The following is a 144,179-nucleotide window of genomic DNA, read 5'->3' as shown; positions in this document are numbered from 1 at the left end:
AAGGAAATCTAGCGGGTTCGTTTGTTTCCCATTAAATTTAGGTAGTTCAATTTCCCTAATGTAGCTATTTCCTAGACATTGCTTTCCCGTGAAAACCTGTTTATCCTTTGCCACCTGTTTTAATTGATTTTCTGCTTTCTCCATCCAGCATTCTACCTCTTTGTCTCTCCTATCAATTTCGCTCTCCAAATTAACCTGCTTCTCTTTCAATGTGCTAATTTCAATCTTATTCTCTTCAGCTATCGCAAACCTTTCTTCACTTGCCCGGGTCTCATCTTCTATTCTAAGCTTTACTGTGTCAATCTCTTGTTGGACGTGGTCTTTGAATACCCGTATTTCCCCTCTTTGAGTCTCAACTCTCTTATCAATACTAGTGACCTGCCTCATTACTTCCTCCCTAGTAGAGTTGTTTTCCTTCCCCATTAATTCCAGGAATTTACTTCTCTGCTCCGCAAACTTTTCTTCTACCTCTTTCCCTTGCCGTTCATATTCACTTTTCTAGTCCTCTAATCGCTTATTATAATGTTCATTTTTTACCACCAGATCGCGTAACTGCCTACTGTGTTCGTCCATTCTCCGATTCGCTTCCTCCTTATTTTCCCTCATCTCCCTGCTTAATTCAGCTTTAGTTTGCTCTAACTGTTCTTTAAGTTCATATTTAGTTTGTTCTACATCACTTTTAAGCTCAGATTTAGTTTGTTCTAATTCACTTTTAAGCTCAGATTTAGTTTGTTCTAATTCATTTTTTATTTCAGATTTACTGTCCTCTATCTTACTCAACATTAACTGCATCATTCCCATCAACTGATCATTATTATTACTTTCATTGTTAGTGTTTACTTCCGCTTCGCCCCCCATCCTACTATCATCTGACTCCATACTGACTTCTTTCTGCTTGCCTTCACTCTCCATACTACTTACACTTCTATCTTCAATTTCCTCTACTAGACTACACAACTCTTCCTCTGAACTCAATACGTTATTGCCTTTTATCGCCCGTCCACTGCGCAACATCCTCTCCTCTTTCGTCTGATCAGCCATGACCCTCCCCACAATCAAACACTCCTAATGCAACGTGGATATCCAAATTTTACCCATAATACGAATTCTGATATCGTTACTGTCATTAACTGCTCCGTACTTAATGATTTTCTCGCCCTACGTTGGAGCGGCATTTATGTGACTTCCCCTCTCGGAGAACAATCATTGAACGAGAAATGCAACCATGCAAGCTAAGGGCGCCAATCTTTAAGTTGATGACTTAAAGATAAAAATTTATAATCAAGCTTGGACGGACTCTTATCACAGGGGTGGGGTGAAAGTGCACTAATCATTAAGCAGGAGAATTAGAAATCAAAAGGCTAATTAAGGCAGATTGATTAAAGTGAACTAGAAAAATATTATTTATTATATTGAATATAAATGACGACGGTTTAACGAGAACTGAATTTAAAATAGAAAATGAATTTAACAAAAAGTTGAATGACTCTACTTCGCGAAAACTTGCAATATTTTTAACTCGCTTGCTCACCATGTAGTCTTGTTCTGCTGGTCCTTGGGAAGCTTCCATCCTTGTAGCTGGGACATCACCGGTCGTCTTTGAGATTTCTTCATCTGCAGCTAAGTACCATTCCTGCCTTGCAAATTGCATCAACCATTAATTGGAAGATGGCTTCGACACTAACACTCCCTATTATGCTCTATCCCATATATTGGAGATGAGCCCTAAATCATAGTTAGAAAAACCTCCTTGGGTTATGTGGAGAGGATACACAATTAATAATCCTTCCAACTTTACTGAAAATGTGCCCTGAAGTTTCATTTCTATCTAGTTTAATACTACCTATTGTCTTAGACTGGTACAAACCGGTCTAGTAGCCGAGCTGTACGTACTTCCTGATGAGAGTGGCTATACACCCCTCATTCAGAAATTCCTAAGTACCACGTCGTAGTAACGAAGTAATTAATGTAGAAGACGAAGAAGAAACCAGAAGAATAACGCAGATAATCGCAGAAGAATCTTGCAGAATGAGGCCAAGAGCTCCAACACGCCCTTTTATAACCTTCTCTGGCGCTAATTACAGGTCGCTACACGTGGTCCAATCAGATGACACGTCTCTCCCCACTCCAGATATTAGAGTTGATGGGTCTTAACCATGATATCAACTGTTCTTCTATTAGCCCTTCCACTCAGTATCCATGGCAACATGACGCTCTTTTGAAAATATAGGCGGTGATCAGTTTGAATTATTCTGGTCGAAATACGGTAGCGGTCGTTACAGCGCTTGAACACGTGCTTGCTTTTCCCAGAATTTGATGTCTAAATTTGTCCTTCCTTCTTCCTCGGTGATGTGGCAAGATAGAGGAAATCTACTGCAAGTTAATTTTAAACGAATGTCGCAAGAATCTAAGTGAATATTAGGATATTCAGCCCTCGTTTACAAGTCGTAGTTACAAAGTAATGAAATGATAGTGAGCAAATGATTAAACATGAATTATAATAAAATTACATACCAAGATAAATATCATGACGTTAAATTCCTGAATTAATTACATATATTAAAATTAACATAATTACACTGTGACGTCTGGAACGTTACAACAGTTCATCTCAGCTACCCCAAAGACTATGAATTCGTCACTAATATCGTCATTTTCGGATTTTTAAGTTTCACTCCTTCCTTTAGGGGTGCTAGGGGTTTCTTGCCCCTACAGTAATTTTTCCAGATAAAAGCAGAAATAAGTTTTAAGGAAAACATCATAATCTTCACATACTGTTGGGTAGGTTACCCGCTGATCGGACTTGTCTTGCGGTTTGCTTATCTTCCCATATTTTATTTTTTACCCTTTAGTGCCGAACTATCAATCAGATTTCGTTCAAACCACTTCATAATCCCTCTCAGATGTAGCAAGAACAAACTGTGAAAATTTCAGCGAAATCGGTCCAGTAGTTTTTGAGTCTATTAGCTTCAAACATACCAACATCCAATTTTATATAAATAATCGTTTTTTCGAATTAATAAAATGAACATGGTGAAAGTATAAATTAATATGTTGTCATATAAACATACCGAAATAAAAACCGTTGTAATTTACGATTTTTTGGTCATGAGGTAGTATGAATTAAATAGCTTCAACATATGGTAAATTATTAAACACTGACAAAAAATAAAATATGATGCTTATAAAATGAATAAAAATAAACATTCGCCCTCACCGTAGCCAAGTACGAGCATTCAGCTTGTAAAACAAATAAATGCTCGTTTTTAAAACCCCTGTTACCTTTTTTTTCAAAAGAAACTACTTGTATTGTTTGTACGTACCTGTGAAACTGAAGCGTCACTCTCTTCACGCGTTCGTTTCTTAGCCTCAGATACTGACTTAATCACTTCAAGGCTGGCTATGTCCGGTACACACCTAACAACCTTTTCGTCTTCGACTTTCACTTTCGCGGCATTCAATGTACTTTTAATGCAACGGATGCCCCTGATTTGTTACCATTTTTTAATGCACCTAAACCCGTTGTTAGTTACGGCGAGCTTCCCGTTTTGACCTGTCCATGATGTGCACTACTCGACAATATTGTTACAAATAAAACTTCGTCTGTTTGATTACTCTAATTTATTTCAGGATGGCCCAATAAATGTACACACACATATATATACACACACAATTCTAATCAGCTATGAATGGCCTCACTTGTTAATTACAGTCTATTTACTCGCACAAATTCCTCTTCCTTACGCCGCAACCCGTTGCTATACCTGGGTACGCTTAATCCTTACTTTCACTTCCCCAAATCCAGTTACCTCATACAGCAGCTGTGTATAAACTGCTGGATCTGAACACAGGGCTACGGACCACTCGACACACGATGACTGTTCGTTGGTTCGACTCCACAGACAGTTCAGTAAATAACATAGTCACATGCAGTGAACAACTAAACAGCTCAACAGTATTCAACAGCAGGACGATACTCACAATTGCGAACATTAACACAGGTCTATTTTACCGTCACACACACAAAAGCGGCTTCCCTCGCTGGCTCACGCCGCGTCTCAGTCCACAGAGATACACGAACCCACAGCACAGTGTTCTGTTCCGTCGCCTCCAGCCCACCCACTTATTGGTCTCTCCAACAGCACAACAACAACTACTGGTTCAAACCTCGGTGGGACAATGGTGACAGCCAACACCTCTGTTGCCCTCAGCCCAGCCACCGAACCCCAACAAACTGAGTCAATCACTGACTTCACCACGGAGTCCAACATGTATCTCGAGTCCAGCACCAACACTGGCTCCACCACGGAGCCCAACACTGTGACTGACTGTCCGCGGCTAGCCACCCTTTTTATAGCTCGGGAGATTTGAGCCAGAATTTTCACGAGTTGGCTAGAGGCACAACATTCCCGTTGAATCTCCAAGAAACTCGCAGATAAGCCGGCCGACGAGAACAATGCACGGAAAGGCCGGCCCTACCACACAAGCCAGCTGGGAGATCCCAGGTCGTGTGAGTCACTAGCCCCTTCCTGTAAGTACCGAAAGGGCTTCGATGGGGCTGGCACGCAACAATACTAATGACAATAATTCCACTCCCCCACTGCCAAGTCTTCGTCTATAGCAGAGGTGCTCACGCTGGCCCCGTGGGCGCCCAGCACTGTAAGTGGGCGGGCAGGCAGGCGATGAGCGCAGCGTATGCTATTCAACCACAGTGACGTTGTAGCGGCTACGTCACAGGCCGTGAAGTTTGGGCGAAGTTCTCCCAGTCACTCTCGATCACAGCGGCGATACCCGAGTTTGAAATGGAGACAGAAAACAATGAAAGAGAAAGGGTAGAAATCCACGCCATTTTCAATTTACGTTGTAAGAAATAAGTTATTTACGTTCATTGCAGTTTATGTATTTTGATCGGATAAAATAAAGAGTTTGGACTATATCTTAAATATTTTTAGAATGTACGTAATGAATTACTATTTTCACTATTCAATTTTAAGAGATATTTCAGAAACATCTCTAATATAATACGGAGTTAAGGTGAATAAGCTGTAGCTTGTGGTTGTATGGGTTCAAATTATCTCATAGAATCATGCTTATCGCGAATAACATATGCTGTCAGTTGGTACAGTTATTTATTTCACCTTAACTTCACATAAACATACACATAACCTAATCAGCTCCTGTCACAAAGAAAATACACATATCAACAAAACCACCATCTTTAACAAATGCCTATCACTAAGCCACACGGCAGGCTGTATATCTGTCTGGTAGATATATTTGCATTGTTGTACTTTTACCTTGGATAAAACTCTCTCCCGCCATTTAGAGGCTAGCTATTATCATTGGACGCCTGTCAAATTTTTAATACTATTTTCAGAAATTCAGTGAACAGAGAAAGTCGCACAACACTACAGTACTGTGCAAAATCAAGCAGTAAACTTGTTGAATTGCGTAATTATATCAATTTTTGCTTAATGAATAACAGGAATTTTACCCTTTAAAAATGGAAATACTGTCATGTCCATCCAAGGAATTGTAAATCGTAGCGTATAACGCTTTGATGTATCCACAACGACGCACACAAAGCGCTGTCAGTTGGTACAGTTATTTGTTTCGCTTGATCATGAAGCTGTTTTTGTCGCAGTTAGTGATTGTAAGGAACGTCTTAAAAGTAGGACTATTAGTCAGTACCATATGACTGATAAAGCAGGCATGAGGCAGTTTTTGATAAGTAATTATGATTGGTGGAAAGCGGTAAATAAAAATGTAAACAGACTCTGGGATGGGTTTAAAGCAATTGTTGAAGAATGTGAAAATAGGTATGTGCCTGTAAAGGTGGTAAGGAATGGCAAAGATCCACTATATTATAACATAGAAGTAAAGAAACTAAGAAAGAGGTGCAGGTTGGAAAGAAATAGAATCATTAGTCCAGCCCGTGGACCGCTATTCACACAGACGCGTAACGATTGTCGTTTGTTTTCTCGCTCGCGGCCGCCTTGGAAAGGATGTTCTGCACCAGTGCTCAGTGCTGCCAACCTCTGTACTTAGGAACTATGCTTCAAATTGTATACGGCTAGGACAGGATCTAGTCAAGACCATTGGTCTGGACGGTTAGGATTCTTGCCGTGGACAAGATCATTGGTCTGGACGGTTAGGATTCTTGCCGTGGACAAAACCATTGGTCTGGGCGGTTAGAAGCCGCGAAGCGGCGTTAGGCCCCTAGTTTCGTATACGGTTAGGATATGATCTAGGCAAGACCATTGGTCTGGACGGTTAGAAGCCGCGAAGCGGCGTTAGGCCCCTAGTTACGTATACGGTTAGGATAGGATCTAGGCAAGGCCACTGGTCTGGATGGTTAGGATTCTTGCCGTGCACAAGACCATTGGTCTGGACGGTTAGGATTCTTGCCGTGGACAAGACCATTGGTCTGGGCGGTTAGAAGCCGCGAAGCGGCGTTAGGCCCCTAGTTTCGTATACGGTTAGGATAGGATCAAGGCAAGACCATTGGTCTGGACGGTTAGGATTCTTGCCGTGGATAAGACCATTGGTCTGGATGGTTAGGATTCTTGCCGTGGACAAGACCATTGGTCTGGGCGGTTAGAAGCCGCGAAGCGGCGTTAGGCCCCTAGTTTCGTATACGGTTAGGATAGGATCTAGGCAAGACCATTGGTCTGGATGGTTAGGATTCTTGCCGTGGACAAGACCATTGGTCTGGACGGTTAGAAGCCGCGAAGCGGCGTTAGGCCCCTAGTTACGTATACGGTTAGGATAGGATCTAGGCAAGACCATTGGTCTGGATGGTTAGGATTCTTGCCGTGGACAAGACCATTGGTCTGGACGGTTAGGATTCTTGCCGTGGACAAGACCATTGGTCTGGGCGGTTAGAAGCCGCGAAGCGGCGTTAGGCCCCTAGTTTCGTATACGGTTAGGATAGGATCAAGGCAAGACCATTGGTCTGGACGGTTAGGATTCTTGCCGTGGATAAGACCATTGGTCTGGATGGTTAGGATTCTTGCCGTGGACAAGACCATTGGTCTGGGCGGTTAGAAGCCGCGAAGCGGCGTTAGGCCCCTAGTTTCGAATACGACTTGCGCTTTTATTGTGCTGCTGTTGGTAACGGATTATCATCAACATACTTGACGGGAAGGAGATCACGTGCCACTTTACATTGGCCAATAAGAATACAAGTACCTACTTCATAAATGAGCATGGCGTGTAATAATCTTTATTAGGTTATAAAAGTAAATATACTTCTTGGGGCGGGATGGTGGGTTCCTGGACATCGCAAAGAACACACCTCTCCTCTGAGACGCTCTCCAAGTAAGATTTCACTAATTACACTCACTTGTAACATTACAAATTACGCCGGTCTACGGGCTGTACTAATGCCGAAATAGAATAAGAAATGGCTGTGGAAGTAAGGAGAAATTTAAGGAACTAGGAAATTGAATCTAGCAAAGAAGGGAGCTAAGGATAACATGGCAAGCATAATTCGCAGTCATACAAATTTTAGTGAAAACTGGAAGGGTATGTATAAGTACTTAAAGGCAGAAACAGGTTCCAAGATGGACATTCCAGGAATACTAACTGAACAAGGGAGTGTGTATGTGAGGATCCTCAAAAGGCAGAAGTATTCAGTCAGCAGTATGTAAAGATTGTTGGTTACAAGGATAATGTCCAGATAGAGGTGATGACTAATGCTAAAGAAGTATTAAAATTTACATATGATAACAATGACATATACGATAAGATACAAAAGTTGAAAAGTAGAAAAGCGGCTGGAATTGATAAGATTTCTAGGGATATGCTAAAGACAATGGGTTGGGATATAGTACCTTATCTGAAGTACTTATTTGATGATTGTTTGGTTGAAGGAGTTTTACCAAATGAATGGAGAGTTGCTATAGTAGCCCCTGTGTATAAAGGAAAGGGTGATAGACATAAAGCTGAAAATTACAGGCCAGTAAGTTTGACATGCGTTGCATGTGAGCTTTGGGAAAGCATTCTTTCTGATTATATTAGACATGCTTGCGAAATTAATAACTGGTTCGATAGAAGGCAGTTCGGTTTTAGGAAATGTTATTCCAATGAAGCAAACTTGCAGGATTCCAGCAAGATATAGCAGATATCTTGGATTCAGGAGGTCAAATGGAATATATCGCGATTAACCTGTCTAAAGCATTTGTTAGGGTGGATCATGGAAGACTACTGGCGAAATGAGTGCAACTGGACTAGACAAAAGAATGACTGAATGGCTTGCAATATTTCTAGAAAAATAGATCTCAGAGATTTAAAATAGGCGAATCTTTATCTGACCCTGCAATAATTAAGAGGGGAATTCCTCAAGGCAGTATTATTGGACCTTTATGTTTTCCTATATATACGAATGATATGAGTGAGGTAGTTGAATCAGAGATAGGGCTTTTTGTGGATGATGTTATTCTGTATAGAGTAATAAATAAGTTTCAAGATTGTGAGTAACTGCAACATGACCTCGATAATGTTGTGAGATGGACAGCGGGCAACGGTATGGTGATAAACGGGGTTAAAAGTCAGGTTGTGAGTTTCACAAATAGGTAAAGCCCCTCTCAGTTTTCATTACTGCGTTACCGGGCGAGTTGGCCGTGCGGTTAGGAGCGCGTAGCTATCTCCAGATAGCCTTTGCCTCGGTCTTCTTTGCACATGACATAGACCATTTTTTGTGCGGTTGGAACAGAAATATACATTAACATGGTCACTTTCGTCATCTTAGAGTACAAAGCCTTCTATGATTTAGAAATATATTGATACTAATGCTTCTTTTAATTGAATCGTACTGAAGTATTGCTGACTACTAATATGGTTATCAAAGTTTCAATTATAATGAGATTTAATTTCCTACAGCTTGTCCCTCATCGCTGATGTTCTTCTTATTTTCTAGAGAACAAATTATGATACTGGGTACTTCTTTCCTTGGTGTCTCGTGACGTGATTGCGTAATGATCCTGTCCAGCTGTTCTGTTTCAATTTATAGAAATGCGGTATTCTCGCCGTCTCGCACAATTTCCTGTTGTATGTACCTATTTGTTCTTCAACTAAAAACCTTCTTTTATGAATCTAGTCTTCTTTTCGTGTCAATCTGCCATAACGATCTTTTTTTAAATAATAAATTAACAATATTTCATCTTTCTTTCCTTTTCACCGCCTTCTATATGTTCTTTCTCGGCTTGTACCTGGTAAAAGTATGATCTTGACATTTACAATTACATTAGCGGGTTATTTTTAATGTTCTCGCGGCATACCGTCCATTTTTGTTCCAGAATATTCACTGCTAACAGTGAAATGGCACACTATCAATGCTAAAAGAATCCAAGATACTTGCTCAGCCTGCACCAGGGACTAACTTTTCAAAATTTAACATTACCATCTCAAACACCAAACTTGAACAAGTAAACCACTTCACTTACCTCTTGTCTGCCATACTGTACTTCAGAACAGGATGTGGAAAACAGGCTTCGTGCTGCCCATGTGGACTTTCGCCGACTATCACACAGTCTTCAGGAATAAAAACCTTACAATTTGCACAAAACTAATAGTGTACCAGGCTGTAGTCATCTCTATACACTTCTCTATGGCTGTGAAACGTGGACATTATACCGCTGTGACATCAAAAAGCTGGAGTGCTTTCACCAGCAAAAACTATGCTCCATCATGAACATCAAGTGGGAACACTACGTCTCTAATGTTGAAAGCATGTGAGTGTAGAAGCATTGGTCGTTGGCCATCGCCTCATATGGGCAAGACATGTGCGCCATATGAATGACACTAGATTGCCGCGCCAGATCATCTATGGTGAACTCAGCTCCGGTTCAAAACCACGGGGTGCGCCCCCAAAGACGTTTTCCAAAGACCAACTGAAACAAACCTTAAAGATGGCAGAAATAAACATACAAATCTGGGAAACACTTGCCAAGCAGTTTACTTTGGTGGCTTAGTATCTGTGCCTCAGTTCAACACTTTGAACAAGAACGCTGCAGACATGAAGATATTAAGCGACAGGAACGCAAACTTCGCCAAACCCGGCCAAGATCTCCCCCGTCCCTCAGCTGCGTGATGTGTGGACGCATGTTCTATGCTAGAATTGGCCTGTACAGTCAGCGGAAGTTTAAACACAAACTGCTGTGAATTGAAGTGAGCTATTAGCCAGGAAATCTGTAAACTTGGAAACGAGTAACTGACGACGACGTATACGTAGTTCCTGTACGTCAAAGAGCACCAAACAACTTCTACATGCAGCTGTCTCATCTTTTGTTCCAAATACTTTCCACCTTTTAACACTCGTTCTGATCACGATGCTGTAGTTTTTCTACCAGGTTTTCCTTTCTGTTCATGTACAGCTCTTGTACAGGGTCTCTTTTATAAACCCAGACCGAGCGGACGGTGTTTGTGCTCTGCGCTACAGCTGCCTTAGCCCAAATTACATCGCACGTTGCTGCCCTGCTTTAAGCATGTATACAATCTTATATGAAATCATACCTTATAATAGATGCTGAAAATGTCATCCTTCATAATGAGGGACTTCTTAAAAACACCATTAGGATTTTATGAACATCAATTGCGAGAGTTATGACTGTTCACACAACCATTAAGATGAAAACAGACCACATCCGGAAAGAGCACAAGCTGTGGGTCAAACAAACGATCATTCGATGTTGCCAGATACCACTCACAATATCTCACTCTTGTGACTGGATCAGCAGGTTTTAAACAATGAGTCCATGTAAACCTGTACGGTTTGATGTGTAACAGCTTTGTAGCTCTGGGTGCAGAAGAAACCGAAACCCCTACTTGTTACGCTAATTTTGAGTGATTTATTCGGTGACCGCTCAAGATTTGCACCAATGTCATCTACCTTTTCCTCTGTTGAAACTATTTGTGTGTGCACGTTTTTGATTGAGCACCGAGCCAGTAGTTTCAAATTTATTTACAATTACGTGAATCTGTGATCATGAAGATGGCACTTCCCCACGTAATTGCTGAACAAATGCATCACAGACCCATCGAGCCGACTCATACTTAAAATAACTTTTACATACGAAAATATGGTGTTGCAATGATAACTGTCTCACCATGTTAACAGCTGAGATTCAGACTGGCTATTGATGCTAGGTCGAACTCGTGCACGCTCCTTGCAAGGTCAAGCACTATGCGTGCACCTCCTCCACAGCTGCTTAGATCTTGGAGAGTAGAAACTCCACTGGATGATCTGGGTTTGTAAACAAGACCCTGTATACTGTAGTTCTTATTTCCTATAACTGACTATTTTCCTTTTCTTTTCCATAATAGGATTTGTTAGGCATGGAACTCATTGTTACTGATGGCACTCACTGTGTTGTACCTACGAAAGGAGACTGGTCCTGTTTTTTCTATTCCCTATCTTAATATACGGCACTGACTCACTGGCACCTCAGGTGCGGGATAGCATCGTACAGCACATCTCTAACAACTGGCAATGGTTTCAAATGTTTACTATGATGCTGTGTGGAAACATATACAGAACCATGGTTGAGTACCAGGCTTACATGTCGCTTCCCACCTCTCATGCCACCCAGTGTAAAATTATGGCTGCTGGTGATATATACTCTTACCATCTGGTAGTGTATTGGGAAGGCAATGTGATAATACAGTCTGAAGAGCCTGTTGAGGGAAAGACCATCATATTACGTTTTAAATGTTCTAGTCACATTCTGTCATCACATTTTGAACCACTCATACCTCAATATGCCCCTCCTCATCAACAACCAACCCCTATTGCAATTTCTGACTTCACATCACTTAATGTAATCAGCCTGCAACTTTTATTGTCTAGTGCTCTGCCAATGATAAAATCGACAATAAATTTTCTTTAACTGATTATTAAACTTTTCCTAAAAGAAAACAAGTGTCTTTCTGTTGTGCCTGATGATCTACATTCTCTCTCTGACTCAAAAAACAATTTAAAAGTTGCATCATCCAATGAAAACCAAGGAGGAAACAAGCACCATGCTACATTTGCCAATAGCATTGACATAAAAAACATAGAAATCTGTGATGATGATGTTTGTTGTTTAAAGGGGCCTAACATCTAGGTCATCAGCCCCTAATGGTACGAAATGAGACAAAATGAAATGACAAATTAAAAACACAAAATCCTCCACTGACCACAATTCAAAACGGAGAATGAATGAATGGATGGATGGATGGATGGATGGATGGATATGAATTTAAAACGATCAGTGGAACCAACCCACAGTGCCTCACATGCACAGAAGCTGGCGTAGAGCAATAGTATTACTGACGAAGGGACTGCTTCTATAGCACGATGCTGAATCGATTATGCGTATAATCGAAACAGGTCCAAAATCCAGGTCATCAGCCCCTCATAATGGTATTTATCGCTAGGAAAGTAGAACCATGCTATGTGTAATGTTGCGGTACTAATCAAAAGTAGCGGAGACTCGCGGTATTCCACACATTATGGTACTATTCACAGGTAGTGTAATGCGCAAATGTAACACAGACCTATAGTGTTTCGAACATTGCGGCACTATTTGCAGGCAACGCAAACCTATAAAGGCAATGCAAACCTATGGCGTTCCTCACGTAAGTGGACTAACCACAGGGACTCGTACTATCCCGTGGAATTCCTCACACAGTGGGAACTGAGCATAGGTAAGGCAGAACCATGGTGTCGCTCATATAGGTGTACAAATCACAGGTACTGTAGGACCCATATCCTGATTCACACACTGTCGCTACTGATCACAAATCTATTGCGTACCGAACATAGTGGTACTACGTGCAAATAATACAACCCATGGTGTTCTCTGCGTGATGTTACTAATTACAAGTAGTTTCATGGTTCTAATTGGATCATTCCTTGGTCGCCCCTTTTAGTTGCCTCTTACGACAGGCACAGGATACCATGGGTGAATTCTTCATCTGCCTTCCCCACCCACAGGGGGTATAGAAATCTGTAAACATAGGTAGGCCTACTGCAAAAAAATCTGATGTAAATAGGGAGGCTGTTACAAAATCCACAAAGATTATTTTTACACAATTTTAAGTCGCACTGACACAGATAGGTCTTATGGCGATGATGGGATAGGAGAAGCCTAGGAGTGGAAAGGAAGCAGTCATGGCCTTAATTAAGGTACAGCCCCAGCATTTGCCTGGTGTGAAAATGGGAAACCACGGTAAACCATCCTCAGGGCTGCTGACAGTGTGGTTCGAACCCATATCTCCCGGATGCAAGTCCCTAACCACATGGCCAAATTGCCCAGTACACAAAGAAAAATTCCTGAAGTCAATCAAAACGTTGTTAGGAGATACAATGAAAATAAACAATTGATCCTGTGGAAAACAAAATCTTTACTGGAATTCAAGTACGACTGCAATACAGATTACAGCAATTGACAGGTTTGTTGCTACTGGCCAGAAAGTCGATTGCAAGTGGTGACATGCACAAAAATGGAAAGAAGAAAGCCCTGGTCTGTGTTGTAGGAAAGGAAAGGTAAATCTCCCTCCTACTGAAGAGCTTCCTCTTCCTCTGCACAACCTCCTTACTAATGATCATCCTGATTGTGAGCTTTCTTCAGGAACATTAGAAAGTATAACGGATGTTTTCAAATGACGTCCTTTGGCGCTAAGGAGGTACACGAGGGAAATTTGATACGAACTTTTAAAGTTCAAAGCCAAGTTTATTGCAGAATAGGAAGTTCGTTACCTTACTCACAAGAAAATCACCCAGTTTTACAAATATATTTTGTTGGCCATGATGAAAAAGAGTTGGAAATTCGGTCCAATATTTAAAACTTCAACAACTTCTGAATAATCACAATCCTTATATAGAAGATTTTTAAACAGCAAAGGAGAATGCCCCAAAATGAAAAGAGTTTAAAGTTGTGATTCATGCGGACCAGCAACTACCAGCTGAATAGAGGGGTCGATATAACATGCTACGAGTGAGGTGGCTTTGGTGATTGTGGGGCAGGAGTTTGAAAAACGGGACGCTGTTCTTCACAGCAGACAAAAAGCTGGTGCGAATCAATGAAACTCACCGTGCTTATGATGTTCCTTAGTACCCTCTTATGTTCTGCCGTGGAGAAAGTGGATACTCCATTAGCAACAGGATCAGTGGTAGAGTGTCGGCCTCCACATCCCAAGATAGTGGGTTCAAACCCAGCTAGATTTTTGAAGGGTGGAAAACAAGTCCATTCGACACTCCATGTTGTACGATGTTGGCACACAAAAGATTTCTGGGAACACATTTGGTGTTTACTCAACAATAATTAAAACTCAGCCATAGATGCCCGAGAGAGATTTGGTTTTCTCCGCCACCTACCAAGACCTAGAGTAAAACAGAACGTTGAAATTAACGAGCAGACAGCCAGAAGGCGTCAAATTAAAATGTCTGCACACAGTAGCTGAGACCATTTGATTATTATTATTATTATTATTATTATTATTATTATTATTATTATTATTATTATTATTATTATCTCTCTGCTTTGTTTCAGCAATCTGTGGACCACGTTATTTCAACTGTTTGCATCCTTGAGCTTTAATTCTTCCCCAGTATTCCTGCATTCGCTTTCTGTGAGCCTCTTTTCTTTCATCAGTCCACTTATTATTATTATTATTTTATCTCCCAGCTTGATCCAAATTCTAAAGCCCCTCTTAAGAAAACTCTTTATGCTTTAGAGTTTTACTCTTACCGAATCATGGAAAGAGAGTTTCAAGAAAACTACATCTTACTCTATCGCAGTCTCCTTAATCAGCATTTCGTTGATATGTACTTCAAGACAGAAAGACTGAATTTCATTAGACACAGCCAAAGCAAGGAAAATAACATACACCAGCGGGATGCCATGTGCAAAAGAGATGGGCAAGTTTCTGATCTTGGCAAGATGGCTGTGCTACCCGTTACATGCACAAGCGGAATCAGGACGCTCTAACGTGCGATGATGGTATGGTCGTCCTGATCTGTTCATTACATTTACACGAACCAAACGACGCACGTGTGTGTGAGTTATGCCTGGAACTCTGTGATAGATACCATATTATAAAATGCAGGAATAGACAGAAATCCATCGTAGCTTATAGCAAAGAAAAGTAATGTAAATGTAATGTAATGATTTCTTATTGCACGGCATGTGTGCGTTTTCAATAATACATTTACATGTAACCCGAAGTGGACTGAGATAGAAAGGGTATTAAATGTCAGACAAAAGCCCCAAGACAGATATGCTCAGGTTTTTCATATACAAGTAAAAAAGATGATCTCCCTCTGATCTAGAGGAACTATTTTTGGCCTAAGTAGGTGTGACATGTACACTGTGGATTGACAAGGAGGTCTGTCTTTATAATGACTACGCAATTCAATTATGACTGGCTGTAGACAGGAGATCCTGCCATTATAAAGAGAACTTCCAAAGTCGATGTGACTGGCAGTAGACAAGTCCTGCTATTATATTGAAAACTTTCCAAATAACTGTGACTGGCAGAAGGAAATGGGAGCCTGCCATTGTAATGAAAACTCCCTAACTCGGACTTTACATGATAAATGACGTATGCCAACCTCTCCGTGGTGTTTCTTGGGTAACGCTAAGAGCAATGCAAACTTATTAAATACTCACAATTTGTAATAGTATTTTACCTAGAATTCCATAGTGAAGCACAGGTACATGAGGTGATTTATAATATAAATTAATTGTTAAAATATTTGAAATATATTTTTAAATATTGTAAATGGCAACTGACTGAATGGAATTTTGTTCACATTTGCACTGTTAACAAGCTGAAACAGAAAAGTATGGCTTCTAACCAATTAGATGGGTAGGATTTAAAATGTGCCTTATTAACTTGATAATGGTAAAACCTGTAAAGCTGAACGTTGGTTGACAAGAACATTTCAATTCTTTATTATTTTCTATTGACCAAAATGTCAAAAACATAGTGCCCAAATCCATTGTCTGGTGCTCTGGTGATTATATATGTATTTCTGTCATAATAACTAGGTCCTGGATCTGTACCACCTACAGACAGCATGTAGCACTAGCGATTTCGGTTGGAAATGATATGGTGGTTTCATATTACTCAAGCAGTGATTGACTGAGATGCAGTGTGCTGACTGTACTCACTCACACCCACTAGATCAAGTTTCTTTCATTTTCCTGTTTGTCTCATCCGTGGCTTTGACAACATGAAAGTGATTGAGGTATGAGTGATGCTATTTATGCAGTTAGTCCCTAGATTAATGATGCAAAAAAGTTTTTCATAGGGTCAGATGGTGTTGCATTTCAATAGACTTGGCACACTGATATGCAAAATCACCTTCTGGCTTGGTGAGGAAAGCAACAGAAAATCTCTCACTCCTCCTTTCCACAGCAGATCTGTTTAATGATATGTAAGCTACTTATTACGGCTGATAACAGATCTGCTGAGTAAAAAAAAAAAAAAAAAAAAAAAACCTATGGTCATCCTGTATAGCAATATCATTGATAGTTCACATGTAAGTATAGTAATTGCACTGTACCAAAATAACAACTATTTCAACATTAAAATCATTTATTAAATTATGACATATTACACAATCTTCCACCAACATATATACACCGGTAGAAAGGAACATTATGAGATATCTATTTACACTGTACGGTTTAACTTAAAACAAGAAAGAATAGGGCACTATCTTATTTTTATAAAAGCAGGCCAACGCATCACATTGTACCACCAGAGGGACCCTTGAAAATGTTTTACATACCGTACTTATATTACAGAAAGATTATACTACTCTGACAGATTGTTTCAGGAGGACAACAAGAGAATTAAATAGGTGTAAAACTTTCCTCATGGCAAAGAAAAGAAAAAAATACTTCACACAATATTGGACAGATACGAGCAGCAGAAAGTACTATAAAAATGTTATTGGTTTTATAGTCCACTAATAATGTTTATGGATTACAGAGATGCTCGGGTACCACAATTTCATCCCACAGGAGTTCTTTTTACGTGCCTCTAGAGATGTAGGTATGGAGGAGAATAGAACAAGTGAAATGGGAAGACCGGGTAAGGAATGAGGAGTTATTACGAAGAGTTGGAGAATAATGAAGTGTGTCGCAAATCATCAGAAGGAGAAAAATGAACTGGATCGGACATTGTTTGAGGAGGGACTGTTTACTGAAAGAAGGAATAGAAGGAATGATGAAAGGCAAATGAAGAAGGAAAAAATATCAAATGTTGGACAATATCAAAGGAAATAAATATTCGGACATGAAAAACTTGGCGCAGGACAGGCACCAGTGGAAGAGATTCATCCCATGACAAGACCTGCCATAAGGCAGAATACCTAGATGATGAAATCTGCAGAAATAAGGCCATCATATTTCAACATCTTCACATACCCCTGGATATCGCTGGTAACCCATCAGTTTTGGCTCAGAAAGCCAGCCAGCTATGTAATCTTAACACTCAACCTGGTTAAGTATGAAGTGTTTCATAACCCCAAGGTGGTGTTGAAACATAAAAATAAATTTTTTTTTTTTTTTTTTGCTAGGGGCTTTACGTTGCACCGACACAGATAGGTCTTATGGCGACGATGGGATAGGAAAGGCCTAGGAGTTGGAAGGAAGCGGCCGTGGCCTTAATTAAGGTACAGCCCCAGCATTTGCCTGGTGTGAAAATGGGAAACCACGGAAAACCATTTTCAGGGCTGCCGATAGTGGGATTCGAACATAAATAATATTACAGACTTTAAAAAAATAAATAATATTACAGACTTTAAAAAACTCTCAAGTGCTGGAATTCTGCCTTGAAAAGGGATTTCTTTAATGTGCCAGTAAATTTAATGATTAAGGGAAAGGAGGATTGTACAAGGATTTAATCTTGCAATCCTGAAAACAGAAATCAAATTGCCAGTCTAACTAATCTATGCAGCTGGTCTGCATTAAAAAGACTCAAATCTCATAGTCCTATTGAAAATGAAAATTTGATGGTTTTTGAATTGTTATCATACGATACCAGCACAATTATACTGGAACGTTGAATTATAGATTACTGTAACCGTCTGATGATACAATGTGTGCTAAGTGCATAATAAGAGTCCTTAGAAAGAAACATCGCATCAAGACAGAAGCTGAAGGATATGAAATTTGCAAGTCAGCACACTCAAAGCATCATATGCACAAAATATCACAAAATATTCACATTTGTTTTTAATCTATAATGACACATATGGATAAAAATTACCACATTCAGAGTTCTGCAATGTTTATAATAAAGGCTTCGGGCTCACTTTAATTAATTAATCCGTGGTTACTAACATGGTGAGCGCTGCGCTCACCCCTGTAGTATATTGCTCGTTGTTGGAATATTACAATACCTCTACTTTTGAAAGTTGATATACTTTTCAAACAGATTGTTAAGAAGGGGATGTGTCAGTTATTTCCATTATCTTTGACAATGAAGACCCGCAATCCATCATTAGGCGCATGTTTGGTGAGTGGTGTGCTCGGTAGCGAGTAACAGTGCTACTGAATTTTGCGCACTGTAATAAGTCCAGGTTTGTCTTATGCTTGTGTTTAATGTGAAATTTTTATATTGTGACTGTTGTTAGTGAATTTAATTTTGTCATTGGGTGAAAAGTTGGAGGAAATGGACTTTAACACTGAAGAAAGTGATGGTAATGAAACAGATAAGGTTTATGAAAGTGATCTTAACTTTGAAACAGAGTGTTTGCAAGTTCTGAGGAAGAAGAGGCACTTTCATTGATTGAAAGCTGTATTCCATTCATTTTAGGAAAGGATGGAATAGCCAAGTGGGGCCTCCAGGCTGCCCCTATAAAATGTTCAAACCCAGAAACAGTGTTCCAGGAAAGATGTGAAAGAAACAGAAGTGATGACTGACTGTGTAAAATGTTTGTTTCCTGTTATGCTGAATTAATGTTCACATTATTTAGTTCATACTGAGCATACTCCTCCTACCTCAAATTTGTTTAAATTTAAGCATTCGTGTTCCTAAATAGTTTGTCTACCCCTTTGTCCCGTTTCTTGATACGGGGTCGGGGATGAGGTCAGATGAATCTATATTGCATGCCTTATGGCAGGATGTCCTTCCTCTTGTCAGCATCAGTGTAGAAGCTAAATTGAAATGAATGATAGTGAATGAAATTGGGTAAGGAGGTGGAAGGAATTAGCTGTGGCCTATGAATAGGAACTGACCCAGCATTTGCTTGAAGTGCAAACGGGAAACCATAGAATTCCATTTTCAGGACAGCTGACAATGGGGTTCGAACCTAAGGCATCTCCTGAATGCAGAGCCTGGCTCCAGAGCCATAGCGCGTTAACACGTGGCGGCCACTCCACTCGCACATGTTCCTAAATAAATTATATCAAATTGATGTTTTAAAATTGTCTCCATCTTTATATGGCATATAAAGGTGAGCGCTGCGCTCACTAGCAAGTAACGGGGCATGTAAAGACCTAGCGAGTTGTTTACAGGATCTTGTTATTAGAATTTTAACTTGATGGGGTTTTTGCAAACTGATGAATCTACAAGCACAAGGCATTCACACGCCTACCAATTTCCAGACCTGTACAACCTGTAAAAGACATTAGGCTAGCCAAAATAGACCAATACCTAACTGAATGGTCTCCAATTACTGTGGTGAATTCCCTCAATTATGTCATAAGGCTAGGCTTTTATGAAACGTTTGCTATCTCTTGTATAGCATAACTCCTCAAAGGTACTCACAATGCTGGGTGAACTTTGTTCCAATGCTGAGATCAGGATTCAAGCTTTGGATGAACGACAAATGGAACCTCCAACACAGAGCGAGAGTTGCTACCTCTGGATCAAACGCATCATTATAAGCATACAGAAAGTTAATGTTTAACCAAACAATCCACTCAGAACAATGAATGATTTTACTAACAGCATATGACAACAATAAAACAATATGAATATCATGTTTAACAAGACTGTTTCTGCACTAAATCCAAGCATAAATACCAGTCTTCTAGATATTACTGTGAAAGAAATGGATGGAAGGTAAACCACATTACTAAATACCTGAAAAATGTGCGCCGGTATGCGAAGCAGTAAACTTTACACCTACGGTTTCGTAAGCGGACGTGTTGGGAATCACTTGGAAGGACTGAAAAGTAATGTTTTACAATACTTGAAGTAGCAGAGAGAAGAGATCCTTCCTTTAAGCCTGCTACAAACCCACTATCTGCCCCAAAAAGTATTCTTATTTATATAGGAGAACTGAAAGAACAAATTGCCACCATTATCTTTGATCATACTGGCCAGCTCTGATCGGCTGTGAAGAAGTCTATGTAATTCTTTTTTCCTCTAGAGTTTGCATGGTCGGTGGCCACAGGGTTACCACATTCGGTGAAACTGTATCCCCCGCCGTAATAAAGGTAGTTTTTGATCATTCAATCTCTGTCACGAAAAGTGTGTAGATGAACATAAATTAAGTGACTTTCCTATAAACCAGCCCAATGGTCTTGTCACTAGATATCTGTAGGTTGGCAGCCTTGTGTAGCTGGTTGAGACGTCATTCGACCCGCACTATCCTGTTTGTGTAACATCTGTTACATCATTTGAGGCGTGCCATGTTGTTTGTTTAATCTGTGTGACATTGTCCAAGCCATGCCATACTGCACCCATTTACGGAACAATTACCAAATTGGGATTGTAAAAATTGTGGTGTCGATTTGGATTTTTTGTTTAAAGGTGTGCCCCCACTGCCAACATCGCTTGATGTTGAATTATGGCATCAGGAAGTGTCGATAGATTAACTCTCATCCACAATTATCGACCGTATCAAAGTATATGGCGTTGAACTGGTTCGATAGCACAACTCTCTCGACAGTACAGGTTTGCCGCATAAAGTTTGGGAACTTCCTTTATGTGATTGTCATCAGCTTCACTTCACTTCCTGTTCGCTTAACTGTGTTGCTTTGTGTGCAGTGGTTCCGTCTGTTGTGCATTCTATACGTGAACGGGTATGTTTCCTGTGGTCTTTATCGACCGTAATGAATTCTGAAATCAATCAGTACTTCTCTTCTTCTCCGTCAAGTGAGAAATTGAAACTTTCTGAGAGTGAATCAAGTGAATGTAGTGTGCCAAAAGCAAGTTTGATGGAGAATGCTGCGACTGCATCTGTAAAAGCTGAACACGTGGTTGTGGCCACCGAATATGCGGCTGCAGATGAAAATCTTCCCTAGTGTTGGGACTCCACAGCAAAAAGCTGACTTTTGCGAAAAAATGACTGGTTAATAGTGAAAAATAAAAAAACTTGGCTCTAAAATATGTCAAGAAGTAATCAATTTGGGCCCGGACAGAAACAAACAAGGTATGAATATTTCTGAGGCATGGGCAAACGTTCAGATTGGTGAAAATAAAAAAAATTAAAATGACTTCACGACGAAAAAAAGATCATGATCACAAAATTAGTTCCGTTGATAAAGCTGCCACTAACATAATAACTGCTGTAAAAGAAAGAAAGAAGGTCTCTTTTACTCAAACTTATGAACATGACAAAGAGGTAACCTCCAAAATCTTCAGAAGAGCCTATAAAATTGACAAGAAAAATGAGGCATTTAATGATTTTTGAATCTGAAATTGATCTCCAAGAAGTGAATGGTAGCAATATGGGCCAAATTTTTCATTCAACCAATGCTTGTATCAATATAGGCATATTGGAGCTGAAATGAAGAAAATAATTGAATCTAATTGTAAGATTTCTTTGCTAACTGATGAGAGCATTACTATTAGCCAATTATCATCTTTAATAATATATGTAAGGACAATGGTTCCTGATTGGACAAAATACAAGGTATTTTTCAATGTCTAATTAATGTTTTGAGTGAACTGGGATTCTCTCACAATTTTTTGAAAGAAAACCTTATTGCAGTAGCATGTGATGGAGCCGCTGTGATGTTAGGAAAAAAGAAAGGTGTAATGACTGATTGAGGAACAATAATGTCTTGTTTTGGCATTGCACAAACCATAGACTTGAACTCTCTGTTGGAGATGTAGTTACGAAGAACTTTCCATCACAGATTAATCATTTTAAGCCATTTCTTGGCAAACTTTATACATCATATCACCAGTCACCTAAAAATGCCAGAGAACAGAGAAATATTTCTGACGATCTGGACCAGCAACTGTACCACATTGGAAGAATTCTAAATACTCGTGGAGTAGGTTCAAGTTACAGAAGTGTTTCTGCAGTTTGGAAAAACTATAGATTACTCATGGCAGATTTTAAAAGAGCAAAACTGTATGAGTCTCTTCAAAAAAATTTACAAATGTTGATTTTATTCTTGATCTTGGTCTTATGAGTGATGCTCTTCAAGAGTTGTCAGAACTCGGTCTTGAACAAGCATGCGATATCTCTTTATAAGGATCATAGAGAAATATACAGGCAGATTCTTCTGTTTGAAGATAGGAAATTCAATAACGGATTTTACTATCCTGAAGCTCGAAGTACAGTTGAGAATTTGAAATTCTCTCGACAGTACAGGTTTGCTGCATAAAGTTTGGGAACTTCCTTTATGTGACTGTCATCAGCTTCACTTCCTGTTCGCTTAACTGTGTTGCTTTGTGTGCAGTGGTTCCGTCTGTTGTGCATTCTATACGTGAACTGGTATGTTTCCTGTGGTCTTTATCGACCGTAATGAATTCTGAAATCAATCAGTACTTCTCTTCTTCTGGAGAAGAAAAGTTGAGTTGCCAATGCAAAAAGCTCTCTTAATCCTAAAATGTTCTGTGACAGCTTATGACGACGGATGGAAAATCGTCTGTTAACAGAAGAAGACACACAAATACCAGAATGGACAAAAGTACTGTATCCTGGATGTTGGACAGATAATGTTCAAAAGAATGTCACTTTTGGTGAAAGTGAAGTACAAAATTTGTGTAGGCCATTAAGGATTAATGACAGCCAAATTCTAAGAGATTGGTGTGATTTTCTTGTTGAGAAGAAAATGCCAGCGTCACTACTACCGCTTGTAAACACCATCAACAGCATTCCCATTTCTCTCTCCAAGTGTGAACGTGGTTTCTCGCAAACGAACTTACTACTGACAGCAACAAGGGCTTCTCTACACCTGACAACTGTGAGTTAATTGATGTTTATCAAGTTCGTAGGTCCTCCTCTGAAAGATTTTCAACCTCTACCATATGTCAACTCCTGGTACCTGAGAGGAAGGCATCTTGTGACCGACACAAAGAGCAAAGAAAGTTCACTTGAAAATGGCAGCACCAGCATCATGGGTCCAATTTGGAAGTTACAGTAATGGTAATGCTATATCTTCATTTTTACTAACATTTTAGTTACTTGTGTGGAAGTCTGAAAGTTACGTAAAGATTATGTTAAGATGTTGTTTTTCCCTAATAGACGGAGTTAGACATTATGGTACACTATGTGTTTTAAATACAATTTTAACTAATTTACTGTAATCAGCTACCTGGTAGTATAATATGGTTATATGACACCACAGAAACTGTAGCTTGCGACTCCATATGCTATGTTTGGGTGGGTCAAATGAGTACCGGTTAACTTTTTTCCAGAAAAAAAGAAAAAGAACTGATCTAAACAAATAATATCAATTTATATTATAACTCACCACTACAGCAGGGGTAATATTTAGAGTTGAAGTCACGACGGATTAATAGACTGTGTTTTCACATAAAGCATTTCTGTAATAATCAACATTTCTTTCAACTGAAAGTATGTTGCATAGAATGCAGCAAAAATTAGTTTATCTAAATTTCATTCACCTCACAAAATCTTAAACATTACACTTCCAACATGGCATCTAGTTCCCATGTATATAAAATATATACAGCTGCCATACAATGTTTTACAATGACAGGCAAATCATTTAGTCATTTGTTCCTGACACAAAAAGATGTAGGGGTGAATCAAAGCCTATACTGTGATACCAATAGGCCACTGTGAGAATAAATACATCATAAATGCACGTATTTTCATAACAACGTCAGCATATGTAATGTGTGTGACCACAAGGATCCTGAATGTTACAGAAATGTCCAAAGATCCCAAGATGTAATGTTACAATTTAAAAAAGAAAGTAAATTATTCATATACACATATAAAGACTTGCTTGGACCAGACTTTTATTTCATTTTTATTTTTGTTAAGAAGGAAGCCATATTCTCCAGTGTCGACTTAGTTAAATGTAACTTAAAAGCTTTCCAGTCTGTCAAACACACAATTTCAATATAAATTATAACACTATAACATACCTGTAAAAATAATACACACTATTAAACAAAGAATGACATGTTTCGTTCTACAAGAACATCCTCAGATTCTATCAAATCACTTATGCGTATATATGTACAGTATTGTTTACGTAGAGTAAACTTGTCAATGACTGAGAGTTTGGTGAAAATATGAACAAGTATTAAGAAATAATGATTGTATAATTCTTTGTTTAATAGTGTGTATTTTTTCTTTTTTTTTTACAGGTATGTTACAGTGTTATAATTTATATTGAAATTGTGTGTTTGATAGACTAGAGAGCTTTTAAGTTGCATGGACTAGACTGACAATGATGAAAAGTGGTGGTGGTGCAGAATGCTTACAAGTCTTTGATAATGCCTATTATGATACTGTTGGGAGTATTTTGAGAGATACCTAACACTTTCTAAACATTTCATGTGTATTTTGTACCATTGTACCAAATAATCCTTACTTTTTAATCATTCCAGTAATTTCTTCTCTATTTGCTCACCAGAATATTGAATTCGGTCATATTATGCTCAGAGTGTGCTACTATGCATACAAATATTTTTACTAATATCCATCAGTTTCTTTCTTATCTTCCTCAGCTATCAGATGAAGATCATCCACTAACTCTTAAATAATGAATATAAAAGTAATGTAATATTCATCAGCCTTTTTTTTATACACTGGAAATAAATAATGAAGCTAAGGAAAATAAAAACACATTTTGTGGCAAGACTCCTTTTTTATGGCACTTTGGATCAATGAATAATGTACAGAAAAAACGTCATAGACAAGATTCCGAATAAATCAGTCATTTTGAAAACACATCTACTTCTGGGAAAATAAAAGTTATATACACAACTAATATTACATAATAAATTATATATACATATTCATGAAGCAACTTTGATTTTCTATATTGCTTAAAAACTGAAAATTATGAATATATCTTACATTGAGGAGTCAATGATTATCTGGGTGTGTTTTGCTTAAACAGGTATTTGTTGATAGAAAATGGGGTGAAAGTTCAGGTGAAAGCTTTTGTTCACCAGGAAATAGTGCTCATTTTGTATGAAATGTTTCATGTATTGTACAGAAAAGGAAAAGACAAAAGGACTACTATGCCATAAAAAATCTAGAAAAACAAACCACCATCATACCTGCAAAGTTGGTGAAATGTGCAAGTCCTAATACTAGTGAGGTTATACCACCTCAAATTTGTTATGAGTTTCTTAATTTATTACACATGACTATAACTAGAGCAGAACTATTTCATTTTCTCATGTATTCTGAGTCAGCACTTCATAACATGTATTTTTCTCTAGGTAAAAGCTAATGCAATTGTATAAATTTTTTCTTAAGCTATCAGCAGGCTGAATTATTTGTACTTATATCTTTTTTTCTCAACAGTAGGAATATAACTTCAACATGCTTCTGATAATTAAGAGAAGCAATTATCCTCTATTCAGTATCAAGTATGGAGAATTTTATGAAAGACCTCCTAATTAATGGATCCCAAAGATGGCAAACGACCAATAGGTAATTAGATCTCAACTTCACTGCTGTATATTTTTACCTCTTATTTTTAAACTTCACGTCAATTTCTTGATACATCTTAAATGCATGGAACTGTGAGAATATTTTATAACGGAAATATTTTTAAAAAGTTAAATAACTTGGATAACTGTGCTATGCATTATAAAATATAGTTTGTAACTAAAATGTAAAAGAACAAATAAACAACATCCGAAACAATAACTCAATTTGCATATGAATTTGGATTACAGAAATTCAAAAAATAAGATCAGTTTGTTTCAGACAGAATACAAGCTAATATGTAGAGAAATTATGGATGATCTGAATAAATGGCGCTTTCAAAATGACCGATTTAAAACTACTTTGCTTGGTCCATTTCTATCATACAAGTGAAAATACAAAATGTACAGAACTCTGAGGAATGCTACAATATAATAAGTAATGCAAATGTCAGACTGTTTGATGGAAGAATTAATTAAAAAATGACTAAATTCCCTGAAATTCCCTTCACTGGACTTTCTCTCGACTTGACGACAGAGAGCTACTACTGTACATGTTCATCCGGGCTGTACAAAATGAGTGTCAGATATACTGACATAAATGCTGAATGTCACGTTGTTAAAGCCACCACATGAAAGACTATATAAAATTTTCATATATCTGAGTTGTCGATTCAAACGCATATACAATCATAAACACTAAAAATATTTAGATACAAAAAAGGATTTTACGAGTGCACAAAATGCATAATGCACAAAAATATCTTCCACTTTCACGTAAAATAACATATCACTGCACTAAAATCAACAGTCATGTATCTCCTTAACTCTTTATTAAGCCCATCTTGGGTTTTGTTCCAGTTATTGGCAGTTCCTTTGAGTGAATCACATTTGAATTATTTTCTCCATGGGATGATCTGAAAAGAAAGATCTTACAGTTAATATTGAGAGTTACTCAAAGTTATACTCTAGTCACACACCTTCTTATGTGTAGTAGCCACTGGCATAAACAAATACTGAATTTTGAATGTCAGTTGCTCTTACAAGGAAACATCAGCAATGGTCAAGTTATTACATTACATGTTCTGAGTCTTATTGTGATAGCCGTATTGGTGTACAAGATGTAAAAAGTTTCAAACAAATTTATTAAAAACCACCAATCCAATACTACTACTTCGCTTAAGCTTTGTAAGCATCTTCAGCCACATTTAATCTAAAGCTAAGTCAAAGCCCTGAACTGGGTTCCTCATAAAAATATAATACATGCTTTAATACAAGATAAAACAGTCATAAAGATCTAGTCTGTGGAGAAAGTGATGCTTAAATGTAACTAAAATTCAACAATAAACTTGTCATAGTATGTACATGGAATGAATACTAGTGTTTGTCTAAAAAAGTACAAGTTGGTTATTTGTAGAACGAGACATAGTCATAATGATCTGACATACAATTGGATTTACAAGTTATTTGATATTAATGAAGCGTGGATTAATTAAGATATCGAAAAATAAATCTTCGAACGTTGTTGAATGAGAATCAGGTACATAGAATTACAGTAAAGTTGTTGACTTCAAGTGGTTGTGTGATAAGGTCAAAAGGCGCTTGAAGCATCAGTATAGAAGTGTTGTCTCCTTCTAGAATAATCTTTGTAATAGATTGTAGTCATGAGCTGTCTAACGTAGATTCAACAAATAGGGTGTTCAATAAAGCCTTAGATGTGGGAGAATTCGCAATGTGGCGTGTGCTGAACCCTAGTGTTGACAGAGAGGTGACTAGCCTTGTTGGCTGTTTGAGATGATCAAGTTGCTGATCGCGATGAAACTTGGAAAACACATCAAGGTACACATAAAAATTATGTTAGCATCAATTTTGGGTGTCGACATTCATTAGGGCATTAACTAAGGGGCCTAAAAGTTGCAATATTTCAAGTTCTGCGCGAACAGCGATGAATACCTGCTGGCCAATGCTTAGCCGGCACACTCTGCCTTGTGCCACACCTCTGCACCTCCTCCCCTCCTTCTGGTTCACCACCGCACGTTTCCCTTCTCACCGTGTCTGCCTGGCTGCTTAGCTGTCTAAGAGAACCGGAGCTATACTTTGCGTACTCTATCAGCCTTCTTCATATCTCTCCTTTGTAATTTCCACATTGTATTAGTCAGTTTACATTTTCTGAAATGTTTATGAAAACGTCTGCGATGATTCCTTAAGTGCAATGTCGTTGAGCATGTTAAAAGTTATTTTTCATCTTAAGCAAATCACGGAAGTTACGGTGAAGAAGGTCCGTTGAACCTTCATGAGCTGCAGCTTTACGACGCGATTGAGGGGGAGTGTTAAGCAGTCAACTGTTTTCAAATAGGTTTTAACGCTCACGGGGTGATGTCACACTGAGTGGCATAGGCGAGCCAGAACCGGGACAAAGCCAAGACAGTGCCAATTCGACGGACACTGCAGACTTACAGTATAAAACAAGAGCAGTCAACTACTGGAGGAGTGGAAAATGGAAAAATCTGAAATTTGCAACTGTGCAAAAGAAATTCCGTTGTTTGCATGGTGAGACACAGCTCTCCACCTGGAAAAAAGTAGTGGATGAAGGAGGCTCTCTCCGATACAAATTTGATCTTACTGCGATGGATTGCAATGAAAAATTTGACGCGGAGTACCGTACGTCCACCATCCATGACATCACAAACAGTGGGCAATGCAAAATGCCCGCTCTCGAGGGATCCATGGCTTTAAAGCATCCTCAGGCTGGTTGTACGACTTCAAAAACAAATTTGGAATCACATCCCAAAAAATTACTGTTGTGACAACAACGAAAAACTTGACAGGGAAACTGATGTTATAGTGGAAGCCAAAATGTTTGTGGAAAACATAAGAGAAAAATACAGTTACACAGCCCATCGCATGTTTTTAACAGTAACCAAAGCGGCTTTAATTTGGAAATGTACACTGGCAGAACGTTAGCGCGCCGAGGAGAGAAGTTGATTAACACGGTGGTCCCATCAATTCCCTCTACTATGCACAGTTACACAATTATGCCTACCGTATCAGCAGAAGGTGAGCTACTCTCCCCGTTGCTAATAGTTTTAAAGGAAAGAAATGGTGATTTTGGTTCCCTTGTTAAGAAAAGTATATTTTCACATGAAAATATTTATGTCGTGTGCACCACGTCTGGAAAGATGGGCAAAGCAGAAGTTCACAGCTGGTGTAATGACATCTTGCAACCAAGTTTACCCGATGGACGTGTTGTATGTTGGGTATTCAGCCCGAAGGCTGGTTTGATCCTCTACAGCTCCACAAACAGCTGTCATAGATAGCCTAGGTGTCACTGAAGATGCATACTAGGGAAGTGAGGTAGTTTCCTGTTGCTTTCCTCACTGAGCCAGAAGTTGCTATTGCATATCAGTCTGCCAAGCCCACTGGAATGCATGCACCAACCGACCCTATCAGCGATATTTTCACACCATTCATAACAGGGACTGGCTGCATACGGAATGGCATTACTGGCATCGCTCATACCTCAGTCACTTCCATATTGTCAAAGCCAAGGATGAGACTGAGACAGGTCAATGAAAGTAACAAATTTATTCTCGGCCATACCAGAAGACATAGTGCACTGTAAACACTACATTCTGCCGGCAAAGGCATACCCGATGGACAAAACATTTTATTGTTAGATTCTGTCTCTGGCCACAATGCGCTTGTTCATGGCACGGAAGTAGAAGTTATGGCGATTCCAGCCGGCGCTACAGCAATTTGTCAGTCATTTGACGTGTATGGGTTTCGGATTTGGAAAACGTATACAAGATGAATGTATTCCGGGCTGCGACTTATGAATACCGGTATCGTGCTGCACCACCGTAACACCATCTTAAAGTTGCAATCACTGTTACATTTCCAGCTGACACCCCCTCCCCATGGCACTACAGCCCTTGAAGGGCCTTCGCCTACCAAGCAACCGCTGCTCAGACAAAAGGCCTGCAGATTACGAGGTGTTGTGTGGTCAACACGACGAATACTCTCGGCTGTTATTCTTGGCTTTCTAGACCGGGGCCACTATCTCACCGTCAGATAGCTCCTCAATTGTAATCACGTAGGCTGAGTGGACCTCGAGTTAGCCCTCAGGTTCAGGTAAAATCCCTGACCTGGCCGGGAATCGAACCCGAGACCTCCGGGTAAGAGGCAGGCACGCTACCCCTAGATCATGGGGCCAGCTGACATCTCCTCGATTCAAAAACATGTGGAAGCACTTGTGGTACCGCAGTGGATACCTTGATGATCATCCTGGACAATCTGAACACCCGAGGAACACCACTATTGTAAAGCATACGTCCCGTAATAAAAGTATGGTGCCTGTTGTTAACTGTGCTTTGTTTCAGTTACTTTTTCATTATTTTTTAATGTTTCAAATAGACCAAAGATTGTTTTTGTTTACTATCAGTTATTGACGGGGAGTGTGCCCGATGTAATGTATACAGAGTCATTTATTGTGTTGCCTTGTAATTGTTTGTTGTTGTACCAGTTCGTAATGTAGCCATTAAAATTTTTGCGTATGTAACTGCCATTGTAGCCAGAAGACTGTAGCGTGATAACTTTAATATTGGTACTTGTTGATTATATAGACCTTCGTTAGTTATATCGCAAAAGTACTGGTAAAGTAAGACTACAGGTCTGCCTGTGATTACCGTATATCTACTGCATATATAAATGCACATCTTTTTTATTTTTCAAGGCTTTTTCTATTACGTCAAACTTTACTACATTCCATGTCATACTCATATCCAAGTTGCCTATGCATTAAATTGATTTATATTCGACAACCATTGCTGCAATTGAAAGGTGTTGTGTCTGTCACTGCAAAACATAAATAAATAACTCAGTACAAAAAAACATTCTACCTATAGGCCTAATCCTTATACCAGAGTACACAATACAGAAAATACCAGTAGTTTCAAACTCAAAGTTTATAATTGTTGTTGTTGTCATTGTCTGTGATTTTGTTTCATTTATGACACAACTGATAGTGTACACAAAATGGGTGGGGGGAAGGGGACATAAAAAGAAGATCTGGACCTGTAACCAGGTTTTGATATCCCGAGGTACTGAATCTCATTACATTCATTGAGATCCTCTACCCGGGCACGTAATTTCTTTATATAAAAAGATATTTAACGTTGTTTAAAGTTGGGTGATTTAGTTAGTGGTGGGTGATTTAGTTAGTGGTGGGTGATTTAATTTAATTAATTCCATATGTATGTCCACTCTAAAAGACACTACGGACAGCTTTAAGGCGCTTTAGAAGTAAATAATAATTTAAGCGTAGGTCGGACGCGGTACCCCATCCCATGTTTGACCACGCCCGGTGGTGCTGAACTCGGGGTTGTACCCACAAATGTGGCAACCCACCGGAATTAGCAGGAATGAAAATATAACATTTGAATAAAATATGGGTATATTAGTTATTATCATTATGTGTGAAACGGAACGTTATTTATAGGATTTCAATAATTTTAGTACAAAAAGAAGCAAAGTATAGCACCGGTCCCATTCAACAGCTAAGCAGCCGGCAAGCGCGGGGAGATGGGAAACGTGGGGCGTCAAATCAGTTAGAGTGGGGAGGGGAGGAGGTGCAGAGGTGTGTCTCCAGGCAGGAAGTGTGCCGGCTTAGCATTGGCCAGCAGGTATTCATCGCCAATTGCGTGGAACTTGAAATGTTGCAACTTTTAGGCCCCTTAATTAACGTCCTAATGAATCTCGGCACACAAAACTGATGCTGACAACTTTTGTACGTGTACCTCAATGTGTTTTCCAAGTTTCATCGCGATCAGCGACTTAACAATTGCCGATGTTCCCTTCTTAGAAACGAAATGCTTCCAAGACATGAAACTTGGATATCTTATTACCATTCAAGGATGTCAGTCTCTCTCTCTCTCTCTCTCTCTCTCTCTCTCTCGTGTGTGTGTGTGTTCTGGTCGCTCCACTAGCTTGTGGTCCCTGCAGCCCGACCATTTTCAGAGTCTACTGGCAGTTACTACCTGCATGAAACAAATCTTTTATATTCTCAAAACCCTTTCACAAATAAGCACGGAATGCAGATATGTATGTATACCAAAAAAACCTGTTCCTATTCGTAGTGATTGGAAATAGAGGCGTGGCGATAAGTTTATCTGAGCTCCAATATAAACACAAGAGTGGTTTCTTGACTTGCCCTCTTATTTATCCATAAGCCTATAAATATCTTAATTTCCCCAACAGACATGTCTCTCCATTTCAAATTTTTTGGAGATGTAGCCGTTCGCGGATTTTGTCTATAGTACTTGTTAGTTTCACCAGCTAACCTTTGAAACCATTCGCCAGTCATGAACAGAGCAGCAACATGGTACAACATTCAAAGTTTCCGCAACCTGGCATTTAACCCCTGTATTAACACTGAAGTTTTCAATTTGAGAAGCTGTGTCCTGAGCGGATTTAAAAAATGGTTCAGAACGACGATATACAAATATATCAATGCCATTTACAATTTCATCGTCATCACTACACTCAGAAATATTTACACTCGTACCGGGAATGGGCTGAGCACCTGTTGTTGCGTTTCATGGGTTTCTTCTCTCTTCATACTTACTATTGTCATCACTACTAGTAATAAAATCATTCAGAGATTCACAATCTAACTCTGCACTAAACTCAGAATCACTATCCGTTAATATTTAATGTAATTCTTGATCGAGCGATTCATAAACATTTCAAATGGGCAGTAGCGGTAATTAGGGGGAGAAAAATAAATTTTTATTCCATTTTAGCCAGCCGACTATTTCTAAGTTTCAATAGACTGAAGAATCGAAGAGTTATTTAAAAAATTGCCAGAAACTAAAATTACGAAATTTACACTCGTAAATCCACATTGTTTTTCAGCTAATTCCTTCCTTTCACTATCATCATCATCATCATCATCATCATCATCATCATCATCAATGTCCCACTCCAGTCGCCTGGGTGTGGTTTAACTCCTTCCTTTAATTTCTTTAATTATTAAGACAAACTTACTGGAAATACTCAGAAAATATAGTTCGTTGCAGCTAACCGCTCACCCTCTTGAACCATGCCAAACTTCTATTTAATTGCATGTGTAGGCCTAATTATTTATTGTCGCTTTGGTAAAAGTTCTATTGTATTGTACCTTTAAGTCTCTATCGAAATTCGCCCAGAGAGCATTAAAACACTTACCATTTTGTACCTATATTTTTTCCAATTTTTATGTCCTCCCCCCCCACTTCTATAGCCCTTAAACCCAGGTACTTTGTGCTATCTAGACATTTTTTACCCCCCCCCCACTTCTAACTCCCAATCGCCACCACTGCGAATGGGCATCGCCATCTTTACCAATCAGTTACTCAAACCGCATGGATTAAAATTCTTATATAGCAAAACAGTGCCGGTAATAAGAAAAAAAATTTATATTCTCTGATAGCTTCAACATCATTCACCTTCAAATAACAATACTGCTGACGCTATCTACCGTCTGCAGAGAGAATTATCACATTCTGAACTGAACCGTACGCAATATCGAGAAAAGATGATAGCGGACCCTTCGTAGAGTCAGCTGCCCATTGGCATAACTCGATGGCGGGGCTGAATGTGTTAATTAAAACAAGAGTGCATATTCTTCAGCAACAGGAAGACATACCACGCAAAAATGAGCAACTAATTTTACCTAATCTTATTGGCTTTTTTCGCATCAAGCTAGACAATTCTTTCAAACTTTTAAAAACAATTTTTTATTTACACAATTTCTCTTTTTTCATCATTTTATCTGTCACTGTATTTTAATTTTGTTTTAAAGGCATTGTACACTTGTCAGTATTTTTTTAATATTAACCCAATACTTTGTTTACTTTTATACTGGAAGGAAGAGATCAAATTAAGATCAGCAATAATGCAAAAAATATGGAACTGCAAAGGGCCACAGTAAGCAAGGATGAGTACGTCATGACAAACCGCTGACGGGGGATCTGGGGAACAATATAGGGCTGGACAAAAATGTAATCATGCACATGTGAAGTGACTGTTCCAACAATGAAGGGTACTACAGCTAGTATTTGAATACAACTGATACAGATTAATAACGGGATATGAAAGTATTTATTGTGTTCCATGTTCTGAGCTGGTAATCTTTAAATCACTATAAATATGATTTATTATTAAACAGTATCCTTACTCAATACAATATGGTATAATGTGAATTTAAAAAAAAATTAAATTTCATATTTGACATTATATGTATCATATTTAAAAAAATTTAAAACTGAAGCAAGATTGATGTGAATGTTAAAATGTTCTTATTAAGAAAAAGTTCAAACTCTTAAAAGGTAATGTTAAAATCTTCAGTGTGCACTGTTATCCACTTGTCGTAATATCCTCCTGATTTTTCATACAATATACTTTTTGTGTTTCTTTGGCATTTAATTAACTTTAATTTTCTAATTACAGCAATAATACCACTGAGAAATATGCAATTATGGTAATCCTTATTGGCAACAAACGAAATCATGAAACATCAATTAATAATAAGATTCCGCCTAGTCTAATTAGCACACTTTTAACTAATGAAACTCCTGGTGTACAAAGCTGTTGTCATTTCCACGCTGCTGTATGGCTGTGAAACTTGGACACTCTATCGCCGTGATATCAAAAAACTTGAGCGCTTCCACCAACAGAAATATGAGATTCATCTTGAATATTAAGTGGGAGGTAGTGATGGGTCGAACTAGCTCTTTCGAGGGAGCTAGCTCATTTGCTCCTGCTCCCAGCTGAGAGTCGTTCAAAAGAGTCGACTCATGGAAGCGGAAAGGTTGGAGCGAGCCAAGGAAGTCGGCGCTCTCCGCCTCCAGGTTCGTTCGTTCATTCATTCTTCTGGTTTAGGGCAGATGGCTCTGTATGACTTCCGTTCGCTCTTCATGACTTCTGGCCGCTCTTTATGACTTTCGGGAACGAACGAGATAGCGCAAATAGTTTACATTTCCCACAACAGATAGCAACACAATATCCAATTTGGCACGCTACTTTTGGAATAAAACAGATGAACAACTAAATTATGCACTGCTGGCAACATTGACAATTAATCCAATGATACAGCTTTATATATATAGTAACGAGGAAATATATCACAAGTATACAGTATTAATGGATGACATCCATGTTTGATGACATCTAATATTACTTTGACTAAGTTCCATTCTTCTTAAATGATATGTTTCAGGCTGAATGCACCGTGCGAGACGTATATTCGAGATATTGGCACTACTTACACGTTAATAAATTATTATTAAAATGTAATGCCATGTAAGTTACTGTGATAGATATGAAGGCATGAGTTATTTATTAATTAGAGCCCAAAATAGTGTTATTTTACATTTTATAGACTACTCATGACTCCAGTTTTTATTTGAAGGAACGAAGTAGCGCGAGATAGTTCACGTTTCTCACAACAGATGGCAACACAATATCCAGTTTGGCACACTACTCTTGGAATAAAACAAATGAATAATTAATATAAACATTATTGGCAACATAGGCAAATAATCCAATGATAAAGCTTTATATACAATAACGAAGAAACGTATCATAAATATACAGTATTAATGGATGACATATAATATTACTTTACCTAAGTTCCATTCTTCTTAAAATGATGTCTTTCAAGATTACATGCACCGGACGAGATGTATGTTCCGAGTAGTGGCACTACTGCCATTCGGTCGCATTAATCTACTGGAATTTCCTGTTCACGTAGTTCACATTTCCCTCAACAGATGTCATCAGAATATTCTTGGTTTCGACTGGTGATACAGAAAGTTTTTCGTTTCACTCTGCACGTTGGAACAACAGATTCTTTCATTCAATAGTGCAGTGTAGGAAACATACTGATTAAATGTGATCATTAACGAAAATAATGGAAAATACTATCAGCACAAAAGTAGCCTACACATAACCACGTATAGCATCTATTACTACGTTCTGTAATTTTTTTTTCTTTTTTCGCGTACAGTATGTTACACACTGTTCCAATATTTTTTCAAGAACGAGTACACCGCAGGAGACGTATATGTTTGACATACAGTATTGACACTCCTTACACGATTAAACTACTACTTCTTCTACCGTTTTTCCCACACCTGTGGGGTCGTGGGTGTGAACTGCTTCGCACATGTGGAGTTGGCCCTATTTTACGGCCGGAGTCCTTCCTGACGCAAACCCTATGTGGAGGGATGTAATCACTATTGCGTGTTTCTGTGGTGATTGGCAGTGTGGTGTGTTGTCTGAATATGAAGAAGAGAGTGTTGGGAAAAACACAAACACCCAGTTCCCGAGCCAGAAGGATAATCAGAAGAGATTAAAATCTCCGACTTTGCCAGGAATCGAATCCGGGACCCTCTGCACTGAAGGCCTCAACGCTGACCATCCAGCTAAGGGGTCAGACTCCTTACAGGACTACACGTTAATAAATAATTAATTCAAAATATACTGCGGTATATACTTTGGTATGAGTTATTTAGCCTATATTTTAAAGTCAAAACTAGCGTTATTTTATATTTTCCTTAATTCGATTTAAAACTATGATCATCATCATCAGTTTTCCACTCCAGTTGCCCGGGTGTGGTTTACGAGCACTCTCCACTTCTGTCTGTCCATGTACCACTCTTCCCTCAAGACGACATCCCAGCTGATTCCTCTTGTTCCTATGTCCTCTTTCACTTGGTCCAGCCACCTCTTCCTAGGTCTTCCTACCGGTCGTTTTCCGGCCACGACTGTGTGTAGCCATCGTTTTGCTGTCCTTCCATCGTCCATTTGTTTGACATGGCCAAACCATTTCAAACGGGCCCTTGTCACTTTTTCATTCAGGGATGGGTACACACCAGCTTGCTCCCTTATCCTTTCATTCCTTACCCTGTCCCTTTTTGTCTTCTGTACCATAGTTTGTAGGAACTTCATTTCTGCGGCTTGTAGTTTGCTGTCCACTTGTTGGGTTGTTGTGCAGGTTTCTAGGCCATATGTTATTATGGGGGTGAAGTATGATTGGAATAGAATCTGCTTTGATCTTAAGGGAACTTGTTCGTTCCAGAGGAGGTTCCGAACTTGATGGTAAAACTGAGCTGATTTTTGAATGCGGTTGTTAATCTCATGCTGTATTCTGTTATCACTTGAAATGATGCACCCAAGATATTTATATTGGTCTACTGTTTCCAGTTGTGTACCTTCCAGCATTATTTTTCCTTTCTTCTTCTGCCTGTTGACAGACATAGTAACAGTTTTCGATTTATTTATTGTTAATCCGTGTGCTTTCAAATGTTCATTCCAGGTGTTCAGCCTCTCTTGGACCAAATGATGTTGGCAATATGTTGATTCATAGCTATGACCGCATTTAAGAAATAGAGAGTATTTCTTAATTATTTAGACAGAATAATACTATGCCCTTTCTATTTGCCGGATGGTATATTCAGTATTCTGGATAGTGACTATTGTTCGTGCTTAGTTTAAGATAGTTAACTCGAACTTGGTGTCGCTCATTTGCTCTTAACCTACTGGATCTACAGTACATCCTTCATAGATTATGAGTGACTGGTAAGTATTGCTCAATATGTTTACTTCATTTTCTTGTTTCGTTAGGTAGCAGGCTGCCAGAACTATGGCACAAATAACATACATGGTCTACAGACCACAACCACTGGCGCACTGAGTGCGGGAAGAGGCTAGTCTGGGTAGTCTATAAGAAAGAAAGCGGCATCTGTATGTCACGTGATTATCTGAAGCATGGTATTGGCTAGAAATAAACGAGAGTCGATGTGACGAGCTAGCTCTTTCGTGGAGTTGCAGTTGATAAAAGAGTCGGCTCGTACTAGCTCTCAAGGAGCAAGGAGGGAGCTAGCTTTTACAGGAGTCGACTCTCAATGAGAGAGCTAGCTCTCTCCAATGAGTCGTTCAAAAGAGTCAGTTCGTTCATGAACGACCCATCACTAGTGGGAGGACTATGTGACCAACACGGCAGTTCTCAACAAAGTGCAGCTAAATAACACTGAGGCAACTATCATCGCTCATCAACTGAGATGGTTAGGCCATGTTCACTGCATGGGTGATACCAGGCTTTCCCGCCAAATTCTTTATGGTGAACTTTGCTCCGGCAGTAGACCTCATGGAGTCCTCCTCTCTTAAGCATTTTAAGCACCAGCTGAAACACATGTTATTTTTCAAATTTTTTTTTTTTTGTTATTTGCTTTACGTCGCACCGACACAGATGAGTCTTATGGCGACGATGGGAGAGTAAAAGCCTAGGAATTGGAAGGAAGCGGCCATGGCCTTAATTAAGGTACAGCCCCAGCATTTGCCTGGTGTGAAAATGGGAAACCACGGAAAACCATCTTCAGGGCTGCCGACAGTGGGGCTCGAACCCACTATCTCCCGATTACTGGATACTGGCCGCACTTAAGTGACTGCAGCTATCGAGCTTGGTAAACACATAATGAAGACAACTGGTATAGATATACAGACATGGGAAGAATGTGCTGTGGACCGCTTACTGTGGCGGAACACTACATCCATCACTGTCAATTTGTTTGAAAGAGAACGCCGCAGACACCAAGCAAGAAAACTCCGTCAACTACAACCCCGCCCTCCTCCATCCATTCACTGTGATTTGTGTGGGCGTATGTTTTATGCCAGGATTGGTCTGTTTAGTCATCGTAACCACATCCATAAACTGAGTTGAACTGGTCAATGTATGCAGGAAGAAGTTATATATACAAGGATTGAGTTACAGACGACGGCGATACTTTTTCTTAATAAGAACATTTTAATATTCACATCATCATTCTTGCTTCAGTTTTAAATGTTTCTAACTATGATACGTATATGTCAATTTTTAGCATGTACTGAATAAAGAGCATACTGTTTAACAAAAAAATCACTGTTATAGTGATTTCTTACCTGAATAAACAATCAAAGACTGACAGACTTCAGAAAATTGAAAGGAGGATTGGAAAAACCTGCATCAACAAAAAATACCAGAAAGATGGACAGTGGCGGTTAATACCTAACAAAGTCATGTACAATGAGCTAGAACCCATTACAGATACTATGCGTAAGAGGAGACTGGGATTCTTTGGACATATCATGAGGATGCAGGATTCGAGACTTCTGAAACAACTAGTACAACACAATCTCGTCTCAAAAAATACCTTAACAGGATGTAAATGGATCAGAGAAGTAAGAGAGGATCTGAAGGAAATAGGCCTTACAACAGAAGACACCACAAATAAAATAAAATTGAATACAAAACTCAAGAATACAAACCTCCGCTTTACCCTTACACAAAACAAACCAACAACACGCATATTTTCAACTGAGGAAAGGGCACGAAGATCGGAGCGTCTGAAGAAGTACTGGGAGGACCGCAAAGCCTGAACAATTCCTTCAGAGAGATCTGAACAACGGACTGACTAAAGTGATCCTATGTAGTCATAAAAGAAGAAGAAGAAGTGATTTACAGATTATTAGTTTAGCTGTCAATACAGAAACATGAAATTTATATTTTGTGGTTCTGTGCCTGTATGCTTGCCCCAAATGATCTCAGTCAGTGACATTTATAAGGCCACTTTCCGGGACCCACGGAAGAATGTTTCGGATGATTTCAGATTTTATATATTTTTCCTGCAGACAAAATTTTGCAGGCCCAAAAAACAAAAGTCTCCTTTCTTACTGAAAATTTTAATACATGTTCCATTTGATTTAATTTTACACATTCAGGTTTTTATATTTAAAAATTGTTTACAGTAATTTATATGGAAAGTAAATACTGTACACGGGTGCTATCAGCAGTTTTCATGAAGCTTGTAATGTACGAAGGTAATTCCAAAAATAAGGTCTCCTATTTTTTTATTATTACATAGACCTGTTTATTTCTACAATGGTTTACATCATTTTACAGCTTGAACATTTAGCTATTTTTCTATATAATCACCATTTCGGTCGATGCATTTTTGTACGCGCTGCAACAGTTTTTGTATGCCCATGTCATACCAGCTCGTCGCCATGCTGTTCAGGAAGTTGTGAGCGGCGCTTTGGGAAACCTCAGGAACCAGAGTGCAGAGATCATCCAGGGTGATCCGCCGATCTTCATGCATGATTTGCTCAACCTTCACGATTGTCTCAATGGAAATTGACGATCTCCCGCTTCTTTGTTCGTTTATCGTAAATTTCAGTCCGACCGGCTGCAAACTCTCTGCACCAACTACGAACATTTTTGACATCAATGCACGACTCACTCACCATGCACTTCTGTCAATTGGTGATGGATTTCAATCAGTTCAGTACCTTTTGCGTTAAAAAACCGAATAACTGTGCGCACTTCGCACTTGGTGGTAACAACCAACGGGAGCTCCATTCTCAACGGCTGCCAAGCTAAGACTGAATGCCTCAGCATGGTGTGTGCATGTTTATATGCGAGCGCGAGAAACACTCTTCACAATATTGTGACTAACAGCCACACAAACAGAGTTCTGTATTTATAAAAAAATAGGAGACCTTATTTTTGGGATTACCCTCGTAATTTAGTTTGCAACAATATTGAAGTTAACATCAGGAACTCAGGAGCAAACTGCCTCACGCTCTGAAATGGTGTGTTCAATTGGATATTTCTACGCAGTTATTATATAATCTTGGCAACAATGTAATTTCTCTAAACTGCCTGATTTAATGGCCGCTAGTATAGATTTATGGGCCTAATTAGCATGCCCTCTTCCAACTCGAGTAAAATTATTAAGAGTAGTAAGAAGATTTAGACTAATATAAATTGAGTTTGTGTAGTATAAGCAGTGATTATGATGCAGGATATAAAGCGATAATAATAGTTGTAGGCCTAATTATTTCCAAGTCATCGCCCAACTCATGCAGAAATGTTTTGTAAGATAATAAGGTTAAGTAAACCGTGTACAAAAGTTTATGTGTGGTCAAAACCCCAAGCAGCATGTGTTGTAAATATCAGTTTTGCAGGGGCTGACGACTACGCAATATAAACTTGAAATTTTAAGTAAAAGCCTACGAAGTGTTGCACTTGCAACAGTGAACTAAATCCTGAACACCAAAACAAATACTGGCAACCAACTTAAGGGAACACGTCTGTGAACACCATAATAAAATAGTGCAAAATCATCATATTTGCCATCATAATATGACCAGATACACTTGTTCTAGGTGGACAAATATTATTATGTGCAATGAATGAACATTGTTGATTGTTGTTATATCATTAATTGTTGGTTAAAGTTCATAGTTAATTTTTTATGAGAAAAGTGATAAATTATAATTGATAAATTAGATATCAGGTTAACTTCATGGGTACCGCAATGAATTGCAAAAATTTTATACCGGACACAATGTATCTGTGTTAACCACATCTTCATGTGCTGTCCTGACAATGTCCAACAACATTTCAGCAAGATTTAACAAGCACCATGAGAGCATCTCATTTATTACTTTGATGAGGATGAAACAACATCTAACAGATCCCCATCAGCTGGTGGTTATTTACAGCGGTGTCCAATGGATTACATATAGCTAACACCACACAAATAGATTTGATGACAAACTACAGGATCAACATTTACCAGATCCTATTTACTATTGAAATATTAATGTTCAGCAGTATTAGAACTAACAGTTCTGTGTATATAAATTAATACTTGAAATTATTCTCAATGATGAACATACTCAAGATGTTAGAACCTAGTTCATTTTCAAATTTATTCATAATTTCATCCCAGTTTTTAATGTCACTTTGTATATATTTGTTTTCATTTGTTTTATGTCAATTGTGTGCATGTACATTTGTTTAGTTATTAGGTGTTTTACATTAAGGCTGAAGATGGCCAGCCCCGGCCGAAACTAGCCCCTTCTTCTTCTTCTTTTCCTACCGCTTTTCCCACACCTGTGGGGTCGCGGGTGCGAACTGTGTCGCACATGTGGACTTGGCCCTGTTTTACGGCCGGATGCCCTTCCTGACGCCAACCCTATATGGAGGGATGTGATCACTATTGCGTGTTTCTGTGGTGGTTGGTAGTGTAGTGTGTTGTCTGAATATGAAGAGGAGAGTGTTGGGACGGACACAAACACCCAGTCCCCGAGCCAGAAGAATTAATCAGAAGCGATTAAAATCCCCGACCCGGCCGGGAATCGAACCTGGGACCCTCTGAACCGAAGGCCTGTACGCTGACCATTCAGCCAACGAGTCGGACCCGAAACTAGCCCCTAATTAATGTAATTTAGAATATTGCATATTACAGTATTGAAAGGTGGACCATTACTACATTAATTTAATAATTATATTGTACTTACAATTCAATACGGATCAGAACCATGAAGTTTATAACCTATGACAACTGAATGTTCCGGTATGCCCAACCCTACCGTGGAGGCCACTGCGTAGGCTACTTGGAGCCACCGGCAGTGCCAATGCACTATGAGAGACTTTGTCTCATTTTCAAAAATTGATGCCTGCCTGGCCATTAGATGATATATATGTTGATTCCCATAGGGAACCTGAAATATTCCAAGTAGCCTACGCAGTGGCCTCCACGGTATGCACTAGCCATGCGTCTTGGTGGGTGTGCTATTTACCAACTGATGAGTCCAACTTAGCATACTGGGGCAAAACGCTGGCTACCAGAAATGAGTTAGCTGGAAAAATTTTAATGTCCTATAATGGAACAAATACATTGGATTTATAAATTTACTCATTCGGACAAACATTTCAGGTTCCCTATGGGAATCAACATGTATATCAATAGATTTTTTCCTCGCATAAAACACACTAGATTTTTGTTACAAAAATTAGGGATAAAAATTATATCCGTTACGTGGAAAAATATGAAATACAGTAGATAGTCAGCCACCAATGGCAACAACGTAATCTGTCATTTGTTTTACTAAATTAAGAATAAAACTTACCGATATTTTTCTTCTTTGAGAAAATTTCTAATTTCTACAGGAAAAATTGAAGTTTGCAGCTTGGATTTGCTTCCAGCTATGATCTGCAATTAAACAAGCTAGAATTAAAATATTATAAATATTAAAGTAACAATTTGAAAGCATTTCAAGTCAAATTCTGCAAAATTAAAGCCCCAAACACTTTCCCTCCTTCTGCTGGACAGGCTGGAATTTTACAATGAATGGATTTGCAATAGGCCAGTAATTCATTGATGGTTCTCCTCCATTTAACCAGTCTTAAATGCTAACTGACTATGGAGCAGTCATGGCCTTATGGGTATAGAAAGCTGACCTGTTTGCAAGTGATTTCAATGCATACTAGCCAATTGATTTCCCTAAACATGGTGATACAGTTCAAGTGAAAATGTGGTTAGTTCAATTATTTCTAAATAATTCTTTTTGTTAGGCAATGCTTCTGAATAGTAAGTAATATGACAGTTTGTTTCAACCACTAACCTGAAGAATCTGGAGTCTGCTCCACCGAGGACTATACAAAATGTGTCAAAACATGACCAGAATCAATACCACACATTTGGTAAATGATGGAAATCTACTGGCAATGGAAATTATTTAAAACCTACATATATTCTATCAAGTACAAAATACAGTAAAAAAACTTGCTCAAAGCGGAATTGCAAGGGACCAAAGTATTTTTCTGAATTAGACAAGTTTCCGCATTACACAAAAAGTTTTTTTGGCCTTAAAACACCAATCACCACCGTTAAACAAAACATGATACAGTATATACAGGCACAGTATTTTAAAATATTAAGTAGATCATCTGCTGAAAGGTATAATATGGCAGGGAGGGATTCAGTTAGGTGGAAATGTAGTAAGCAGTCTGGCCTATGCTGACGACTTGGCCTTAATGGCAGATTGCGCTGAAAGCCTGCAGTCTAATATCTTGGAACTTGAAAATAGGTGCAATGAGTATGGTATGAAAATTAGCCTTTCGAAGACTAAATTGACGTCAGTAGGTAAGAAATTCAACAGAATTGAATGTCAGATTGGTGACACAAAACTAGAACAGGTCGATAATTTCAAGTATTTAGGTTCTGTGTTCTCCCAGGATGGTAATATAGTAAGTGAGATTGAATCAAGGTATAGTAAAGCTAATGCAGTGAGCTCGCAGTTGTGATCAACAGTATTCTGTAAGAAGGAAGTCGGCTCCCAGACAAAACTATCTTTACATCGGTCTGGTTTTAGACCAACTTTGCTTTACGGGAGCGAAAGCTGGGTGGATTCAGGATATCTTATTCATAAGTTAGAAGTAACAGACATGAAAGTAGCAAGAATGATTGCTGGTACAAACAGGTGGGAACAATGGCAGGATGGTACTCGGAATGAGGAGATAGAAGCTCATTTAGGAATGAATTTGATGGATGAAGCTGTACGCATAAACCGGCTTTGGTAGAGGGGTCATATGAGGAATATCTAAAGAACCATATCACTCTGAGTGAAGATTTAGTCCAAAAATGCTTGCTAAGTGCCATACAGTATTAGCTGGCAGAAAAGCACAGCTGGTTAGACATTTCTTCAGGGTTCAAATCCCTGAAAAGTTGTTTGGTATTTAACGGTACTGAAATGTGAAATACATTTATTGGCAAGTCAAGGAACCCTCTTTAGAGTAAAATTCTAACACACAGGCTCTCTAAAGACTAATGGAACTTAAAAGAATACTGAAATTATTATTACTGTTATTGTTACCGTGTTTTTGTGGATCACAGAGACATGAATGGGTGGAAAATCGAAAGATTGAACTGAAACGTTAAAATTGGCAATTTTATTTCTTTCCTTAATGGTGGTGGTGGTGGTTATTGTACTAAGAGGAAGTACAACTAGGCAACCATCCTCTATATAACACTAATCAGAGGGAAAATATGGAAGGGATCTTGACACTTCGAAGAATGAAGGTATCGGCCAAAGGAAGATACGGGCCACGAAGGCCGTGAAAATGAAAGACTCCCTAGGACTCCATACGTAATATCGTCGGGGTCGGAAAAGAACAAGAGTTGACCAAGGAAGGTCGGATAGGATAGATGAAAGTGAGGAGCCTGGCACAAGTAAGTGGAAGCAATGCCAGGACTCAGCTAAGGGCCCCGTGGTCGCCACCCCATGCTCCAAAGTTCAGAGTCCCTGGGCCCCTTTTAGTAGCCTCTTACGACAGACAGGGGATACCGTGGGTGTTATTCTACCGCCCCCACCCACAGGGGGATTTCTTTCCTTAACCTTCTCCCTTTTTTTTCTTTTCAAATCTTAAATACCTTGCCAAGTACTTAACAATTAGTTACAAAAGTTAGTTCGTAAGATTGAAAAACACTTTTAGAGAGGTCTAAAATAATCAGATAGAAATTTTACAGGCTGAGCTTGAAGCTCCCAATTACAATCTTTACCTGAGCACTACTGCTCCTTTCAAAAAAATATCAAGGAGATGGATCTCCCAATTGCTTTTACATCACTAGTAAGAGCATCTATGCTCTACAAATTTACACTTAAGAATCTATTTTTTTAATATTCACACTTTCCAGGCATATTAAAGGCACAATCTACATTTAACAAAATCAAGCAATATTCACTGTCTAAAATGCTCAGCAGTCTGATATCTTTAACATGAAAAGAATGAAATAGAATTTAACAGGGGTAACAAGTACCCATTCCACATGGCCTTCGGTAAAAACAAAAGGTTGACTGGCTGGAAAACCAAAAAGGGGAGGAGGCGAACACTTGTGCTCCTAAACTTTACATTAAATGCATAAAATCCTATTTGGGCTTATGGCCTGACGTTACAGAGGCTAAGCCTATACTATGGAGGTGACCAGATGGAGAAAAATATTTAAGTTACAGAAATTACAAGATAGAACATCATTAAAAATAAACTGTACAAACACTATGAGAACATACTGAGAGAAGAACAATTTGGCTTCAGAAAGGGAAGATCTTGCTGTGATGGCTATTTCACATGAAAATCCTTCTAGAAAAACACAAGGAATTTAATGTAGAAACACATATTGCCTTTGTGGGCTTCAAAAAAGCTTTTGACAAAGTAAACCGCAATACCTTACTTAATATTTTAATATCTGACCACACCCCACAACAGTTGGTACAGAACATAAGTAACCTTTAGAAACATAACCTGATTTCCATAAAGGTCAATGATACATTACCAGAGTGGAAAGCAATAAACACAGGAGTAAGACAGGGTTGCGGTCTTTCCCCTCTCCTGTTCATAATCTACATGAATGCTCTCATACAAGAATTTAGAGAAACGAGATATGGTTCTATCCACATTAACATAAATCTACAGCTGGACACAATATTATTCGCAGATGACTTAGTGCGGATCACCACCTCAAAAGATGATTTACAGCGTTCAATGTATAACCTAAACCTAGTCTCAGAAAAGTACTCAATGGAAATATCCCCTGAGAAAACTAAGATAATGGCTTTCTGTGGCAAGGAACCAGTAAGAAGCAAGATCTGCTTAAATAACATTTTGGAAAGAGTAAATGATTTTAAATACCTGGGCTACAAACTGTCCTTCTTTGAAGAACTGGACAAACCCGAGAAAATCTCCAAATTCAACAGATGTTTGGGAATCATCAATAAAGTTTTTAGACCATCATTAGTACAAGAATCTACAAAACCTTGGCAAGACCTGTACTTTGCTATGGAAGTGAAGCATGGACCCTGAAGAAATGCAATGAGAGAAGAATAACTACAGCTGAAATGAAATACATGCGGCAAACAGCAGGAGTCTCTAAGTGGGAACACAAAAGAGATACAAAAGTGCTGAATGACCTTAAAAGCAGACCTATATTGGAATACACCTATGAATGCCAGAGAAATTGGCTAGAACACCTAAACAGGATGGACAGAAGCAGGATCCCCAAAGCAGTCATAAACTACAGCCCCAGTGGGAAGAGACCTCTGGGACGCTCCAGGAAGAGATGGTGTGAAAAGGCAAATCTTTTGTATAGACCGTAACGGTTCTTCTGTAGGACTAATACATGAAAGGATGATGATGATGATGATGATGATAAGATAGAAAATGGTTACAAAATCATAGCCACCTCAAAATCAAGTTGAGAGGGGGTACGAGAGGGTACCTCACTCTCCATTCACTGATTTTGGTTAAGTTCTTTAGGCTTGATTGAAATTTACATTTTAATTTCGAAAGTTATATTTTAGAAAATAAAGTTACATTACTGAAGATTTTAAACCTTCTCCTCGAGCTAGCATTGAAAGACTATCAGATTTTAAACTGGATCTGCCATCACCTTGAGCTGGTGGAACTCCCGAAGATGGATAAGGCACACCCCGCCTCTGTTACAACAAACACACACTTAGACTGGAGCGATCGCAAAGACAATCTGGTCCGAAAAGTGCCAGCCTTTATAGCAGAGGGGAAGGTTCCAGAAAGCTCTGGGCCAAGGGCCCGACACACCCCAATTCTCATTGGATAATCAAATAAATAAATAAAAATTCTCATTGGTGAATAAATAAATGTATAAAAAATCCTGATTGGCTAACTCCTCAAGTTGGCGGGAAGAGATACAAGTGTTGGTAACTTTTGACCACGAAAAAACAAACACTAAATATTCCAGTTTCGGAAACCTTAACATACAAAATTACTCTTGCATTTTAACAGTTCATCTTTACACCAGAGGGCACGACGTGAGTTTATAGTAGCGACATCTGTTGAGAAATGTTCACACTTCTTGTACTAGTTGTTGCAAGGTTTATATTTAAGATGGCATTCTCCAAGGTGCTTGATTTAAATGCGCAGGACGGGTGTACCTCCGGTACAATTATTATTAAAATCCCCTTAATCGCAGTAGATTTTAAGATATCTGTTATTATGATCATTATTACTTTTTTTGGGGTACACGAAAGGAGCCTCCCCGAAGATTGCGATGATTTGTGATCAAGATAATAAAAGCAATCGGGCGTACCCCGGGCAACGTCAGAGAATGAATAACCTGACGGCTGATCCTTTCACAACAGAAACATCCACACCTGAGCCCTTTTCAGGGCCACAGTTAACGATTATCTCTGTTAACATAGAAGGCATTACACCAGCCAAAGAAGAACTGCTACAAGAACTATGCAGGAAGCACCAGTGCCACATACTGTGCATACAGGAGACACATAGAGGTTGTGATATTCGCAGGCCAAAAATAGATGGAATGCGTCTCGCCATTGAAAGACCTCATGATAAATATGGAAGTGCTATTTTTGTTCATCCAGATTTCCAGATTTCATCCACAGCATTCACAGAGGAAAACAACATTGAAATCCTTACTGTAGAAACAGCTAATTGCACCATTTCATCCCTTTATAAACCACCTGGTGCTCAATTCACTGTAAACCTACCATCCAATTTCGGAAACAAGCATGTGCAAATTGTGATCGGTGATTTCAACAGCCATAGTCCTCTCTGGGGCTATGACCATGAAGATGAGAATGGGACAGCAGTACAAGAATGGGCAGAAATAAGCCAGCTGACTTTAATCCATGATGCAAAACTACCTGGATCCTTTAACAGTGGCAGGTGGAGAAGAGCTTACAATCCTGACCTCATATTTGGCAGCAGCAATATCAACCAACAATGTGTAAAATCTGTCTGTTCCCCAATACCCAATACACAGCATAGACCAATAATGTGCCAAGTATTTGCTGCTATAAGACCTCAGATGGTATCCTTTCGGAGGAGGTTTAATTTTAAGAAGGCAGACTGGTCAAGATTTGCGGAATTACTGGACGCTGAAATATCTGCTATAGAACCAGTACCCAGTTACTATGACACCTTCACCACAGCTGTAAAGAGATGCTCAAGGATGTCTATCCCCCGTGGCTGTCGAACATCTTATATCCCCGGGCTTACTTCAGATCAAGCCACACTACTTGCAGAATACAAAAACTTATTTGAAGAAAATCCTTTCAATGAAGTAACTGTGGAAGCAGGGAACAAGCTTATTTCCTCTATTAGAGAGACCAAAAGGGATCAGTGGATACAAACTATTGAAAACTTGGACCTGAAAAGAGACAGTCATAAAGCTTGGAGACTTCTGAGACGTCTAAGCAATGATCCAACCAAGACCACCGCACATCATAATATCACTGCTAACCAAATAGCACATCAGTTACTGCTGAACGGGAAGGCAAACCACAAATCACAAAAACCGAAACTGCAAAGAGAAGAGCATGAAGAGAGCGACGACCTAACATCATCACTCAGCATGGAAGAATTAGAGAAGGCTATCAAACAGAGTAAAAATGGAAAATCAGCTGGCTTGGATGATATACGAACTGAGCAAATTAAACACTTTGGATTAATGACAAAGAAATGGATTCTCCAACTCTTCAATAACTGTTTGAGCAGAAACCAAATTCCAAAGATATGGCGGAAGAGCCGAGTGATTGCCTTGCTGAAACCTGGTAAAGAAGGGAATGATCCAAAGAATTTTAGACCAATTGCGCTACTATGTCACCTTTACAAACTGCTGGAAAGATTGATCTTAAATCGCCTATTACCTGTAATTGACCCATTACTTATACCTCAGCAATCTGGATTTCGTCCTGGTAAAAGCTGTACTGGACAGTTATTAAACCTTACACAGTTTATAGAAGATGGGTTTGAGGCTCGTAAGGTGACAGGAGTGGTATTTGTTGACTTATCAGCAGCGTATGACACTGTCAACCACCAGCTACTATTAGTGAAGGTCTACAATCTAACCAAGGACTTTAACCTAACAAGACTCATCGCCACTCTTTTGCAGAATCGCAGGTTCTTTGTTGATTTCCAAGAACAGCGTAGTCGATGGAGACTACAGAAAAACGGTCTTCCGCAAGGAAGTGTGCTGGCTCCAATTCTGTTCAATATATACACAAACGACCAACCCATAGCCCCCAATTGCAGTAGCTTCTTGTATGCTGATGACCTCGCCCTAGCCACTCAGAGAAGAGATTTTGAAACAGTGGAGATCACCCTCACGGATGCCCTTAATGATCTTTCTAGATATTACAGCACAAACCAGCTTAAACCGAACCCCTCAAAGACACAAGTGTGTGCTTTTCATCTGAGAAACAGGGAAGCCACTCGCAAGTTAAAGATAGTATGGTCAGGAGTCGAACTGGAACACTGCGAGTCTCCAAAATATCTAGGAGTGACACTTGATAGATCTCTTACTTTCAAGAAGCACTGCATGAACTGCAAATCAAAAGTCTCCACCAGGAACAATCTTTTACGGAAACTGGCCGGATCACAGTGGGGTAGCCAACCTGAAACCATCCGAACTTCTGCAATGGCACTATGCTATTCTGCAGCAGAGTATGCGTGTCCTGTCTGGTATAATTCAACATATGCCAAACAGGTGGATATAGCTCTCAATGAAACTTGCAGAATTATAACAGGTTGTTTGAAATCCACTCCAGTTGAATGGCTCTACCACCTTGCAGGAATAGCACCTCCTTCTGTTCGAAGAGAAATAGCTGCGAACAAGGAAAGAAAGACAGTGGAACAGGAAAGGACCCACCCTCTATATGGGCATGCACCGCATCTGCAACGTTTAAAGTCAAGGAAGAGTTTTCTCAGAACTTCAAAGGAACTTAGAACCACTACTGAAAAAGCCAGGTTGCAATTATGGAGGGCTACATCCTACCTTCCTCCTGGCTGGATAAGATTTTCTGAAACTCTACCTCCTGGCTACAATGAAGAATGGATGACCTGGAAGTCCCTGAATAGACTGAGATCTGGAGTTGGCAGATCCAAAGTTAATTTGGCAAGATGGGGCTATATAGATCAAGAAAAAATCCAATGTGACTGCGGAGAAGACCAGACAGTCCAACATATGCTCCAGTGTCGTCTATGTCCAGCCTCCTGCACAGAAGATGAACTATATCAAGCATCAAAAAATGCTTTGGAAGTGGCCAAGTTTTGGGCAAATGTAATATAGTAATTATAACTGTGTACAACATGTATGTTTCTGATACGAGAATAATAATAATAATTACTTTTTTTTTTTTTTTTTTTGTAATTAGAACATTAGTATTGCAGCAAATGGTCCAAACTGCCTGAAATTTGTGTCAAGAGATGAGATACATACAAATTAATGGCTTGAAAACAATGCACCAGATACCTAATTAGTGATTGCCATGGGAGCCTTGACATAAGAATATGGTCACTAGAAGTTCAAATCTAGTCAACCATGATAGAATTACTGTTATTAAGCAAGTCAGTCTAGTACTTAAGATTTATCACAGTCATCATCATCATCATCATCATCATCCCACTCCAGTCGCTCGGATGTGGTTTACAAGCCTCCTCCATTCATTTCTGTCCTTCCAATTTTCCTGCTCCATTACTTCCGCCACATCCAATCCAGCTTCTCTAATGTCCTTCCAAATCTGATCCATTCACCTTCTTCTCGGTCTTCCAACTGGTCTCTTTCCCTTAACTTCTCTTTCCAATTCCCTTCTTGCTACCCGTTTCTTTCCAATTCTTTTTACATGTTAGAACCACCTCAGTCTTGCTTTTTGTATCTTCTGTACTAACGGTTCTATATTCAGCTCTTCTCTGATTTTAATATTTTGAATTCTATCTCCTCTTGTCTTTTTTACCGATATTCTTAAAAATTTAATTTCTACTGCTTGGATCTTACTATCTTCTCTCTTATTAGTTACCAGCGTTTCTAGTCCGTATGTTACAATTGGTATGAAATACTGTTTATAAAATGTTAATTTTGTTCTCATGGGTACTTTGTCATCCCATAAATGCTCTCTGACTTGATGATAAAATGTTGTACCTTTACTTAGTCTATTATTAATTTCAGGGTTGATTTCATTACTTCCATTAATAATGCTACCCAGATATGTAAACTGTTCTACATTCTCTAACTGTTCTCTATCTATGTTCACTTGGTTTCTCTTTTTCTCTTTTCCACAGTGCATGACTACAGTTTTCTTTTTACTAAGTACCATTCCAAACTCCTTCAGATTTTCATTCCAAATGTCCAGTCTCCTTTGTACTTCTTTTTCTCCCTTTCCCCAAATCACCACATATCTGCAAATACCAAAGCATTTACTTCATCACTACTGTACCAGGAATGCCTATGGCCTGGCACATTGTATTTATAATTCATTATTTGTTAAAGAACTGCTAAGCTTTAGCATTTGAAACAGCTTTACGAACGAATGTTCTCGACTCTGCTGCTTGCTGCAAGAGTGAGACAGCACAATGTTACAGAGCGAGGAACCGGCGGAGTGACGTAATCGCCACATGTTGTAGATTCACCCCTATGGAATGGTCTAGAAACATTTTAATAACTACTAAATGGCTTATGTTATAGAGATATGAACTACACCAGCGTGAAGCCCCCATTTATAAAGGGTAGTAGCCAAAATTTGAAGTCAATCCATTCAGTAATTTTGGAGATACTGAGGTGGAAATGAAACTACTTTTTCGTCGCTTGGAGCAGTGAGCCAGCCAGCCACGGGTATATAAGGTCAACGACTCGCCGTGTATACCAGTTGAAATTTATAACTCGACCATGTAAGGTGATAATACTACTTATTTATTGTAAATGGATTTTATACTAGTACCGGTTTCGGCCTTTCATGGCCATCATCAGCTAGTACATAATATATTACAGCCATTAGACAAAATCACAAAGATGTTATGTTAGATCATCCGGATGTCTAATGGGGAATGGAAATAAAATATATTGCAGTAGTGTGGGGTTAAAATATCTGTGATGAAAGGTGGTGGTGAAAGTTACCATAAACTAAAACTTATTGAGTGTACATAGGACATGAGTACATTAAACACATTAAAACATATAGGTCACAGTATACAACACTTAAAACATTTTAAACACATTAAAATATGGCTTATTAAAATCTGAGTTCGTATTGCGTGGATTTCATTCTTCAATCTTCTATGTAGTTCTTGTGCTTCTATATCATGTTGATTTATTAATATAAGGTGATCTTCGAGATTGTTCTATGGCTGATATACGTCATATTGATACGTGGTAAGAACCCTTGTCATTAAATTATTATTATTATTATTATTATTATTATTATTATTATTATTATTATTATTATTATTTTTAGTAACTATGTAATCCAACTGATGATGAACTTCAGTAAGTTTTTTATGATGAACTGCAAGACTTTAGTTTAAATTTAGGAGCTGTTGGTGGCGACACCTCTCTCGTCTATGTTTGTTATGTGGTTGTTATCTATAAAGATAAGCTTATATAAGTATAGTGTGCATGTGAAGGAATGCCCGTTGTATATATCAAAATGACAAGAGTACTTACTATTGTTGTTGTGAAGGTCGTGTACTGGTATGTTTGGAGGCTTGCTGTGTTCTACTATGACTGCGTCTGGGGCTCATGTTAGCTGAGGAGAGGGATGTAGGTAGAGGAGACGGAGGAGTGGTTATTGTGGAGGTAGGGGCGGGGTCAGGCTTATGATTCGTCGGTTTGTTAGGGTTATGATTCGTCGGTTTGTTAGGGCGTGTGTTTACTATTTTGAGATAGTCGTTCTTTAGTGTTGGAATGGCTTTATCAAAGATGATGCTAGTTTTCTCTGTAATGTCGTTTATGTTGTGATTGGGATTAGCGTATTAGTCCAGAGAAATATAGAAATCTTCGGTTATTTAAATAAGCCATATTTTAATGTGTTTAAAATTTTTAAGTGTTTTATACTGTGGCCTATATGTTTTAATGTGTTTAATGTACTCATGTCCTATGTACACCCAATAAGTTTTAGTTTATGGTAACTTTCACCACCACCTTTCATCACAGATATTTTAACCCCACACTACTGCAATATATTTTATTTCCATTCCCCATTAGACAACCAGATGATCTAACATAACATCTTTGTGATTTTGTCTAATGGCTGTAATATATTATGTACTAGCTGATGACGGCCATGAAAGGCCGAAACCGGTACTAGTGTAAAATCCATTTACAATAAATAAGTATTGATCGGTGGAACACTTTTCTAGTCTATACACTGAACCCAATCAATGCGGAAAATGAAACTTATAAATAATAAAAGGTGATAATAATGTCATGTCACGCTACGCAAAGTCAGAGTGAAAGCCGTGCAGAAATACTTAGAAAGTCCGCCGTACGAGAACGCGATACTTAGAAATTTCAGCCGAGTCGTGGACTTGTGAATATTTCAAAGTGCTTCTAAGTTCAACTCCGTGTTATACAAAACTTAGGAATTTTCTACCGAGTTGTGGACTTGTAAAGTTTCAAGGTGCATTTAAGTTGAACTTAATACAGTGCAAGACTTATAGATTTCTATCGTGTTGTGGACTTGTTGATATTTCAACGTGTATTCGAACTCTGTCACTCTCAGGTACAGCGTAACGGACATTGAAAGGACTATGTGTGATAATTTGAACTATTATTGTCAACGCATTTATGAATTTAAAGACGTTTCTACATGTGTTTTCATATTTGAATACGACTTTGAACAGTTTACTGTGTTATGATACTCAAACACTCAGTGATTATTAAGATCGTATGTGGATAATTTTCACACATTTAACGAATGTTTGAACAGTGCTATTAGGAAATCGACTGAACCTTAAGGACATTTTATGTCGGTTTTAGGAAATATGGACTTCAGCAAGGCTTACACTGAAAATTCAATTAAGACGTGTGTTTGAGATTTTTAGAAACTGTTGAATACGTCGTGTATGAACTGAATCTGTGCTTAATATTCCCATGAACTGTGACCTTGACATTTCATTCTGAGCTTATTATTACGTGTTTTAAATGTCATGAACTGTGCCCAGTGTTATAATCTCGCATTAACTGTGCATTTAGAAACTGTGCATTTAAAACTCTCGTGATTTAAGAAGTGAGAACATTTTACTGTAAATACTTCACACAGAGACCTGTGTTAAAGCCTGTATTATTTTGAGTATTACGTTAACTGCTGCATGACGAAGTGCAATTATGAACTGTGATTTCAGACTCACATAATTTCGAAGTGCAATACTAGTCACCCTACACTTACTAATATCCAGTTAACAGACAGTGCTACATTTTCATATTATCGTGTCAACTGAACTTTCCCGTGTGTCAATTATATCAGACGACACCGGAAATCTTGACAAAGTGTTAAATAATATATAAGTAATAATAATAATAACGTAAATGTTTCCACCTTTTCAATACAATATATTCACAAAATTACAAAATTATACGGTACTAGTTTCGACCCATCTAGGGGTCATCATCAGCCGTATTGGAGCAAAGATCATTTGTGGCGAAATCCTAAGACAATATTATTTTAAAGAATAACAAGTGAAATGAGATGTTATGGTAATAGTTAATAATACAAGGAATATACATAATTCTTTAAAATAATATTGTCTTAGGATTTCGCCACAAATGATCTTTGCTCCAATACGGCTGATGATGACCCCTAGATGGGTCGAAACTAGTACCGTATAATTTTGTAATTTTGTGAATATATTGTATTGAAAAGGTGGAAACATTTACGTTATTATTATTATTATTATTACTTATATATTATTCTCAGTTCAATACGGACCAAAAACATGAAATTCATAACCATCAAAGTGTTAAAACCTTGTATTTTCTGGAACATCTAATTCAATGTGGGACAGATTACAACGTTGAAGGAGATAAGGGTACATCGAGAGATAATACGTCGTACGTCGAGGGATTTGGAACGTGGTGCGCCGCTGTTGGTGCTTGGTTCGACCTCATGCTGAACATCGTGAGAGTACCAGTCGTCGATCTGCAGAGTCCCATTTCATCAGTTCCAGTTTGTTGAACTCAGGTGATATGAGTGCACTTTACAGCAATTTTTCTCTGGTGAATATCTTCAAAATATTGTACTAGACAATCACTGACTCATTGCAAAGGCACGTTTCAATCATAATTCTTGAGTGCTATGTTAGTCAAATCCAAGTGCCTAATTCATGAAAATTTTATTATGGTGTGAATTTCACTTCTACAACCTAGATAAACTGTAGGAATTAATTTAGATGAACTGTAGGTCTATTTATAAAAACAAGTGAATTTAGGTGGACTTTAGGATTTTCTGAAGCCAGTGTGTGTTCTGTGAAACCACATTCAATTTGGGAATTTCAATTTAAAAAGACTATAGGGTTTCACAGGAGTGATTTATGAGAATCAATATTAATTTTGAACTTTTGAGACACCATATACAATTGATGAATTAATTTAAACTTAGGTTTTCATATGAACAATTTATGAAATAATTGTTGAGTCATATTTAATTTACAAATTGCAAGTCAAGATTATAATTGGACTTTAGGAATCAACCTATATGAACTGTAAGTTTATTTGAGTGTAAAAGTTGATTTTGGTCATTTTCAAACGTCAAGAAAACATATTCGACGAAAGGTTATATTTCTGTTTAACTTTACATGCATTAAAGAGTTCTGGATTTTAATTTAAAATTGAACATGTCAATGGAAGAACGTATTTTTAAGACAGTCTCTAGTAGAGATAGCCACTATCGACTGATAACTATCGAACTAGTCGATAGTTTAAACTATCGTAATAGTCGACTACTTTAAAAAACAAGTCGACTGAATTCAGTCGCATTCCCGCCACGCATCTTTCCACGTTTCACTGTCCAGTCAGCACAAAACAAGTCGACTGAATTCAGTCGCATTCCCGCCACGGATCTCTCCACGTTTCACTGTCCAGTCAGCACAAAGCAAGTCGACTGAATTCAGTCGCATTCCCGCCACGGATCTCTCCACGTTTCGCTGTCCAGCCAGCACAAAACAAGTCGACTGAATTCAGTCGCACTCAAGTCACAGCAACATGGAAGCGAATGGAACTATCGGTTTATGATCACTTCGGATATGTAATATATAATTATGTTAACTTCATATGTACGTACCTACTATATATGGCGATTTTCTCTTGTTGTTTATATGCTCTTTATTTCGTTGCATATTTGTTTATGTTAATCACGTTAAGCACTATTCATACATACGGCATAATAATAATAATAATAATTTGAATTACTATAATAATAATCTAGAAAATACGGTAGTATTGTGTTTGGCTGTTCTCATATACAGTATATCTTGATTGTGTACCACAGCAACGCGTTGTACATATTATTATTGTTAGCATTGTTCGGGAATAGAGCCTCATTGTCATCTCTCTACGTTTCACTGTCCATTTAGCACCAAGAAAGGCCATTCGTATGATGTTGGTTCGTATTAAGGGCATCTCTCTATCTATTAGCCCCGTGTACGAACGAGTGCGTAAATTGGATTTTAATGGGTGTCTATATAAGTGATTTCTAATTATTGGTAAATTACGTTAAAATGAGTCGAATGCGTAAAAGTACGGCTCTACAGTTTTGATATGGAGATTTTCGACTGGAAACATTCAAATGTTTTTCATAGACTGACTACTTGCGTTATATGAATACTTTCATTCGACTGTTCAGTCTTCTTGACAGGAAGTAATGAATACTTTTGTTCGACTGAAAACATTCGACTATTTAGTCGATAGTTCGAAGGGACTATCGCCCGACTAGTCGATAGCGGTTTTCAGTCGATAGTGCCCATCTCTAGTCTCTAGTGTTTAAATGCGAGATAAAAGCAGGGTGATTTCTATTCAGAGCTTGAATAAATTCATCAGAGAAAATTAGACATCTATTATTTGCCCTGCGAAAATTCCTCCTCTGTACCAGCTCCTAAGCACCGTACACTACCTGAGATCTTTCCCGTGCTCAAGAATTCATCATCTTTTCCTGGTACACTACTGACACTCAGTTTTACATGTTTTATGATTTCATCCATCAATATAATAAACAATAATGGCGAGAGTGCACTTCCTTGCTTGAGAATTTTTTTTTGTATAAAATGTTTCAGAGTCACCACTCCCCACAGGTACACTGCTTTTACTCTCATGATACAACATTTTTATCTTGCTAATTGATGATTTTGGTACATTCCTTTTCCGTAGACATTCCAAAACATGTTTTCTCTTAACTGTATCATAAGCTTTTCCCAAATCTCAAAATACGAAGATGATTTCCTTGTTCCTTTCCAGATGTTTTTCCATTATCGTTCACACTGTAAATATTAAGTTTATTGTTGATCTATTCGGTCTAAAGCCATGTTGTTCTTCCTCTAACTGTGTTTCTATTATATACCTGTCTTTTATCTAGGACTTTCTCCATTATTTTTAGCCCATGTGATAATAGGGTTATACAGTGAAACCTCGATTCTCCGTTTTTCGAGGGACCGTGAAAATAAAACGTACAACACGGGAAAACGGAAAATCCGGGAATGAATGAAAACTATCAGTTTGGCTAAACATCACAAAAATGAAATATGTATAATTATAATCTTACAAAAACTCCTAAACCAAACCAAACTACAGCCCCAGTGGGACTTTGCCTGCCAAGCGACCGCTGCTCAGCCCGAAGGCCTGCAGATTACGAGGGGCGCATCGTCAGTGCGACGAATCCTCTCGGCCGATATTCCTGGCTCTGTAGATCGGGGTCGCCATCTCACCATTAGATAGCTCCACAATTAAAGGTAATCACGTAGGCTAAGTGGACCTGGAACCAGACTTATATCCAGGTAAAATTGCCCGACCTGGTCGCAATCGAACCCGGGCCCTCTGGATGAGAGCCAGGCATGTTAGACCGCGAAACCGCATTAATTACCGGTACGCGAGTTCAAAATCTCGATACTTTATATTCAGTTTTACAGGGGAATCTTCGTCAGTTTCCCGTGAAAACTTCTTTCAGTTCAGCAACTTTGATTACGCTAGCCAAACTCTTCGAAAAATTTAACAACGCCAAGCCAAACGACAATCGACCACAAGTAGTTTTTAATTCTCTCATCTAATAAAATAAAGCATATTAGATACAAAAGCACCCAAAATGATGGCGAAATCTGTTCATTTCTTAATCTTTCATTGTAATTTGGTCTCCGGTATACTGTTCGTAGTCAGTTTCTGGAAATCTCGTACCGCGCAAATTAGGCCTACATCGACTTTTAAAGGTTATGTTGAACTCGAAAACATGGTTTCGAATGTAAGTATCAATTCTTAAAAGTTCTTGAATACATATTCAATTCTGCGCGTCACAAATCCAATCAAATTGGAAAGATAAAAGAAATATCAAAACTTCAGAAATTACGGTTATTCGTGACCTTGAGGTAAGTGCGCTCGCTGCACATGTCAGTACGAGTTTGAAATGATACCAGTCATTTAAAATGTAACGTGAGCAAATAAAACGACTGCGGTTTTTGGTATTTTACCACGAAAACGTAAAATTCCCAGTCTTACATTAGTAACAGTAATAGGCAATCCCAAGACCTCCCATGGCTTTCTTTTTTTTAATGTAAGGTGCAACATCTGTTTTCGTCTCGCTAACATAATCATGTACGATAATATAAAAAATACCGAATTTGTGTTAAGGAGCAGTTTCGATTCCTGCCTGAAAGCCCACTTAGGTGTCTGCAGTGCCCTGAGCAAAGTGCCGAAAACCCCTTCGGCAGTACGATCGAAAAAATGTAAATAAAAAAACATCCCTGGACATAATATGGACGTTTTATAAGTGCGAACATTTGACGAAACTCGTTCCGTCTTCACGCAGAGCTGTCGAAATGCGCCGTGTCTTCTAGCAATTGCTGTGGCCACTCTCTGCCCTATGATTTTCCGAGATTCTCTAAACAATACCACCCGAATGCGATGCAAAGATGGTCCCTTATGCAAGTTCACCGCCGATCGCCGAACGCCAAGATCCATAAATATGCCATAGCCGTCCTTTCGTGAGATACAGTTTATTAAAAAACGATTGATCGAGGATTTAGCGTTGATGGGACTGGAATTTCTGGGCGGTTGATCTGGGAAATCGTTTCTTCGAGGAACGGATAATGCGGGACTTTTACAACGTGATTTAATTACGATGCTCTCGGGACCACGTAATTTGAACGCATATTCCGGGAAAACGTACTTTCCGGGAACGGATAATCGAGGTTCCACTGTACCTCTATAATTTTCACATTTCCTCCTATTTCCTTTTTTGAACAGTGGTACAATGTTTCCTTGTTGCCAATCTTCAGGTATCCTTTCATCCATATGGCACTGAGGGCTCTGTATAACCACTGCAGTCCAATGCTTCCTGCTGCCTTAATCATATCAGCATTAAATTAGTCTTTTCCACTAGCTTTACCTTTGGTCATTGCTTTCACTACCCTTTCAAGTTCCAACCATGTTATTGGGCTCTTTTCTTTTTCTCCATCTATTATTTCCATTTTCTTATCTCCTTCTTCCTTGGAGCAGTCACCCTCATTATAAAGTTTTTCAAAATACTTTGCCACTACTTGCTGAAGACTCTTTTCGTCATGTACTATGGATCCACCTTCTCTCTCTAATGCCTTGATTTATATTTTTTGATTTCATTACTCTATATAATAGTTTCTGATCGACTATCTTGCTCAATTTTGTTAGTAAACTTTCCCCAATATTTCTCCTTTTCTTCCTTTACTTGTAGTTTCAATCTTTTGTATTCCACATGTATCCTTTCTATCTTGTTCTCATCCCTCTGATACGTTTTTTGCTTTTCCTTATCCATCCATTCCTTTCTTTTATTTCTTTTTTAATTTTGTCTGTCCACACCGTGTCTCCTTTCCCTTAACTTTCGTTTTCCTGCATACCTCAATTGCTGCTTCTGCAAATGTCTGTCTTAATTTGTCCCACTCTTCTTCTCCACTTCGTATTTCTGTGTTAGGCAACTTCCTTTTTATACAATCTTGGATTGCCATTCTTTTATCCTCCTCCTCCTCCAATTTCCAAATCCTGATTTTTGGTTTCTTCTTCAATACAATTTTAGGGGTTTTTACTTGTTTTATTTCCACAATTAGTAATCTATGATCACCTTCCATACTTTCACTGGGGATTATCTTCTTATTCATGACATATCTTCCCCATTCTTGGTCTGTTATTATAAAATCGATGAGTGTTCCATACTGTCCATCTCAAACATAACGGCTGATCTTATGGCTATTCCTCTTCATAAACCACGTGTTCTTTATTATCAGGTTATTTCAGATACAAAAGTCCGTACGGGTCCAGAACATTCTCATGTCCCATTCTATCAGTTCCCACATGGGCATTCAAATCTCCTATTATCATGATCCATCTCCAACAATATGTGTTTCCAGTTCATTGAGGAACTCTTCTTTTTCTTCCATGATACGTCCTGTCTGTGGAGCATACACCTGTACTATCTTCAGTAGTTCCTTGTTTAAATGTATGTGCATTATTATAATTCTTTCATTTACATACTCAACTTCAGCTATTGGTTTAACAATCTGATTCAGTACAAATCCTACTACATTTCTTTTTTCTTTACTGTTACCCATCCAGTACAAGGTGTACCCCTTTCTTAGTTTCTTCATTCCTTTCCCTTTCCATTTTACTTCACTTACTTATAGAATGTCGAGCTTTTGTCCCTCAATTAGGTCAATCAATTCATTTTCCTTCCCATTCATTGTTAGAATATTTACTGTTCCAAATTGGGTTTTGTTCTCTGATCTAATACTTGCACGAACATCACCATTACCATCATACTGTGCAACTGTAGTCAGAGACTTGTCAATTCCATTTCCATTTTTAAACTTCCATCCGAGGCTTGTATTATAATTGAAAGCAAGTACAAATTTACTTATCTGCTGACCTGCTAAGCCTAAGGCATCTGAGGATTTTCTTTCGGGGTTTACTCCCTTAGCCTTTGAAGATCCCTCTTCTCCACAAGGCAGTGGTTTCCTCTTCTAATTTTCCCCAGAGAGGAAGGGGTACCTCATCCACCATCTTCGCCATTCCAAAGGTTTCCTTCTCTGCCTAAGATGCTGTTAAGGTCTTCACCCAACCCTGGGCATGAGTTCCACGTTATACCATGGGTCCCTGCCTGAACTTAGCTCTCTTTCACACCGGCCTACTGATGTGGAGGATACCACCCACGCAACGTGGATGCACCAAACAAGAATTACTCAAGTGAAGGATACGGAAGATGACCCTATCTCCCTTGAGCCGGGTTAATGGTTGTGTATGATGCCACAACCAAGTAATCTTGTTATATCTGAGACTATGAGTGCAGGTGCAAGTTTTTCAGCAACTCTAAAGGCTTGGTTTATTCTTTCCCCTAAATTTCTTACAGTGAACGGAGATATTTACAGGTAAGTAAATAATGAAATGAACTAAGAATCACTAACCCTGTTCTTCATTACATCCAAGCAAAGCATCATCTTCCCGCCTTCAATTCGACATATCAATGTTTGACTCTGAAACAAAAATAATTTACATCTTAGACATCCTGAACCTGGAAAGACAATGAACTGGGAGTTTCTGTAATTCTATATTTATAACTAGTGAAAGGATTTTAATGTGCAGCACCTTTACAAAACAATAGTGTTTTTTTTTTTTAATTTTTAATACAGACAGATCAACATATGTATTTGGTGACATGGAATGATGTGAAATAAACACAATTTGTTGCACCTTTTTGTGAGATTACTACATTTTTCCATCTTTTTCTCTTTTATTTAATGCTTCAGCACCTCCTTCCCCACTTTTAACTGCATTTTCAAAAGATTAAATAGGATATTTTTTCTCTTCTTTAACATATTTTAAAAATTTTGTTTAATCAGAAGTCAACAAAAGTCAATAAATAAATATTAAAGTATAATTTATGGAAACCACTAGTAATTCATATCCCAGCAACAATGACCAATCTACAGCTGTGAAATCAAATTAATATTTGAACAATGATGCTGCAACTATTTAAACTAAGTTCAGTTAGTCCTGGCATGTATTTAACGGTTCCATTTATTGACTGTGTACTCTCTTGTTGGCCTTGTTAGTGTTTTACCAGTCCGGAGAACTTTTTCTTTTCACAACACAAAATCATTCCAAAGGGTAAGAAGGAGAAGTTGTATGCAGTTTCAGAAGAATTCAAAATGCAATTTATTGAAACTGATGGCATCATTCTCGGAAGTGCCATCTGCGAAGTAAATATTGGAACTGACTGTCAAAAACATTAAAATGTCATCATTCTCCGAAGTGCCATCTGCGAAGTAAATATTGGAACTGACTGTCAAAAACATTAAAATGTAGTGTGTAATCCAAAATAACAAGTTCATTAACTTTTAGAACCCAGTAAATGGGATAAAGAAAGTTCACGTAACTGGTTTAAACATTCGTGGAGTTGATTTCATCAGCACCTTCCTTGCGCCTTTTTGGTTGTATTTTCAGAACCGTGTTTCCCTGTTTTCTGACCATACTTTCTACCTTAAAATCCTTTCTCCATTTATAACACTGGATGATATGGTATTAATTTAGTATGACATTTTGTTCTTGGTGAAGTAAAAGATTGAAGTACCATATACTGTATTCAGTAAGAAACACAAATATACCTCGTTTTTTGTATTTTTTGTTTACAAGTTGCTTTACGTCGCACCGACACAGATAGGTCTTATGGCGACGATGGGACAGGAATGGGCTAGGAGTGGGAAGGAAGCGTCCGTGGCCTTAATTAAAGGAGAACACAACACAAAAACACATATTTCGTTATTCATTGCTAAAGATGTATTATGGGAATGTAATAATGCCGTTAATCCGATGCCTCTATGTCCAACCATTCTCAAGTTATGTGCGGAAGTAGTAACTGGTCGTGACGTCACTGCGCTGTAGAGTCTACCTGGCAGCCTTGACGCTGGGAGTAAACTCGCGCAGTCTTTTTCCGCACTCCATCTGCTACTGCCGTGTTCTTCTGTTGCCAGTAGTGGGCTTATTTTTATTTATAATGGATGTAAATATAATTCGTCTTTATCAGTATGAGCCAGAACGAACGACGTTTACTGATGTCCATTCAGATAGCGATCTTGACATGGATATGCTAAACACTACAGGCCATGCCGGCACGCGAATTTGGAGTAAATGTAATGAGTGTACCGTCATGGATACGGATGAAGAAAGTGTATGCTGTTGTGAATTAGACAATGTAAAAGCAGTGAAATCTGAGAAATTTATGTGTATAACAAGAAATCCCTCGTTTACAAGGCTTATTTTAGACCGTGAAGTATTGACAATGACAAGGCATAACATGAGCTTAAAAACAAAGAACATGGCAAGGAAACGTTTACTGACAGCTTTAAATCCACCAAATAGAACTTGGCGTTTTATTTGTTACAAACAGTTCACTTCGTGGGTAAATTCATGGACTGTGATTGGTAAAAAGAACAGAGTTGTCATACCATCATGTGTTGTCAACACCATAAGGAACACATTTCCGGAACCCGATGGCACCTATTGAACCCATGATCTTGGACCAAAGGGTTCACTATGTGGGCTTCAAGCTGTAAATGAAAAAATGAAATTAAAACAGTAGAATTATGTAAGAGTTTCCTAAGCTTGTTTGTATGATAAATATAGATAATGAATTATTTTGACATGAAGTGCGGTACCTCATTTATTGCTGCGAGTGAAATCGTGAGAAGTGCTTCTTGATCAGGTCGTCATTGGAAGGTCGAGGTATTGGAGCAATGTTTTTAGGCATTGACAGATCCATTGCTTGATCTTCAGGTGAGGCTCTACTATAGTTAGTTTGCAAGAGATTTATTTTGTTCATTATTGCCTTCTTCCATCCATCGCTTGACGCTTCATATTTCTGTTTTATCATCCAGGCTCCTGTTGATTTTGAGTACTGAGTTTTGATACCAGCTTTCAATTTATTGATGTTCCAATTATAGTCCAATGCAGCAATCACTGACCTGAGCTTTAAGCCTCTGTATGAGAAATGAACTCTTTTAGGAGCGTATTTCAAACGAAGGTTGTGATAACTGTCTAGGCTTCCGGTGTGAACGTAGTGTTTTATATGTTCCACATCTTTTAAAAAAGATCTGTCTAAAACTATTTTCTTCAAGGCTTCATATGAACTTGAATTTCCTTTAATCCACATTTTCTTTCTCTCTTCCTCCTCCGTTAATGTATCGTGCTCACAGGATTTCCATTCACCGTTTTCTAACCACTTATGCTCATTTTTTACGTGAAGCAAAATTGACGTAAATTTATCAATTAACACAGAACTGTTTCCATTACATGTTTGTGCTGCCCACCATAAATGATTATTTGTACTGGCCTTCCAACGCTTGAACTTCTGGATGATTTTTACCGAGAGCTTTCATCTTTTTCATTAGACTTTTTGATATGTGCCAAACATCAAATTCATGTTCAATATCAGCATACTGCGTTCTCAGTAAATACCTTACTCCTTGTGTCTATCGGAAAGGAAGAGTTTTATATTACAATTTTCTTCCTGTACAATCTTCCTCATCGCGATTTCACACGCAGTCCTTTCAAGATCACCTTTCACCATCACTCTCTGAACAAGTTCCAAATGAGCTATGTGGCCTGTATTTATATCCATTAGTGAATACACTAAATATTTGGCTGAAAAGCCAGGAGAATCATACTGGCCATCTCCGGCTAACCAAATGGGTTTGGCACTGCTTTTCAAACAATCAATAACATTAAGTCCTTTCTTGATCCCAAGCACCCTCCACTATCGGACCAGTTACTCTATGAATAATTCTATCATATACAGTTCGTGACATCATATGTAAGTTAATGGACTTGCAGAATGACTGAAATGGTTCAAACAGAATGCCTGACAACAATAATGCTGATGATATTAGGACATTTGCTTCCGGTTTCTTTCCTTCCATAGGTTGAGAATACCAACAGACTTTATTACCACAATCGCAAAGTGATTTTACGCACAACATAGTCCCTTTAATGTAATGTGAAATGTTTTTCACTTTACCTTTACAAATGTAACAAATTTCAAAGAGTGTGAGCAAACTTGTCCCCGCTACAAAGAAATATGAACCTGTAATATGTACATCATCCTGAGTGTGTTCGTTATCAGTATCACTAATATAACTTTCACTGTCACTTTCATCTGGTTCATAGAAACTGTCATTCAACTGTTCTCCCATTACGTCACTGTTCAAGGCTGTGCTGGAAGTTGCAACGTCGAAGTATTTTCTAACTATTTCACTTCCTAACTCACACTGTATTTCTACACTACATCCATGTCTGTCTGGTGAAATATTTTCTCTCATATCATTCTGAACGTCGTGTACATCATTATCATTATCACTTCCGTTTAATACTGTGTCAACAAACTCCCTTCGTCTTTTAGCCTCATACCTTTCCGTCCTGCTCTTTTTAGTTTCTGACGAGTACTCCCACCGTGTATTTTGTGAAGCGGCTTCTGTATGAATTAGCATTCCTGCCCGAGAAGTATCTCCATCTGTCGATGCCAGACATCTTATTGAAGGAACAGACCCTGGCTTCAATTCTGGACCTTGCAGCCTTTCCGTAGGCATCACCTTCATTTTCAAAAGTTGCGTTTCATCATAGTCTGTATTTTTGAAATGCACTGAGCACACAGTAGCTCCCTTACCGGGAGAAAAGTGATTCCTCTTGCAAAATTGTACCCAACTGCTAAACCTTCGAGGCGACTTACTTCGATTTGGAAACCTATGGAAATGTATTTCTTTCTCTCTACACTTTCGGTTTCTACTCGTTGTGTTGTTACAGTCGTACACACTACAGGAAGGCATTTCGACAAAATGTCACCGCACTATTATAATAAACAACACTCAAGTAAATGAAAGAGCGGCTGAGCGCGTACTGCAATAATCAACTGGATGGCTCACTCAGCGCTTACAGCGCAGTGACGTCACAACTACTCGTGTTTCCTTAGTTCACCGGCCTACGGAGCGGCGTACAGCAAAAGCAAATATATAGTTGAACACTGTCCGATACACTCTTTGATTCTGAAGCAACTTGATTTTTGTGTTGTGTTCTCCTTTAAGGTACAGCCCCAGCATTTGCCTGGTGTGAAAATGGGAAACCATGTATACCTGTACTATACAGTATCCTTTTGCTTCTAATATACTCACTTTTAGACTATAGACATAGATGTAACCATCATAGCATCCAGCAAAAAGAAGATTATTGTAGATCTTCATGCAAGATACACCATTACCAGATTTCATCTTGCACACCTCTTCACCAGTCTGGAACAAAATACCACAACTTAACATTTATACTCTAAAGTCAAATTAGGCTGCTTTTGTGAAAACTAGAATTAATTACATTTTATGTTCTTACAAATAATTGAAACAAATACATCTTTTGTCCTTTTAATGAATCACATAGAACTGGAAAACAAATAGTTTCAGAAAAACAATTTGTCAAACTATTTGTAAAATTGATGAAAACAAAAACCTACAACCTGTTTTCCAGTCATTGACTGGGTCAGGGATGAAAGGAATGAATCATATACAGGCTATTAGTACGATGGGGTCACCACTTCCAAAGTGATGGGAATTTGCCTACTTGCCTATTTTATTCCTGTGTTCAGCAACATAGACTTTTGAGATGTAAATCCATTTTAGGGTCTTTTTAGCCATATTTGTTGGTTTTATTGTGTGCCAATTTCAGGGGTTTGTGCCTATTTAGAGTATAATTGCCTATTTGATGCCTTTTGAGTGTATTTTTAAAAAAGCCGATTTTCTTTCAGTGCGTTATATTGCAGCTAGTGTGCTCGACAGAATTATCTTCTCTTTTCTCAATATCTGTTTACTCAACAAACAAAAATGAGAATTCTCGGAAGTCACCAGAAACAGTTCTAAGGAAATTTCCATCAGGAGAAATAAGGAACAATTTGACCTCGAATCCTTCAACCCCTCCAACCTCCTAAGACATATGCGAGAACCAGTCAGCGTCGAACTATGTTGCACAACCCATATGCCCTGTACCTCCATTTCGATGCGAACTGTTGTACACATACGCTTTATGTTCAGAACGTGTTGTGATTTATTGTGAAATGGAAGAAGAAAAAGCGTGTTTGCGGCAATGCCCAAAGAAAAATCGTTACTAGCTGAAGCAATGGATCACAGGGGATTCCAATTTCACTGTGGATGGAAGGGTAGTCTGTCAAGATTGCTGTAAGGAGGTAAGTTTGTTTGTTCCTGTTATCTTTTTTGTGTTTGAGAACTATGGTCTCATTTCATTGTAGCATATATAGGCCTATTAATTTATGTATTGTGGCAAGCTTTTTGTTGGAATGCTGTACTAGTCGTGAACTTTCAATAATTTATATTGCTAAAACGTAAATAATCATTAAATTATTGAACGAGGAGTTAGAACGCTGGTAGTCTCTTGCCACAGAATGGATGAAAATTAAATTAGTATATTGAACTGTGATTCATTTCCTATGAAAGTAGAGATTTACAACAGAAATGCAATTTTTACAACTCCCTTTAAAAATCATGAATTCTATTACACTTCCGCTAAGCCCACGCGAAACACGGGTTGCAGATCCAATGTAGCCCAGCTAGGACGATGCCACAGCGTGTGTTACAAGGTTGCCAAGACTATCTTTACAAGACCGTTCCAGCGAAAAGACCACTGGTCTGGATTGATGAGGTCTGGTTAGTAACCGTTGTGCTAGGGGCGGGGGGAAGGGGGAAGCAAAGAGAGTCTGATGGGCGTAAGCTCCCAGGTTAACAAGTGTCTTGCTAAATTGTCGTAAGTTACGATCTTCATTTCCGTGTTAACGTTTAACCAATAATGTAAAGTTTGAGGGATGTTCCACCATTCAACACATTGCAACAATTTATTAAATTGCAATGTGTTGAATGGTGGAACATCCCTCAAACTCTACATTATTGCTAAATTGTGACTAAAAGAAGGTTATGCTCGCATGTCACGACAATTTGAAATTACGCGGTTTTTAATTTTTAACGAGGGTGGCGGCCTTGTGGGCACACATGATGCAGGATCTATTGCAGGCAACAGAAAATAGTCTTCATGACAGCTGACCCGGCTGACCAAACCTGGCGAATAGAAATAAATAAAATGTTCTCAAATCTGAGATTTATAGTGCCTCAGTTTTCATTCTTCTATATAAGTAAGAATACTGCAAGGGGCAGCATAGTGGGTCCTTGGCAAGCATAAAGGACGGATCTCCCCTCTACGCTACTCCGGTATCGTTTCAAGTCTTTTTTATTATATTTTTCACCCAGTGAACTTAACATGATACTACCAAATTATAACTGAAAATCTTTGAGGACATATTTCCATGTAAATTACTAATTCCCTTGTTCCTACTTTAAAGTTTTGTATTTCTAGAAAAATTATCTCTAATAGTCTTTTTTTATGAAACAAATGCATGATATATACTAATCATTATTGCCAATTAGTCCAACTGTAGAAATTTAAGAACCAAGCTCGATAGCTGCAGTCACAAGTGCGGCCAGTATCCAGCATTCGGGAGATAGTGGGTTCGAGCCCCACTGTTGACAGCCCTGAAGATGATTTTCCGTGGTTTTCCATTTTCACACCAGGCAAATTCTGGGGACTGTACCTTAATTAAGGCCACGGCCGCTTCCTTCCTACTCCTAGCCCTTTCCTCTCCCATCGTTGCCGTAAGAATTATCTGTTGATGCAGAGTTGTAAAAAACAAGGGACAATGTAATTTATGTCATTTTAATTATTTTTCAGACCAAATGTGAGAAAAATACCGCATAGATCAACTTAGGAATACTGCGATGGATCTGATACGAGTTTAGAAATCTGTATCAACGCAGCCTTTCTACCAATCGACTTTGGGCAGTGACCAACAACCATTTTCTTCAGACCTACGCACTGCAATGTTGAGAGCTAATACGCCCCTGCATAAACCGGGGCATCTTCAAATTTCAACAAGCTGCCAGGAGCAAACACCAAGTTGAAGAAGAGTGGCATGCCCCTGGTGGAGTCATTTAGGATTGTGGAAGAAGTTGGGGAAGTTTTGACCGAACCTCTGGGAAGGCAGCCGCTGTCAGCGAAATAAAGAGGGAGGGGAAGGAAAGGGAGGAGTTGTAGAAGACAGGTGGTCTAATGTTCTAAGGGGAAGGAGATTGCAGGCCAAGGGCTCTATTCAGGATCAGAATTCAGGACAGGTGTCTGTGCGAAATCGGTACGAGTCACTCCAGGTAGAACAACAGAGGGAAGATGAGGGACTGGGAACTGTTGCTGAGATGCATGGAAGTAGGAGGAAGGGAAAAGGTAGGAAAGGGAAATGTAGAGTAGAGGATAGGAAAAGACAGGTGGAACAGGATCATGGGAAGGAGAAAAGGGAGGAGGAAGTAGCTTCTGCAGCTATCAGGAAAGATAGGGCTGACCAGGAGGGGAGGGGATCAAATGAGGTGGGTAGGGTTGAGGCTCTGGTCATGGGGGATTCCATCGTTAGACACGTGGGGAAAATGTGTGGAGGAAAGGGAACCAGGGTAGAATGTTATACAGGAATTAGGTTGAGGCAGATGTTGAGGAAAGTAGAAGAGAGGGAGGAGGGGAAGGAGAAGGTGGTAGTGTTTCACGTTGGTACCAACAACGTAAGGCAAACTGATATAAGTACCAACATAGTTGGAGATGTGTGGGATCCGGTAAATGCAGCACGGGTGAAGTTTAAGAAAGCGGAGATTGTTATTAGTGGAATACTGTGTAGGAGGGATACTGACTGGAGGGTGATTGGGGATTTAAAGGAGACTATGGAGTGGGTATGTGGGAAACTGGGAGTGAAATTTCTAGATCCTAATGGGTGGGTAGGAGATAGGGATCTGCGCTCGGATGGCCTTCATTTAAACCGCAGTGGTACGTATAAGTTAGGAAATTTGTTTGGAAGGGTAATAGGGAGGTATTTTCAGGGAAACGGGATGGCCTAGGGAGCGGTGATAAGGGAACAGGGAACTGGAAATCGAGTAGGGATGACATAAAATTGTTAGTGCTGAACTGTAGAAGTATTGTAAAGAAAGGAATAGAATTAAGTAATTTAATAGATATATATTTACCAGATATTGTAATAGGAGTTGAATCATGGCTGAGAAATGATATAATGGATGCAGAAATTTTCTCACGGCACTGGAGTGTGTATCGTAGAGATAGGATAGGAAAGGTGGGAGGGGGAGTTTTCATTCTGGTGAAAGAAGAATTTGTAAGCTACGAAAAAGTTAAAGATGAGACACATGAAATTCTAGGTGTAAGGCTCATTTCTAAAGATAATAGGCAACTTGATATATTTGGAGTGTACAGATCGGGAAAGGGTAGCACTGATGCAGATTCGGAATTATTTGATAGGATAGTCAGCTATGTGGGAAACGACATGGAAAGAAATGTGATTGTAGCGGGAGATCTGAATTTGCCAGATGTAAATTGGGAAGGAAATGCGAATGACAGGAAGCATGACCAACAAATGGCAAATAAGTTAATATGGGAAGGACAGCTGATTCAGAAAGTGATGGAACCAACCAGAGGGAAAAATATCCTGGATGTGGTGCTGATAAAAACAGATGAGCTCTATAGGGAAACTGAAGTAATAGATGGTATTAGTGATCATGGAGCTGTTTTTGTGGTAGTTAAAAATAAATGCGATAGAAAGGAAGGTCTTAAAAGTAGGACTGTTAGGCAGTACCATATGGCTGATAAAGCAGGTATGAGGCAGTTTCTAAAAAGTAACTATGATCGGTGGAAAACTGTAAATAAAAATGTAAACAGACTCTGGGATGAGTTTAAAGAAATTGTTGAGGAATGCGAAAACAGGTTTGTACCTTTAAGGGTGGTAAGGAATGGTAAAGACCCACCTTATTATAATAGAGAAATAAAGAGACTAAGAAGGAAGTGCAGACTGGAAAGAAATAGAGTTAGAAATGGCTGTGGAAGTAAGGAGAAATTGAAGGAACTTACTAGAAAATTGAATCTAGCAAAGAAGGCAGCTAAGGATAACATGATGGCAAGCATAATTGGCAGTCATACAAATTTTAGTGAAAAATGGAAGGGTATGTATAGGTATTTTAAGGCAGAAACAGGTTCCAAGAAGGACATTCCAGGAATAATTAATGAACAAGGGGAGTGTGTATGCGAGGATCTTCAAAAGGCAGAAGTATTCAGTCAGCAGTATGTAAAGATTGTTGGTTACAAGGATAATGTCGAGATAGAGGAAGAGACTAAGGCCAAAGAAGTAATAAAATTTACATATGATAACAATGACATTTACAATAAGATACAAAAGTTGAAAACTAGAAAAGCGGCTGGAATTGATCAGATTTCTGGGGATATACTAAAGACAATGGGTTGGAATGTAGTACCATATCTGAAGTACTTATTTGATTATTGTTTGGTCGAAGGAGCTATACCAGATGAATGGAGAGTTGCTATAGTAGCCCCTGTGTATAAAGGAAAGGGTGATAGACATAAAGCTGAAAATTACAGGCCAGTAAGTTTGACATGCATTGTATGTAAGCTTTGGGAAGGCATTCTTTCTGATGTGTTTATTCTGGTGAAGGAAACTTACTGTTCACATGAATGGTTTACCGATGAAAGGGATGAAATATTAGGGATAAAATTAGTTTGTGATAATATGAAGGAGGTGGGAATTATAGGAAGATACAGGCCTGGAAGAGAGGAAAGAGACATGGAAATCTTTGAAAAAATAATAGATTATACTCATAAAAACAATAATAATGATATGGTAATAATTGGGGGAGATCTAAATTTGCCTGAAGTTGAATGGAAAGGAGCTGCAAGCGAAGCCCATGAACAGAAACTGGCAAATAAGTTAATTTGGGAGGGAGGATTTACACAAGTAGTACAAGAACCGACTCGTCTCAATAACTTACTAGATGTATTCTTGGTTAAACCATGGGAAATTGTTGATAAAACTGAGGTAATTGAAGGAATAGGAGACCATAAGGCTGTAATAATGGATGTAGGACTCGTACCAAAAAGGCTTAATAAGAGGGTTACACAAGACAAGAAATTGTACAGAAAAACTAAAGTTGATGAATTTGGGACTTACCTTAAATCACAATTCAGTTGTTGGATAAGTGAAGGGAGTAACGTGGATACACTTTGGGCTAAATTTAAAGGAATTATTTGGGAAGGAGAGAAGAGATTTGTACCTGTTAAGAAGGGTAAAATGACCTCAGACCCTGTTTATTATACAAGGGAAATAAGAAAATTAAAAAGAAAATGTAGAATAGTAAACAGGAAAATCAAAGAGGGTAGGGAGAGTAGAGAAACTAGAAAACAGCTAATGAGGGAACTGAATAGAGTGAAAAAGGAAGCAAAAGAGAATTATATGAATGGCATACTTCAAGAGGGTAATGACCACAAAGGGAAATGGAAAAAGCTGTATTCATATATCAGGAATCAAAAAGGAAAAGGAGTCCAAATTCCTACAATGGTGGGAGAAGGGGGTGAACACTATTTAACAGATACTGAGAAAGCAAACCTATTTAGTAGGGAATTTAGAGATTCAGTCGATGATTGTCAAGAGTTGGAAACCGAAACAGGAGATAGAGAGGGAGAGAGACAGAGGGAAACAAGAAGCTTCTCATTCACAAACGAAGATATTTTCAGAGAAATCCAACTGCTTCAGCAAGGAAAAGCTGCAGGAAGTGATCAAATTACTGGGGAGGTATTAAAGACAATGGGGTGGTACATTGTGCCTTATTTAAAATTTCTCTTTGACTATGTCATAAATAATAGTGTAATACCAAAGGAATGGAAGGAATCTATAATAATACCAATTTATAAAGGAAAGGGTGATAAAAGGAAACCAAAGAACTACAGACCAATCAGCCTGACCAGTATAGTTTGTAAAATTCTGGAGAGTTTAATATCGAAGTACATCAGAGGGATATGTGATGATAAAAATTGGTTCATGAGGAGCCAGTATGGATTTAGAAAGAAATTTTCTTGTGAGGCACAACTGGTGGGATTTCAGCAGGACATATCAGATCAGTTGGATTCAGGAGGTCAGTTAGATTGCATAGCCATAGATCTTTCCAAAGCCTTTGATAGAGTGGAACATGGAATATTATTAAAGAAATTGGAGGGAATAGGATTGGACGTAAGGGTTACACGTTGGATAAAAGCATTTCTAAATTCAAGGGTTCAGAAAGTCAAAGTAGGAAATAATGTATCGCAGGAAGAGAAAGTTTGGAAGGGAATTGCACAGGGTAGTATAATCGGTCCGTTACTTTTCTTAATATACGCAAATGATTTAGGGAACAATATAACATCAAAAATAAGATTGTATGCAGATGACATAATTGTTTATAGAGAAATAAACAACATTGAGGATTGTTCAGAATTACAAAGGGACCTTGAAAGTATCCAACAATGGGTTGAAGAAAATAATATGAAGGTTAATGGAGGCAAATCAACTGTTACAACTTTTACAAACAGGAGCTTTAAAACTGAATTTGAATATACTTTGGATGAGGTAGTTATCCCAAAAGATGGCAAGTGCAAATACTTAGGTGTGAGATTTGAAAGTAATTTGCACTGGAAGGGTCATATTGATGACATTGTTGGGAAAGCATACAGATCATTACATGTCATAATGAGGCTACTTAAAGGATGCAACAAAGAATTAAAAGAAAAAAGTTACTTGAGTATGGTTCGTCCATTATTGGAATATGCAAACAGTGTTTGGGATCCTCACCAAGAATACCTAATAAAAGAAATAGATAGTGTGCAGAGGAAAGCAGCAAGATTTGTAACAGGGGATTTCAGGAGAAAGAGTAGTGTATCAGAAATGTTAAAGGAACTTGGGTGGGAAACTTTAAGTAAGAGAAGGGAGAAAACTAGACTTACAGGATTATATAGAGCCTATACAGGAGAAGCAGCATGGGGAGATATCCGTGAGAGGCTTCAGTTGGAAAATAATTATATCGGCAGGACTGACCACAAATATAAAATTAGAAGGAATTTTAGCAGAAGCGATTGGGGTAAATTTTCATTCATTGGGAAGGGTGTGAAGGAGTGGAACAGTTTACCAGGGGTAGTGTTTGATCCTTTTCCAAAATCTGTACAGATATTCAAGAAGAGAATAAACAGCAACAGAGAAAATAAATGAAGTGTTAGAGGGCATTCGACCGGTGCAGGTTATTGTAAATAAAAAAATGTGTGTGAATAAATTAATTCCATCCCCTGGTCTAAGGAGTTTGGACAGCCAAAGTAGGGGACTGCCTGTAGGGGTGAAGTACAGTGGGGACTTCGAGGGCCCTGGGACCGCTACGGTAGCTGTGAAGGCCCTTCAGGAACTCTGAAAAGTGGTGGCAAAAGGGGCTCTGGTTAAGACGCAGCAGGTCGTTATGCTACTTAGGATCCAGAACGGGTAAAAAAAAAATAGTAAATAAATAAATGCAATGTAAATATTAATGTTATACCAGTTTTATAGTATCATTTGAAGCAATTCCACATACTGTATATCAGTTGACTATATTTGTAAGTAGTACAGGAGATATTACAATTAGAATTTTGTAAACAATATAAATTTATTAAGGATGAGCTGTGTGTTTAATAGAAAACATTGTTAGCGTAAATTGTATAATATTGTATTATAGGAAAAATTTTCTTCTCTTGTTAATTTAATATTTAGTGCTTGACAATAATGTATTTTAGTGTACCATTTGCCACCGAGGTAGACACCTCATTTGCAAATAAAGAGATTTTGATTTGATTTGATTTGATTTGATTATATTAGACATGTTTGTGAAATTAATAACTGGTTCGATAGAAGGCAATTCGGTTTTAGGAAAGGTTATTCCACTGAAGCTCAACTTGTAGGATTCCAGCAAGATATAGCAGATATCTTGGATTCTGGAGGTCAAATGGACTGTATCACGATTGACATGTCTAAAGCATTTGATAGGGTGGATCATGGGAGACTACTGGCAAAAATGAGTGCAATTGGACTAGACAAAAGAGTGACTGAATGGGTTGCTATATTTCTAGAAAATAGATCTCAGAGAGTTAGAGTAGGTGAAGCTTTGTCTGACCCTGTAATAGTTGAGAGGGGAATTCCTCAGGGCAGTGTTATCGGACCTTTATGTTTTCTTATATATATAAATGATATGAGTAAAGGAGTGGAATCGGAGGTAAGGCTTTTTGCGAATGATGTTATTCTCTATAGAGTGATAAATAAGTTACAAGATTGTGAGCAACTGCAACGTGACCTCGAAAATGTTGTGAGATGGACAGCAGGCAATGGTATGTTGATAAACGGGGCTGTTTTTCGTGTCTATAATTCTCGTCTCTATTAATGACCGATAGATGCTATGAAATGAGAATGAAGAGTGTTGCTGGAATTAAAAATGACGGGGAAAACCGGAGTACCCGGAAAAAAACCTTTCCCGCCTCCACTTTGTCCAGCACAAATCTCACATGGAGTGACCAAGATTTGAATCACGGTATCCAGCGGTGAGAGGCCGACACGCTGCCGTCTAAGCCACGGACGCTTCTTGTAAAATTGATATCATATATGAAATTTTAACTAATATTGTAATTTTAATGTAAAATTATTTTCAATAATGCCTTCTTTGGATATACTGTAGTATAACTACACAGGCAACACATAAAACAGCTATTATACACATAGAAGTTCAATCTGTATGGGCATCTTTCTTCATTTCAAAGATCACTGTTATTAACGTATTTCTCTACAAGCATATATTTTCAATGCTCATTTCTCCTTTGTAAACACTACTTCATCTAAGGACCACTCATATGAATCACTTCCCACTTTCACAGTACATCAAGTAGTTAGAGATTATCCAAACTATAGATAATTTACTGTACGCGCACTTTTTAGTGATAGATTTTTGTACTCGGTGAGGAGTAAGTAGGGAGCACTGCCGGTTCCGGTAAATACTGCCAACTGAATGGAAATTAAATCTGAATTGAATCGATAATATGATCGATCGATATGAATTTTCTAAACCTTTATTATTTTAACGGCAACAACTGTGTCACACACACAATATATAATACTATATAATATTTCCCAATGCGAAACGTGTTCCTAGCATGAATTCTATAGTTTGGCTTTGCTGTGTAAACAACAACAGTACGAGTACGTAAAGTGTACGGCAAATGTCGCACAGCGATGATAAGCGATTCTTAGTTTGTGTTTCATAGGTTGCCAATACGAATCTCGAAGACAACCGAAGTCGACCAATTCAGCACTAGGGTGTAAATCTATCGCTAAAAAGTGCGCAGATAGTAATCATTTCCTTTGACTAAACCATGTCAACCATGTGAACCATGGGCAATGGATGAGTGGCTCAGGAGGATTGAATAATCGGGATACCAATTACTGTACTATGGAATGAGCACCTTGAACTTCTTATGAATTGTGGCCCTACATACGCTTGGGTACCTATACCAGTAGCAATAAAATCAGATGGGTGCACTGTTGTCAGATATGGGAATGGCAAAGGGATAGATGGTCAAAGGTTGCTTATCTCCATGCACAGTTTGGCAACGCTGATCGTGCAGTGTTGTCTAGTCCAAGCCGGTCCACCGGACCTGTCATTCACTCTCACGCAGCTGTTGTCCTCGCATTGTGATAGTGCTATTGAAGATGGATAATGAATGTGTTGAGCCTGGTGGTTCTACGTATGGATCTGCTATCTGAAAGTGTGACAAGAAAGGAACAAGAAAGTCCCACGATACTTGTTGATTGGAAAGGCTAAAGGGGGAGGAATTAGGCAGCCAAATAACATCACTAACTGTAAATGTACTGCAATTAAGGGGGACTTATGAGTGAGTTTTCATGAAAATACGGCCAAAATACAGAATTTTAGATTGAAATAAGGAATGTTGAAATTTTTCCCATAGCCCTGGCGGTGATTTAATCTTTTCCATCCCATGCTCGAGTTAACTCGGATGTCAACATTTCTACTGCTGTCCCAAAAACGAGTTAATTCGGATTTAAAGCAGTGTTCTCTTGTTCACTTCCGAGTTCAGTCCAACGCTGTTGACATGCTTTGTTCAGACGACGGACGATTCATAAATCGCCTTACCATTTTTTGATGATAATTATGTGCCTTGTGTTTTTCTTTCACATCTGTTTTCTGAGATGGGTGGACAGGAGTGTAAAGAAAGCATAACGACGAAAGATTATATTTTAGAAATTTTAGGCAGTGATGATGTATCTGATTTTTTATGAATATAGTGGAGATAAGTTTCAGTGAAACAAGCTGTCGACATTTATCACACCAAGTTCTTTCAAGTTTTGCGAAAAGTGTTAGGAGAAAACTATTGCTAATATTGTTGTTCCATGACTTTTCAGTAGCTGTGTAAATACAAAGTATTTATGGCCTATTACAACCACTGTCAAAACTTCCAGAAAAATCTGGTATGGGGCATGCATAAGGCTGAAAGAAATTTGGGAGTGAAAAGGTTAAAGATGGTTGCACATCATTATTAAATACCTAAGCAAGGCACGCCTACCTGTCTCATGTACTGAAAAACTTCGTATTTTGTTTTCCATGTCATTGCTAACAAGTTACCACAAAATCCACTTGAGGATATGCTCATGCAAGTGTCTTTTGACATCTAGGAACAGAAAATTCTCATAGTTTACAATGGTAGTCAAGTTATAACCTTTTATACATGGGAATGAAATAACCTCTGTCATAAAATATTGGAATAATTTCCTTTAGATTTTGAGTTTTATTTTCTTCATATGATCCAATATATCTTTGTTATCAGTAATGAAGTAAATAGAAGAAACTAGTAAATAAATGAGTTGCTTACTCGAATACTATAGTTACTGCCTACCAATCTTTGTTGACATTCGCTCCATGTGGGTTGTTTTTGAAATATTTGTTGCTGTATATTGATCTGTGACAAGGGTATTATTGTTTGGAGTGTGCCTTATTATTCCTGCTTTGATACTTCACGTTATTAGTTGTGTGAAAACCAAGTTGTCATTTGAAATTGTTGGAAAAATACTGCCTATTTACCAGAGATTGGCCTCAGATGCCTTGCTAGAGAGGTGCAAGAGAGGAAAAACTCAAAACGCTGATGAGACTCTCCATAGCATTATATGGCATAACTGCCCTAAAGAGGTCTTCGTTTCAAAGAAGAAGCCAGAATTAGCAGTTACAAAAGCAGTGAGTGAATTTAACATGGGTTGTGTGAAAACATTAGAAGTGATGCATGACATTAAGCAAGAACCTATGACAAGTTCTTCACTCAAGATCAGCCGTCTTCGTCAGGGCAGAAAAAGAAGCACTCCAGGAGAGAAAACTGCAAAAATGTGTCCTTAGAAGAAAGGATGAAGAGATCTGAGGGCTGTAGATATGGTGCAGGGCAGTTCTGATGTATGTAACTAACCACCCAACTTTATTTGCTGTTTTCTCATGAAGTGATTTTTGTTACAGGTATTATGATTTAAAAAAAGCTCGGTGTATTGCAGTTTTCAAGTTATTTAGTTCAAAGTTGGTTTTGATATTTAAATATGTATGAAAATTATAATTAGCTTTGGATTTTTATGTCGGAGAAAACTGCATTAATTGTGCTTTCAAATATAAATAATTTCTGATTTTGGGGTAAAACATAAAATGTTATCATTTTGATTCTCTCTCCTGATTCTCATATTAAAGGCATATCAAATTCAAAAGCAATTTCTAATTATGATTGTATTTAAGTATTTACCAAGTATGGATGAAAAAGAGTGAAAACTACATCGCAAGGAACATTTTTTATGACCCAATGATTTTGATGATAATTTTATTATTATTATTATTTCAAAAACTATTTCAGCAATTAAGTTAAAATTCAGAATGTGTCCTATCTATAGGCATATCTACCTGTGGTTAAATTTTGAAAATGATCAATAAATATATTTTTATAAAACTGATACAAATTAAAAATGAAATCTGAAAGTACTTACAATGTCCCATGTCGTGTGCTGGGACATGTGACCCAAACGACCGCAGTTAGCGATTTTATATGGCCACTTTCTGGGAAAACTAAAAGACTTGTGGAAAAATGTTTCCAACAAAAAAGTTTAACTCATACAGTTTTCTACATTCTTCCCCATAGACAAAATTCCACTATTCTAGGAAGCAGAAAAGACCAACCCTCTACTTATTGAAAATTTCAATACACGGTTTTTCAAATTTATATTTGTTCAGGTTTTTATATTTAGTAACTATTTAAAGAGGTTCAGGTGGAAAATAATTATACCATTGAAATCAATTCTTTCTTGAAGTTTGCAGTATAATTTGTTTTGAAACAATTTTGGAGGTAACGTCAGGAGCTCGGGAGAGAACAAACTGCCTCATGCTCCGGAATGGTGTGGTGTTCAACAGAAATTTCTATGCCAGTTAATAGATAACCCTGGTAACAGCGTCAATTCTCAGATCCATCTGTTTTTGTGGCCACTAATATAGAGCTATCTAATCTATTGGAGGTCTCTAAGCCTTTTAGGTTATAAAGGTAAAGGCAGGTAAAGCCTGCTGAAAGGCTGTGTTTTCCCGGCACACTAATTGGTGCCCATTTGAAGTGTGAGGATAAAGTAATTGAATGGGTTTATGAGGACCACCGTACTGATATAAAGTGAACTTCCATTTCTAGCAACTTGCAGCTCTTGGCCGTGACTTCCTATTGCATCTAGCAGAGTAAGGGCAATAATGACTCCGTTTGGTCCTATTGGCGGCCATGATTTCCCCATTTCCACGTTTTTAACTTTAATGGTTCTTCTACACGTATTTCTCAGGTGAGTGTATCCTTGCACTTCTTGCGAATTTCAGTTCAGCTTAAGCTCTTCAATATGCAGCAAATCTACTGCCACCTTCTCTTATAAATTTGAGCTTCAATGGAACATAGATTTGTAGCCTTTTGCAGCTTCTCACCGGATATACCATCTGGTCACCTCAAATTCATAAATTGTCACAAGCACTGGTTTATGAAAACTTGTATCTTCTTCATGACCTTATACAGCCATACAAGAAGAACTAGTCTGCATTTTATGTCCCGACTTCTACAATCATTAGTTATTTTACTAGGCTAGTAACAATATTCATCTACTTCTTTTAACACTTCATTTCCCAATCTAATCCAATATTACCTGCATCACCCGACTTCATATGACTGCACTCCATTACTTTTGCAGACTAGTATAAGCAAGGAAGGCATTTCTTAGGAAAATAAATTTGCTCATTTTGAAAATCAATATAGGAATGAGAAAGATGTTTCTGAAGACTTTTGTCTGGAGCGCAGCCTTTTATCGAAGTGAAACATGGACGATAACTAGTTCATAAAGAAAGAATAGAAGCATCTGAAATGGGGTGCTACAGAAAAATGCTGAAGGTGAGATGGATAGATCTTGTCAGGAGTAGGAAGGAAGCAGCCATGGCCTTAATTAAAGTACAGCGCTAGCATTTACCAGGTGTGAAAATGGGAACCATAGAAAACCATCTTCAGTCGGGTTCGAACGCACTATCTCCCAAATTCAAACTCATAGCTGCATGTCCCTAACTGTACTGCCAACTTGCTCAGAGAAAGAGAGAGAGTGTGTGTGGGTGTGTAAGAGTTATGTAAAGTATTCTAAGGAAGACAACAGATGTTCAATCCTACTGCCTAGGGTAAGCAGGGCAGTTGCTAATGATGGAGCACATGTGTCAAGACTAACGGAAGCGGTTAGCTTAGACATGCTACTAAAATATTAGGTTTAACCTCTATTACATTATAGCATGTATAAAGAATACAAACCGTACACAGTATTTTGTTTGCCTAAGCAATAAAATAAAATATCTGAAGTTTAAAAGATATGAAAAATCTTGAATATACACACCGTAAATGGCAGTACAATGACCTCTCCAGTCTTTGTTCCGCAATAAACAAAGCTAGAATCCAGAACCAGGCTGAATACAGTACGAGGTAGTCCAAATGATCGCAAGAGTAGGCCTGAAAATCAGAAAAATTCTTTATTACATAACAGTTGAATCATCATAGAGCAAGTAGTGTTTCTCAAACTTTCTTTGGCCATGAAGCACTTTTCATTTAAGGGAATATATACAGAACATTCATACCCACAGTAATCATAACTTTCTTTGTGACAGTTTTAAGCAGATGTTACTATTTTAAAAACGCACTCATGCTGCTCACTTAATGAAAACTGGTTTTCCTATGACCTAATAGACTAAGTTCTATTCTTAAAAAAAAAACTAAGTGATACAATTTAATTTTCAAAAAGCAATTACCAAACAAATTTCAAAGTCACACTAATGATGTAGCAATAAAATTAGAAGTACTGGGTGACAACTGAATCCTCATGTCAGATTCAGTATCAAGTCTATTTCTGTACTTTGTTTTTACTGAAGCATAATATGAAAATCCTGTTTCACACAGATATGTTGTCACAAAAGGAAGATGCATTTATATAGCATGCTTAGCAATAATAGGGTATTCTTTCATAACACTGCACCAAAAGTCATTCAGAGCGAGATCATTGAACTTCTGTTTTAGAGTATGACCAGTCTGGAAAAATCACTAGACTCATCTAACTGAATTGCATACCCACAGGATTTTTTCAATCGGTGAACTAACTCTTCCTAAATGTAATCAGCAAGATCGTGAATCTGTCAAGAAACTGTATAATTTGACAACTGTACTTCGTCAATTTTTTTGCTGGCTCTTCATCCAACATGCAGATCATAATGTCTTTTGCACATGGCTTTACAAGTATTTCTGCAATAGTATGTGCTTTCCCAGCAAGCCCTATACAGTAACTTACAAGATAGAATGCTTCTGTTGCACTTTTGTTATTGGTCTTAAGGCACATCCACACAATGCCTCTTGTAATAAAAGTGCACGAACGGAATGTACATCCTAGCGTGTGCATTGGACGGGGCAAAACGGTGCCTCAAGTTGCCTGCTGTAATGTGACGGGCGATGCGAACACTGTCTCGTGAGCGGGTATTTGTTCTTATTTGAATACACTACTATGCAAATTGAATAACAATGTAGATGTTGAATTCTACAAGCTGTCAAAAATGATTCAACCAAGAATGAAAAAACTGGATATAAATATGTGTGAAGCTAAACCTGTTGGGATCAGACCTGCCGTTACTTTATGGTTTCTTGCTACAGGATATTCATACTCCAGTTACCTCTTTCCTTCTTCCAGGTTGACCAGTGTTGTTGTATTCTGTACCTTCCGCACGGTTTGCAGATGAAAGCAAGTGTGTGGAACGTGTGTGCAAATTGGCCAATACAGGTCACACAACAACATAAATGACCGGCAATTCCAGCTACTGGCCAAGTGACATACATGGTCCAGACACTTCACGAGGCACTACAGGACTTTGCTTAAGTCAGCCAGAGAGAGGGAGTGGAGCCTATGAAGGCGAAGCGCAGTAACCACTCTCATAGTTGATTTAGCTGCCTGAAGAGACTGATTACCTTGGATTGAGTAAGGATATTTCAGTCACCTTGTCAAAGAATACTGCAATGTATTTGAAACGCCAGCAAAATGTACGGAATGCACGGAAAACAACAATACAGTTCAACCCGGAAAAAGAACTAAATACACTGACTGACAGAGCAAATGCAACACCAAGAAGGAGTGGTTCGAAAGGGATGAAAGTTGGGGAAAAAACAGAGACGGCACGGACGAATAATTGATGTTTATTTCAAACCGATATGCAGGTTACACAATGCGCACGGCATCGACTCAGTAGGATGTAGGACCACCGCGAGCGGCGATGCACGCAGAAACACGTCGAGGTACAGAGTCAATAAGAGTGCGGATGGTGTCCTGAGGGATGGTTCTCCATTCTCTGTCAACCATTTGCCACAGTTGGTCGTCCGTACGAGGCTGGGGCAGAGTTTGCAAACGGCGTCCAATGAGATCCCACACGTGTTCGATTGGCGAGAGATCCGGAGAGTACGCTGGCTACGGAAGCATCTGTACACCTCGTAGAGCCTGTTGGGAGATGCGAGCAGTGTGTGGGCGGGCATTATCCTGCTGAAACAGAGCATTGGGCAGCCCCTGAAGGTACGGGAGTGCCACCGGCCGCAGCACATGCTGCACGTAGCGGTGGGCATTTAACGTGCCTTGAATACACACTAGAGGTGACGTGGAATCATGCGCAATAGCGCCCCAAACCATGATGCCGCGTTGTCTAGCGGTAGGGCGCTCCACAGTTACTGCCGGATTTGACCTTTCTCCACGCCGACGCCACACTCGTCTATTTAAAGATAAAAATTTCATTGTTCCGTATTGAAATTATTAACATTAAAAATTAAATAATTGAAGTTCAACCAATTCAATACATAAAATAAAGAAATGTAGTAATTACATTCTTATTTAAATGGGACCGGTTTCGACCTTAGTCCAGGTCATCATCAGCCGTAAAAACAAGTAGGCGAAATCACACAATGTTTATGAATATTGGAGAAATGGGTCAGATTCACACTCTGTCAGGCACAAAGTCACAACACTATCAAATAATATATGAAGATTATAAATAAACTTGAAGTCGCAGACGAATAAATTTGTAGAAGCAAACCGCCAGTTCTCGGTGATCAGCGCGGCACATTCAAGGTCATGCGCTGCGGTCTCGAACGCCAAAGTAGAGTGGAGAATGTCTTGAAGGTCCAATATTTGTCTCGGTTGCGGGAAGTTAAGTACGTATATGAAAAATATACGACGCAAATCAGTATAATTGAATGAGAACTTGTGCTCTTGCTAAGTTCTTGGAAATCGAGTTCTTGGAAATTGTCGGAAATTGTGCTCAAGACTAACCGGTATGCCAGTGTAAACATTCAAAAGCCTATATGGAGGTCGTGGACAGATGTTACTCTTCCTGAATTCAAAGTATTTTTAGGCATAATCCTAAATATGGCATTGAACAGTAAGCCTGAATTACAAGACTATTTTTCAGAAGATTGGTTAGATAAGTGTTCATTTTATAAAGATGTGTTCCCTTGGAAGAGGTTAATGCAAATATTTTTTTTTCCTAGTTGCTTTACATCGCGCCGACACAGATAGGTCTTGTGGCGACGATGGGACAGGGAAGGGCTGGGAGTGGGAAGGAAGCGGCCGTGGCCTTATTTAAGGTACAGCCCCAGCATTTGCCTGGTGTGAAAATGGGAAACCACGGAACCATTTTCAGGACTGCCGACAGTGGCAAATATTCTGGATGTTACATGTTTGCCCTCCACCTGTAAGGCAAATGCAAGGAGTTAGTACAGGAGCAAAAACCCTTGGTGGATTGTAAATTTAGGGAGTTCTATGTACCAGGTCGTAACATCAGTATAGACAAAAGTACAGAGGATTTCAAAGGAAGAATTATATTCAAATGCTACAATCCAAAAAAAGCCAACAAAATGGCATCTTAAAATAACTGTTTTAGCTGATTATGAAACAGGGTATGTTGTAGCACTTGAGCCATACTATGGGGCTACTGCAACAAGTTTTCTTCCTCAATCCCTGTCATTTACATCTTGGATTGTCTTACATCTGTGCGATAAACTTTTTATCAGCACAAATGGTGCAACAGGTTCCCATATATTTACAGACGGGTTTCACACAGGATATGATTTAGCGGTGGAGCTGCTAAAATTTGGGTACCATCTTACTGGAATGGTAATGTTGAACAGGAAGGGGTTACGAACTTCTGCTAAGAAAACAGTGAAAACAATGGCGAAACATGAAGTGCGTTCATATCGGAAAAATGACAGGGTTCTTCTCTTACTATGGAAAGACAAACAGGTTGTGTCAATGCTGAGCACCTACTACAATAATTCAAGCCAAGAGGAAGTCAGAAAGATGAAGGGAAAATAAAATGAAGTGCTCCAGAAACCGAAAGTTGTATGCGAATACAATATGTACATGGGTGGGGTAGATCTGGCAGATCACTTTTCATCCGCTTATGCCGCCATGTGTTGAAGAAATTGAAGAAAGGGAAGATGGCATTTCCACAAGTTGAAAGAAAAGAATGTGAGGAATTGTTTCAAGGAACATGTTGCACAAGGACTTAATGGAAAGACTGAAGGAAACGCAATAGAGAAAGAACAGACAGTCGTGAAGGTTGAGGCCAGTAGGGCTGCTGAAGAAAGGTTAGGAAGAAAGGAAAGATCAAGTAAGAATCAATGGATGACTCAGGAGACACTAGACATGATCGATGAACGATGAAAGAACAAGAATGCAAAAAATGAGAATAGCAGAAAAGAATACAGGTGATTAAGGAATGAAGTGGATAGAAAGTGCACGACAGATAAGGAAGAATGGCTGAAAGATAAGTGCAACGATTGTGAAAGGAAAGGTACATGCTGCATACAGGAAAATCAAAGAAACCTTTGGAGAAAGGAAAACTAGGTGAATGGATGTTAAGAGCTCAGATAGAAAACCACTTGTAGGGAAAGAAGACAAGGCAGAAAGATGGCAGGAACATATCCGAAAGTTGTATCAAAGTAAAGATGTAGATGATATTTTCCTGGAACAAGAATAGGCTGCTGATGCTGATGAAATGGGAGACCCAATTTTGAGGTCAGAATTCAACAGAGCTTTGAGAGACCTAAATAGGAACAAGGCCCCTGGAACTGACGACATTCTCTCTGAATTAGTGACTGCCTTAGAAGAAACCAGCATGGTGAAGTTATTCCATTTAGTATGTAAGATGTATGATACAGGAGAAGTGTTATCTGATTTTTGGCAGAATGTTGTTATACCGATTCCTAAGAAAGCCGGTGCTGGCAAGTGTGAAAAGTACCACACTATTACTTTAGTATCTCACGCCTGCAAATTTTTAATATGTATTATTTACAGAAGAATGGAAGGACAAGTTGAAACTGAGAAGACATATAGGAACACATGAAGCAATCCCGACTCTATGTCTGATCTTAGACAATCGAATAAAGAAGGACAAGCCCACATACATGACGTTCGTAGATCTACCAAAGGCATTTGATAATGTTGATTGGATCAAGCTATTTTAGATTCTGAAGCTGATCGGGATCAAATACTGAGAACGAAGAATTATCTACAATCTGTATAAAAATCAGTCTGCAGTGATAAGAATCGAGAGCTTTGGGAAAAAAAAAAAAAAAACCAGCAATCCAGAATGGAGTGAGGCAAGGCTGCAGTTTGTGCCCCTTCCTGTTCAATGTTTACGCAGAACAGGCGGTAAAGGAAATAAAAAAATTTAGAAAGGGAATCACAATCCAAGGAAAGGAAATCAAAACTCTCAGATTTGCCGATATTGCTTTTTTATTTTAGACTGCAGTCGAACGAAATCATGTGATGCAGAAAATATTAAATTAGGAAATTAAGTCTTAAAAGAAGTAGATGAATACTGTTTCCTGGGTAGTAAAATAACTAATGATGGCAGAAGTAAGGACGACATAAAATGCAAGCATAAAAGACAAGCAAGGAAGGGCTTTCTTAAGAAAAGAATTACTTACTTCAAACATTGATACAGGAATTAGAAAGATGTTTCTGAAGATTTTTGTCTGGAGTGTGGCATTGTATGGAAGTGAAATATGGACGATAACTAGTTCAGAAAAAATGGGAATAGAAGCTTTTGAAATGTGGTGTTACAGGAGAATGCTGAAGGTGAGATGGGTAGATCGAATCACGAATGAAGATATACTGAATCGAATTGGTGAGAGAAGATAAATTTGTCTAAATTTGACAAGAAAAAGAGAGAGAATGATAAGATATATCTTAAGACACCCAGAACTTGTTCAGTTGGCTTTTGAGGGAAGTGTAGGTGTAGGTGGTAAGAATGGTAGGGGTAGATCAATGTATGAATATGACAAACACATTAGAGCAGATATAGGATACAGTAGTTACGTAGAAATGAAAATATTAGCATAGGATAAGGTGGAATGCAGAGCTGCATCAAACCAGTCTATGGACCGATAACTCAAAAAACAACAACAACAACAACTATTCAACATGATTTAATGGAATCGGAGGATGTTTTTGTAGAATGAAACATGTCATTTTGTTTTTAATATATTTTTACAGGTATGTTATACTGTTCGAAGTGTCATATTTTGTGGTTCGATACACTAGAAAACTTATAAGTTACATTAACTGAGCTGACACAGAAAATGAATGGCTTACTTCTTAACAAAATAAAATAATATAAAATCATACAGAGTGGAAAAATCACGCAGCTGGATGGGACTCGGATTTGTGAGTGGGTAAAATGTGCATGGGACTCCATTCCACTACCAAGGGTGGAAAAAATCCTTTAAAAAATGCAGCATCACGAATTCACTTGATGGAACTGAGGATGTGACGTTCTACGGGAAAATGGAGACGACAAACATGATTCTTCCGCTAGTGATGATCATTATGTAAAGAGGTAAAGGAACATAGGAACATACAATTGGCTTTATAATAATTCATTGCAAATATAACCAATAAATTTTATTCAATTATTGAGTACATTATTATATAGGATTAATTTCTTGTAAATAAAGCATAAATTAAAGCCAATTTTTTTGTTTTTTCTAATGTTATCTCTCAAAATTAGGCTGCACAGATTATTCAGTGGGGTGGAATATTCACATACATATACTAATTTCAGACTGATTAATTCACTCCATCTAGGTTTTTCTGTTAGAATACTTATAAACATATCTCATCTATACCCACCAGTAGTAGCATCTCGAATTGCCAATGGTTCATTGGAAGTTGCCACAACCAATACATTCCGAGGTCCTTCCTTGGTAGCTTTCAGTGCCAACACTGAAGTCTTACTGCATTCCATCTGATTATCAGCCAACTTGAATAACTAAAATTCCAAAACAACAGTAACTTGAAAACTTGATTAAAACTGTTTAAAATGGTATTTTCTGAACTCTTACTACACATGTTAATATAATTAAAACCATGTATAATAATGCAAGTGTATGATGAAGAAATAATAGGTTCTAAATGATACAGAATCCATGTTCAAGTTTACTCATTCTGAATAATAATAGTTATAATATAACAGAGAATATACTGAAGATAATCAATGCTAAATATATTAAATATTATTTTTAAGCAACTGAAAGAGTAAGAATATACATCAAAGACTGGAAGCAACAAAGAATGATAGTAACATACATGAAAAATAAATGCGACGACAGGTATAATGCCCACTCAATTCTTCATTCCACACAGACCCAGCATTTTAAACTAACGTGTTTCTGCTGACTTGTTGGTCATTGCCTTTATCCTTCGTGTAAGTTATTAGCTCCTTGTCTTTAAAGTGTTGTTTGAGTCATCAGTCCATAGACTGGTTTGATGCAGCAGTCCATGCCACCCTATCCTGTGCTAACCTTTTCATTTCTACATAACTACTGCATCCTACATCTGCTCTAATCTGCTTGTCATATTCAAACCTTGGTCTACCCCTACTGTTCTTACCACCTACACTTCCTTCAAAAACCAACTGCACAATTCCTGGGTGTCTTAAGATGTGTCCTATCATTCTCTCTCTTCTTCTTGTCAAATTTAGCCAAATCGATCTCCTCTCACCAATTCGATTCAGTATCTCTTCATTCGTGATTTGATCTATCCATCTCACCTTCAGCATTCTTCTGTAACACCACATTTCAAAAGCTTCTATTCTCTTTCTTTCTGAGCTAGTTATCGTCCATGTTTCACTTCCATACAATGCCACGCTCCACACGAAAGTCTTCAAAAACATCTTTCTAATTCCTATATCAATGTTTGAAGTGAGCAATTTTCTTTTCTTAAGAAAGTTCTTCCTTGCTTGTGCTAGTCTTCATTTTATGTCCTCCTTACTTCTGCCATCGTTAGTTATTTTACTACCCAAGTAACAATATTCATCTACTTCCTTTAAGACTTCATTTCCTAATCTAATATTTCCTGCATCACCTGCCTTCGTTCGACTGCAGTCCATTACTTTTATTTTGGACTTATTTATTTTCATCTTGTACTCCTTACCCAAGACTTCGTCCATAGCATTCAGCAGCTTCTCCAGAACTTCTGCAGTCTCAGATAAAATAACATCATCATCGGCAAATCTCAAGGTTTTGATTTCCTCTCCTTTGATTGTGATTCCCTTTCCAAATTCCTCTTTGATTTCATTTTCTGCCTGTTATATGTAAACATTGAAGAGGAGGGGGACAAACTGCAGCCTTGCCTCACTCCTTTCTGGATTGCTGCTTTTTCAAAGCCCTCGATTCTTATCACTACAGACTGATTTTTACACAGATTGTAGATAATTCTTCGTTCTCGGTATCTGATCCCAATCACCTTTAGAATCGTAAATAGCTTGGTCCAATCAACATTATTGAATGCCTTTTCTAGATCTACGAATGCCATGTACGTGGGCTTGTCCTTCTTGATTCGATCCTCTAAGATCAGACATAAAGTCAGGATTGCTTCAAGTGTTCCTACATTTCTTCTGAAGCCAAAATGATCTTCTACCAACTCAGCTTCAACTTGTTTTTCCATTCTTCTGTAAATAATACATATTAAAATTTTGCAGGCATGAGATACTAAACTAATGGTGCGGTAGTTTTCACACCTGTCAGCACCGGCTTTCTTGGGAATAGGTATAACAACATTCTGCCGAAAATCAGATGAGACTTCTCCTGTCTCATACATATTACACACTAAATGGAATAACCTTGCCATGCTGGTTTCTCCTAAGGCAGTCAGTAATTCAGAGGGAATGTCATAAATTCCAGGTGCCTTGTTCCTATTTAGGTCGCTCACAGCTCTGTCAAACTCTGACCTCAAAATTGGGTCTCCCATTTCATCAGCATCCATAGCCTCTTCTTATTCCAGAAACAAATTATCTACATCTTTACCTTGATACAACTGTTGGATATGTTCTTGCCATCTTTCTGCTTTGTCTTCTTTCCCTAGAAGTGGCTTTCCATCTGAGCTCTTAATATTCATACACCTAGATTTCCTTTCTCCAAAGGTTTCCTTGATTTTCCTGTATGCAGCATCTACCTTTCCCAGGACCAATACAACCTTCGACATCCTTGCACTTCTCCTTCAGCCATTCTTCCTTAACTACCTTGCACTTTCTATCCACTTGATTCTTTAATCGCCTGTATTCTTTTCTGCCCTCTTCATTTCCAGCATTCTTGTATTTTCGTCGTTCATCAAACAGGTCTAGTATCTCCTGAGTTATCCACTGATTCTTAGTTGATCTTTTCTTCCTGCTTAACATCTCTTCAGCAGCCCTACTGACTTCATTTTTCATGACTATCCACTCTTCCTCTATTGTGTTTCCTTCAGCGTTTTCATTTAGCACTTGTGCCACATGTTCCTTGAAACAATCCCTCACACTCTTTTCTTTCAAATTGTCTAGATCCCATCTTTTAGCATTCTTTCCTTTCTTCAATTTCTTCAACTTCAGATGGCATTTCATGACCAACAAGTTATGGTCAGAGTCCACGTCTGCTCCTGGGAAAGTTTTGCAATCTAACACTGGTTTCTGAATCACTGCCTAATCATAATGAAGTCTATTTGATATCTTCCAGTGTCTCCAGGTCTCGTCCACGTATACAGCCGTCGTTTGTGGTGTTTGAACCAAGTACTGGCAAGGACTAAATTGTGATCAGTGCAGAATTCAACCAGCCGAGTTCCTCTTTCGTTCCTTTGTCCCAGTCCGAATTCTCCTCCTTAGCCTACCACTGCATTCCAGTCTCCCATCACAATTAGATTCTCGTCACCTTTTACATATTACATTAAATCTTCTATATCTTCATATATTCTTTCGATTTCCTCGTCATCCGCTGAACTAGTAGGCATATAGACCTGCACTATTGTGGTGGGCACTGGTTTGATGTCGATCTTGACAACAATAATTCTCAATTAGAAATAGGAAAGGATTTCCACCTATCAATACTTGTTTATTGCACTTATTATGCTACAGGACCGGTTTCGACCCCTTACATAAGGTCATCTTCTGCTGAACCATGCATACATATCTATATGATGAAGCTATGATTAAGATTGTATTGTCAAAGGAATGTCATATGATAATAAACATTTGGTCACATCCAAATGGGGCATGTCGTAACGTGAACTGGTGTATATGTCATTATGTGCAACAATGCAATTGTATGTCTAGACATAGCTGAAGATGACCTTATGTAAGCGGTAAAAACCGGTCCTGTAGCATAATAAGTGCAATAAACAAGTACTGATAAGTGGAAATCCTTTCCTATTTCTAATTGTGTAATTTGTCAAAACGGAAATGAAAATTATAGATTACGAACAATAATTCTTTCACTATGCTGGTCGTAGTAGCTTACCCACTGCCCTATTTTCTTATTCATTATTAAACCCACTCCTGCATTTCCCTTGTTTGATTTCGTGTTGATAATTCAGTAGTCACCTGACCAAAAATCCGGTTCTTCCTGCCAACGTACTTCACTACATCTAACTTTAGTCTATCCATCTCCCTTTTCAGATTCTCTAACCTACCACAATGATTCAAACTTCTAACATTCCACGCTCCGACTCGCAGAATTTCAGTATCCATCTTCCTGATGATCGCCCCCTCTCGTGTAGTCCCCACCCGGAGATCCGAATTGGGGACTAGTTTACCTCCGGAATATTTTACCCGGGAGAAAGCCATCATCAGTTAATCATTCATACAGAGAGAGCTGCATGTCTTCAGGAGTTAGTCACGGCTGTAGTTTCCCGTTGCTTTCAGCCATGTAGCAGTATCAACACAGCTAAGCCATGTTGAGTATTATTACAAGGCCATATTAGTCAATCATCCAGACTGCCGCCCTTGCAACTTCCGAAAGGCTGCTTTCGATGAGCCATTCGTTAGTCTGGTCTCTCAACAGATACCCATAGAGGAGGCTTTAAAGTGTATCTTGAGAATTTTGCTCCATTCAGGTGGCTCTACAGAGGTTTCTCATAGAACTATTCATAAGAAGTCTAAGATTCAGGAACCTATCAGTAGAGACCGGATAATACAATTTTGTGATGTTGGGAACAGGACAGAAAGAGATTTTAGTAGCTAAAGGACATGAAAGATGGTGACCAATTAATTGTAGATATATAAGAACTAAGGTTATAAGCTTGGCTCAATTTCTAACAAGCAAACTTCAACAAGTACATTTCTTTCATATTGTTGTAATACAATATTGATCCCTTTTCAATGTCTCCACTGGGATCTTGTTTGCACCTACTGCTTACCAGTTCTTCAGTATTCTTGCACTCCCTGCCATCTTTCCTTAATCTTTTCCTGATCCCATATCACTGTTCTCTTTACCTCTTTAATCACTGGGAAGTCCTAGGATGCCTTGTCTCTAGCTTTAACTATCCTTTCAGCTACATCTCTATCTTTCATTTCCAGGTCTCTATAGGCACCATACACTACATTTTATCACCTTTCTACTCAAAAGTAAGCAAAGCTTGTAGTTTTATGTGAGTAATGATATGATTCAGGGATCTCCAGTTTTTTGTGGGACCCAACCAACAGGAATGTGACTTCATTTTGAAAATCCCACATCACTGAACGGGATTCAAACCATGGATGCCTTGCTGTGAGACCAGTGACAATGTTATTTCTCATTTCTTTTAAATGCATCCTGTGCAGCATGATATATTCAGTCTTGATTAGCATATCTTAACTTTTATATGCTTTCAGTCAGTGTACTTTCTTCTCAGAGCAGAAGTTAATCATTGCCAGGTTGAACACCACCATATGTTGTACTACTCTCTCTCCCTTTTCCAGCATTGATGCACACTTCTGTAATGAGCTCATCAGCTGTCGTCAATCAATGAAACTGAAAATGAAATACCAAACTTATCCAATTATAGATAATGCCAGCCACAAATGCTCTCGAGTATTCTGCAGACATGTGGCATAGGATGAAATAATATTCCTGTTTACGTTCTGCAATACAGACTCAGGAATTTTGAGAATTTCACTATGAACTAATCTGAGTTGTTCTATTTTTTAAATTTTTTTACAAGCTGCTTTACTACAATTTACGCACTTCATCATATAGATCCGTATTGATACAGTTTAAATAAAATAAGGAACAATGTTAGGTTCAATGGTCCACCCAATCAATACACCTCACTTTACAAGTGAAAACTATTTAATATAAAAACATATTAAAGATATTCTGGAAGTTTTGTCTCCTTTGAGACTTCATCAGCCATAACGTCTCGTAGTAGATTATGAAGCTCATTGTTGCCACCTGGGGCCTGTTCCACGAACGAACTTTGCAACTTTTCAACTTTGCACTTTTCACTTTTCAATTCTTGCAAAGTGCAAAGTCTTTCTGTTCCACCATGAACTAGGCTGTACTTTTCAATTTCTTCGCAAAGTGAAAAGTCTTTGCGAATGAGTGATCCGATCGAGTTTATTCTATGAGCAAACTGTATAGGCCTAATACTCTATGATTTTAATGCTTTACTTTTCGCGGCGAACTTGGCGGTATAATTGTCGTACCGTTTAAGTTTTTATCGTGGGAAAGAAAGGTTATTACAAGAAGCTGTCTGTGCTGGAAGTTGTCAAGGAGAAACGTGACATCCTTTTTTGACAACTTTAAAGATAACCTCTCAAATGATGACACACATCAATGTTAACGAGAGTACCGTCAACACATCCACACACAGAAGGACATTCACCCTTCATTAGAAATCCCGTCGCTATATTAAGTGGATTATCAGGCCAACGTACTGTTAGCAAATATTACATTCACAATAACATCTATGACTTTGGTAACAGTTCTGCAAATAATTGATTTTGATGTCCCATGCATTGCTGTTACACAGTACAGCTGGGTACCATTTACTAAAAAATGTAAACATAAGAATTTGTTCTTTTTTGGAAAGGAATTTACTTCTTTATCTTTCAATAAATTACCGATCATTTCAAGAATATAGTCAGCCTCTTGGGATAATACGAAATCACTCGCGTTATTACGTCGAAGTGAGGTTATGAAAATTAATCCTGTCTTTGTACGTTCCATTATTGGATTCTTCATCACTGTCCTCACTTGATGCTAACAAAAGCTCACGTCGTGACGTGTTTATATCACTAAACCAAATTCTACGCCGAGAAACTAATGTACATACTTGTTAATTAACATAGGAAAAGGGAATCATCTCTTTGCAAGATTTATGAAAACTTTTCAGTTCATTTCTTTGCACTTTGCATTTCTGTACCAATAGAGGAACATAACAGGCTTGAAAAGTGAAAAGATTTCCAACTTTTCACTTTTCACTTTTCACTTTGCAAGCTAAATCTGAAAAGCGATAGTGGAACAAAATCTGAACTGAAAAGTGCAAAGTGCAAAGTGAAAAGTTGCAAAGTTGCAAAGTTCGTTCGTGGAATAGGCCCCTGGTAATTGAAAAAAATGGAAGAACTTATGTCAAAGAACTATTTGAGAATAAACAATAAATATACAATAAAATAAAATAGTTCAACACTTCTTGTAAATAGTGTGTATATTTGTCTTTAATTATTCTCAACAGGTCATAAAGGACATGGGTTCCTCTGTTTTTTTAATTACTAGACAGCAACAAAGAGCACTGTATTCTGTTACAAGACGTTATGCATAGCATGTCATGTTTCAAAAAGTGTTTCAAATTTTAACAATAAAGATAACAATTTTTTGCAAGAAGTAAGGACAATTTTGTGTAAATAATGTGTGTATTTTATCTTTAAATCAAATGAGACAAAACATGTTCCAGGATATGTTTAATATGTTTTTATATTAAATAGTTTTCACTTGTAAAGTGAGGTGTATTGATTGGGTGAACCATTGAACCATTGTTTCTTATTTTAAGCTGCTTTACATTGCACGGACACACATAGGTCTTATGGCGACGATGAGTGGGAAGGAATTACCTTAATTAAGGTACAGCCCCAGCATTTGCCTGGTGCAAAAATGGGAAACTAAGGAAAACCATCTTCAGATTCCCTATGGAAATCAACATCTATATCATCTTCAGGGCTGCCGACAGTGGGGTTCGAACACACTCTCTCCCGAATACTGGACACTGGCCGCACTTAAGCGACTGCTGCTATCAAGCTCGGTAGTTGTTCTATTGCATGATTACTAGAGCTAGGAATTTTAGGCACAAAATTTTGGTTTAAAAAGTGAAAAAGAAAAAAAAGAAAAGCTTTAATTTAGTCGCAAAGGGTGCAAAAAACTGTACAAATCTCTATATATAAAATAACTTGTCCTGACTGACTGATTCATCATCGCCGAGCCAAAACTACCGGACTTAAAGAAATTAAATTTTGGGGATACATTCATATTAACATGTAGGTGCTTGCTAAGGGAGGATTTTTGGATATTGCGTCGCTAAGGGGGTGAAAAGGGGGGATGAATTTATAAAGTGAGGTTATCTATATCTCAAAAATTGGTATTTGGAATCTCCTTTAAAAATAAAGAAACATGTATTTTTTGTTTTTGGAAGATCACATTAAGAGGGGGTGAAAAAAGGGGGAAAAGGGGTTGAACACCTTTGGTGAGGAGACTTATATCTGAGAAACTCAAGATGTTACAGATATGAAAATTGAAATCCCGTTTGAAAGCAAAGAAACACGTATTTTTGAGTTTTTGGATAATCCGATGAATAGGGGGTGAACAGGAGTGACAAACAGGGTGAATTTTTAAAAAGACTATACCTGAAAATTATCTCAGACACGTAACATATTACAGATTTGAAAACTGGTATTTAGAATTTCCTGTAAAAGTAAAGAAACCATAAATATTTCCTTCGGAAAATCCACTCAAGGGGAACTGAAAAAGGGGGTGAATTTTTTAAATTAGCGTATCTACAGTATATCTCAAAACCTTTCATGTTGCAGACGTGAAAAATGGTACTTGGAATCTCCTTTAAAAATAAGGAAACACGCATTCCTGGGTATTCGGGAAAAACCCTTAACCGGGGGCTGGGGGTGAAAGAATTGAAAAATTATTGGAAATATTTGTATGAGAATACATAAATACCAAATAATTCCAAGGTGTTACGAACATGAAAACTGGTATTTGGAATCTCCTTTAAAAATAAAGAAAGGCGAATTTGGTGGGGGAATCAACTTGGTAGGGGGGGGGGATGAAAACGGAGATTAATTCCTTTTACGAGGATACATATATCTCAAAAACTGAAGATGTTACAGACATGAAAATTTGCATTTGGAATTTTCTTTCAGAGTAAAGAAACACATAATTTTTAGTCTTTGGAAAACCCACTTAAAGGGGGAGAATTAATTGAAAAATTAGTTGAATACTTTGTATGAAGTTACTCTTTTCTCAAAAACTAAAGATGTTACAGATGTGAAAATTGGTATTTGGAATCTCCTTTAAAAATAAATAAACACACACTTTTGGGGAGGGGGGAATTAATTCAACGGGTAGGAAGGTAAGGGTGTGTGTGTGTGTGTGTGTGTGTGTGTGTGTGAAAAAGGAGTTGAATAACTTTTATGAGGATACTCATATCTCAAAAAATGTAGATGTTACAGATGTAAAAATTAGTATTTGGAATCTCTTTTAAAAATAAATAAACACACATTTTGGTGAGGGGGTATCAACTTGGGGGCGGGGGCGCTGAAAAAGGAGTTTATTCCTTTTTTATGAGGATACATATATCTCGAAACTGAAGACGTTACAGTCGTAATAATTGGCATTTGGAAGCTCCTTTATAAATAAAGAAACAAGTATTTTTGTTTTTTTAGGAAAATTCACTTAAGGGGGGAGAGTGAAAGAAGTGAAAAGATTAATTCTTTTTATGGAGGAACTTATATCTAAAAATCTTAAGTTTACACACATGAAAATTTGTTTTTGGAGCCTCCTTTAAAAATGAAGAAAAATGCATTTTTTGGAGGGAGGGGAATCAACTTAACGGGCTGGGGTGAAAAAGGAGTTGAATTCTTTTCATAAGGGTATTTATATCTCAAAAACTGAAGATGTTACAGACATGAAAATTTGCATTTGGAATTTTCTTTCAAAGTAAAGAAACACGTAATGTTTAGTCCTGCCTGCTGTCATTTCTTGATGGATACAGTACTTTTGCATCCATCTCTCGCCACAGGCCAGAGTAAAGTGTAGCTTCCACCGAAGTCCCAGTCTCATCCATGGCTGTGACAATATGGAAGTTGCTGGGGTATGGGTAGTGCTGAGTAATGACATTCAGAGCATGACTAGTGCATCTGAATGTTATGAAAGGTGCTGCTCATAGGGTCAGTCGTGCTGCAATAGTACTTTCTGACCCAGTGAGGAAAGCAATGGCAAACTACCTCACTCCTCATCTTGCCTAGTACGCCTCATTTTGGTGCTGCCATTGGTTTTTGGGTTTTTCTTATAACCGCATAACCTTTGGTGGTGCTATTTGAGGATCCAACCAGCCTCTGGGCTGATGACCTAACAGACAGACAATGTTTAGTCTTTGGAAAATCCACTTAAACGGGGTGAATGAATTGAAAAATTAGTTGAATTCTTTGTATAAAGATAATTATATCTCAAAAACTAAAGATGTTAAAGACTTGAAAACTGGTACTGGGTATCTCCTTCAAAAATAAATAAACACCCACTTTTGGAGAGAGGGAATCAACTTAACGTGTAGGAAGCGAGGGGGGGTTGAAAAAGAAGTTGAATTACTTTTATGAGGATACTTATATCTCAAAAACTGTAGATTTCTTTTTTGCTAGTTGCTTTACGTCGCACCGACACAGATAGGTCTTATGGTGACGATGGGACAGGGAAGGGCTAGGAGTGGGAAGGAAGCGGCCGTGGCCTTAATTAAGGTACAGCCCCAGCATTTGCCTGGTGTGAAAATGGGAAACCACGGAAAACCATTTTCAGGGCTGCCGATAGTGGGGTTCGAACCTACTATCTCCCGAATACTGGATACTGGCCGCACTTAAGCGACTACAGCTATCGAGCTCGATAACTGTAGATGTTACAGAAGTGAAAATTAGTATTTGGAATCTCCTTTAAAAATAAAGAAACACACACTTTTCTCGGGAAATCGAAGTAAGGGGTGTGGGGTTGAAAATAAATACATAAGGAGTTGATGAGGATACTTTATGTTAAAAACTGGAGCTGTTACAGACGTGAAAGTTGGTATTTCGAATTTCCTTTCAAAATAAAGAAAAACGTATTTATTGTTTTCAGAAAGTCCACTTTAGGCGGGAGAGGGGTGGAAAGAAGTGAAGAAGGAGAAGAAGAAGAAGAAGAAGTTGAATTATTATTACGAGTATGCATTTATCTCAAAACCTGAAAGGGTTACAGACGTACAGACATGAAAACTGGTATTTGGAATCACCTTTAAAAATAATGAAACATGTATTTTTTTGTTTTCGGAAAATCCAGTTAAGGGGTTGAAAAGAATTGGAAAAGCGGGTGAATTTTTTAAAAATGAGTACCAGTATATCAACAATGTCAAAATCTTAACATGTTAGGGACAAGATACTTGGTATTCGGAAAGTCTTTTAGAAATACAGGACCGGGTGAGTTGGCCGTGCGGTTAGAGGCGCGCGGCTGTGAGCTTGCATCCGGGAGATAGTGGGTTCGAATCCCACTGTTGGCAGCCCTGAAGATGGTTTACCATGGTTTCCCATTTTCACGCCAGGCAAATGCCGGGGATGTACCTGAATTAAGGCCACGGCCGCTTCCTTCCAACCCCTAGGCCTTTCCTATCCCTTCGTCACCATAAGACCTATCTGTGTTGGTGCGGCATAAAGCCAATAGCAAAAATATACAGGAAAATGTACCTTTTTGTTTTCGGAGAAGGCACTTAACAGGGGGTGAAATGAAGTGAAAAGTGGTTCAATAATTTTTTATGAGGATACTTATATCCTAAACACTGAAGATGTTAGACGTGAACATTTTTATTTGGAATCCTCTTTAAAATTTAAAGAAACATGTATTTTTGTTTTCAGAAAATACACTTAGATGGGGGTGGGGATGGGGGAAGGACTGATCAAGGAGTTTAATTCTTTTTATATTTATACATATCTCAAAAACTGAAGGTGTTACAGATGTGCAAATAGGTGTACGGAATCTCCTTTAAAAATAAAGAAACATGTATTTATTTTTTCGAGTTGAGAAAAGACTGTTTCTCACATGTACAGTTCTACGTCGCATGGTCGTCTCAGTCCCAAAAGGTAATACCACAAATATGGTTTACAAAGAATTTCTGGGGTAAATGAAATTCAATTTTTGGGCCAGTTTTTATACTTCAGGAATTTTCAAATAATGTCTTAGTACAATGGCGAGGAACGATTACTTTGATCAAATTACGAAATCCACGCGAGCGAAGCCGCGGGTAATTGCTAGTTTTAAATATAAATATTCATACAAACATCACCAAAACCAATGTTACATCATATATAAGGACATAAAATTCCAACTCATTGGCTGAATGGTCAGTGTTGAGGCCTTCGGTCCAGAGGGTCCCGGGTTCTATTCCCGGCCAGGTCGGGGATTTTAATCGCCTTTGTATAATTCTTTTGGCCCAGGGACTGTGTGTTTGTGTTTGTCTCAACACTTCCCTCTTCATATTCAGACAGCACACTACACTACCAACCACCACAGAAATATGCATTAGTAATTACATCCCTCCATATAGGGTTGGCGTCAGGAAGAGCATCCGGTCGTAAAACAAGGCCAAATCCACATGTGCGACACAGTTTACACCCGCAACCCCACAGGTGTGCGAAAAGTCGTTGTAAAAGAAGAAGAAAGATATAAGACAATAAAATTCATTGTCATTATATCATGAACACAACGTTATTAAAAACACATATTCAGAAAACTATAAAACAGATAACATTTACCATTTCAATGTTATTTTTAGTGCGGTTGCAGCTCTGGTCACTAAGTAAATACCTATATGTAGAAAAAAACCGTTCAACGTCAACAGACACATGTAGTGCATATTCTGTTTGTACGAAGACTGTAAATAAAGTAGTGGCAATATTTAATGAACTAACAAGTACAACTGCATTACATTACTTCAATGCAGTCACCTGCAAAGTCTATATTACCTTAACAAATGTCGGGAAGCTGTTGAAGACCGTTGGCAAGGCGTTCTCAGTTGATGACAGTGACGGAGCGCCCTAATGCACGGAGTACAAATGCCACGTCAGGAAATCAGCGACCTTGGAGGGGTTCCTTCAACTTCGAAAGCAAGTCAAAGTCACAAGGATTCATGTCTCGTGATACAGAGGGTGTTCCAAGACTTCCCAATGCCACAGTTACAATAAGAGTTTGATAATGTTTGCAACATGACAATGTACGCTGTCATGCAACACGATAGGGCGATCATCTAGCAATAAATGTGGATGTTTGTGCCGCATAGTCAGGTGCAGATGTCGCTCCAAAACTCTGCAACAGCAGTCACTGTTGATGGTTCATCCGTCAGGCACAGCATGTGTAAGAATAACACCCTTGTAGTCGTATGCCACAATCATAATAAGCCACCCGACTGGGTTCTTGTCGAAATTTCTGTGAAGGTGGTGAACCTCGGTGATGCCATTCACTGACAGACACTTTAATTCAGGCTTATAGACTTGTGCCCATGTATCATCAATGGCGAAAATACACTGCAAATATAAGTCTCCTTCATTGTGGTATCTGTCCAGGTAGATGCCAGCCAGTGCATACAGGTGCTATTTCTGCACATCGGTGAGTTGATGTGAAACCCAACAGCAGGCAATTTTCCTCATGTTAAAGGTCTTTTCTGCTCTGATGGCAGGCAGCCTACATGCTGTAAGGGTAAGCGGGGAGCACGGGACCGACCAATCCAGCACGACGTGAGAGGCCGTTAAGGGAAGGAGACAAAGGCCACTATTACGTTGCCAGGAGCGCCTGAGCACATGTTGAAGTTGTATTTAAATCCACATAACTTTGAAATACAGAGCTTCATATGCTATAGTTTGATTATGGCCTGTGGATAAGTTTTATTATTTTTATTTATTTTTTAATTTTTTAAATTTTTTAAATATTGTATTATATCTTCGATGTAGTATGATACAAGTTAATTAACAATGCATATAAAATGTGCATTGACAACAGACCGAAAAATAATTTGTACAAAAGTACAGTTACACAATACATTTGTTCAGTGTCTGGTATTCACCCTTTACGTAATAACTGAGAAGAATTCTTCTTATTACATCGTTATGGAATCTGTTAATTGCCTTTGTTATACAGTTCCATTTGATTCATTTGTAAGGTGATTGAAATGAGATGGAACTAAATGACTGGGTACTGTCTTTACCTTTCTTTACTATACACTGAACAGTTCGCGTACTAACTTGACAAGAATTCAACACTCTCTGCTGCACTTTATACACACTCACTAAAGGGCCATTATTTTCTGCTTCCTTTTGAAAATATTCATGAACATTGCTGATCATTTTTCTATCCTGGCTCCTTATCTCCTTCCTCTTCACCACTGTAAGATATACAGTGCAGTTATTACATACAACAACATAAAGCAATGCAAATAGAAACAAACTAACATCATATCACATCACATGCCACGAACACGCTAATCGAAGAATGCAGTAAAAGACGTGGCAAGAATTACTCATAAAACAAGAATTATCCTAAAACAAACTCGTCAAGCAAGCTCTTTGTAATACACACACGCACACTGCAAGGCTACTCGGCAACACAGCAGTTCGGAGAGCAAAGTAAGCGCGGCAAACTCCCCGGGCGACTGAGTAGTTCTCAGCACCATCGCCAGACGATCTTTCAATACTATTAAAATAAGAAATTAAGTTTATATTCCTATTTAATTAAAATTGGTACTGGTTTCGACCAGTATTCTTGGTCATCATCAGCCGATCACAAGTAAGTGTAAAACAATGCACAGAAAAATAAAATGCAAAGTTAAAATAATTCTGTTAGTTGCTGTTAGTGAAGCACTAAAATCTTTAGGGACCACTGTGCGTTGAAGTTTAGTCAATCACAAATAAGAAGCACAGGTAAAAAATGTGAAGTTAAGATGAAACCGTTAGATGCGGTTAACGAAGTACTGTAACACACTATGGAGCACTGTTTGTTGAATTTTCAATGCTAAGAAGAAGTCTAAAATTAAATACGTATTTTACAGTTTCAGTTTAAGATGCACAGTATAATTTTAAGGATCAGCACTGCGTGTCGATAGTTCTAAAAAACATGAAGGAGTCGTGGATCAAATGCGTTAGTAAAACATATGTGTTAGAGAGCACTGTGCGTGAAGAAGTCTAGGCGATCTTTTGCCTGATTGGGCCGTGATATACTGCCCGCACCCCACTTTGCCTGACAACTGTCCTATACGGTAATTCATTCTCGAAACAGGCTTCACGTAATGTTCAGTAACATTATACTGTACATTTTTGCCACGGGCAACCTCGATTTTAATCCACAAACACTGATCACCTTTCGAAAACATGCTTTAGAGTGGTGAAAATAACACTCCCAACTGGATGCCTGTCAAATGCACACTACACATCGACAATAGTGCCGCCTGACCGCTCCCATATCCTATTTGCGCATTCCTGATCTCCTGTGAGTGTCTAGACTACGTTGCCACTGCTTTATTTACAGCCCTCGTAGTTGATAATTTAAATCCCTGTTTGTTGCAACATCCTCAATGTCAGGGTTTTTGGCTAAGCTCTGTTCTAGTATTGGCTTTGCAGTACCCTCCAGCGATTCCTTCAAATCCATCATAACAGCCCACTGTTAATTCTTACTGAGCACACCGCTTCTCCAATTTTGTAATGGCAGTTGTCAGGAAAGAGTAGAGTCAACGGCAGCATCTAGGTCTCAGCGAGCGAGATCAATCTGGCTCTTGTCAGGCGGCAACTGGCTGTAAAACTTTGCCAAACCACAACTGATCATGACAGTACGTCACATCGGAAGAGTTATAATGGATAGATCACCTCCCAGCAAAAGTGAATCCCATGATAGGTCGCCTTCCTGCAAAAGTGAGGCTCAGTATAAGTCACTTTCGCGCAAAAGTCAGGTAAAAACCATGACTCCTGTCCCTAAAAGCGGCAAGGTAGTGAGAGCGTTACCAGAGATGAGAAGTGATACATGGAATATTGGTACAATTACTGGCAAGACATCAGAGTTGGTGGAAGTTATGGAAAGATGCAGACTGGACATCTTAGCTGTACAGGAGACTAAGTGGAGAGGAACTAAAGCCAGAAATATCGGTCGTGGATGTAAACTCCTGTATAATGGAGAAAATAACTTGCAAAATGGAGTCGGCATAATTCTCTCCTAATACTTCACCATAAGATTAACTTCAGTCAAACGGATAAGTGACTGTCTAATGGCAGTGAAACTTGCAATGGATGACGTTTGCAAGAACATAATTTCTGCTTATGCGTCTCAAGTTGGATGTGATAAGATGACCAAGCAAGAATTTTGGGAGAACTATAAGCATTTGTTGCAACAGCTGCCACCAGACGAGTATACAATCACTTTGAGTGACCTCAATGGCCATGTTGGACAGACTGCCAATGACTTTCCTAGACGTCATGGGGGTTTTGGCTTTCGAACCAGGAGAGATGATACTTCAGCTGTTATAGGAATATAATCTGGCAATAGTCAACACTTTCTTCTAAAAGAGGGATGAATAACTTATCACCTATAAGTTTCAAGTCCAGGACAGAACTGTTGGTACGCAGATTGACTATGTCCTTTGCAGCTCTGACCTGCTGAAACAATTCGTTGACTGCAAAGTTATACCAGGAGAACCTCTCACATTGCAGCACAGGCTTCTTGCCGGCGAGTTAAAGCTGAGACGTCCTTTGCATCTCAAAGCAAGCTTGCCAGTATAGATGACCAAATGATTTAAGCTGAAAGAGATGGAAACATCTCAGATGTTCATTGATGACATCAAGGTCTACATTGCCCAGGATATGGAAGACATCACTAGTGCAGACTATCAGTGGGAACAACTTCCGAATCACTGTACTCGGACAGCAATGCAAAATCTGGGAGTCTCAAAAGGGAGACTGAAAATCAAAGAAGAAACATGGTGGTGGAAGAGAGAAGTCTAGAAGGCACTAAAGAAGAATAAAACAACTTTGAAGGAGTGGTGGAAGTCCAAGAACAGCCTAGAGGGGTAGTAGATAAGGATGAGATACAAGTTGGCTAAGAAATCAGCAAAACAGATTGTGGCTAAAGCTAAACAAGAGGCTATGCAAGGATTCTATGCAGGCCTAGAAACTCCGGAGGGCATGAAACAAATCTATAAGATAGCTGCTCAACATGAAAAACAATCCAGAGACATCATTGCCACCAAATACATTCATGACAAAAAGGGCAAACTTCTTACAAGAGACAACAAAATCAAGAACCACTGGCAGGAATATTTCACAGATTTACTAAACAAAGAATTCCCAAGGGATATGGCAGCTCATCAACACCCTGTGTAGGATCCTGTGCCTATATTCACTGCAGGTGAAGTTAGGACAACTGTGCCCAAAATGAAAAATGGCAAAGCAGTGGGACCTGATGACATACCAGCTGAGTTGTGAAAAGCTCTGGGAAGTGAAGGAACTGACTGGCTTACAAAGATATTTAATAAGATCCTTGCTGGTGCTTCCATGCCGGAGTAATTCCACGAAAGCTTCCTTACGCCTATCTACATGCAGAAGGGAGATGTCAGAAAATGTGAGAACTATAGAGGCCTTAAATTCACTTCATATACCCTGAAAATTTGGGAAAGTGTTATTGTAAACATTCATCGAAATCAATATGGGTTGGCACGTGGAGTGTCAACTAGTGATGAAATTCAGGCTCCCTGGATATTGATAGCGAAACACTGTGCACTTTACATGGATCACCACATGGTGTTCATCAATCTGCAGAAAGCGTTTGACTGTGTGCCAAGGGAGATTGTCACGGCTGCATTACAATATCAAAACATTCCTGTGGAGTATGTGAGAATGATCCAGGACATATACGTCCGTCCCTCTACGAATGTGAAATCTAGTTCAGGTGTCTCTAAGTTTTCCTGTTGAAGTTGACGTACATCAAGGGTCAACCATGAGCCCAATTCTGTTCAACATTGTCATTAATTATCTGACAGAGCAGCTATGCCCGAACAACCATGGACTCTTTTATACGTGGACAACATCATACTAGTTGGTGAATCACATGAAGAGGTCGTGGCAGTCTTAGAACTTTGGAGGGTAGCATTGGAGAATTAGTTCTAAAAAGACAGAGTACTGTATTTACGCAAATAATCCCCGCATATTTTTTTAAAAAATTTGAGGCACGGAATTGGGGTGCAGATTTTATTTGCGTCAAGGTTGCCAACACGCTCCTGGCTCACCTAGTTTTCGATGCTGAGTGTACAGTTATGCTTTGTGCAACCGTAGATGGAAAAAAACTGTTCTCATATGTCATACTTAAACAGAAAACAATTCAGACTTTTAATTCTAAACTGACTTTACATTTTTTAACAATAGTACTGTATTTTACAGAGTAATTTCAATTCAAAATTTCTCCATGTCACGACAGAACGCGTCTTCCGGAACGTTCAGGGGTAGCTTTCTGCACTTTCACTCACCTCGGTGTGTCTATAGTGTGTTTCATAGTTGACAATAGAGTGAAATCGTAATTCTTTTGTATTCAGCGTTTTAAGGAATGCCACAATATCACGTAGCAGGCAATATGCGGAAAAGAAGAATCGCGAAAACTGGCGAGGGTTGGCATTTCTGAATTTCAAGATGGCTGTTAATTCGAAATAACGTAATTGGAAGTCCGATTTCTGTATTACAAAGACTTCAAATTAACGAAGTTTTACTGTATTGCAAAACTAACATCAGATTTTGCTGGTGTGTCTATTTCAAGAGTTTACATTGAACGAAAAGAATTATCCACCACCGGTCGTGTTACTGTCCAGTAATAGTCGTACTGATAAAAAGTCCTTATACAGTTGTTTAACACTTGTATAGTTATACAGTGAATAAACCCTGTATACGCGTTGTATATTTTTCTTACTAATAAATGTGGTATACACTTTGTATTACTATACAGCACGTATACACACATTCGAAGTCATAGAAATCTCTTCCTGCAGTTCACTAACGTATTTCGCACGTTCACTGCCTTTATGATCTCTTCTGCTTGTTATCTACGAGTAAAACTTTCCGGAAAGTTGCGCAGTAGCACAGCATATCAAAAAGGCAGTGGCAACACAAAGCGAAACAGCTGGAAACTGGCTTATATTGATATCAACATTTCTTCAGCATGCTTGTGTAATGAACGCCACGAAAGAAATGGAAAAGCTTAAGAAAAGATCAAGAACAGTTAACTGGGATAGTATGGAAAACATAAGCAATAGTAATTGAATCGGTGTGTTGAAAAGGGTACATATTCCAAAATCCTTATTTTTCAGGAGAAAGGAAAAACTGTTTTGTAACTAAAAGCAAGGTTTGATCAAAAAAGTTTCTATTCGGCATTTATACATCATATATCTGCGTATTCAACTACAAAGTATGGAAATCATATTACATACAGTTTTAAAGTTATACAATTTTTTATGTCAAGGAATATGCCCCTTTTTATACTCAAATCTGAGAAAGAACTTTGTAGAGGCAGATAATGTATAATAAACTCGTAATTTCAAAAGTCTATTAAGCAGCAACACATTATTACACAAAAATTCGCCCAACCATCATTTCTTTTATAGTTATTCATTGTCATTCCGTCTCTTTAAAAGTGTTTTACTTTACAAAGATATCTAGCCTCCATAACCCCTAAATGGTGTATGTCTTCTATGTTTAAAATATCGCGAAGATCATCAACGTTATCGTCCATTCCTTCAATGTTGAATGGACAAGTCGAATATTTCACCACGATTATATTACTGCAGACAGTAAATACCACGAAAATAAACTGCTCACTCGTTTTTTTTCCCGCTACACGTTGCTATACAACGCTTATACAAGGGTCCTGGTCTGTATAAGCAATTCAATGAATAACTATAACAGATGTATACACAGGAGGTTTATACACAGTTTATTAGTAATGAATTTCACATAAACGGTGTATTTAAACCTTATACAAAAGTTATACACCGTTTATTAGTAAGATGGTAAAAAGAGACCACGTGTGAAAAATGTTTCAGACGAACATCGGAATGCGCCAGCGTATCTGTTTCCAATGTTTACATTGCACGAAAAAAAACTATCCACTGCCAAGTACAAGGAGACGTGGTGTGTGACGAATTTGTAAGTAATTTAGGAGAGGATTCTAGTGATGCAAGAGACAACAAATCTTCCCATCTACAGGGAATCGAGCCTATTGCAAGTTCAGATTAATGAAATACCTGTCACGTAAGTAGGCCTACCTGCTCATTTTCCTGGAAAATATATTTCATATCAGTGATAATGTATTTTTATCATCTCAGGCAAAGCAGCTATATCTGTAAATTTACATGTTCATATTTGCGTAAAGACCACGTGGACCTCGGGGAGTGATACGAAATGTTTGTTTATGCCTACGTTACTCTTTCGATGGAAGGAATTTTAGTTCATTTCATTTGTTTTCAAAATGAGCCTTCCTAAAATGAGGGTGCGGGCATTATTCGACGGCGGAGATTATTCGGGTTATCGTTCTACGTTGCGATTTTATTTGACGTAAATAAATATCACACGAGAACACGTTCACTTCCTTGTCTAAACTACTTTATTTACCCTGTACGTCACAACACACAACTATACACAGTAGCAAATGACACTATATACAACACTCAATAGCGGAGTACCCTGAAGTCGATTCTGACAAGTACAGATATCAACAACACTGACGTGCGCACTATAACATACTCTCTCTTGAATTCCCCGCCTCACTCACTTGAGTCCAATGATCTCACTCCACCTCGGAGCCCTACAGTCACTCCCAGTCCATCACTTGCCTGAGTCCCAAGAACCAAGATCTGCGAACTTAGAACTGAGAACTGCCTTCACTGACTGACAGCTCGATATTTATACTCCTCGATCAACCATCTAGAATGATTGACTTCTGGAGGAGTTCTTACAACACTCTAATGAAACACACTCGAAACACCGATCGACCAGCTAGTCGAATGGGTACTCGAATGTTCTTTTCCTATTTAATAACACACATGGAAATATCTACCACATGCGTAATGTCTCCACATGTATCTGGATAATAAAACCTTACAGTAAGTTTCCAGAACCCTTCATATACACCAATTATAGTACAATAAGTCTAACATACGAACATTATGGAATTTTCTACCGCTTTCGACTCTATAGATTTTTAGGTTATACAGAATACGTATATGAGGTTATACAATTTTATACTACATATTTACAGAGGAAGCATATACTAGTCATGTTTAACACTTAATAAAAGATAATTTAGCATTAAATAAACTATAATTAAAATATATTAAACATAATAATTGAAGGTTTTACACCAATTACGATGTCGTACCTACGACAGGGTAAATACGGTATATGTTTCGTAACTTCCCCAAGCTAGAAGTTCAAGGTCCACCTAACACAGTCTTCCTAACGGGTGAGCACTGGTAATGATGGATAAATTCAAGCACCTGGATTTGGTTATTGCTACCGATACCATGATCGATGATAACACGAAGCACCGCATCAATCTTGGATGGACGAAATGGAGTTTGCTGACGGGTGTCTTGTGCAACAGGCAAATGCCTATAAAGCTGAAAGGCAAGATATATAAAACTGTCATCAGACTTACCCTCATTTACAGCTCTGAATGCTGAGCAAGGCAGAAGAAGCACGATCAACAAACGCATGTCATGGAGATGCGGATGCTGTGATGGTCAGTGGGTGTCACTGTCTGACCGAATGCGCAATGAGCACTTGCGAGGATCATTTAATACTACCCCTATCAGTAAGAAACTGGAGGAGCGGCAGTTACGCTGGTACATAGAGATAAGATCATCACATACAGAAAGCTCCTGACATTGAGGAATCACGGAGAGGACATCCTAGAGCACTGTGGTGGAGAAAAGCCAAAAAGACTTTGAAGAGAAACAGCATTCCAGTGTGCAGACATCAAACCGAAGAAAATGCTCTCGGAGGATCAAAAGAGCCTACCGAGTAATACTCAGGAGTGTCCGTTATGGACACAAAGATGGCCAGGAAAGAGTAAGCATGAAAAGTAAAAAAGTTCTTCTTGCAACTTCTGTTTACCTGCTAGTTCTTTGCTTTTTTTTTTTACGATGAAAACTCATTTGCTATAAACAAAGAAATCGTATATGGCCTTAAAATGGTTATAAATAAATACTGCAACCTTTACCCAAGTATCCCATCAAGTAAGAATTGGGGAGATTGAAAAATGAAAATCCTGTAATTTCAACATACGTTTGTATCCAAGCACAAGCCTTTTATTGGCAACTTCTTAATGCATTTGTATATGAATAATCATCTCTTAGTGCTTCATAAACTCGATACAATGCATGCACAACGAGGTCATGTGCTTTAGATTACAGTACAAAGGTTTCAGATTAACATGCAAGATGCTTGGTCCGTAAGTACTAGCCATACTCTATCAGGTTACAGTAGGTGTACAAGAGGGAGGGGAAAGAAAGGGAGGAGTTGTAGAAGACAGGTGGTCTAATGTTCTAAGGGGAAGGAGATTGCAGGCCAAGGGCTCTATTCAGGATCAGAATTCAGGACAGGTGTCTGTGCGAAATCGGTACGAGTCACTCCAGGTAGAACAACAGAGGGAAGATGAGGGACAGGGAACTGTTGCTGAGATGCGTGGAAGTAGGAGGAAGGGAAAAGGTAGGAAAGGGAAATGTAGAGTAGAGGATAGGAAAAGACAGGTGGAACAGGGTCATGGGAAGGAGAAAAGGGAGGAGGAAGTAGCTTCTTCAGCTATCAGGAAAGATAGGGCTGACCAGGAGGGGAGGGGATCAAATGAGGTGGGTAGGGTTGAGGCTCTGGTCATGGGGGATTCCATCGTTAGACACGTGGGGAAAGTGTGTGGAGGAAAGGGAACCAGGGTAGAATGTTATCCAGGAATTAGGTTGAGGCAGATGTTGAAGAAAGTAGAAGAGAGGGAGGAGGGGAAGGAGAAGGTGGTAGTGTTTCACGTTGGTACCAACAACGTAAGGCAAGCTGATATAAATACCAACATAGTTGGAGATGTGTGGGATCTGGTAAATGCAGCACGGGTGAAGTTTAAGAAAGCGGAGATTGTTATTAGTGGAATACTGTGTAGGAGGGATACTGACTGGAGGGTGATTGGGGATTTAAATGAGACTATGGAGTGGGTATGTGGGAAACTGGGAGTGAAATTTCTAGATCCTAATGGGTGGGTAGGAGATAGGGATCTGCGCTCGGATGGCCTTCATTTAAACCGCAGTGGTACGTATAAGTTAGGAAATTTGTTTGGAAGGGTAATAGGGAGGTATTTTCAGGGAAACGGGATGGCCTAGGGAGCGGTGATAAGGGAACAGGGAACTGGAAATCAAGTAGGGATGACATAAAATTGTTAGTGCTGAACTGTAGAAGTATTGTAAAGAAAGGAATAGAATTAAGTAATTTAATAGATATATATTTACCAGATATTGTAATAGGAGTTGAATCATGGCTGAGAAATGATATAATGGATGCAGAAATTTTCTCACGGCACTGGAGTGTGTATCGTAGAGATAGGATAGGAAAGGTGGGAGGGGGAGTTTTCATTCTGGTGAAAGAAGAATTTGTAAGCTACGAAAAAGTTAAAGATGAGACACATGAAATTCTAGGTGTAAGGCTCATTTCTAAAGATAATAGGCAACTTGATATATTTGGAGTGTACAGATCGGGAAAGGGTAGCACTGATGCGGATTCGGAATTATTTGATAGGATAGTCAGCTATGTGGGAAACGACATGGAAAGAAATGTGATTGTAGCGGGAGATCTGAATTTGCCAGATGTAAATTGGGAAGGAAATGCGAACGACAGGAAGCATGACCAACAAATGGCAAATAAGTTAATATGGGAAGGACAGCTGATTCAGAAAGTGATGGAACCAACCAGAGGGAAAAATATCCTGGATGTCGTGCTGATAAAACCAGATGAGCTCTATAGGGAAACTGAAGTAATAGATGGTATTAGTGATCATGAGGCTGTGTTTGTGGTAGTTAAAAATAAATGCGATAGAAAGGAAGGTCTTAAAAGTAGGACTGTTAGGCAGTACCATATGGCTGATAAAGCAGGCATGAGGCAGTTTCTAAAAAGTAACTATGATCGGTGGAAAACGGTAAATAAAAATGTAAACAAACTCTGGGATGGGTTTAAAGAAATTGTTGAGGAATGCGAAAACAGGTTTGTACCTTTAAGGGTGGTAAGGAATGGTAAAGACCCACCTTATTATAATAGAGAAATAAAGAGACTAAGGAGGTGCAGACTGGAAAGAAATAGAGTTAGAAATGGCTGTGGAAGTAAGGAGAAATTGAAGGAACTTACTAGAAAATTGAATCTAGCAAAGAAGGCAGCTAAGGATAACATGATGGCAAGCATAATTGGCATTCATACAAATTTTAGTGAAAAATGGAAGGGTATGTATAGGTATTTTAAGGCAGAAACAGGTTCCAAGAAGGACATTCCAGGAATAATTAATGAACAAGGGCAGTGTGTATGTGAGGATCTTCAAAAGGCAGAAGTATTCAGTCAGCAGTATGTAAAGATTGTTGGTTACAAGGATAATGTCGAGATAGAGGAAGAGACTAAGGCCAAAGAAGTAATAAAATTTACATATGATAACAATGACATTTACAATAAGATACAAAAGTTGAAAACTAGAAAAGCGGCTGGAATTGATCAGATTTCTGGGGATATACTAAAGACAATGGGTTGGAATGTAGTACCATATCTGAAGTACTTATTTGATTATTGTTTGGTCGAAGGAGCTATACCAGATGAATGGAGAGTTGCTATAGTAGCCCCTGTGTATAAAGGAAAGGGTGATAGACATAAAGCTGAAAATTACAGGCCAGTAAGTTTGACATGCATTGTATGTAAGCTTTGGGAAGGCATTCTTTCTGATTATATTAGACATGTTTGTGAAATTAATAACTGGTTCGATAGAAGGCAATTCGGTTTTAGGAAAGGTTATTCCACTGAAGCTCAACTTGTAGGATTCCAGCAAGATATAGCAGATATCTTGGATTCTGGAGGTCAAATGGACTGTATCGCGATTGACATGTCTAAAGCATTTGATAGGGTGGATCATGGGAGACTACTGGCAAAAATGAGTGCAATTGGACTAGACAAAAGAGTGACTGAATGGGTTGCTATATTTCTAGAAAATAGATCTCAGAGAGTTAGCGTAGGTGAAGCTTTGTCTGACCCTGTAATAGTTGAGAGGGGAGTTCCTGAGGGCAGTGTTATCGGACCTTTATGTTTTCTTATATATATAAATGATATGAGTAAAGGAGTGGAATCGGAGGTAAGGCTTTTTGCGGATGATGTTATTCTCTATAGATGATAAATAAGTTACAAGATTGTGAGCAACTGCAACGTGACCTCGAAAATGTTGTGAGATGGACAGCAGGCAATGGTATGTTGATAAACGGGGCTAAAAGTCAGGTTGTGAGTTTCACAAATAGGAAACGTCCTCTCAGTTTTAATTACTGCGTTGATGGGGTGAAAGTTCCTTTTGGGGATCATTGTAAGTATCTAGGTGTTAATATAAGGAAAGATCTTCACTGGGGTAATCACATAAATGGGATTGTAAATAAAGGGTACCGATCTCTACACATGGTTATGAGGGTGTTTAGGGGTTGTAGTAAGGATGTAAAGGAGAGTGCATATAAGTCTCTGGTAAGACCCCAACTAGAGTATGGTTCCAGTGTATGGGACCCTCACCAGGATTACCTGATTCAAGAACTGGAAAAAATCCAAAGAAAAGCAGCTCGATTTGTTCTGGGTGATTTCCGACAAAAGAGTAGCGTTACAAAAATGTTGCAATGTTTGGGTTGGGAAGAACTGAGAGAAAGAAGAAGAGCTGCTCAACTAAGTGGTATGTTCCGAGCTGTCAGCGGAGAGATGGCGTGGAATGACATTAGTAGACGAATAGGTTTGAATGGCGTTTATAAAAGTAGGAAAGATCACGATATGAAGATAAAGTTGGAATTCAAGAGGACAAACTGGGGCAAATATTCATTTATAGGAAGGGGAGTTAGGGATTGGAATAACTTACCAAGGGAGATGTTCAATAAATTTCCAATTTCTTTGAAATCATTTCGGAAAAGGCTAGGAAAGCAACAGATAGGGAATCTGCCACCTGGGCGACTGCCCTAAATGCAGATCAGTATTGATTGATTGATATCATATTGTATTCCTTCAGGCCATTATACGACACATGCATCATTGAAACTTAGCATCACACTGGCATTGTTTGATTAATTCAGAAAGTACATTTCCAACAGCATGGGTTTCACTTGTGTCCATTCAGGGGTGCTACTAAACTATTTAGAACATACCTGGTTTGCCTATCACTGGTTTCATTCAGTAAAAAAAATATACTGTACTGGATTTTCAGCTATTACTTGTCTGATCAGTTGTAATTTTTCTTCATGGAAAGGCTGAGGACATGATTTTTGTAAGGTGCTCTGATCTGAAACAGACTTCTCAGTATATTTCTGCAACTAAGTTTTCATAATAGGGTTGTGAAGCTTGGAAAGAGGAATACCACATGCAACAAATGTCTTTGCTGTTTCGGTCAAATAAATAATTATTTCTTGAATTTGAAGAAACCATTGCCTCACCAATTAATTGTCGCACTTCACCTTTACTGTACGTGGTTCCTTATTCTTCACGTGTTTTTTGCTAGCTATATGCTGCATAACACAATTACACTGGCGTTTTTCATCAGTTGTTATTGATATATTGCAAACGTACCTCAGAACAGACCCGTCGCTCTGAATACCATCTGCACTAAACTGTTCAGCAATATTACAGTACATATTTTCCCGGTGTTCACTTTCTGTTTCGGCACATTTGATACTGATACTGGCAACACAAGAAAATGGTAGACACCACACACAATCAAAGTGTTTTCTGAACCGTTGCCTACGTAATACTAACAAGGCCGGCAGATAAGCAGCTGACGGTGGGTGACAAGGTAACAGTTCAAATCACTTATTAGGTTCGCACTTAAGCTCCCGAATAGCGCAGTATAGTGCAGTATGATCCTTGTGGTGAATTGAGAACCAAGCTTTACAGATGAAACCTTCTCCATTTCCTGGCCTTTATAGTAACATTCGGTTTTCCTTGTTTTATTTCTTTAGGAATAAAATGTGACAAAGAAGCAAAAAAATATTAATAATAAAAGATACAAAAAGGTGCTTGCATTGAGAAAAGATACAAAGAAAGGTGCAAACAAAACACAGTTAGGGGTGTTCATTTGATATTTTCTTTGCAAGGCAAGCTAATTTGGACATTTTGACAGAAAAAAAATACCTTTATATACTTTGTCCTTTAAAATACCCTGCAAGTAAAAGTCACAAGGCATTAGACAAGAATATGGTCTGGCCATAAGTATGTGTTAATTGTTCATCCCCCAAACGTTTTCTGTACTGAAGTACATGATCATGCTGTATAAGCTGAAGCTCCACATTACTGGGAGTACACAAATGTCCTTTCAACTTCAGTCAGTAGTGGAAAATACTGGTTCAGGATCAACTCAACGTAACAGTCAAAATCTTCGGTCTGTTGAAACAAAATCCAACTCTATACATCTTGTAGCACTAATGACGCATTGAAGATCAATTCTGGGGATGTGGAAAGGAGTTCCATGTTTTCACAAGACTTTGTGCATTTGCCTGACCATTCAAGTGAAACCATGTGCAGTTTATAAAAAATAAAAACAATAGAAGGTTCAAACTGCAATTCTTCTCTGCCACAAGAAACCAACTGTAACAGTATATTCTGGTGGTAGGATCTCTTCTGCTTAAATTTTGCATTACAGTCATAAGTGGTTAAAATGTCCCTCTCTAGCAAGTTTCTCTGATTATTATGACAATGTTACAAAGTCCCAGTCCACGTCTTATTAAATACACTTATTTACTTACTCTTCGGCGCTATAACCCATGCAGGGCCTTGGCCTCTCTGACAATTGTAGCCCAATCTTCACAAACTTTAGCACGCTTCCTCCACCTTCTTATTCCCATAAATTCTCCTCCACATATACATATCATATTTCCATTTTCATCTTCCATTTCCTTGCACGGGTTGTTTACCATTATCATCAGTCCGGTTATTGTTGTCTTTGAGTTTCGTAACAATTTATTTTTCCAATATGGAGTTGTTAGCCCCATGAAGAACCCCCAACCTGGAGGACCAGGGTATCCGTCTTAGCCTGACCAATCACCTTTGACGTTGGGAGACCCTGCCAGGAGCTTACGCTCCCGCCCGCATAGCCTTCAGGATCACTTAGGCACACAAGCTCCCACATCACGACAAAATGAAGATACCAGCGTGGGAGTTGTTAAATACTCACAAAAGATAATAATGTCATTGCTTTTACGCCCCACTAACTACTTCTGACGCTTTCTTGAGACGCCAAGGTACCGGAATCTTGTCCTGCACGAGATCTTTTATGTGCCAGTAAATCTACTGATACGAGGTTGACGTATTTGAGCACCTTCAAATACCACACAACTGAGCCAGTATCGAACCTGCCAAGTTGGGGTCAGCCACTCAACCCGGCACACACCAAAGAAACCTGGATAGTGCATTTATGCCACTCTTTAGTATGTTTGTAACTCTTGCTATAAGGAATTTAAATTACTGTTCCCGACCACATTACGTGTGCGGTGTACCAGTCACAATTGGCCTGAGAAGGACTTGGCAGAGAACTTAATAACTGCTTGGATGTTGTCATCGATTTTTGAGAACTTCTTGCAATTACTTGATGCCAGAATGGGAGTGTGGCAGAGGAAAATCATATTGTTTACTGACCGATGTGCTGCACACCCAACTGATACATCTTATTTGAGAAAATGTATGTGTAGCGTTTCTTCCCGCGAACAGTACAAGCCATCTCCAACTGCTGGATCAGGGCACCATCTGGTGTTTGAAGCAAAAATATAGAAAGATGTTCTTGCAGAAAAGGCTGGCTTAACTAATATCTTAACATCTTGTAGTGTATTGAATAGGTTGAGTTAAAATAAATTTCTTATATTATTATAAATTAAGATTCTTTCAATACAGAAAAACGATTTTCATTACTTGTAATAAAATTCTTCAATGTTTTTTAGCGCTTCTCGACATACTACGATTTTTATCCAACATTCCAAGATGTCTTTATCTATACTGCCTCCAATTCGACTACGTATTTTCATCCTAATTTTAAATATTGAGCTTCAACTTCACCAAATACTGTATCTTTTAACTGTATCATTCTTATCCTGTGAAGCCTTGGTTTTGATAATCTGTTCCCCAGGCGTGATACACATTGTTCAAGCTTTTTATCAAAAAGATCCATTTCAGTTCATTTTTAAAAAAACAATGTGAACCAATTACTTTTAGATAAACGTTTTAATTTTTCAAAGAGATTTTAGTATATGTATCTATTTTATTAAATATTTTTTTGTCTGTAATAATTATGCAACCACAGTATCAACACCTGTAAGTGTTCATCAATACGTTTTATGTAAATTGTTAAGATTCCTCAGACCAGTGTGTGTTTTAAGATTGAATGAGGCTGATGATGCCCAATAAATAGTGGGCGAAACATGTACCTTTAAAATTGTGGTAATTTCTATGTGTATTATTTTTGACCACACAATAGTGGAATAAACTGTATTGAATAGGTGGTATTAAAATTACTCCTTGTGTAAACTTTGTGATTAGCTATTTTCAATACAGTTAATGACGAGAATAATGGTTTGTAATATACCACTTATTCGAGCAACTCGTCCCCTTTCTCCTAAAATCTTCCCAGCCCAAACTTTGCAACTTTTTTGTACCGCTACTCTTTTGTTGGAAACCACCCAGAACAAATGCTCCACACAGTGAAAATAAAGAAGAGAATTCAGAACAATTCCTTGCAGAAGTGGAAAAATACAAAGAAGAAAAGGAAGTAATTATAATGGGAAATCTGAATGCACAGGTGGGAAGAGAAAAATAGGAAACACATGGTTCAGGAAGAAAAATAGCCAGAAGATAGGGAGACAGAAGAACGTAAACGGTGATTTATTTTATTACTAGAAAACAGAACATCTGAAAGATCTTATGGATATTACAGCTATGCCTGAGGAAGCCTTTGGGGGTGACCATAGAGCAGTGATAGCATTTTAAAATGAACATTAAGATGATGAGAGTTCTTCTTGTTTCCGAATTTGGCCGCCTATGGACCGCATTGAACTTAAGGCTTTCTCTTCTTCTTCTTCTCCTCCTACTCCTCCCAGAACCTCTTAATTCTTTCACTTCTGATCTTCCTTTCTTTCTCAGATATGACCAGTTTGGGTCTACATTTTGGTGGTTTCTCCTGGAATGTTTTGATGCTGTCCACTCGACTTCTAAATTCTTTTCTGTTGTGAACCATATCCACTGTAAGTCCACTTTCTATTGCATCTCTTTTTACCTCTGCCACCCACTTCGACGAAGCTTTTACCCAGTGATGTACTTGAATATTTTCTTAGTTAGCCGTTTCTCATCCATTCTTTCTAGATGCCCATAGAATTTTAGCCTTCGCTTTCGCATGGTGACAGTGAGTTTTTCGGTGTATTTATAGAGGTCATCATTTTTTCTATTCCTCCACTCCCCACCAGCATTTTTCTGTGGTCCTAAAATTTTCCTTAAGATTTTCCTCTCCTCTTTTTCGAGATCTTGAAGCTCACCTTTTTTATTCATTGTCAGGCTCTCTGAAGCATAGAGACCCTCTGGCTTTACCACTGAGCTGTAGTGTCTAAGTTTTGCCTTGTAAGATATTGCTCTTTTGTTGTATCTGTCTTTTTAATTTTTAATACAAGTAATCTAAGTCTGTTTTCCCTGTATTTCTCCTGGGATATTCCCGTTTTCCCTGCATTAAATTCAGTGGGACAAGGTATATAAAAGTGACGCTCAAGTATGTTTATCATCCTCTGGAATCATCATCTTGAAACACGTTTTGCATGAACACTTACAAGGGCATAAAGAACGTGAAATAAATGTATCATAAGTCAAACAAGCAAAAACCTTATCATAAAGTGCCAATCTGTGAAGCAGTTATCAGTAATCCCATCATACACAGCCACTACAACCAATGAAAATGACTACACTGCTCACAGCAAACCGTCAGTCAATCACTCTTCAAACTAACAACTGTGTTTATCAGGTACCTTATTCTTGAAATTGGTGTGAGTGAGCATGCCAGTTTCTAAGCATGCTCGTAACAGAAACATATGGATTAGAGTTCAGAAACTCAGGAATAAGTTCCCAGTTTCTTTAGCAAATGTGTCATTCAAATGCATATGGTGGGCAACTAGTGCGCATAGCAACAAGCACGCACCAATGACACATTCCATTCTTTGTAAATTCTTTTCTGTGATCATTTCACTTCTCTATAACAATTTCTCTTAACAGTGAGCTGAAATGTGCAATAATTATGGGCAGTCCATAATAGTTAGCACCTCTACGTTACGTACATTACATGGGTAGATTTAGAACACTGAGCATTTTAAAATGAACATTAAGATGATGAGAGTTATTGTCTTTCTAATTTATAATACACACCTAAAAAAAAAAAAAAAGATTGCTACCACCAGGAAGGTCTCTTTGTTTGCTTTCACCTCAGCCAACGATCTTCCAAGCACGTTCTTCCCAGCTTCCATGATTCCATCTGCAGCCTCTTCCCAGCTGTAATTTTTTTGCCCTTGCTCTAGGGTAGAAATGATAATGGTTGAACTTCATTCAAGAAGCTATTACAACAGTTGTTTTCTTGCAATCCCCACCATTTCATTTTAGGCATCCCAATATTAGGTCTTACTTTGATACTTTGATTTCAGCATGGCAGGCAATCAGCCGATGTGTTGCTATAGCCTCTCCAGGGAAGACCTTGCACTGCTTTATCTCCCTCAGATCTCCTCCTACACAGCAGGTAATCAACTTTAGAGGCATTTCTTCTGCTTGCGAAGTGATCCGATGGTTTAACTTTTTCTCAAAGAAGGCGTTGACAACTGCCATATCAAAAGCCATAACCAAGTCGAAAATATCTTCACTAGCTACATTTCTGTGCCCCACTCGTGCCTTCCTAGGGCTCTTTCCACTCCTTTGTTTACATTGCCATCATGGCCATTAAGGTCATCACCAATAATAAGTCATTCCTCATCTTTTTATTGGTGGTGACCTTAATGGCCATGATGGCAATGTAAACTGAGGCAATACTATTTATGAAAAAATCCACACCTTCCCCACTCACCAAAACTTTTACAGCTGTAGGTGTCAGAGAATTGCTGGTAACTCCAATTAACATTCCAGACATTCCAGTCCCCAAATAACATGTTTCCAGAAAGAAAGAAAGAAAGAAAAAAAGAAGGCAAGTGTAGGCTTGTACTTGTGTAGGCATCTAAACTCCAGCTTCAAAACCATTTTCACTACCAGTTACTCTATTAGCAAAGTAATAACGTGTTGAAATGGTTTATTTAATCATTTATATTAGCTACTTTTTTTGCTAGGGGCTTTACGTCGCACCGACACAGATAGGTCTTACGGCGACGATATATATTAGCTACTAGTTCAGACGTAATTCCATAAAATAATATAACGTGACAAAATGACCTAAATAGACAACTTCAAAATATGACCAAACAAATTCCCCAAAATCAAAGAAAATATCCTTAAATTAAAAAACTGCAAAAAATAAAAAGGATATACAGTATTAGTATCAGGGTGTCTTGAACAGAGTTTAATTAATTAATTAATTAATTAATTTATTTATTTATTGGAGCACTGCACCAGACCACTCAGTACAAAGATGATACGTCATCAACATCCGGGCCCTGGACTAGTGAAGAGTTACTTTTATCTGTCCGAGCTACTTAGTTTTGATTCCAAGCCCTTGTTCAAAGGCCGAGTTGTCCGGAACAAAACTGACTTTTTCTTAGAATGATCTGTGAGGTGTTCTCAGAGAGATATTTGATATGCAGGCCACAAGGTACCCAGGTTCAGGAAATCATTAAGGGTTAGCAAAGTTCACAAGAACTACAGTGATTTGGGTTCTATGAATAGTAAACGAGAACACTTGAAATAACTTACCTTTGTTGAAAATCTTGCAACTTTTCCAGTTTTGGTACCTATAAAAATGGTTCCCCAGTTTTGATCCATACACTGAACCGGACTTCGAACATTCACAGCTTTGTTGATTAGAGCACCAGTCTAAATAACAAAATTGAAAGAATGTGTTCCATGAGACGCATCTGGGTAGACTTATTCTAAAACTACTTAATATAAACAAACAGTGAGGAAGAGCTTAAATATATCTGCTAAACTTCACATATCAACTAAAGTTTGGATTAATAAAGATTTGGCTATAATGGCTTTTCACAGTAAACCCATAATTGTTTTTAGATGAACTGTTCAAGAAATAAGCACATTCCTCTGCAGCACAACCATTTTTTGATAGAATACATAATATTAAAAAAAATCAATCTCTGTTCTATGTACGAAGGGAGTTCAATATATAAGGTGGCACCTTTTTTTTTTTTTTTAAAGCAGGTTGGTTTTATTGACGATTCAAATACAGCACATTATTCCCCAATCCTTTTACTACAATACCCTATTTTTCAACATAAAATCCGTTCAATGCTATGGCTTTACGTCACTGTAATGTGACGGCCTGTATGCCTGCATGGTACCACTCGACTGGTTGATGTCAGAGCCAACGTCATGCTGCATCCAACTTCCCCATCATCCACGTAGTGCAGCCTTTCTTGGGCCAAACAGATGGAAGTCAGAAGGCGAGAAATCCAGGCTGTAGGGTGGATGAGGAAGAACAGTCCAGATTAGAGAGGTTTGCTCGACCTTGCTGTGATGATGAAACACGCCTCGCCCGACTCACCGTGCTCTTGTCCATAAACATTCTGCACGAGCCTATGAATATCAGTGATGCCCTGGTTTTCTGCCAGAAGAGACTCAATAACTTATCTCTGTTTGGTATGCACCTCTATTACAGAAGCTATTTTGAAGGCTAGGTATAGTGCTGCCACCTATCAGAAATTAATGAAACTTTACGAGACGATGCAGCAATATTCAAAGATGTACGAAACAAAATTCCAATTTTTAAAAACCTAAAGCGGCCGAGAAATAAAATGTGTTGCTTTATATATTGAACGGCCCTCGTATGTACAGTATGTCTACCCACTTTGTTTCCTCATGTGGGGTTGGGGATGAGATGAGATGAAATTATATGGCACGTTCCACAGCCAGATAACCCTCCTGATGCCAACCACAGTTGAGGAGCTAATGAAGATAAAATAATGATGGTGAATGAAATTGGATAAGGAGGTGGAAGGAACTGGCTGTGGCCTATAAACAGCAACTGCCCGGCATTTGCCTGGAAGTAAAAAAGGGAAACCACACAAAACCATTATCAGAACAGCTGACGGTGGGGTTTGAAAACCAATGTCTCCCAAATGCACAGCTTGGTTTCATGGCCATAGTACATTAGCACCTGCGGCCACTCTGCTTGATAAACTCCCTTCTGAGTATATCTTCAAAACATGTTTGAAAAACTTTACCTCAAGGTAGCTGCTAGAAACAATATTGTGCGGAAGCTAACTGGTACATCTTGGGGAGCACAACCAGACACAGTGAGGACATCTGCCCTTTTCCTCTGCTATTCCGCAGCTGAATATGAATCCCCGGTGTGGTACAAATCTTGCCATGCCAAAGCAGTTAATGTAGCACTCAATGAGACCTGCCGCATTATTAATGAATGTTTGAGACCTACACCTTTGGAAAAAGTGTATTGCCTTGCAGGGATAGCACCTCCCGACACCCACCGTGAAGTGACAGCCAAGAAAGAAAAGAGAAAGATGTTGACATCTGAAGCCCACCCTTTGTTTGGATATGAGCCACCATGCCAGCGCCTTAAGTCTACGAAAAGCTTCTTGAGAGTAACCGAAACACTTGCAGGAACAGCGCAGCAAGCAAGAATTCAAGAATGGTGCGCTAGGAGTCAACATACGAGTGTCAGTCAATGGATGACCCGAAAAGAGTAACTCCCTCCTGGCCATGTTACAGATTGGGTGAATTGGAGACCACTGAATAGACTGTGCTCTGGTGTTACGCGGTGCAGGGTCAACCAGAAGAAATGGACAGTACCTTGTGTGTATGTGGAGAAGAGCAGACCACAGCCCATTTGCTGCAATGCAGTTCATGCCCATTCAGTTACACAACAGAAGACCTGATTAAAGCGAAGCCAAATGCACTTGATGTCGCAAGGTTTTGGGCTCACATAGTTTAATGTGGCTCTTCGTCACTGAAGAATTTATATTACGATTTATGTTTTATGTTCCTTCCTCACATTTAATTTAAAACTTATGTATGCTTCTGACACGATATAAATAAATCTTAATTAATATGCCGCTCCCATACACAGATGAGTTCTTCTAATCTCTGAGGTATGCTCTGAATGAATACATCAAGTTTTTTGGAGGTAAACGGTCCCACTACCCTAAGGTAGCTTCAGTATGATTAAGTGGTTGGGACACTGTGATATAACCTCTTTTAGCATGTCCCAAGTAGATCAATGGCATTTATGTCTGGATAGTGTGAAGGCCAGTCCAATTGGTTGATGTTACTTCTTTGAAGATACAGAAGTGCTGCTACAGTATGGTGAGGTCTTCCTTTGTCATCTGATAGGATGAAGTGGTCACTGACATCCAAGTGTGTAGGGGTTTACAATTTTTTGTAGAATCCCTTGAATGCAGCGGGGACCAGTCAAAGGAATTAAAGGAATCCGCCATCCCAAAATCAATTCCACCCTGAAAATAACACTTCTGCCAGCAAAAGGGTGGACTTCCTGAACAAAACTGTTTTGTCCAGACATTCTGCATACTGTATGACATCTCGTGTCAGGCCTCGAACTGATCCTGGTCATGTCAACAAATATCACATTCCTCCATTCGGCAATGGTCCAATATTAAATAGCTAGCCAGTGGAAGAAAGACAGGTAACTCAATCCCCTTCACAGCATTGTAATCACGGTCAGTGTCATTAATGTTTATTACAACGTGTTCTTCGATCTCAATGATGTATTTTACACATTTTCCAATGTTGAGGAGTCATTAATTCGATCCCTTCCAGCAGCAGTTTTCTTACTTCCACAAAGGTGAAAGTTTTGTTGCTATGCGCCACATGGCCTTTTAGATGGCTCCAGACACTTTTACTGAGATTCAAAGAACAATGGAATGGAGGTAATCTTAAAACTTGCATTCCCAACTACAATGCAATATCATCTACCTGATATATGCTGCGTGAATCCTTAATACATTGTGGAATGACATTAAGAAGTTCCAACTTGACACTTGTGAACTTTTCGCTGAATTGCATCCTATGTAAAAGAATCATACTTGTCTGATAACTTCATTTTATTCTGCTTCCCCACCCCGTGAAGCAACTGTTTCTATGGTTTAAAGTTACTTTCTAGCACAACAAATGCTAGTGTTAGAAATGCGAGTAAGCGCAGCTACTAACGTCGACATATTCTCAAGATTACTACCAGGATTTGAGTTACGTAACTTCTTAACAACTGTTATGATGCAAAGGCTGTTCTGTGGTTCACATTTCACCCTTTTTAATAGGTACTCTCTACACAAGTATTGATTAAGATTTAAAACTCAACAGGTTTTTGAAGTGAAAAGTAAAGCTTAATAGATTTAGATGACATACATATAACGATTAAGCGGAAATAGCATTATGCACATAAAGTATTTGCAAAGCTTTACCAAAAGGTAGGCTGTTCCAATCTCAAATGATCTGGGAGACAAAAATACCTGGGCATCTAATACGGTCACCAGAAAATACAATCAGTACAAAATAATAGAAAAATTATGGAAAAGCAAGAGTAAGAATAATATTATATGAATCACAGAACTAAAAGAAGACACGAGAGAGTTGCATATTACAATAGAAGATTTAAAATACAAAACAAATACACTCAACATATTGAAAGATTAACACACTAGACTACAGACAAAAATCAACAAGCAGAGAATAGGAAGAGTGATTCCAGAAGCAGAAAGAAAATTACGTTCAGAAAGGATAAAACAGTGTTGGGCTGACAAAAAGAAGAAAAAACTTCATACTGACTAAGTAGTCCTTTGTTGGCTAAAAAATTAATATAAAATAAATAAATATAAATCGGAAAGATTTTCATTAAAAAATGAAAAATACATGGTGAAGTTACTCCAGACAGTGGTATATAATAGGTATTTCTAGTATTATTAGTACTGAGTGAAACTGTTGCACGAACCTTGAAATCAAAGCATCTAAGGTGGTTGTCAAGAGAACCGGTAAAGACCAGATCTGATTCCATTTTACCAGATTTTCCCTTCAGATCATTTTCTTTTGCAGAATTTCCAAGCACAAGGAGACAAATAACTTTATCACCATGTCCGTCATATACATGTTTCAGTCTTCCACTTTTGAGAGAATAGCAATACACTTTTCCATCCTCGCATGCTGCCAGAATATGCCTGCCAAATGTCTGCAGAACATTAAATGATATTATTACTGCAGTATAAGGAAGTTCATTTATACTAATGTTTCAGAACCTAACCACCCACTCCAAAAACAATGCAAATGAAAGCACAATAGAGTAAAGAGAAAATACAAGTAAATGTAAAGGATAAGGTGATTTATAGAAACAAAAACCAGAAGTATAGGATAATATATAATTATATACATACAGAATGGAAACAATATTTTACATTTCTATTACTATACTTGATCGATATAATGGGCGTGTAATTTAACATCTTTGTCACCGTTGCACAGTGTCAAAATCTACTAATAACCTCTATTAATAGCAGGTCTACTCGAGTTCATGTAACTGCAATTACATATGCCCCATGACTGGGAATACTGGTTCAGAATATGAAATGAATTTGAAAAATTAAGGCAGTGGAAGAATTTTAACATTAGATGTTCAAACTTTGTAGTTTAATAGTCCTCTTTTGGAGCGCAAGTAAAAATTCCACTCATAACACTTTTCAACTATGGGGGGATAATGAAAATCTAATCCTGAGAGCCTCTTTGTGCTACGAAACTCATTTTTCCTCCAACTAATCCTTAACTAGAGATCACATTCTCTTTTCTATGAAGTGTGTGAATACAATGAGGTCAGATCTTTTGTCTGGGGCTAGCACAGCACTTTTGGATGTGCCAGTCACATTATTGGCAGGTGGCTGGCTGCTTTGTGCGATCAGTTAAGTCTGAGTGCTGCTATCCTGAAAGCCAAGCAACTCCCGGCCGAAAAATAATCTGACCTCACTGTATTTTGTCTAATATAGCAACTGAATAATTGCATCAATAGTAGTTGTGATCCTTTCTATTCTGTTGCTTATATGCTGATTCATTTACCGCTTCCATCCCGTCGGAAGGCATTGTACCAAAATCCATAACAATCACTTTCTCTACAAAGTCATTTCATTCCTACTTTACCATTATATTTTACACAATATGCGGTCTAATTTTAATGACTATGTTTTATGGCACTGCAGTTTATTATGACCCTTTTCACTTTCTCAAGCGTGATTTTATTTCCATCGCTTTCTATTCCCAATTAATTTTCTGACTCAAACCTTCATCAGAAATATTCTTTTACACTGAATAAATTTTCAAAATATTCTTTCCAACTATTCTCTAGGATTTACAAGGGGGATCATATATAAACAGGATTTTATTTTTTATTTAAATTCACTTATTGAAAAAACACAAGGCAATTACAATTTATTTTTCCACATAGTTTCCTGCTTTGGAAGTGCATTTGTCCCAGCGTATGGGCAGCTTTTTGATGCTCTCATCATAAAAAGAACAGTGTTGTGTCACCAGCCAGTTGCGCACGAAGTCTTCCACACTCTCGTCATCTTCAAATCGTTGCCCTCCTAGAGCTTCTTTAAGCGGTAAGAACAAATAGAAATTGCACAAGGATAAGTCGGGCTGTAAGGACGATGATCAAGTGTAGTCCAGTGCATTTCCTGTAGCTTGGAGACAGAGCTGCAGTATGGGGCCGCGATTGTCGAATCGGTTGGTCTCGTCTTTTGCGGCGATATGCAACTCTTGCCTTGTTAAACATCTCGCAGTAGTAAGCAGCATTGATTGTGGGTCGCTTGTGCAAAAAAATGAATCAGCAAAATGTCTTGCCATAAAAATAAGTTGCAAGAACCTTGCCAGCTGACAGTCGAGTCTTGGCTTTCACTAGTGCTGCCTCCCCTTTCCTCTGCCACTCCTTACACAAACACGTCCTAGACAATGATCACCGAACTGTGCAGCCAATCTCTGGCAAATTTCCGCCGCTGTAACTCCTTCACGAGCAAGAAATTTTACAATTATGCGTTGCGCAGTGGAGGGGTGCACCTTTTGCTCCGACATTGTGAGCGTTGCTGACAAAACGGCGGGAAATATCTAACAGCAAACTCTAACCACTCCTAAAGGTCCCGCCTAAGCATAGCAGAAGCGCGGGGCCGGTCCTACCAACTGTTGATGTTCAAGAACAAGAATCCCGTTTATATTTGATCAACCTTCATACAATAGCAATCATTGTTCTCCTCCTCATGAACTTGGTTATTCAGGATTTAAACAGAAATATTTCCTTTTACACTGAGAGAATTTTCAAAATATTCCTTCCACCTGTCCAGTAATTCCCTGCAATGACTTCATCCAATTTACCCAATACACTTTTATTTTCCCTCCTTTTCTTAGTGTAGTTGTAGAGTGAACCAAAAAAGAGAGCAGTTAAGAAGGATGTGTATAACAGCAGTGCAGAACAAAACAAAAGGATTTGTTTCCCAATGCAGTGACCAGTGCTGTTGGGTAGGTTCGGCAACCCTCGGTCACTTTTGTAGGACACCCCCTTCCTCACCGAGTAGATGCGTGTAGAACACATGCGTTTGTGCACGTCTATTAAAATGTCTTTTTCATCTGATCCCAATTATTAAGGTCAGGTTCTCTTTTTTAATGTCAGTCATTATGGAACCAAAGAGACACTGTACAAACAACAGAATTCCTTGTTTCCTTGTGAATCGATATTCACAGGATGAACACTACATCACTTGGATTTGTAGGCATTATTTTCAAGACATGTCCATTTACGATACATCGACAAAGACATCTTGACAACTTCAGTAAAATCGGCAGTTAGATTCTGCAAATCCCATATATCGCATAAAATGAATTTCATTGCAAAGCCTGTATTGTCGTTAGTATACTTTTTTAAACGTACAGTCAAAGGTTCCACCTTCACACTACTAAAATTTTGCTTTAATAGATCACATCACCAATGGTGATATCATCCTTGAACAATTGAATGCAGTTGACCCATGGATTAAGTTCACTTTCAAAGTTGAAACAAATAACTTTAATTTTTTAGATCGCACCATTAATAGCAGTCCGAACAAACTTTCTTATAGTATCTATAGAAAGCTTATCCAAACCCTAATCACCATTCGTCAAGATTCTGTGCACCCAGACTCTAAAAAAAAGAGCGATTTTATAGTCTAATTCAACAGAGCTTTTAACGTCCCTTTATCTGACACGAATTGAAGGAAAGAACTCGATACCATCTACTTTATTGCGAGCAAAAACGGTTTTGGCAGACATTTCATAGATAGGATTGTCAGTAAAATTGTAAACAAATCCACCTCAACTCTGCTCAAAGTGACTAAAAAGAAAGCAGACAACGATTCCACCTTCACTTACACCAATAGAAATATTTATGAAATCACGAACATTCTTAAGAAACAATGTCAACATCGCTTATAAAACAATCAACAACCAAAACAAAGACAATAACACCAATAACAAATACCACACATCAGGCGTATACATATTAAATTGTAACCAATGTCCAGCGAGTTATGTTGGTCAAACTGGAAGGAACTTTTTTTATTAGATATAAAGAATACGTCAACGACTCCAGACACAACAAATATTCCGCCATGAGTACCCACTTAACAGAATCCAACCACCCTTTCACTTCCTTAGAGCAGGACTTAAGATTCTTTGCTTCAATAATAAGGGCAATTTACTTAACATTTTAGAAAACATTTTCATTAACATAGACCAGAAATGCAATCCTGCTCACAATTTAAATGAAATTTCAGAAACTGTGAATGTGCTTTTTGAGGCATTATTCAACAATTTCTCCACGAACAAGCCTCACAACAAACTTTTACACACTCATGCCCCTCCTACTGGATCGAAACATCCCCTACTCTCCCAGCAAACGGTCTCCACAGTTCACCTTCAGTCAGCCGTCAACTGCAACACACATATCGAGCCTAACCTCTCTTGGGCAGACAAGGACGTAAGTAGTCAGATGTACAATATAACTATTTATAATAGTTTATTTAAATCCGCCTTGATCAATACACTCATTAAATGAAAGAAACATTATTTATTAAACCATACATGTTTCGGGAAATCTCAACCATTCCCTTCATCAGTGGTTAAGTTTATTAACAGTAGTCAGATGTATCGCATATTAATTCAGTTCCACTTGTAATCATAAGATGTTTCAACCTTGCCCACTTTTAACGTTGCTAAAAGGCTCCGTTTTCGTTCTAGAAGTATTCAACCACGACACAATTTTTCTCCATATGTGCACTTACAGTCAAATATTCCGCCTGCCTCATAACCTAACCACGAATTATCAAAACATCATCAAGCCAACAAGAAGAGGTTGATCATCGAATACTAATGGAACTACCACGTATGTTAAACAATTTCATCATAATTTTAACATAACTAAAAAGCAATTGTACTCCAGCATTTTAAGAACATTCTTCAAATTTTATCATACATCAATTTTTTTTTTTTTTTGCTATTTGTTTAACGTTGCACCGACACAGAAAGTTCTTATGGTAGTGGTGGGGACGGAGTGGTGCGAAGCATTTGTGACGTCATCACCCGATTGTACCAAGTGAATGTAACGTGGCGGCACATTTCAATACGTTATTGGTATGGCAACGTAAATGCATTGCCCTTTTCTCACAACATAACTGTTATGGTGAATACAGCAATGTTGTTTTCTGCTGGAGAAGCCGACCCACTCATTTCATCATTGTGATGCCTCTTGCTATGTTCCCACAAATTTGATATGCCACCACCCGTCACGCAAATGCGGTCACAAAATTTGCATTTTGCGGATTTTTATCATCATTAATTTCAAAGAACTGCCATGCATCAGATGCTTTTTCTTGGCATTTATGGTACAAATGTCTGTAAAAATTTATTCAGTTCCTTAAATATTCTAAAACATGAATAGCATGTAAAATGGGAATAAATATCAAACTAATACCACAAATATTATCTAATATACTTTATCTACAAAACACAAGTGAAGGAAATATAGACGCAAATTAAGAAGCACAAACTGAATACAGGCGCATTAATCTTACACGGGGAGACCACGATGTTCGGATCACGGGGCATCTTCAAACAATGTACACATTTAGTAGTCCATTAGGACCAGATAATGTGCAAAGTAGTACGGTACTGTAAGTTGTACTACTACGGCATTTTTGAGAAAATCGCAAGAGAAGTTTTCGGGTCGAATATGTACCGGTGTGTTGCGACTGTGAGCACAAAACGGCGGTGGTTGAGTGGTTAGCGTTCAAGCTCTGTAATCGCTGGATCGAGTCTCGCTTGTCGCTTTTTTCCTTTAATATATATATTACAATTCAAAGGTAATATAACGAAAAAAAGGTGTATTTGCATGAACTTTTATTGCATTTCCAATGTTATTTGGCTTTTTTAATGTTTATCGTTACAAAAAATTTATTTCTTTCTTTCTTCTTAATCTGTTTACACTCCAGGGTCCGTTTTCCCTCGGACTCAGCGAGGGATCCCGCCTCTACCGCCTCCTGGAGCGCGAGACTTTGGGTCGCGGATACAACTGGGAAGGATGACCAGTACCTTGCCCAGGTGGCCTCACCTGCTATGCTGAACAGGGGCCTTGTGGAGGCATGGGAAGATTGGAAGGGATAGACAAGGAAGAGGGAAAGAGGCGGCCATGGCCTAACGGTGGGTAAGGGCCTACATCCCGGCATTTGCCCGGAGGAGAAATGGGAAACCACGGAAAACCACTTCGAGTATGGCTGAGGAAGGAAGCGAACCCCCTCTACTGAGTTGACCTCCCGAGGCTGAGTGGACCCCGTTCCAGCCCTCGTACCGCTTTTTAAATTTCGTGGCACAGCTTGGGCCTCCGGGGGTTGCAGCTAATCACACTAACCACTCCACCACAGAGGCGGACTACAAAAAAAAATCTTTCTTTTTTAATCTGCTTACCATCCAGGGTTGGTGTTTCCTTCGGACTCAGCGAGGGATCCCACCTCTACCGCCTCAAGTGCAGTGTCCTGGAGCGTGAAACACTGGGCCGGGGAATACAACGGGGAAGGATGACCAGTACCTCACCCAGGCGGCCTCACCTGCTATGCTGAACAGGGGCCTTGGTGGGGGAGGGGAAGATAGGAAGGGATAGACAAGGAAGAGGGAAGGAAACGGCCGTGGTCTTAAGTTAGGTGCCATCCCGGCATTTGCCTGGAGGAGAAGTGGGAAACCACGGAAAACCACTTTCAGGATGGCTGAAATGGGAATCGAACCCACCTCTACTCAGTTGACCTCCCGAGGCTGAGTGGATCCCGTTCCAACCTCGTACCACTTTTCAAATTTCGTGACAGAGCCGGGAATCAAACCCGGGCCTCCGGAGGGTGGCAACTAATCACACTAACCACTACATCACAGAGGCGGTCACAAAAGAAAAAAAAATTAGTTATAATTATCAACAAGTAAACGACCAAATGCACAAAGTTTTCCTGAAAATGTATGCCTGTCGTAATTTGCGCAATCTCTCCTACCTGACAATGAAATCGGGTAAGATACCCAGAACTCCTTTGCACCTGGATGCTCTGACCTGCAATATATATGAAAGAATATGATCAGTGTTGAAAAACAAAAACAGAAAAAACAGAACAAAAACAAAAAGGCGATGAGCGGGACTCGATCCAGCGATTACGGAACTTGAACACTAATAACTAGACCGCCGCCATCTCGCGCTCGCGACCGCAACGCACCGGTACATATTCGATGCGAAAATTATCTTGTATTTTCTCAAAAACGCCAAAGTAGTACGCCTTACTATTTGAATATTATCTTGTCCTAATGGACTACTAAAAGTGTACAAATCTGCGATCCGAACGTCGTGGTCTCTCCTTGTTAAACATATGTCGTGTGCTACACTGTGCCCTGGTCCTCTGCGAGTACTTGCAGTTGTAAGCAGAGGGGATCGGAGGTGCGCTCTACCGCTACAACCGGATTACTCATCGATATTACTCGCTCCGCTCCCAGCTCTATCTTATGGCGACGATGGGATAGGAAAGGTCTAGGAACTGCGAGGAAGCGGCCGTGGCCTTGATTACGGTACAGCCCTGGCATTTGCCTATTGTGTAAATGGGAAACCATGGAAAACCATCTTCAGGGCTGCTGACAGTGGGGCTCGAACCCACTATCTCCCGATTACTAGATACTGGCCGCACTTAAGCGACTGCAGCTATCGAGCTCAGTACATTTTAAATTGACGTATTTGGTAACCCAAATCGTATTTAATTTGTATTTATCTTTGTCTATTTTACTTATCTTACAAGTATTTCGGCTGATGTCCACCAAGAAGGATGAAACATGTCCTGACATTTGTTAATTGATAATTAAACAAACAAACAAAAAAAAACCTCTGACTGTACATTTAAAAAAGTAAATCCCATCTATGACATCAGATAGTCATTGCACACAACACCACTCTACTATGAACACTATGCAAGTTTCTCCTCTCACTCTTTACTGCTCCACTTTAAATTCACAGATTAAGATCCAGAAAGCTTTATCTGCTACTTGACCAAGCTTTTCCACGTTATTTCCAAAATCTTCCCATGAATTTGTTTTGGTTTCTGCAGTTATTTGATTTGCTCTATTTCTTTCATATACATAGATAGAATTCCCTGTCTACATCAATTCTTCTTTGGAGCCACATTTGAGGTGCCTTCTTTCTACAATGTAAAAAATACAATAGTAATTAAAGTTAATATTGAGTAGGCTCTTGGCAGCATAACCAATATCCACTTTTTCTACTGAAAGCAGATTGGCAGTATTTTGTAAATCTAAATGTATTAACTTTTGGGAAGTACTTGCTTCAGCTATCTTTTCAGACTTAACAAATCTCATCATTATGTTTTTCATAAGTTCTTCAAGCGATGTAAAAGGGTAAGGCACCATAGGTCTCTGACTTTGAAACCTTCTGAGGAAAGGTTCAACATCTGACAAAATAATTCAAAAAAAAACTTAACTTTGCCTTAAGTAGTGGATTCTTCACAGCATCTCTAAGGTAGTAAGGTTTTTTCTTTTTTCAGTGTTCTCTTTCACAAATTTGTCAATGTGATCATATATTTTAAGAGCTTGATCAACACAGCATCCATTTTCCAACCATCTTATTGCAGTGAATTTATAAGAAAATGTGGTGCTTGTTGTTATGCCAGTATATTTAGCACGCTGAGCAGGGTTGTCTTTAAAAAGATTGTACAGAGACCTAAAAAAAATGAAAAAGGTCCCAATCAATTTTGGAGATCCCAGTTTTCATGGCTCCATTCACTGTATGCAAACTGTGTATGCCTCTATCAAGAAGAGATTCGTGCTCGGGATTTAGCACTAGCAAATGACTGTCAAGTTTTTTTAAATAAAATTGAGGTTAACATTCAGCCCATCCATTGAGACTTGCAAAATATTTCCTAAAGGTAAGGAGAGTCCATGTATAGACCCATCTAATAAGTGATCTGCAATTACCCTGCCTAAAAATACACTATTCCAATACCTTATTGCAACTTTCTGAATATTTACATACCAAAACCTTACACACAAGTCCATTTGTCCTCTTTGGACAGATTTGTTTAACGATTCATCAATACAAACAACGTAGTCGGAGCACTGTTTAAGTCATTTTGCAAACTTTCTTTAAAATATGGGACTCATCAATTATTTATGACATAGGAAGCCTTAGTTTTGAGCAATTTTACTGTCTGGGAACATTGTTTTGAATGCTGCAGAGGTTTAATCATAAGAGTTGAGAGACATCTTTCCAGTGACAACCTGGAGAGCACATATGGCTTCAGCCGATGTAACAAGTCAGGATAACATATGAGCAGGCCGTACGTGTAAAATAGTATAGCAGAGCAAATCAAGAAAAGAAATTTCAGAGAATGGTCCAACGCAAACCACCAGAAATAGATTATAACAAGGTCATAGTAAATATGTCTGATAACATACTAAACTAGAACTCAATATCAGTGCTGAAGAAAAGTTTTAACTTCGCAGTGGTGCCGAGAAGAATCCCAGTAGAGAAGATTGTCTGTGGGGTAGAGTGTGCCATCAGAGATCTACCGTTAAACAAGGTGGAAGAAATTTGTCAAGATGTATCTTACGTGCTGAAAAAAAGCAAAGCCACCACGTCAAAACCTGACAAAAGGTGAACTTAAAGAAGCTAATGTGTTTCGCAAAGACGATAGTATAACTGTAATTCCGGCTGACAAGGGTAATGTTTCAGTCATCATGAATACAACTGATTACGAAACAAAATTGAACAACCTACTAGAAGATGAAACATATTAAAAAAGTAAGGAATCCCACTACGAAAATGAATACACAAGTCACTTGACGTGTGAAGAGCTCAACACTTCCAGAACACTTTACTAAATTCAGACCTAGTACCTCCAGTCATTTATGGCTTCCCAAAAATACACAAGAATGATGTGTCACTAAGACCAATCGTGACTGCCATTGGTTCTGTGACCAATGTATTAGCCACCTATATTTCATCACTGTTACAGCCAGAAACAGGGACGACAGAACATCATGTTAAAGATTCAAAACACTTCTTGCAGAACTTACGGGAGCTACAGGTGGACGAAGGTGACGTCCTGGTAAGCTTTGATGTTACGTCACTTTTTACTAATATACCAGTAGATGAAATGCTTGCTTACATCAGACAATACCTGTCTAAGGACTCGACCAATCTGGCAGCAGTTTGTTTAAAATCTACTTACTTCTACTACAAAGGGGATTATTATGAACAGACAAAAGGAGCAGCAATGGATTCACCTCAGTCACCAGTGGCGGCAAATATTTTTACGGAACACTTTGAGTCTGCTGCATTAACTACAGCACCACTGAAACCTAAGTGCTTCTATCGTTACATAGATGACACATTTTCGGTCTGGCCACATGGAAGGGAAACATTAAATGAATATTTGGAGCACCTAAATTCCATTAACAGTAAGATAAAGTTCACAATGGAAGTAGAAAATGAAGGTAAATTACCTTTTCTTGATGTGTTAGTATACAAGAAGAATGATAGTACACTAGGCCATGCAATGTACAAGAAACCTACAAATTCTGAAAGATACTTTCGTAAGTCCTCACACCACTACCCTTATCAAAAAGCAGCTCTCCTTCGAACGTTATTTACTAGGGTGAATAACGTTGTAGATGTTGATAACCGTTCAAGTGCATTAAGAGAACTGACAACATCCATGAAGAAAAATGGCTATACGTCAGGAGATGTAGCACGAGCTGTGACGATCAAGAAGCCGAACAGGGATAGTACAAACCAGCACTACAGTAAAAAGAAAAAAAGTATTCCTTCCTTACGTGGCAGGTATAACTGACAGAATAGTATGCATTCTTAGGTAGTACAATACCATTCCAGTTTTCAACACAGACCAGAAGCTCAAATCCCTGTTTCGACCAGTCAAAGAAAAACCACATCTTGAAACACCGGGCATGTATGAAGTTCTATGTAGTTGTGGTTGCTCATATGTTGGCATGACAAAATGGCTTGTTAGCACCAGGGTGAAAGAACATATCAGGTCAGTTAAGAATGTCACTCTTTAATCCTCCATGGAAAATGCTATAAGCCAGTCTGCCACAACAGATTTTCTACAGTACGGACAATGAAATCCTCGTTGACCAGACAAAGGTCATCGTGCCTGTAAAATACTTCTATGCTCGACTTGTAAGAAAAGCCATAGAGATAGAACTGCGCCCAAATAACATCAACAGAGAAGATGGCTTCAAGTTATCAAATACATGGAGACCTCTACTCTAGAAATACATGTGTAACACTACCATGGCACAGTGGGATACACTCAAGAAACTGTCGGCAGAGGACGGTGAATCAGTAACTTCCCTCCCAACCACCACAGCACAGTGTGACAATCCCCAAGTCCAGTTAGCGGGGAGGCCGTAGATAGTATGGTCGTGACTTCCATGTTCCTTCGAAGACTTTATTTGCTCACTGCCGGAGCCCTGATGAAGGGCAATGCGATTTGGCGGAAAGCCTGGCTTTGTTACATAAATATATATAAGTGGCTTTAATCCAGTTAGCATTTTTACTTCTTTATTTTAACATCATCTTCGTTCACACTGAAAATCTTTAAACTCCTCTGACTTGTTCCTGGCACTGATAATTTTGTTGTAGCTATGGATGATTCTTTGCAAAGAAAGAAATTGCTGGCTGGGAAGACTTAGCTTTCAAGTATTTTATATGAGTAGGTCCTTTAGCATAAGTGACTGCTTGTTTAACCATATTACTAAGTTTGAATGATTTAAAATGCACTTTACAATATGCTGAAGTTGCATCATTTACCAATATGTCCAACCAACCACTCAGTTTGGGAAACACTTTACTGTTTAGTGAAAGTTTATTAAATGTACACTGCTTGATGGCCATTGCCATGAGTTTCAAGCAAGCATCCTAGAACTGAAATAAAAAAGAATAACATAAAAATGGTTGAAAGAAATGACACAAGGGTACAACAAAACTTGTAGAATTGTTGTGCACTTCTTGTGAAAAATACCTGAAAAAGAAATGTTACAATAGCCTGGGTTACAGCGGAGTAGAGCATAAAAATATCCCCTCAAATCCATCATTAGGGATGATTTCCATGACTATCCAGATTTTTTGTCTATTTCCCTGACTTAAATTGTTTTCCCTGACTTTCTAGAATGTGGACACTATGTCTAAGCATGGACCTGAACTGCGAAGTGCTGTCATTGCGCTGTGTAACGGGAAGTGATGAGTCAACGGGACACAGATAAGCTGGGTGTGCCTGCTGGCCAACCAATGAGAGAAACTCAGTGTACAACTTAGTTTTTCAGTCTGCAAAAACACAAAATGTAACACTATAATACACCTGTACAAAAATGGACAATTACTCTTTTACAGATATATTATAGTGTTACATTTTGTATTTTTGACAGACTAAAAAACTACAAGTTGTCGTAACTTAGGACTTCCTTCTTAACAAATTACTGGGGAGGGGAAAGAAGACAAAGATATGCAATTCTGAACTTGGGGCTGTAAAATATAAATAATGAATCTGAGAAAACTCTACTTTGGGGAATGACTTGAGGTATCATTGTGAATGGTGTAAATACACTGAAAAAATTAAAACAAAAACAGTGCTTACCTTTAAATCCAAAATAGATCCTATATGTGAGTCAAACACCATATGTTCTGGTGTTTCTGATTTCCTGATATGTTTATGTTTCCTAGAAGTTTTAATCTTACAACTGCCTTCACTATTCTCCTGCATAGCTTCATAGGAACTAACTGAGTCTCTATCACAATCATCAGGACTACTACTAAACCATACACTGCTATCGCGTGGCGTCTTCATAGGCATCTGCTCTCCATCACTTACCACCGAAGAATCAGACACAAAAGTTGACACACTGTTTTCATCTAGCAGAGCATCATTAAAAATTGTCTTTTGATCTTGATGTCCTAATGATACATCTTGGCAGGCTATAGTCACTTTCGATGAGTTTTCCTCTCTCTCTGAAACACTTGACAGATTGTCCTCTTCTACATCACAGCCTAAACTCTGCAAGTTTTCCTGAGAGTCTGAATGTTCAGCAAGGTGACTGCTCATTTCTTCCAAAAGAGCTAACTGACTTTCTATTTCCTGAGTAGGATCTGAATGTGCAGGAGAACTAGCATTTTCAGATTTCAACATTTCAAATATTTTAGAAATTGGCAAATTACTTTTTGGAGATGAAATACCTCTTCTATTTGTCATAGGAAAATCCTTTTCTAATACTTCACATTTTGTAATATCAAGATTTTCATTTGTATCAGTAATATCTTTTTCAAGTTTTGTACTGTTTTCGTTGCTGTTTCTCTCAGAAATTGAGCATTTATTATCAGCCATATCAGATGTAGATGATGTCTCTTCAGAGATAGTTTGCAATACATTCACTCTCGAACCAGATAACTCAGCCAAATTTAATTTATTGTCAGCCTTATTAGATGTAGCCAATGACTCTTCAGAGATAGTTTGCAATACATTTACTCTTGAACCAGATAACTCAGTCAAATTTAATTTATTGTCAGCCTTATTAGATGTAGCAGACGTCTCTTCAGAGATAGTTTGCAATACATTCCCTCTCAAACCAGATAACTCAGCCAAATTTAATCGCTCAAGTAATACACAACATTTTCTGATATTTGGAAAAGAATGTGTAACAGGAGAATCATCTGAATTACTCCTCATCCTTTTTCTAGTAGGTCTACAACCCACTTTCAGTGAAGACCTAGAAGTACCCTGCAGTTCCTCTTTCCTGTCAATGCTGTTGTTTCTTTCTGAATGCAGTTCCTTCACCTGGTCTGTATCTTGATGAAGACGAGATTTTTTCAATGCAAACCCAGGTTTCAAGTCAGATGTATTAGAATCTGCTTCCATTTCTAATTTTATGGAGTTCTCTCTCTTCCTTTTCCTCCGATTAGGCTTTGTACTAATCTCATCAGATTCACAAGTGTCATCGCTTGAAAGTCTGTTAATTGGGATTTTGTCGGAATTAAGTGTATTGATTTGGGTCTCTATAACTTGGCTGTTGAAATGACTTTGAGTTGAATCATTTTGACCATTTTCTGAAAAGAGACATTCAGAATTGCTACTTTCAAAGCTTACACCCCGAGCAATTTTCCTTTGCCTGCCCCTTCCCTTTGCTGCTAGAACACACATATTATCAGTCAAGTCATTTTCACACTTCTCATCAGTCTTAGTGCTGTTCCCCATATGGGCGGAATTAAGTTTCTCATTCTTTTCAACATCTTTTTCTATTTCTTTCATTTTAACATCATTTAAAGAAAAATGACAAGATCTTGCTTCTTCATCTGGCTCTTGTTTTAACACTACAATTTTTTCTCCCCCAAGATGTTCAAGCCCTCCAGCTGAATTACATCTCCGGTTTCGTGACTGACGTTGGTTCCAACGCTCTTTATGGAAGTCAGGTTGATCGCCAGGTTCCATTTTCAGCTTATCAGAACAAATAGCTGATACATTACATTTTGAATCTTCTGTTTCTTCAGCAAGTGCTGAATGGTTATGTAATTTCTTCAACTGGCTATCAAGATTTAAACGAGATGAGCATTCCAAAGTCTTTGATCTTATACTACCTCTTCTCCTAGAGCTACGCCTTGCTATGGAAATAACAAGCGAGCTTTCTGAATGGCAAGATTCACTCTCACCATCCGACAGGGACACTGAGTCATTCTGTTCACTATGACACCTAGTTCTTCTATAGTTAACCTTTCTCGAGGAGGTATTTACTTCTAGTAAGCTTTCTGATCGACTCTCAACACCTGCTTGAGAACTGTGTCTGGAAGACAATGATTTCTTCAGTCCTGAATTTCTACTTGCTCTTCTGCTGGAAGGCGATGAACAATAATTTTGTTCTGATTCAGATTTCTCACTCAAACTTTTTGGTGAACCAGCAGCATTTATTGTGCCAACAACAGACATTCCACATGGATTCCCATTTATCAACTCAACTTTAGTCATGCTCACAGGCAAGTTCTCATATGTTTCCACAACCAGACCCTGGTTAGATTCAATACCGTTGCCATCTTGCCTCGTACGTTCGTTAATATCACAAGTGATAGAACTGGTATGAGATTGAATGGATTTCTCTCTCACTGTACCCTCAACTAAGGAAGAACAATTAAACTGCACTTCTGACACGGAATCATCATCTCTTCGTATTTCTGTAGAATTTGGTGTATGAACTTCAGCATCAGATTTTTCAACACTAACGGGTGAATTACAAGCAATTAAAGTACCAACTGAAGATTGATTCTGCGAATCTTCACAAGTGAAGTTCATTTCTGATGAAATTTCCATATCACTAGTATTGATCTCATCTCTAATATCTGAGCAATTATTAGGTCCTATCAACTGTGAACTACTATGTTCAATATCTGCAAAACTGAAAAACCTAGAACGTGAAGTAACTACTTGTAAACGGTCACTCAGCTGACTATGAAATTTCATTAATCTCTCCATTTCCTTGTGAATATCAAACATGCATGCAAGAATTGACTGGCAATTATTTGATTCTAAAATGTTATTTTCACTCTCAGTGGCAGTAACTCTTATATTATGGTGAGATTCAGTGCCAACTAAGTTATGAACATTTGGAAATCTGAACATGTCTGTTTCTCTTTTCCTACACTGTCTTCTTTGCCTGGGACTGCTGAGAACACCACTCCCTCTGCTAGTTCTACTGGTGTTACACTGGTATTTCCGAGATTTTACGGCAACCTGGTTGGTGTCCTCTAGTAAGGAAGCATCTGGCAATATCTCTTTCTTCAGGATATGAATCAACTGAGGTGGACACCGACTAGATCTCTCTAGTATCTCAAGTGCCCTTTGAACATCGCCATCAGGATCGGTTCCAAGTGTTTGTGTACAGACATCAATGGAAGATGGATGCTGATCTAGAATAAAAAATAATGAACATGAAACAGTAACAAATATAACACATTTGTAATTTATTATGTACAACACTGACTTTACCATAAAACTTGAGATCTTAATTATGTCAAACATTCATCATCTTATTTTAAGCCTTTTTTTAAAACTAAGATTTATATTACACCATTATTAATAGTATAATCCCCCCCCCCCCTTCTAGCAAACTAACGAATCTGCAAAATGTCAAAAAATTAGGAGAGCTGAAAAGTTGCGATTACTGACATGTCAAATCAATTTTTATATTTAATGGTTGGTTTGATGCTTTAGCCATACAGAACGAGCTGCAGATGTGAGACTTTGTCAGAGGGTAGAAATTATATAAATAATAAAATCTAGACCAAAACTGCAGAAGTACAGAATCCCTGGTTTGCCATAGTGGGGACGATATGTGATCTCATCCATATAAGAATAAGGATGAGCAGGTCAAAAAGATCGTTATAAGTGAATGAAGAGATCAAGAAGCTTTCTAGGTTTCAGCAGTAATGTGCTTATGTGATCAGCCCTGTGATATAAAGGAAGCATGTCTGCCTCTCATACAAAAGCCCTGGAATTAATTCCTCGATAATCCCAAGGATATTAATTCTGTTGACATTGATGCTTTCACGGCCCGTACTTATAGACAAGATACTGTATAGGCTTTTGGGCTTATGCCGAGACAAGAAAATAAGGTGAAATTCTTTACGTTTCGCAGAAAACTGTGCTCTGCGTCCTCAGAAAAAATCTCGACTGTCCATGAGAAAGGCTTCTTAAACAATGACTCTTTGAATTTAGACGTTATAATAGAAGTGGAAATGGTACATTCACTCACCACCAGATCACTCCCAGGACTTAGCACAACGCTAGCATTTGAAGTGAGAGCTGACCGAACCATCAAAACCAGTCTAAGCGGTTCATATAACGTGTGTACGTAACATCTGACACTGACACAAGCCTGGAATGAAACATCTGGCGACAAGGAACATACGAATTTGGGAAACACCGAGACGAAATAACAATAGTGAAAGGACAGGGAATCGAACTACCTATGTAAATTCTTGATGGCAGGTAACCAGGTCTTACTCACTTGATAGCTGTTGAAATTGTTAGGATTTCTACGTATATCCACAGCTTCTCATATAATCCTGGACCTGTAGTGTCTAGTGTGGGTAAGAGCTCGAGCATCTTGGAACATGACATCATGACCCGATGATAGAGCGTGCTCAGCTATTGCCGATTTATCTGGTATATCTGGTTGGTTGAGACGATTATTACGCTCATGTTCTTTGATACGGGTATCAATGGACCGGCATGTTTGGCCGATGTATACCTTACAGCAAGTACAGGTGCCAAACACATTAAAAAAAATGTAGTATATACTATATATATATTATATATTAATTCCGGTCTGAGGACTGGAACAGGGCTTACTTGTAATGAAAATAAATGCTGTTTTATCGTGCCTAACAACGAGATCATTGGATTCTGATGAAATGAATGTTAAAGTTCTTCCATGGATAGGTGAAGTATGGATGAGAATATAAAAAATTAAATTAACATAAAAAGTCAATAATTATTAAAATCCACATGCCACTACATCAGTATAAAAAAGTAAACAGGTGATTAACCATAGCAATACCAATTTGGGGTTAACTTTTCTATTCTCTAAATTTGAAATGTCTAAATGGTCATTAAAAGATTTGAAAATACTGTATTATTTATTGTCTGTTATGAATTCTTGCAACTTATTGTGTTTCTATTCTGAAAGTATTCCTAAAAAGAACCAAAAACCATCGAGCTCAACACAAAGTATCCTCCCCCTCCCACCGGGTAATATATTTATAGTTGTCACAATATATCACACTGTTGGCATTTTATGTTATGTGAGTTTTGTATTTATGAGTTTTCAATTCTGTGAGTGTTAAACTGAAGTGACTGTTGAAAAACATTAAAATATTTTTCAGTTTACTATTATTGTATACACTGTTGTTATCAATGCCGGCCCCGTGGTGTAGTGGTAGCGTGCCCGCCTCTCGCCCAGAGGTCCTGGGTTCGATTCCCGGCCAGGTCAGGGATATTTCTCTCGACCTGAGGGCTGGTTCGAGGTCCACTCAGGCTACGTGATTAGAATTGAGGAGCTATCTGATGGTGAGATGGCGGCCCCGGTCTCGAAAGCCCAGAATAACGGCCGAGAGGATGCGTCGTGCTGACCACACGACCCCTCGTAATCTGCAGGCCTTCGGGCTGAGCAGTGGTCGCTGGGTAGGCCAAGGCCCTTTCAAGGGCGTTAAGTGACATGGGGTTTTTTGTTGTTGTTATCAATGATAGCTCAAATCATCCATAATTAAATATATTTGCAGTGATCACTAAATATGCTTGGAAGTACATACTACATGAAAACTAGGTTAAAATGTATATAAAAGCAGAGGTATTCTTCAAATTAAAGACAAAAAATGTGGTAAGCTACACTACGAACAGTTGCGAGAGTCATTTATGTGAAACACTTATCATATATTGTCATTAGAAAAAATGAAAACAAGTTGAAATTTTCATATAATTTTATTTATTCATTTGCACAATTTTTAGCAACTGTCAACATTTTTCTGAACCATGGAGAATGATGTGTTAGGAGATGTACTATTTGATTAACATGTCTCAAGTTAAATAGCAAATAGAGAATATTTAAGATATACTTAAATATTATATTAGTACATGTTTCGTCCCCTGAGGGACATCATCAGCTATAATAAATTAACATTAATATATCAGAATACAAAATAGATATTATTAAAATTGGCAAGACTCATTAAATAAAACCAATTGATGTATGGTACCATATTCAAAACACAATCTTAGCAAATTTTGTTAAAATTGTAAATCATATGATCGATAAAAACAGTTGAATTGTCCATTAAACTCTTGATAATGTTCTTGGGTGTAACGGTTGTGATTTATAAATTCTTAAATGATCACGGTTGTGAACAGCACTCTTGATTTAACGTAATTCTTGATGAAAGATTGTTAGGTCTTTAATATGAATTTCTTGGATAGTATACACATTGGATGCTTCAGAATTTAAAGTCAACTTGGGGCCGTAGTGGTAAAGCTCATTTTAGTAATGAATATTTTGTCTGATATTAAAATAAAAAACTAAGTGTAGGTAACGAGAGATAGAAGGTGAAATGAATTAATATAATGTAATATAATTGTGTTACTCCTTATTATTGGCCTCGATGTGCAGAGGAGGATTAACTTCTACTGAGGTAAGTGTGTATCTGATTCAAAACAAGTACTGGTAGTTTCTACGCTGAGCGAGGAGTGTGGAGGGGAAGTGGGAAGGTGTGTCCTAGGGTGAACAACCTGAGTGT

At 38.5% G+C, this 144,179-nt stretch overlaps 1 protein-coding gene across 1 annotated transcript; it reads right to left on the bottom strand.

Moving 5' to 3' along the window:
• Positions 1-24,536: 24,536 nt before the first annotated feature.
• Positions 24,537-140,544, bottom strand: LOC136861303 (uncharacterized). The gene is made up of 9 exons (XM_067138813.2): positions 137,488-140,544; positions 125,229-125,462; positions 121,010-121,129; positions 88,453-88,591; positions 81,634-81,746; positions 66,896-67,012; positions 62,141-62,209; positions 42,820-42,902; positions 24,537-26,741 (listed from the first exon to the last, which is right to left on the bottom strand). The coding sequence occupies exons 1-9, from the start codon at positions 140,509-140,511 to the stop codon at positions 26,648-26,650; spliced, it is 3,993 nt and encodes a 1,330-aa protein (XP_066994914.2). The 5' UTR covers positions 140,512-140,544; the 3' UTR covers positions 24,537-26,647.
• Positions 140,545-144,179: the final 3,635 nt, after the last annotated feature.

Source organism: Anabrus simplex, chromosome 1 (genome assembly GCF_040414725.1).
Source record: "Anabrus simplex isolate iqAnaSimp1 chromosome 1, ASM4041472v1, whole genome shotgun sequence".
NCBI classification, from domain to species: domain Eukaryota; kingdom Metazoa; phylum Arthropoda; class Insecta; order Orthoptera; family Tettigoniidae; genus Anabrus; species Anabrus simplex.
The sequence above is the reverse complement of the archived record's forward strand: the minus strand, read 5'-3'. Positions and strand labels throughout refer to the sequence as shown.

Coding starts and splice junctions, on each gene's coding strand:
- LOC136861303 (XM_067138813.2), bottom strand. CDS start 140,511: ATGTTCAGATTTCCAAATGTTCATAACTTAGTTGGCACTGAATCTCAC. Junction 88,592..121,009: donor TTGCAAGATTTTCAACAAAG/GTAAGTTATTTC, acceptor TTGGAATTTTAG/TTATTCAAGTTGGCTGATAA. Junction 62,210..66,895: donor TCTATGTCTATAGTCTAAAA/GTGAGTATATTA, acceptor TTTTTGTTTCAG/AGTCAAACATTGATATGTCG.